Below are 140,818 nucleotides of genomic sequence, written 5' to 3'. Positions count from 1 at the left end.
TAAGTACATGGTGATTTCAAGCAGAAGCCTCTGATTGAAAAGTGCACCCATGGTTTTGTGTAGGAGTTGCAGCTGCACAGTTGATTTTTTTATCTCTCTCATCTAATGAATTTCTGATGCCTCGATGCCGCGCGACCTTTTGACCCCAGCAGTGTGTCATTACAAACTGTGGTTTTGGATCTACTCTATAAAAACACGCTTGTAAAAAAAACAATACAAACTTCGGTATTCATGATATTCTCCCTTTAAAGTGTTTTAAATGAAGGAAATGTCACGTAAAAACACATCTCCGCTCAGACACAAGGTCTTCCATTGAGTTTAATATAAATCTATACCTGTATTAAAGCACCTTACAAAGGAAAATCATCCTGAGGAGGTAGACAAGGTGAGACATGGCTTAATGCAAACAGGAGCTAGAAACAAAAGATGGCCTCTTGCTCGATACTCAGGGGAACTATCCCATCGTCTTGCCTTCAGGCAACAGAAAAACATATGCACAGCCTCTGTAGAGAAAGTAATGTCATATTATTTCCTAGGATAACTGCAGTGGCGCAGCTAAGGGAGGCCAGGTGAGGCCCCCTTGATACAGCAAAGGCTATAATCAGAGTTTTGTCCTTTAAAGAAATGTACTTTCTTGACTCTTGCTGTTCTTGGTTTTTACCCTCATGGTTGAATGCACTTATTGTAAGTCGCTCTGGATAAAAGCGTCAGCTGAATGAAATTAAATATAATGTAATGTAAAGCAGCACATAAGTCTAAACTGAATGAATGTCAAATCAGTGTGGAGAGCCCCGACCAGTAAGCAAAAACCGAGCCTGGTCAAGTTTAACCCCTGTCAGTTAAACTGAAAGAATAACGCTTGTTTGAGACTAAACTATTTAACTCCACCCAGCTTTATATAAAATAAAATAAAAAGCAGGAAATGTCTCGTTGTCAGTTTGCTCTGATGTCCCTGTGTCAGCGGTCATAAGCTCCTTTGCAATCTTCGTTTGGTGCAAAGGGGAAAGATTTATATTATCTGACAAGTTTCTACAAGAGAGGCTTTTTGACCTTCAACAGATCTATCATAAAACGTTCACCGTGTGCGGTTTACACTTGATGGCGTGGACCGCAATGCATGATTAGTGGGCGTGGTCATGCGCCGCGTGACGGACATGTTTATCCTTCCTCACACAACACTGAGCCGTGTCGCCTGACAGTGCTGCTCGTAGCCCTCGTTTTTATTCTATTCCCTCTTCTTTCTTTGTTTTGATGAATCTACTGGTTGTTGCAAACCTACACCTTTCTTTTGGTCTCGAATCACTTCAGCTCAGTGTGCAGAGTATTGTTGCAATTGTCCTCCTCATGTATTTCTCTGTAAATAAGGGAAACCTCAACTATTTTCAAGGCTCAAATACGTCTTTGTCTGAATGAATGAATGGAAAGGGAACTTATAGGGTTGTATTTGGTGAAGAGTTGATAGAAACGAGGTGAAGGACCAGTGGGGAAGCTGCGACTTGAATCCTTCCAGAGCCGTGTACCAGTTGTCTTTATAATGCCAGTCAGAGTGAGGGCGAGCCTCTGGGATTACTCCACACAGACAGCTCAGTAAGACAACTGATTAAATAGTATAGTGAGAAGAGAGAAAATGTTTAATTCAGCCATATTTAGTATTCATGGGATGGACAGCCATACAACAGTTCACCTTGAGGGGTCATCCTGAGAGAAGGTCCAGAATCCCAAAGAGCCGCCCGGCCAAGTTGCCGCCGAGCGCTCGGAAACACAACTGATTGTGTTTTTAATTGCTTTGATTATGGAGATATACACGGAGAATTAGCAGACTGATAAGCCGGGAAAGGGAAAGTCCTGTTGTGACATTTTGATGGATTTACCTTAAAAAATCAAAATTGGACTCCAAGCACTGGATATTTATACAGTAATTCATACATTCAATCCACTTTGTTACAGCTTTAATATGCTCGTGTGCATGTTTTGTGACAGTATCTCACAAAATAGAATGAAAGATTGTGCACATGACTAGCTGCATTGGGAGGTTATATTTTAATATAACCATAATGAACTGCTTGTCACCACCTCTAATGTCTCACATTACAGCCAATGCTGCAATTAACTGGAGGTGGAGTACTGTGCTACACGTCAGACACATTACCGCTCATCCAGGGGGTTTCTTCACAATTTGATTTGTGTTACATTTCTATTATATCAAACAATCACAGGAAATTACAAACATTCTTCATATTAACTACAGAGATATGTGGAATTAAGTGTCTGCATCTTTTTTTGGGACTGTGAAGCTTCCAAAGGATATTTAGTTTTGTCACCTCTCCATCGTAATGCTCTAAGAAAACTCTCCTGTTAAATGTTTGCAGCTTCGAGTCATTCAAAACAATACAATTCATATTAGCTTGGCTCTGCGACTGGGAGCTCGCTATAGGAACATGATGAAATCCCTGTGTTAAAATACTTCACCATGACGCTCAAAACTAATTCAATTATATGCATCACCAGTCCAATAGACCTACAAAATTGAGTTATTGTCTAAAATGATGAAAAAAAAGGACAGAAAAATACCAGTAAATCATGTGTGAATGAGGCTTAATGTGAAAATGATTTTCATGAGGAGTCGCCGAGAAACGAGGGGATAACAGATGATTTCTGCAGACATTATTTTCTAAGCTGTTTATTCTGCATTTTCTACAGATCCTATTTACTCTGTATCTTTAAGGTATTCCTATAATGGGGGGGATAACATGGTGAAGGACCAAGTAGGGCAAACAACAGAAAAGACTTTGAAAATATTTTCTCCCCTTTGAAGTCTCACCCATTTAGGCTGAGTGCAGCTATATAGCTCCTTGCATCATGCACTGCCCCCGAGAAAATACATATTCAAAAAAATAAGTACAGTATTTTGGATCGTGATACTGTACGGTCTTATTAATTCAAAGCTACACATGCGGCTTTTGATCGATACCTCATTGCATCAAACACGGGCTGTGAATTCATCTGCAGAACGTCAATATGGAAGATGAGCCTCCTAACGAGAAGCAGGAGAATCCAGAGATGTTGTCAGTGGGTGAAATTCTTCAACAGAAAACTTGTAATCTGATGGGGTTTTTTTAGATTGTGATTTAAACTCCTCTGGGTCACCTTCGGTAGAGAGCAACGTATGATGGTAATCCACGTCCGCTTGCCCACTTTCATTCACGTTACAATATGAAAATGTCACAGAACAATGAGGCAACGTGAAGCAGGTGAGAGGAGGTGAATTACTAAATAAATAAAAACTACACAACGTGCAGAACCTTGATCCTCAGAGTCGCCTCCTTGATGTCGAATCCAAACTCGCTTTGTGTCCAAGTGGGCAGAACGATCATCACACCCATCCAGAACTATCAGGGAGGCTGAAGGAGAGTGACGGTGACATTTTGCATTGTTTTGTTGTCTGCACTTCAAAAACTGAAATAATGACTCAGTGCTGTCTCTCAGCTTTTAGAGCATTAACGTCTGTTTTAGTGGAGGTCATCAAAACAAATATGAGAGACGATGAGTGATTTCTGCTCATATTCAGGTTCATCTTAGTAATTTCATTTTTCATGCTCTAAATGACTCTCCTCATCGCTGCAGCTCCTCTTTTCAGCCTCTGTCAGAAACACCTGGTTTTGGCTCCTGTCTCTTTTAAGCCAATTAAGCCCAGTCTGCTCTGATTGGCCAGCTGATCCGCTCTGTTGTTATTGGTCGACCACTTCCAGAGTGTGTAGAAGATGTCGGCCTCTGCTATTGCTTTACCTGGCGATGACATTTACATTATGCAAATAAGGTGCTTTGGGATGTCATGTGGTGTTTCAGTAGCTTCCGTGTTTCCTGAGGAGGAGACAAGCTTACTTAAGTGTGGACTTTGTCCTTTTTAACCTACACATACACAAAAAAAACAATATGACACACTAAAGGACAGGGAAAACTTAAAGGATAATCTGTTTTACACAAAGAATTAGCCACGAAAATATATGAAAATGCTTTTAAAGATCATTCTAGTTGCCAAAGTGTTATGGCATTACAAGAAAACAGAGTGAAGTCGCCCCCTGCTCTCTCTTTCACGGTCTCCCCTGTTACGGATGCAGAGAACAGACGCTGCAGGTCCGCGACAATAACAAAGAAGTTAATACGGCTGCTCAGAAGTGGTCCACACTTGACCTGTTATGGTGTATTGACCGGGAGAAGTGGTAATTACTTGCACCGCGGCTGCAGCTGCAGCGCAGGTCAATAACACTGCTTCATTGCTTAAAGATCTGTATTGTAAACAAGGGAGTTGTTTGGAACACATGTTGTGTTTCTAGTAGTGGTTTCATCTGGCAGGTAGGTACGAGTTTGGGTGCAGGGACCAGTTTGCTCAGAGTCAAATACGCAGCCATTTTCCACTTGGTGTTTCACAGTCACACCTCAAGGCAAAAATTCATTAGTTAGAATGTTAGTTTTGGACGTCGGAATCGAACCCCGGAACAACACAGGTGCTGCTCATCACTTAACTTACTGTGGAGACTGTTGGACAAGGACAGTCATGATAACATTAAATAAAAAGAGCAAAATAACATTTACTGGTGAGCCATAAATCAAATATTCCTTGCGCGCCCCTCTGTTTGTCCACTGCTGTATAGTTTCGGCGGTTGAGGAGTAAACAGATTCACCAGAAATAATGACGGAGAAAATCAATGAAGCGTCATGAAAGTCGTCTGTGCGTGGGATGAAACAAATTAAAGGTGCGGAGCGAATACGTTTCTGTCTCTGCTGAAAGAGCTTTTACAAGTGATTTATTCCAAACGTGGAAATTCATACTCCACTGGTCCTTGTTATAATAAAGCTATTATGAAACCAAGCAAGTCGTCTCATTAAATCAGGGCGGTGTGATATTTAGATTTAAAAAAACAGACCAGATTTCCAGACATCACAACAATACAGGAAAGACAGCTCTTGCATATTCTAACAGTTTATAAACAGTAAATTATCTGGGTGTATGAAGGGAGAACAATGAAGAGTCTGTCCACATTCATATCATATCTGACTTTTTAAAGGACAGAAGACTTTCTATATACGGCACATTTATGACGTGGGGATCTACTGACTGATTCAAGTTAAAGAATCTCCTCCAAAAAGATTCCTGTGATGAGTCCTTACCTTTAAGTCTACAGGCTAAATTCATGAGTTAAATATTTCCTGGAAATCACGATACTCACGTTTGATCAAGATAGCATGTGATTTGAAAAACCACAATCATTGTTGCCCTATATATTTTTCTAACAGAGGTCATTGAGGTCATGCCATGTGTTAGTTTTGAAATCACAGACAACTTTTCATACTTTCCAATTTTGGTAATATAATGCTGCCATCTGCTGGCAAATGTACACCAAGCAAGTTTGCAAGTAAATCGAATTAAATACCTGTAACATTTTTTAAATAAAAAGACTCTACATACAGGACAAGTCATACTGAAAAGTACGATATGCCTATTTCAATAGTTTGCCTAATTAATCTGTAACAAATGTACATCAAACCCCAGAGAAAAAAAAAGACATAAAAGTCAATATGGATTATTTATTTCTATTTCAGTCTTAAGGGTTTATCAATAAGAGTCATGTTCAATACCCAGATTTTTTTAATTGCTTGAGTGTAATCCACAACTCTGCACAATTCATCAGATAATCATTCCAAGAAAATTGGAGAAAGTCTTTCCGCGGTTGTTTTATCTATAATTCATAAGAAGAAAGAAAATCAACAGATTTCATAAACAGATACCAAGGATATTGTTGACTATGTTGTCCAATTATGAATGCGGTATCAGACCTGAAAATCCTGTTATAGCCTGGTAGCAATACACAGTGGTGCCATTTGAGGGGAGAAACACCTGGGGCAAGATGTGATCTGTGGCACATATGAGTATTAAAATTGCAAATTGAACTGAGGTCCTTGAGAAAATGCTCAGGTAAACATCTTTTTAATACTTATTTTTGAAAAATATGCCTATTAGTTGCAAAGAGCAAGAGCTGTGTGTCTCAGGGTTGCAGAGATGTTGTTTCTGTCTTTTATTCCAATGAGGTCCCCGGTGGAACAGCTGAGCAACTCTCCATAAAAAAGGTGGCTCGTTCATTTCAGTTTATCAGCCACATGTGACCACAGGCTCACGATTGCATTTGTGAGCATGTAACACACATAAAACTAAACGACCACTTGCAAATGCAAGGCTCCAAGTTTGACCCCTACCTCCCTTCAATGCCAAAATATATCTGAAAGACGTCACAACAGCCTTTCTCGCTTAAGAACTGGTAGAGTTGCCCGAGGTCCATGTGATTCCCTCGGTTCCCATGGGGGTCGAACATGGCCTCTTCAAAGCCTGTGAATTTGCGCAAGGATTCCACACTTTCCACTGTCCTGCTGTCCTTGCACTGACGATCAAGAGGAATATCCTCCCTGTGTCGAATCATGATCTTCTTCCATGTGAGAACCTTCACTCTAAATTGAAGAGGGGGGGGGGGATTAGAGAAAGTATAGACCTCACACCTCAGCAAAGCTTCTGGCTGCAACATCAGCTGCTAAAAATAACCTCAGTGAAGTTACCTGGACCAGAACTCCTCGCAGGTCGACTGAAGCCCCTCCACACACACAACTCCAGGCTTCCCGGGCATGCTGAACCCTGACAGGCCGAGCTCCTTGGACCACTCCAGGATGTTCTTCCTCTTCGTCTTGTTGTAGATGTGGTGGCTGTAGATCCACAGTCGGGTGAACACTTCCTCCGCCCGGGGAGACGCTTCTTGCTTTGGGACCGGTGCTGCTGTTAAACTCTTGCTTATGAAGAGCTGCAGGTTGTCTTTCACCCAGTCCACCGCAGAGAGCACACACACTTCCCCCAGGCAGTTTTCCACGAGGTGTGCGTTGAGCGCTGTGTGGAGCTGCGTCTGCTGGGCCCGACTGAGACCAGCACACCTACAGCACAAGTCAAAACTGCTTTAAGAAGAATTCAGGCAAAATCCTATCCTCAAGACCAAACAACTCTAATGGAGGAAAATAACATCTGTAGTACGAAACAACACAAAATAAACTAATTAAAATAAATGACTGAATTCTCAGTGAAAATGTTTCTTAAAAGCAAATCACAAGCGACAGTTTTCTTTTACTGCTGCTGCAGTGTTTTGCATTGTGATAAATGAATCATCTGCCCGCTCCAGCATTTCTTCTCAAGACCACGACTTCACTCATTTTTACTGTGACAACGTGATGGGGTTGTTTGTCTCAGTTATGGGCCGCCTGATTGAAGCGGACAGCAGACGATCCTGCGATTTATCCTCCAAGGCTACTGTTGTCATTGATAGAGGTTGATATATCCTTTAGCAGCTTTTCAATGGGTTTGTTCCAAAACATGTGAGGCAAATCGGTGGCACATTCGGCAGCTATCTTTACTTCCAATGAGGCCATAACAGCTGAAAATGACCTATAATCACTTTCCTCTGCACAGGTTGTTGCTCATCTATGTCATTTTAAATCATTTCGTCTCCACATTAACCTACAGCAATGGAACAGTTGTCCTTGACTTCTTTTTGTGAGCAAGTAGAGATTTATTCATACACCACATTTTTTTAACTAGAGTGAATCAATAATTTGCATATTTAAATGCATAAAAACACTGTTTATTCTATTCTGAGAGATTTAAATCCTTAAATATAAAAACAGAGATGTGAGGATCGGAGGAGCTGAGAAGTAGAAGGAGGTGATCATGTATCTTGAGGGCAGGAACATGCAGTGCCTTGTGTGTACTGAACAGGATATTCTCAATTCTAAATCTTTCAGCATGCTCAAGTAGGGATTCAAGAACAAGGGTCGACCCACTTTTTTCTAGTTAGTAGACCGGCAGCTTGATCAACCCCTGGGGGACTTTACACTGCGGGGGAGCCGAGGATGACACATGATTGTCGATACAAACCAGGTGAAAGATGTGGCGCTTCCTCAGACAGAACAACAAAATGAAAACGTGCTTGCTTGTGTTTTCTCACACTGAGATTTGCTTGTACTAACTTGACATTTCAAAACACCTGACACATTCTTCTGTTCTTTATTTTATTCTATTGCACTGATTTCGATCTTTCCAGTGCAATTCATATGGTTATGGTCCTTTGCTATGGTGGACTTGGATTGACTGCATGTTAATCTTTCTCTCAGCATGTACACATTCAACTAGCTTAAGCACATCACTATAGATGTGTTGACCACCTGAATTTGTGTGCACAATTGTTATTTGTGTCTTTGGCTGTGTCATTACTTTTTTGTTAATTGTTCTTATACTCCATTTATAATATATTATTTGAATCTGTATTTATTCTGTACTTGGGCTGCTGCAATACCTGAATACTGCCCCTGGGGATCAATTCAGGTAAAGGATTATACAATTTGATAATATTTCATAAAAACACATCTTATCTTGTTGTTTTGTAAGACTCAGCTTTAAAATGTGAAATATAGATAATTATTGCAACCTCAGCAGATTAGTCATTTAAGAGATAGTATGTGAAGAACACTGGATGAAGTCTACTTACCGGACTGTTATCTCTGGTAACACACTGGGATACTCAAATGGATAAGCACAGGACAGAATGACGTCTGTCTAAATGGAGCAAGAAGAAAATTATTATATTTCAGGGCAGAGATGAATCACAGTGACATCCCATGACAGTCTGGTTAGGTTACCATGGCCGTGTTTGCAGTGTCCAATCTCTGCTTGATGAGAAACTGGGGTCTGTGGGGACCAGGGGGGCTGTGTGCTGAGGCCGACCCCTCCACAAAGTCCCTGAGCTCAGCCACCGCCAGCTGGTCAGTGAGCTCCAGCTCCTCCACGGTGGGGAACATGCTGGTCAGCAGCTCGATCTCCGCGAGCTGAGCCTCAGCCCACTCCACGTTGGGCATGTTGATGGAGGCGAGCTGGAGCGACGACCTCCACTGCTACAACACAGTGAGAAAAATAAAGCAATCAGACACGTTTTCTGCCCACAGTTAGGGATGTTGTTCTCAAGTGAACAACAAGCTGCATGCCATTGAACTAGTAAACAAACTAATACATACAAACAAACTAGTAAATGCTAGAAAACAAAGTAATGCTAATAAACAAACTAATAAATGCTAGTAACCAAACTAATGCTAATAAACAAACTAATAAATGCTAGTAACCAAACTAATGCTAATAAACAAACCAATAAATGCTAGCAAACAAACCAAAGCATGCAAATAATTTAATAAATGCTAGCAACCAAACCAATGCTAACAAACAAACTCCTTAATGTTATCAAACAAACTAAAAGATGCTAACACACTAGAAAATGCTAGCAAACAAACTAATACATTCTAGATAACAAACTAATGCATGCAAACATAAAACAATACATGCTTACAAAAGACAGAAGACAATGGAAGATATTTAAATAAGTTGTGTTTACAAATAAACCAGATTTAAATTTGACAGCTGTTCTGCTACGTCCACGTTACACTAAGCTAGTCCTAGTATACTTGTTTCCACTCGGACCCGAACGACGCACACCGGAAACGCCGCATACCCGAGCGGTAAAAACGGTGGCACCGTCCGGCTTCCGTTGTCTCTGCATGTGTCAGCTGGGATTTTTTCTGCCGGTGAATCTGTGGAAGGAGATTTTTTTTTGTTTGTGTGTCACTGTTAAAAAACGCTGCAGATTAAGTTCCCTCGCATTAAATCGATTTAATCGACGAACCCGATCGAAGTTATGTTCGTGTCGGTGATTCCATCGTCGCAAAGTTAACCGGAACCGGTGGATCGTGGAGGTTTAGCGGCTCCGGTTGTGACAGTGAGTTGACTGGTCCGTGGTGCTGGTCACTGGGGGTGGTTCATGGTTTAATTGTCTTTATTGTGTACTGGGAAACAGAAACTGGTGCTAAAGCATGATTACAGTCTGGTTAGCCTACGCTAGCATTAGCTGCTGTGACTGATGTGTGTGTGATTCGCTTTTTTTATTGAAGGTGAAAAATGGGAAAGAAACGGGCGAAGGACAAAAGCCCCAGAGAGGATGAGGAGATCGACCTGACGGGTAAACAAACCAACAACCTCCTGGTGTTAGGACGACATGGAACAGGGCCCAGGCTGAACTTTCCTCTCATCCTGTTGTTCTTCATCTATTGTTTTGTCCAGGGCCAAACTGCAGGCACATCAAGAAAGGAACAGACCAGACTCTCCTCAAGAAGCTGACGGGCAGCTCGGACTGGACCAGCTGCCAGGATTGTAAGCACGATGAAAACAAAGAGAACTCTGACACCAACCAGGCGCAGCAGGAGGAGGAGGAGGAGGAGAGTGGAGGAGCAGCCGTGTGGATGTGTCTGAAATGCGGCCACAGAGTGAGTTCCTTCAACCGATTCCCTCTTCAGATGTTTTACCTTCTTTTTTTTACCTCAACTACCATGATCCTCTTCTCCACCAGGGCTGCGGGCGCCACTCTGAGAACCAGCACGCCATCAAACACTACGAGACTCCGCGGTCAGAACCCCATTGCCTGGTGGTCAGCATGGACAACTGGAGTGTGTGGTGAGTGTGATGCTTGGATTCATGGGGGGGGACACACACACAGGGGCTTCAGGAAGTATTCATCACTTCTTACACACGTTATTATGATGCAGAAGGAATCGTGAATGGATTGAACTGATCTTGTCCCTGTATTCTCAATAACACAAAATCTATTGTCAGAAGTTTGGAAAAATAATAATAAATGGCCTTTGATTCAGTACTTAGTATTTGTAGAAGCCTCTTTTCTATCAGGAAATACAGCATTAAGATGTTTTTGCCTTCATCTTCAGGTCTCTACACAGATGTTCTGCAGGGTTTACATCCGGGATTCGGTCAAACAGGACAGTCAGAGACTTGCTTTGGATCAGTAAAATGCTGACAGGTTAACTCTAGATTAGGTTTTCTTCAAGAACCCCTTCAGTGTCTGTCTCCCCTGTCCCTACAACTAAAGACACCCTCCATGGCATGATGCTGCCACCACCATGCCTCTCAGCAGGGATTGTATTACCTGGGTGTTGAGCAATCTGTCAAAATTACAAGTAGCCTCTCTCCAGAGAAGTTCTGAAGCTCTGTGAGATTTACTGGTTCTGAGTCATCTCCCTGAAAATTTCCCCACACAAATACTTAAATGACCCATAATGACAAACAATCCTATTTTCATAATGTGTGTTGGAATTAAATCTTGTTTAATCTGCAACACTAAAATCTGCAACACGATCAATGGTCCACAAAGTGCAGTTATCTGATTTACTTCCTCAAACCACTGGACATTGTGTTTGAACTTGAAAACTACAAGCTTATTTTTTCATGTGTTGTCGACCCTGCAGGTGTTATATATGTGACGATGAGGTGCAGTACTCCAGAACTGGGCATCTGTCTCAGCTGGTGACCAGCCTACAAAAGCAAAGTTCTGCAGAACCCATAAAGAGACCACAGAAGAGTGAGTATCACCGAGAAGTTTATTATCACTCTTGATTTTTCTTTTATTAAAATGTGTTATTTAATGTCCACTTTTTGTTATTTAGGAGTGAAAGAGGAAGAGGTCTTGATGGAAGTGCAGCCGCAGACAGACACTGTAACAGTGATGGAAAGTGAGGACGCAGAGAACATAGAAAACAAGCAGCAGCAAAAGAAAAACACCAAGAAAGAGAGTGTTGTGAAAAAGCCCAGCCCACCTGAAGACCAAGGTGGTGTTCCAGTGAAGGGCCTGAGCAACCTGGGAAATACCTGCTTCTTTAACGCTGTCATTCAGGTAGAACTCGGCCGCCATCATTGCTTTAAAGTGAGAGAGGTTTTAAACTGTGGGGTCATTGTTAACTTCTGTCATTGTCTTTTGCAGAGTCTCTCTCAAACACTGCTCTTAAGACAGACGCTCAACAAACTGCCAGAAGAGAAAATGAGTCTGGACATTAAACCTGTTGCCCCCTCAGACCTGGTGTGTTGCTGTTATCCTTCAAATGTTAAAAACAGTAGCTGTATCCTTCCTGATATACAGCCGTTGATCATTAAAGCCTTGTTTTTTATTCTGGTTGCAGGAGCCTGTCACGGTGCAGTTGGCTCAGCCAGGATCCCTGACTCTGGCTATGTGTGGACTACTTAATGAGATCCAGGAATCCAAGAAGGGGGTGGTGACACCACAGGAGCTGTTCACTCAAGTTTGTAAAAGGTGAGCGGGACGACGGATTGAGGTGGAACTCGTTGTGAGATTGTGCGTCTTCCTGTCGTCACTGCATCAGGTGTCATTCATCATCTTGTCCGTTTCCTGCAGGGCTCCCAGATTCAGAGGGTTTCAGCAGCAAGACAGCCAGGAGCTGCTGCGCTACCTTCTAGACGGGATGCGTGCTGAGGAGCATAAAGTACAGTATATACGTCCAGTTTAGAGCATATATCACATAGGATATACACTTAAAATACTCTATAGCGGTCCATGTGGCTATTTGTTAAATGGAAGTGTGTTGATTTGACATTGGAACAGTACGGCTGTGAAAATACATCTGTTATTCTAGCTCATCGACAGCAATTTAATCAAACTTTACACAAATTTAGGGCATTTAATTATTCATGAAATGCAGAGATTTGTTGCCAGATACATTTTCCTCATTGAAAGATGTTAAAGATTCAGCTCCCCCCACCGATAGTTTGTGTGATTTTCACAACTTGAGGATTTATCAGTGTAAAGAGGCTTAGAACTGATGATATTCTGTGAAAATGTGAAATCAAATTAGTTTTTTATAATTTACATCTAAACGTTTTTGTTTGTCTCTGCAGAGAGTTAGCACAGGGATCGTGGAGGCTTTGAAACAATCCAAGAAAAGCACAGATGATGAGCAGCTGAAAACATTAGTAAAGGGTAAGTCACTGGGATTTAAAATAAACATATTGTTAAGTAGGAAACGTGTGTATCCCTCCATAGTATGTCTTGGTTCACCTAATAATTAAATGTGGCGTTCTGATTTCAGAGTACGAGAAAAATGGGTTTCCAAAAAACTTTGTCGACCAAGTTTTTGGTGGGGAATTGACCAGCACAATAATGTGTCAGCAGTGTAAAACGGTTTGTACTGTTGATAAACCTGTTTAAGATAACTGGTCAGTGTTGTGTCAGTGTGAAGCTTAACAGCCACTTCTTGCACTTGCAGGTTTCTGTAGTGACCGAAATGTTTTTGGATCTTTCTCTTCCCATTTCTGACGAGGTAAGACCCTCAATAGTCGGTGTGTTGCTCATTATATGCAAGTTAAATGCATGTTGCTCATTATGAATGCATTCTTCAGGCAAATAAAAAGAAGAGCCTGAAAAAAGCCTTTCAAAAGACCACTGAGCCGATCCCAGATGACAGAATCAGCCCTGCTCTGACCAACGGGGACGATGACAATGACGTTACCAGCGGGGGTGCGAGCAAGTACCAGCAGAAGAAGGCCAAGAAGCAGGCCAAGAAGCAATCTAAGGTACGTCAGTGGATCGGCACGAATGGATCTGGCCTTCACTCGAGGAAACATCGTGCAGAATGAACTAACTAGCCTTGTTTTTGATTACAGCAGCAGAAGAGGCAGCAGAAGTTTGAGGACAGAGTCACCTTGGATCATCTCACACCTCCGAGCTTTTCAGAGAGCGACCAGATGGATCCTTCTCCGAGCACAGAGGACGGGGAAACTGTTGTCACTGAGATACATATGGAAGAAGATGCAGAAGAAGAACCAGCCCCCCCGAGTGACGCTACTCAAATCCCTGCCACTGACGTGGGTGCACAGGACCAGGACACAGTCCAGGCTGAGAAAGAAGAGAAAGAAGAAAAAGAAGAGGAGGGCGAAGATTCAGAAACCGACTCATCTGCTAATTCATCCGTCAGCAACCGGTTTGAAGTCCTGTCGAAGAACCAGGAATCAGAGGACGGCGTCTTGGATGACGGCAACACATCTGACGTGGCGCCGGAGGCAGAGGAAGATACACAGCTGGTGGATGACATGGAGAAAGTCACCCTGGATGAGGCCTTCATACAGGACTCGGATGCTGCGGATCAAAGCACAGAGGCTGAAGATGAGCCAGAGGAAGAGAGAGAGTACACTGTCGTGAACCAGGACCCGGAGCTGGCCTTCCACACGCTGGCTTCCAGAACGTCCCCCGAGAAGATGGCCTGCTCGGTGGAGTCCTGCCTGTTCCAGTTCACTGAGGTGGAAACCCTCACGGAGAACAACAGCCTGTTGTGTGTCACCTGCACCAAACAGCGGGGGAACAAAAACAAAGCTGCAGGTGTGTGGAATTTCTCTCATGAACACTTTTGACCTGTTGTTTGACCTGCTTTTATCTCCTCGTGTAAACTCATGAACTCTACATCTGTGGATGTGGGGCAGTACACTGTCACCAATCCACTCTTTTTCTCCCTTTTGCATTTCAAGATGAATAACAATGTTTTTTCTTTGTTTGTGCTTTGTTAAGGATCCAAGAACAATGTCTACACCGACGCCTTGAAGCAAATGCTGATCTCTTCTCCCCCTCCAGTACTTACCCTTCACATGAAGAGATTTAAACAGGTAAACATATGACGGGTGAAGAAAAATGCTTACAGCTTGGATTCACTTGTTATTATAGTTTAATTTAGTCTTTTGTAATGTACTGAATCATGTATTTGTGCAATATTTAACCACTTGTTTTCTTATAGAGTGGACACGGTATTAGTAAGGTGAACCGACACGTCCAATTCCCCCTGATACTGGATTTGGCTTCTTTCTGTGTGGAGAAATGCAAGGTAAATATCCCAATTAATGGCTTTTATCACACATATAATAACTGTATCGTTGTTTTATTTCCGGGCACTAACAAAAACTTTGTCTCCACGCAGAACGTGACGGAAGGAGAGACTCGGATTCTGTATAGTTTATTCGGCATCGTAGAACACAGTGGAACAATGAGGGGCGGGCATTACACAGGCTACGTGAAAGTACGACCCGAGGGCCCTAAACCCACATCCAACGGACACGCATCAGATGGTAGGCATGACCACAAACAGACAAACAATTTGCATCGTGGTGTTTTTTAAACATCTGTTCACTAACTTGTTGCTTTAAAGCAGGAGATGTGGAGCCAGCCAAAGGATCCTGGTTCTATGTCAGCGACACGAGCGTTCAGCCTGCGAGCGAGAACAAAGTCCAGAGTTGCCAAGCCTACCTCCTCTTCTACGAAAGGATCCTCTGATCGCACGTGCCTCTCTACTCAGGAAATTCAAACCAGCCAATGTTGCTGCTGCTGCTGCTGCTCCAGCTCCAGTTTCTCCAGCTCACCGATAGAACGGTTCTGGTTCCAGAAGTAAAAGAATCCCATTTCATTTTCTGAATACAGTCTGATTATGAGCCATAGTATTGAAACCATCCAGTGGAGAGCTACCACAGGCTATGGGCCCCTAACACTGTGACAATAACGTGATAAGCTCCTGTATAAGGCCTCAAGTGAGTAGGATAGTACCCGCTTTTTAAAAGAAAACATGTTTTATTTGTAATATCATGAAGAAATACTTAAATACCCACAATCCTCAGGTGGAATAGCGACGTCCCCGATTTTAGGAGCAAGCTGCTGCCCTGAAAATGTAAACACAAAAGGGCAATGGATTCTGGGATGTGTAGTTTATTTACCCAAACCATCCTTGTACCTTTTTTGGTTTTTCAATAATTTTATTTTGGTCAGAATGAAATATTTTTATGGTCCCGATTCAATTCCAGACTTAAACCTCCTTTTAAATACAGATTTTTCTGAATTGGGAAATTTACTGCTGGAACCAGAACCGCTCTTGAAAAGGTGTTCGTTGTATTTTTTGCTCTCGACTTGTCAAAGACTCAAACGGGGCTGTGACAAGATCAAACTGACTCTAAACATTTTGGACACGTGTTGACATTTTTTCATCCCCGGCAATGTCGTACGCTGCTCCGGGAATCGAACTGTTTCTCACATCGACGGGTGAAAAACAAGGACAATAACTCACATGCAAGTGGAGACGGACTCTGAACAGATATTGGGATTTGAATTTCAGGAAGTAGGAGAAGGATTCGTCAAAGCAAAATATTTATATGTCTCCTTTTTTTAAATGAAAATACATCAACATCATGTAATTAAAAGCTAACAAATGAGGCACGTGTCTTTCTTTGTGCTGTGACTGAATATAAATATTGTTGTGATAGTATAATTTGAAATATTGTGGCCCATCTGAGGCCTGTGGCAGTGAGCATGCGCAGTGAGTGCAACGCTTCCTGGTCCGGGCTGTCACATGACCAGGGGAACGTTCGGGTTCCGGATGATCATCCCCACGCTCTTCTAACAAGTGGCAGTAACGTCCCGCTGCAATGACAGGTCAGTCAAACTTTAGCCCTTTTTTAAACTTTCACCTCCATGAAGTTTGTTGTTTTGTTAATTGTTGTTTACTTCTACGCGATAACAGGAAGCTCGCGTGGCGTGCTCGTGAAGCTAATGGTCCGGCCTGGCTAAAGCTTCCCCCCGCTCGGATTTAAAACTCAGCAAAATATGACCGGAATCATCTTTAATAGCATATTTCAATGTGCTGGGTTACAAACGTCGTTCTTTACTGTCTCATTACGCAACGTCACGCTGCTCCGCCAGGCCCCAGCTGAGCTTATCATGACTCAGCGATTTAAACTTGCTGCCCAAGTTAGAAATGAAACTCGTCCAGGCTCCGGTGACTCATCAGTTGTAAAGTGCTGATGCTAATTGTCTGTTATTAACGTGATTCCTGAACTAGTGTTAAAGTTTTTAAGTAGTTTAATGTATCACAGTTTTTTTACCTAATAAAGATAACTGCAACGTTTTCATTAGCTTCCCTCTCACGTGACCCGCTGACACAAACATGCTGAGTTAGTAGATTTTTAGTCCTAATATTTGAAGTATTAGTATTAATAGTTTTAAAACTCATTTTTTTCTAAAGCTTCAATGTGATGTGACCCACTGACTCCAATCTAAGGCCAAGTTGTATTGTTACCCTACTTTACACCGGACACACAAATGTTTCTATTTGATTTCAGTGCATCTGCTATCTCATTTGAATATTAATATTTAAAAAATCAGATTTCCTTTTTCTTTTTTTTCCTATCATGAAACCAAGGAACTCAAATTCATATCCAATATTATTGGTATGGACAAACAGGACATACCTCTTTTAATTGGATTTTTGTGTGTCCTTTATTTAATATGAATAAACAGGTAACAAAAACACACAAACATATGTATTCATTATATCTTTGTGTTTTCTTAATGCTGAATTGTTATATTACATTATATAGTTGTAATGGTATTATAATAATCAAGTAAATGTAAGTTTCTATTTGAATATTCCTACATCAAACCTTTTGTGTTTTTTGAAACATTAGTATAAGAAGCACAAGAAAGAGGTGTGTCCGGTGTATCTAGGGTAATAACACAATACAGTATTGTTTTTGAGTTAAAGTGATTGATAAAAATATGCTTTCTTAAATATTTATGTTCATATATAGTGTCGGATGCACTCAAATACTTTTTATAAAGGGTCGTAAAAAATACATTTCACTGATTCTTCAAATATCTTGTCTTTACAAAACGTCAGTCTTTAGCCTGAAAGTATAGTTATTTTCATAGAAGAATAAAAAGAGAGATCTCAGGTTTTTATCAAGTTAATCACAATTGTTTGCAGATTATTTTTGACTAACTTCAGACATAGTTTACATTGTGGTTTTATTCTGACTGTTGGTGTATTTTCTGAACCAGGCTGAGCTTGTAGGAACCATGTCGCTCCCAGCCCCTCGCATGTCAGCCTTCACGTTTCAGTCGGCCGTGCACAGCGCCCACGTGCTCCGGTGTCTGAACGACCAGCGGCAGCAGGACGTCCTGTGCGACGTGACGGTGGTGGTGGGGGACCGGAGTTTTCGGGCCCACTGCTCCGTCCTGGCCTCCTGCAGTGAATACTTTCACAGCCGGGTCGCCAGCGTCATCAGACCGAACGCCATCATCACCTTGCCGGAAGAGGTCAGTGGAAAAAGAAACCACACTGCAGAAAAGTTGTTGGGCGTCTGTGCTTGTAATCTTTGTTACTTACAGTTTCAGAGAAACGTGTCGAGATCAGTTCCTCTTTCTCAAATGTGTAAGTCATCTGAGGGAGTGGGAAACAAGGCTGTTCTGCACTTGACAGGACTTTCCCACGAAACCAATACATTTTAGCAGAATATCAATAATGTGCTTTTATCACCTTAGGTTCTCCTTGTCTATAGCTTAAATGTGTCGATTTACATTTAACAAGCTATAATATCTATAAATTAGTACATGCAAGAGCAGCCACCAAACACCCCTTACCCCTTGCACTTACAAAAAAACATAACAATTTAGGCAACAACAATTTTGTATATTTGTCAGAGAATAATTCAGTTTATTACAGCGAGTTGTTTATTACATACTGGAGTTAATGTGTTGAAAAGTTATTAACTCTTAATGTATGTGCTGTTTTAGGGGACGTAGGTAACTGCCCTGTTGATGTGTAATTGTTTTGCTACTTGCATGGTTTTATTATGGCTTAAAATATGTTGTCGTACATCTTCTGTCCACAGGTGACGGTGGAGGGGTTTGAACCGTTGCTTCAATTCGCCTACACATCCAAGCTGCTCTTCACCAAAGAAAACATTCACGCTATTCACAGCAGTGCTGAGTTTTTAGGCTTTCAAGACTTGGAATCTTCGTGCTTTGATTTCATCATCCCAAAGTTTTCGGGAGGCAGAAGGAGCTCAGAGGAGGTCCGCCAGAGAGCCTGCTGTCGGAGCCGGAATCCGAGCGCCGGTTTGGGCTCCAGTGTCGAGAGCAGCCAACCAAAATCATCTGCACCTCAAAGCTCGGTGCCATCGGCGGGAGATGAACAAGCCATCTGCCCATCCCAGTGTCCTCAGCCAGCGCAGAGCCAGACGAATGACGGGGAAGAAAACTTCTGTCTGGAGAACTGCGGGCCCCAAATGGCCCCCTTAACTCTGGAGTTGACCGCAAGTGGAGTGTGCCCCATGTTGTCTTTGCCCTGCCCGGACTCCGACAAAGCAGATCCTCCGTCTCAGTTTTGCGAAAGGGATATTTTAGAGATAGGAGACGTGTGTAATCAAAGTGAGTTCAGCTTGGCAGACTGTGGCTTGCCCTGTGACCTGTCGACCCCCGGGGACGTGAACCCGCCAGAGCTCATCGAGCCGGCAGGCGGGCACGTTAAACAGACGGTCGAGACGCTTGGCGCTGAAACCAACTGTGACCCCGGTTCGTGTCCAGTCAACACATCAGGGGCAGGAAACTGCAGTGAGTTATTAGAGCAGAGCGCGGCTGGCCTCGGACAGAGGAGGACAGGTGATCTCTCAGACCCGGCACTGGCTGCTTTAAGCCCCGAGGTGGGATGTGGGCAGAGGAGCAGTGTGGAGAGGGAGGTGGCTGAACATCTGGCAAAAGGATTTTGGTCTGACCTATGCCCTTCTCAAGGTCAACCCCTCCCCCTGGATCCCTTGGACCAAAACAATTTAGCCAAAGCATCAGACTTTCATTGGCTTAAGCAGCTGGACTTTAACTCCAGTGCAGGAGACTGCCCTTTCCTCAGGGACCTTGGGACAGGTGATGACCTCGCTCCACGCACCGACACGTTGTCCCAGACAGAGGAGAGCCCATGCATGTCCTCCTCGATCAACTCTGGGGACGACTCGGACCTGGACACGGATGGAGACACTGAGGCCAACAAGAAAAGAGCTGCAGAGGTCGTTGGAAAACTAGTGTTTTATGGTGATAGTTATAGATAATTTGTCAAATTAATGTAGCTTAACCCTGTTCTCCACAGATTCAGCTCCCGTTCCCAGTGGAGCAGATCTCAGCGCTGAGCCGGAGTGCCTTCCAGCAGCTTCTGAGAAACTATCAGCTGACTCCCGATCAGCTGGAGTTTGTCCATGACGTCCGTCGCCGAAGCAAAAACCGCGTGGCTGCCCAGCGCTGCCGAAAACGAAAACTAGACAGCATTCAACATCTAGAATGTGAAATCAAACGATTAGTAAGTTACCTTCGATGTGTCCTGTGTCTGCAACATATGACTGAACTCAGTGTCTCTAAAGCTCTACATAATTTGTGACCTTTATTGACCTCTAGTGGTGAACCTTTCATTTGACATGGTAGTTTAAAGTTTCAATTTGTTTGTGCAAAACAAAAGAAGTTGAGGAAGCGACTGCTACTTCATTGTCGCCCTCTCCACAGAAAAGTGAGAAAGAGCTGCTGCTGCAGGAGCAAACCGAGCTGGAGCAGAACCTGGAGGAGATGCATCAGAGTCTGTGCGGCTTGTGTAAAAGTGTGGAGTCGGGTTCCGATCCGGAACACCTGCAGATCCTTGCCAAGCTCTCCTCGCCGGACTTCACCGTCCCCTCCCCGAGCCACCTGGTCAAAGCTGAGGAGTCGCACATCACTATCGAAATGGTAAGTTGTTCTGCGGAGTGTGACCCAGAGGCGACGCCTGCAGACTCGGTTCAGAGGGCTTCACCAGAGGCTGGCCCTCTTCCTGAGGAGGCCGGTTCTCCTCAGAGCGCCTCTGCTCCTGCATCTTATGTCAACGCTTGTCTGGACATGAACAGCAGCTTGTAATTGGACTCAAATTCATCTGTTGAACATTGAGTATATACTGTTATCCTCTACTGGGAAAAGACACACGTTTCCTGTGTATTTCACAGGAGTATTTTTCGACATGCATAAATGTCACGGTTCCTTTGCTGTATTTCTAATATGCATTTCACACAGAACCCGGTGTTTGTCACCATTTCAAAGGTGCGGACAATTTTCAGGTAGTTCCCAAGATGTTGCAAATTAGCAGGACTAATTAACTAAGTTTCTCAGGGACACACATTACCTGACTGTGTTTTGATTGCTGAAATACTTCTGTTTGCACACCCCACCCTCCTACACACCCACACAGACTCACAGTGTTCGATGCCGAGACGTTTCTTTTATTCCCGGTCAAGTGTTCTGTCGTTATAAGTTTAAAACATACAGTTTTATTCAACCGATAGATATGCAAAGCACTCGCACTAACTTTTGTTCAAAGAAACAGTATCACTAACATAATATGCACAGTTTAAAGAATATTACTGTCAGCTTACTCCAGTTTTCGTGGAGTGGTTGCAGTGTGACTGAAAGTTTTGTAACAGAACATTAGTTATAGTATTTGATGCAAATATGTGCCTTATGCAATATGCAGTAGTTTAATATAAATAAAGAAAGGTGACCTTTGTTAGTTCTTGTCTCAAGGACTGTTGCACATTAACCCAGAGCCTGCTTTCTCTTATGTCTACTTCTGCCTGCATGTCCAGTATTTTTAAATAAATGCTTTCACAGTTTACACTTTGAAATAAACAGCATTTTGTTACCATTCAGCGTTTTATTTCTGCTAACGAGACATACCACTCAAACCAGGTGAAGTGCCACACGTTGGCCAGTAGATGTCAGTGCGACTCTACCTCATCAGCTCCTTTCACTCTTAATTGATTGAATAGATTGTTAAAAAAAATTTCCTTTGGCTCTTTGTTGAGAAATATTCATGGAAGATTCATTATTTAAGTTGTTTAAACTTGAGTCATGAAAGATGAAGATGGACAAATACAAATACAAAAGTGATTGAAGTTTGGACTGAGCTCTAAATGAGGAACTAGAAGCTGTTTCAGAATTACAATTATATTCTAATATTCTAATTCTAGTCTAATAGTCAAAAACTCAACAGTTGCACATCGATTAGGCAGTTTTACTATAGTTTTATAGATTAGGTCATAGAACTAAATTAGGGCTGAAATATTAGGATAACTTAGATGAGGGTTATAAAAGACCTAAGACCCTGAAACCCTGAAGAACCTGTTGCCCAGCAGTGCAGGTGTAGCTGTAAGAAGCAAAATGCTTTGTGCTCCAGACTCACAGATGTAAATCAGTGAGAAGCCTAATTGATTCTGGCTTTGATGTCATTTGAATAAACCTTTATGAGTAACCTGCAGCATCGTTGCTTCAGAAGCAGAGGATGTGACTAATGACGAATTTACGAATCTGCACATTCAGGTTTAGCGAGATGGAGATTGAGCACGAAGCAGCCGCTCTTCAGTCGTCATCAAACCATCGTGTGTATTAACCTTACGCTGTCAGTCAAGGAAAGAACAGGACCTGAGAAAGTGACTCTATCACAGTTATTGTTTAAGAGATACAAGTTAGCGGTTTAGGTTGGACGTTCGTGGTAAATGCAAATAAAATACACAATAATATCTGATGTTCCTATCTGACAAAACCCTCGTCAGTTTGAAAAAGTATTCTCATTCTGTTTAAAGGGTTTCTTTAAGTTATTTTTCGAGACAAATGTTGCTGCTTAATCTTGTAAACAACTGAGATATTTGAAGAGCACTGTTTATTCATCAAATCCAACATGGTGGCAATCACTATCTGATAATTATTATTTAACTAAGCATTATTTGCAGTGTTCTACTGATGACTAAATCAAAACTGGGATGAATTTTAACCAACAAGTTTTAAAGAGAACAAAACATTTGAGTGAAATATCCCCTTCAAAGTTCAACAAACTAGTTTATCAAGATGTTTTTATCAGTGGATATAAATGTCCTGTGCTTTTCTGTAGCAATGGAATATAAAGCAATCTGTAACCCTGAAGCAACTACTAAAACTCATCGTTGAGAAGTTCACACGCAGACACACACTGGCGCACGAAGCTGCAGCCCTCAACTCTGCAAGTAGCGCTGCATCTAAAAGTCAAAGGGATTAGATGGAGATAATGCCACGGACATCAGATATCATCTCCCCAAGCTGCCATGACACACATCTGCAGAAGAGGCCTCAAGTCGAAGTCTGTGGACACCTTCGAACCCCGAGCCGCTCCTGGGAGTCGTGAATCAGTCCTGTTTCTGAACTTCACTCCCCAACCCCCCCACCCCCCAAAAAATGAAGGAGGCTGCCGGTGTGTTTGCATCTTTTCACGCACAGTTCAGATTCTGGAGCATTGTGGCTCAAAAAGTAAGATTATCCTCTTCTGCAAGCTACACAGGGCGAGCGACTTGATTTGAGGAGGAAGCAGCTGTGCGCCATGGCAAGGTCAGGGGCCCGTAATCCGCGGCCTCATTCATGCGAGATTAAAAACCTGCTCCGAGTTCTCATTAAGAACGCAGGGTTAGAAGATTAAAGACCAGCAAACAAAATGAAAGCAGTTTAAGCCCAATCCTGGAATTCATCAGAATACCAAAACCTTAAACTGTCATTACAACGTGAGATTAATGCAAAGCCCCCTTGAACTCTGTATCTATCTTGATATATCTTCTGTGTCAGAGCATATATTTCCTTCCCCCCCCCAAAAAAAATATTTGGACCAAGATGTCGCAGCTTTTTCATTTTTTCCACACCTCCCTTCTTTTCTGGTTTACTACTGTAATTTATTAATTTTTGTTTAGATAAAGCATCGTAAGAAGAAGAATTGGCTCAGATTACTGTCAATGTAACTACCAGTCCTTTCAGATTCTTCTGTTATGTCACACAATGCATGGTTTTATTTTTTATAAAGTGTTGATCTTTGTCCCTTTCACCTACTTTTCCAGTGAGCCAGGTCGTTATCCTCCCACAGACAGACTCCGCAATACTAAGGTAGCAAGGATTAGGAAACAGGAGGCGGGGGGGATTAGAAACTAAAACATCTGGAAGTTAGCTTGCTAAATCAGAGACAATATATATGTGCTAATAAAATGCTTTTTTTTCCAGCAGGGTTACACGGCACGATTCTTTTTGGGCCACAGTTGTTTGCGTTGATTTTCTTTTTCAAGGACAAGATAGTGCACGTCCGATGGCCCATTCTTCAAAGCCCAACAGTCCCCTTCAATTCAACACACTTGTACATATCAGTTCCTTAAATGTTCCTGAGTTTTTTATCATCAAGATCCATGGATTCTTCTCTGGGAGATCCTCCGTCTGATCTGGAGCCGCACCAACATTCTACTGGGTTCTCCCCTGATTCACCTCCCGTCCTTCCACCAGATTTCATGGCATTTTGACCAGTAGTTTTTTTTTTTTTTGCATAATCGTGCAAGAACCCAAAAAAATCTGTGGCACGATCTATTTGTCTTGACCTCAGTTAACACCAGATTACAGCCTGACAGCTTTCAGATTCCGTCCCGTCTTCTGCCCCTCATGTTAAATAAAGATGGCAGCGGCCGCAGCCATGTCCTTCACGCACTCCTCCTGCTTGCTGAGCTATGAAGTGGGCATCGAGCTTGAGGTTCTTCAGCAGGGGTCAAAATCCTCGAGAAAGACACAATACTCATACAGTATAATCAATTCCAGCATAAGGTCTGTGACCTTCTTGCAACACAGCATAAGTCTTATAAGCTGTTGAGCTACTGTAACTGATTACATGCTGCAGTCACTATGAACCTCAGTTTGGGGGGAGCGCGCAGAGAGAGGGGCTGTATCCCATTGACAGGATTATATAAATGAGGAGCATAATACTGTAATCTCCCGGAGAAATGAGAGAAACCAGGGGACATGTCGAACCGAGCCCCAGCTCGCACCCAGGCTCTGCAGCCGTCAGATTGTCAAGCAGCTGGTTGTACAGTGACGGATTACATTCACACTTGTGTTATTTTTTTTTCTACGGTAACAGCCCCTCACTGTGTTGCATCCGTGGCGGTGTGGAGGCGCAGGGTAACATGTCTTTTCAGGACGTGATCCGGGAGAGAAGTGGTGCTGTGTCAGATTAGGATTATTTAACCAGTCGGGGAGAAAATGTCTGAATTTTCTCAGAGTCGAGAGCAACGTGGAGAAGCAAGAAAAGATGCAGAGCCAGCGTGTGTGATTTGAGTTTTGCTGCTGTGAGAGTCGGACGCAGCTTTGAGTCTTTTCTTCAGCTGACAAGTGCAGGAACAAAATCCCTTGAACAAAGTCGCACACTGTGGCTTATTCGTGCATTGGATGTGTGCTGGTGTTCCCTGGCTGTAATGTAGAGGCGTTTCCCATGTTTGCCTATATTATAATTATTCAATTATGAATTAAATCTGCCATAATTAACAGCTAGACCATGTTACATCTTCAGTTAGTGATTATCTTGTGTTGAATTCATGTTATTTGTGAGAAATAACCTCTTTTTAGTCATTCATGTTATTGAAATTGATTGTGATACAAACTGTTTTGTTACAAAATGCTGGTTTTATAAAATCTAATCAACAGAATAGTGTATTATTAAATGTATATGAATGTTTATAATTCGTGTTAAAGGAAATGTCACAGAAGTGTTTGAAATCAAGCCTTGTCATTGAGATAAGTCAAATAGTGTCACTCGCAACTTAGCTCTTTAGTATTTGGACCAAATTACTCTGTCTTGTACATTATATTATTACAATCCCACTAATTTAACCAGTTTGTATTTACATCTCATTCAAACTCGTGGGGCTTTGTTTTTGCCAAAAGCAACAATGAAATATAAATATTTGGCCTATCACATCCAGCTCAGCTCAGCTTAGCTTCTAAAGCTCATGCATGAAATCTTATTGTATCTAAAAAATAATCCACATATTAATCACAATCACCTTTCTCCATTTGCTAACAGCTCCATACGGGCAAACGTGATGTGGCATTGGACAAAGACCTCTGTTTAAATAAATCTGTTTTAACAAGATATATTTCATTTGATATGCAGGATTTTCCACTATGTGTAAAGTCATGTTCATGGTTAAATTGTAACATATAAATATTTTATCATAAGGGTTTTATAACGACATCTGAGGAATCGCTGCAAATGTTTACTCCCGGATATCAGGGTCAGCATCGGCCCCAAACAGTCCATATCAGTATAGTGCAGGTTTCTTAACAATAACAAGCAAACCTGAGTTGTGTGAGCCCTGTTACAAAAAATAGGAAAACCATGTTTAGTTCTTCTCCGATATTTCGTGGATGAAATCGAAGGTTTTTGCGATCACGCGTCTCCCCAGTGAAGCCAGAGGTCGAGCGTGCAGCACAAGCAAGTGATCAAAACCGAAACAAGCAGAAATGAAGGGTTAAGGGTGTAATGTTGTCACGCAACTTTTATCTTTCTGAAACAATTCCAACATGACGAAAACGTATACATGCTTGTTCATGAACTTCATGATATAAAAAGCAAAAAAAAAAACAAATAAAAACAAAGTATAAGACATTAAGCAACTCGATGAAATTCAGAGGGAGCACTCATTCATTTAACGAATCGGACACAACCGAGTAAATCAAAAGAGGCTTTGAAATACACGAGTACACACAAACATGGTAAGAAGTAGTGCTGTTATGTCCGTGCGCTATAAACCTACTGCAAACATAAAGATACCACTTCACCACCACTTCCCCACAACATCATGGCAGGACAATGACATGTTTTTTCCACACAAAACCACAGTGTTACATTTTTTTTTGTTGTTTTATATTTCGAAAAACAGAAAAGGCCAAGATGGTCAAGTGTCATGATGTCAGCAGTCGACAGCCATCCGTCGTCATAGAAAGGGATTCGAATGAAAAAATCTTCCACTCGGGAACAAAATGTTCATGTGCTCTACGTCAAAACTACTAAAAATACTAAATTCTGTGTTAAAAAGTCATTCTGTTTTTTTTTTTGATTGTAACAATGCAGTTCAACACATTCAGAACCTATTTTGTTGCTGGCCCAGTGATTTACTGCAGTCCTCTGACGACACCAGTGACAGACGTGTGGAAGGTTCCTGACAGTCTGTGTTAATACTTGTTGTGCCATTCGCACTGGCCCACACTCACCTCCTCGATGTCCAGGTTCTTCCTGGATTTGTAAATAAACTCTCCGATCGCTACAAACACCGAGAGCACTAGTCCGGCGGCGAGCACGATAAAGATTCCTCCGATGTTCTCCACACCGAGGGCGCTGGCCTCCTTGCTGTCCTCCTCCGGGCAGCCATTGCCCCTCCACCACTTCTCCTTCATCATGTGCAGCTTCCCCTCCTCCTGGAGCTGCAGGATGGCGATGGTGACCTTGTCTCTGTACGGCGAGCCTGCAACACACATTATTTGAGCCATCACAAGCCACCTGCACTTTGTTGTTTTGTTGGGAGCATTTGTTGATTAGCATGGTTAGCGTGTCAGTTGCTGCTCGTGTCTCTTACCGATCGGGGTGCCCACCCCGTAGCCCTTGGAATCTATCAAGCCTCCGATCTGGGTGAGGTTGCAGTTGCGCTGGCTGATGTACTCGATGCTGGTGGACTCCATCAGGAGAGCGTAGTCCGTGGTGAGGACCCTCTGGATTCCCTCCCGGTTGTTCTTCATCAGGGCCGTGTTTTTCCTGCTGCTCATGAACGCCCACATTTTCTCGTAGGTGGAGATCTTGGATTTCTGTGGAGTCAGAACCAGGATTAATGGGAGTTTAGAACAGAACGGGTGATGTTGATGTTTCTCTAATGTTTCGGAGAGTGAAATATCTGCTGACTGGAGCTATCGTCTTGATGCATGGCAGGCGATGGTATGTGCAAATCTGCCAAGTTCAGATAAACTGGTGCTGCAAGCAAAACAATAAATCATTGAAATCTTTATGAGAAATTGCCCACAGGTTGTATTATCGGCTGGATGTATGTGGAAGTTTCTGGAATAACCTTTGACCCTCCTCTTTCTTCCTCGACCTCTGTTGATACTGTAAAGATCCTGCTGCTGTAATGACTGGTGGCTGAAGGGTGAAACTTGTCAGGCTAACTGCACTCAGACTTCTGGTTGTTCAGCCCCCCTCTCACTGTTGTACTGGGACTTTCCCAGCTCACTGCACAGCGGAGAGAAGGTCACCTTGAAGAAGGTCATGGTGGAGCCGTCTCTCACGGCGCCGTACTCTATTTTGGTTTGCTTGGCCAAGTCGTCCGCGGAGTCGATCGGGGAGTCCATCCTCTCCACGGTGAGGAAGGCAGCCAGGTTGGCTGTGTAGGAGGAGATTATGATCAAAGTGAAGAACCACCAGATTCCACCCACTATCCTGGTGGAGAGGGCCTTAGGCATCAGTTCAGATCCTGTGGGACGACAACACCAGACACATTATGAATTCTGCAAACACATAAATCATGATAATAACGTCTCAGTTGAAGGTGGAAGGGTAAAACGACAGTAAGCCTACCCTGCTGCATCAGAGCTCCCACTCCAAACCAGACACTGTTTATCAGAGTGAAGTTGTTCTCCACCACGTCCGAGTCGGGGTTGCAGGGGTGGGGGTTGTACCACTCATAGGGAGTGAACCTGAAGGAGAACAGTCACAATTTATTGAGTTAAACAAAGAACCTATGATGATTAGAACATTTTCAAGTCTGTGGCAACAGTTTATGATTGTGACCGACATTTAACCTCAGTCCCGACTCTTTTTAACAACAAATATCGGCTGGTATGAAAACTTTTAATTCAAGGAAAAGGGAAGATTTATAATTCAGGTTCCAGATATTTGGTTGTTTTTGTGTTTTGTTTTCATTGATAAAGTTTATGGGTGAATATTAAAATATCAAGCTTCGATTTCATTTCATCATCATAAACACACCGGTCATCATATTCTTTTTTATGTATAAATTGGCCAATATATGTTGATAAGAAATTAGCCTAATATTTATTGATTGATTTATCTTTGAATTTTTGACCCAAACCAGCATGCAATAAATCTATTCATCCTTGTTGCAGCCAAATCTGATTAATGATTCATAACTGCTCTGAAATTCTGCTTGTAGTTAATGAATGCTTCTTTGATTGTAACTATATTGTAACACATTCTTTGTTATCATGTGTGTTGAGCTTATTATACATAGAAACTGGGTTTATCTAATCAGGAAACAAGGGACAACTTATAAGTGTAATAAATTATCCTTTGCTGCTAACTGGCATCACTTTTGCACTTCTGGTTAGAGGCTAAACTGCATTTCGTTGTATAAGTACTTGTACTGTGCAATGACAATAAAGTTGAATCTAATCTAATCTAATCTAATTTAGTAAATCATATTCATGTATTTTTTTGCAAAAAATGTAACATTTGTGGGTCAAATCAGGTTGTTTGACTATTTTAACTTTTTCTCTTACCTGGCAATGACAAACAGCACACAGCTGACTCCCAGGCAGGCCAGCAGCACATACATCCAGATATCAGGAGAGAGCGGGTTGAGGAAGGAGAACACTCCCGGGTTGGTGCCGTTGGGTTTGTGGTACAGGATGCTGATCCCCAGTGTCATGAAGGGCTTGGAGAAATCTATCACCTTCTCCCTCACATATGTGATGGTGAGAGGGGCCACGGCGAGGTCAGCCACCTGGTGCAGAACAGAATTCACACTCAGACGATGCCGCCACTCGCTGGAAATGGCTTTTCCCCTCCCGGTGAAGGCGACCGGTTGCTACTCACGTGATCGATGAGTTCCCGCACCATGCCGTTCCACTCGCCCTTGTCGTTCTGAGCTCCATATTTTCCGTCTGTCACCAGCTTCACCTCGTAGGAGAAGCCCAGGATGTTGGAGAGCTCCTTGAGCAGGTCCAGGCAGTAGCCCTCGAAGCGGTCGTTCCCATACAGCGGCTTGTCCGACTTCTTATACATGACGTAAGGGTTTTCCTGCAAAAAGACCATGTTCGTTAATTTCAACAAGACACGGCTGATCTGAAATCCGGTCTGATATTGATTTTCCTGACCAGGATAGTTGTGACGATGAGGGTTCTGTTGGCCATGGAGTCAGTCACATTTGTGGAGGAGTCCTTGTTGCTTTCTGTTAGATTAAGGCCTGTTTGGGAGTTCCACACACCAATCTGTACACAAACAATACAACCGAGTGAACACAATGATCCTGTGAGTCTCAGTCAAATGATGAAGTTAAAAAATGCAAAGAAGGGAACAAATCAAGGAGAAGGAACAAACGTGGAATCGATAGCAGGGGAGAGAAAACAGGGAGGAAAGGCAAAACACAATCTCTTCTCACGTCCAGTGAAGGAATGTTGAACATTTCTTCAAACCAGAAACAGGGCAACGTCACAGAGGATTTAATACATTGAAAATAGTGGCGTTCATCCTTTAGTCTGCCGGGGCAGCCAAAGTACAGACCTTTTTCCACACTTTATTCAGGCGGCTGCTGCCTGCGATCGTCTTGCAGAGATAATAAGAGAGAAAGCGTTTTAATCACAGAGCCCTCGAACTTGAAAAGTGCAACAGACATGGTGAACGTTTGGCTTCCAGAGCAGCATCATCTCGATAATTAAAGGAACTTTCATTATGACAGATACAAGTGGCTACAGAGCAAAAAAGTTCATTTTCAGAGGTTTTGAGGACACAGATTCACAAGATCTCTCTATGTTTCTGTGAATTGTAATACAATTATCTTTCTACCACTCTGGAAACACACAGTGAACAGCAGTGGCCGTGTTTGTCTGTTTTCGTCGTGTGCTCCGTTCAGCGCTACTTGAGACACGGGTCACAAAGTTCACCTTCTCCAAGCCGTCCTCCTTGAGGCTGATCACATCCAAATCGAACTCTTTCCGCAGGCCGTCCGTCTTGTTTATAATTATTTGTCCCGTCAAGCCGTTCCACTGAGCCTGTGGCGGGAGGGAGGGCAGATAACACAAAGTCACACAGTCGCCTGGAGAAAGAAAATTAAAACAATTCTAATAAATAAAAGCTGATGAGCCCTCTGTTAACAGTGACAAAAGCTAACAGCATCTTTATGGACATTTTGTTTTTGGCTGGAATCCTCAGTGGAGATGTGTAGTGGCTGTGATGACAGAGTGGACGGGCAGGGCCTCTGTCTGAGAGGAGAGCAGCGGGGGGGCAGCGGCTCTCAGGGATATTTGAACGCAGCTGCTAATGAAGTGAGCTGCAGCTGAATAAGAGTCCGGTTAGATCTATGTTACACGACAGGCGACGCTGAGAGGGGAGATGGTCAAGCTTTGGATCAATAGTCTTCGTTCAGCCTGCAAGGGAAACAGCCAAAGGACCAATTTGCACAAAATAAATAACGTAGATCCAAGACCCTGAAAACTAATTTTCCATCTAAACAGCAAGTTTTTCATGCACATCAGAAGTAGGTGAAGTTCATCCACATCTTCACGATTCTGCCTCCACATCACATTCAGACGAGCCGTGATTTAATCCCGAGCTGATGAAAAGACTTCAGAGCTGTAAACAAGAACTCGCTGCTGGTCCCTCATTAACATATGATCACTGGAAAACTGGGTTACTTTTGATGATCCATACAACTTGTTGGTGTGCGCTGCTTGTGTATTCTGCACAAACACGAGTATTGGCTGCTGGAGGAAAGAGGCTCTCACAAGAAACCTGTGGGTTTCTGTGAGCGGATCTAACAGGGACAAACCGTTGTTGTGTTTGAAAAGGGACCGAAGGGGAAGTTCTCAAATGTTTTAAAGTATAAGTACAAGTTAAAAAGCAAACATTTACTCAAGGTAAGTAACACAATAACCTTTCTACTTGAGTTAAAGTAAGTAAAATATAATAAAAACAATGTGCATGTGTGTACAGATATTTGCTTTTAGATGTAGGAGAGTAATACCCCAAAATAAATGTCAGAGGCAGCGTGAGGGACACAAACCAAGAGAAAAGGCCCGAAACACACTGTGGAAGAATAAATGGATTTTGAGTTGAGGGGGAGTGGTTCGGGGATCTCAATAAAATCGAATAATCAGGGTAAAGTAGTTCCATTTAGTTTCAATGTTATTAGACAGAATAATCCAAACTCGATATTCTGTAAAATCTTTTATTGTTAGAAATCAATTTCAGGTGAGAAAAGCAGATGTGACACCTTTTGTATTTCATCCTCCTCTCCATGTCCTGAATCAGAAACTCTCTATCATCTGACGTCAGGGAAATGAATTCAGTTCAGTCCATTGGAACCCAAACAAATCTGAGTCATTAATAAATCTAAACCCATCCTGCCTCTGCACTGATTCTCAAGTTAAAGGTTTGCATCAGAACAAAGGAAAATGCAGATCACTATAAGAGTAGTTCTACTTATTGTCATGTGCACAAACACAATATTTAAGTTGGAAGCAGACAACAGCAGGATTTGGAGTTTTCGCAGTGACCGGGTATCGCTCGGGGGAGTTGCTCTTTGATTAGACCGCTTCACACAGTCTTATTGCACACATCTGTGAGACCTACATGACCCGTAAATCCAGATTTATTCCTGTCATTAAGTCTCTTTTTTAAATCCTCACCAATCACAACTGTCTCTGTCTCGACCATGTGTCGGTTTCATTACTGTTCACGTGGCGAGGACATGGATCTGCTCGGGATCGGAGGATCCAGATGATGCACAGGATGACGGGAGATTTCCACACAGCAGTGAAACCGAAGTGAGACCACAGTGTCACATTGACATTAGAGAGGAAAACTGAAAAATGTAAATAACGAATCTCCTTTTCAACCTCCGCCTTCAAGCTTCTACTACACATGCATCTGTACAGGAGAACAAGTCAAGAGCACAAATCTACCAGATTCTTCTTTTTTTAATCTGTGAGGTTCATGGAAAGCTTAAAAGAATATCAGATGGTAATGTCAAATATTGTGAATATAATATTTGTTTGTACTCTACTTGCATGAAAGAGAACTGGAATATATACCTCAACCAAGAGTACCGCTCTATATGTAGGGTTACATCTATCAGTTATCGGTTTCTTCCTTTCCCTGAACCTCACCCTTCCACAGGGAAACAGAAATTAAATTTGCAAACTGCATAGTGGACGTCATCGATAAAAAAACAGCTGCAACATCCTTGAAGCGGATCAAGGATGTTGTATTTATAAAGTGAAAGACTGAACACAGACTAACTGTTACTCTCCGGTGGACAAGAAGCTCATATCTGGTGCTTTAGTGTGTTTGTGTACAGACAAAAAATGCTGATCGCAAGTCTAATTATAGAAGAAATATCTGCTGAGGCCGTGCGACTGTAAAGTTCATTAACTCCCACTCCGCTCTGTGCTGCTCTCGCCTGGCATCGCCCGTGTCCTTCAGCATTCTGTCCCCACTCACAACTGAGAAGCTCATTAGAGAGCGCAGTCTAACAAGGGAGCCTATTACCAACCCAGACAGTGACGTTTGAGTTTCTCAAAGACTCTGAGCTGCAGCACATTCAAGTTGAACTAAAATAACTTGATATTGGATTTAAAGGCTGTGTTCCAGTAGGTTTATGTAGAAGTAACTGTAAGAGGGGAAGAAAGTAAGATACCCTGGATATGTGTGAGGCCATCTTGCACTTTATGTCTTTGAGGTTTCCCAGGGGGTTGCATCTTGTGGTGAATCCTCTGAGGTTACGCCACTTGATTTAATCCCGGACAACTTTGTTGATGTGCAGTAATTTGTTGCTCCTTTTGCATCATCCACGAGATTTGCGCTCCCCTTTCTCCCATTTTCTAGTTTTCCTGTACAGACCAGACTGTTGATTTCTGCACCAAACATTGGATATCTGATACTCTCTCTATCTTTACTCCTTATATCAACATGCAAACAATTTATCCTCAATCCAACCGGCAGATCTCATCTCTCTGTCAGAGCCATGTGCAACACACACATGGAACCAACACACTAATATTAAGGCTGAAACATGGCATTTTATATTATTTTAACCTGAATATGATGAAATACAAAGAGTCAAGAACAAAATCTTGATGCTGGTGGTCTGAACATTATTTCATAAGAGCTGAGACCCTTCTACAATTGAACTGGGAGGTTTAACCCTGAACAGAGAGTGACAGTGTTTGCTTTTAAATCTGTTTCTGTTTCACTATGTTCTCATTCCACCTACGCTCAGATCAATGGTTCATATAAGGTCATATTCAATAACCTAAGATTTATAAACAGGATACAAAGTATAACACCATTTCATACTGAAATTTCAACAAAACATTTCGTTTGTGGAAATGAATTCTGTCTAAAACCTTTCTTATCCTGTTTGCATGAAATATTCCTACAGATCTATAACAGTATGAATAATGCTGCAGATCTCAGTGGACAGCCGTCATCAGTAACCCACGAATCTGAGAAACCACCGACACATTTAAATCAATCACCATTGCGCTCAGCACATCTGATCCAACTCTTGTGTTTCTGCTCTTGCACCCAAGCAAATGAAACAGAGGCAGCAGGCTATGAAACGGAGGGCTGGATGGCTGGATGGCTGGATGGCTGGATGGCTGGATGGCTGGATGGCTGGATGGATGGATGGATGGCTGGATGGCTGGAGGGGGAGAGGAGGGTGTCACACTTTCATTAACCTCACTCACGTCTTTCAGCATGTTCATGAAGCGTGATCCAAAGCGCCAGGGCTTGTGTCTGTGGCACTGGAGAGAGCTGACGGTGAGCTGGGCGGCACGCTGCGAGGCGGACGCCACCATGTAGACGGCGTCGTACATCAGAGCCGCTTCAGTCTGCAGGGAATCAAACCATCGACACATCAGGGCTGTGGATGCACATGCACGGCACCCTATGGTCTCATAAAGCCATGTGTTTTTAAAGGAACCAGGTTCCGTGTTGATCCATCTCCATCCAGAAGCCTTTGCGTAATCTTGCTCACAAACCAACAAACAAACAGGACAGGTTGAACTCACCGTCATCATCCCCTCCATCATTCCAGTCTCAGCCTTGGAGGGAGCCTGCAGCCGCTCCATGGCCCACCTCTCCACCACTGAGGCCACCTGGGGGCTGTCGATGTTGAGCAGCCTGAACCCCGTCATGTTGACGCCGCTGTAGCGGTACGGCTCCAGGTCGAGGGCGAACAGGTCCTGAGGAGGAAGAACATCAGGGCGGAGTTAACGCTTTCAAACAGACCCTAAAGAGGATGTGACTTATTCAGCAAGGGTAAAGGGAGAGTTGATTAAAACGGTGAAACGATAAATACGGTACAATAACGCAGAATTATGCCAAGGACACTGAAAACATCCAGCAATCTTATTATAAAACAGATTTTTGAATTCATCTGCACTTTCACAGGATAGAATCAAACTTAATGAAGACAGAGGAAAAAACAACCTTCATGTAACAGGAGAGGAAAAGTGATTTTCTCACCAGTGTGGTGAAGAAGAAGTGGTAATACTCCGTCATCATCCCCATGGACAAGATCTGAAAAAGATGAAAGAGGAAACGAATCGTTTGTAGATTCACACATTTTCACTCCAGCCAGGAGAAGTAGTTCTTCCATTCAGGCCACTCAGCCAAATGTATATTTATACCCTTGGGCTCGTCATCTGATTTGATTTAATTCATTTTCTGTATTTGCTTATTACTTTCTGTTTGCACGGTTTTCACATTGACAGTTTGCTCGTGGATAGTTTCGCGTCCAATTAATCTTCTGTCGCGTTTGTTTCTGAATGTTTACGTCTGGCTCGGAAATAGGCTCTGCTTGGATTTGGAAATGAACATAGGATTTCTGAGGGGAATGGAGTTTGACTAATCTTACACATGGTAAACATTAAACCAGCAGGCAATGAAGAAATGGGGGGGGGGAGCAAATGCAGCAATAATTCAACTGGATTTTACGAGTTAAAACTGTGTTTCAGACAGAAGATTGGATTTTAGGTTTGAACTTATGAGCTAAACCCTTTGACCTCTGTTCAATTTGATGGGTCTGTTGTTTACCTGCTTGAGAACATCAGCTGATGTTTGGTAAGAGCAGTCGAATATGACGTAGAACTCCTTCCCCTTCTTCATCTCTTTGAGCAGAGGGCGGGCGTCTTTACTTCCTGTTGGCAGCTGGCGGATCTTGATCTTGATGCTGTATCTGGACGGAGCTTTGATCAACTCTTGCAAACGAATCAGCCCTTCGATTGAAATAGAAGAAAGAACGTTATGAAACTCAACAGTCACATTTTTCAAAACAAACCCGCAGACTGTAGGTATTTAACCGAAACATATTTCACATATCTCGCAAATGGTTCAGTTTAATTGTGACCACTAGGTGGCAGTGAAACCTTTAATAGAAATCATTGCGTTAATCAAGATTTAGTGCAGGCTTGTCTTGGGTGTATTTATCGTTGAAGAGTGATACAAACCCTTTAAGATTGTTCGTAATGACTCTGCGTTGATTAATTTCATTTAACAGTTCCTTTGAGTGACCACTGGAGGGTGTGTTCTTAACACAAACACATTAAGAAATACAACAGTCATAACTAGCAGCTAGCAGCAGTTGGCTACAACCACGTAAACAGTTTATAAACACAACAAGGTCATTTCATGTGCTGATGGCAAAAACTTATGGGAGAAGCAGTTGTTGAGATTTTCTTGGCTGCAAACTCGTCCTTATAAATTATGTGCATTATGAATTTCCTGCCGGAACCAACACCCCATTCCTCATCTTCACTCACCAGTTGCGTCCTCGTACACCACGGTGACCGTCTTCCACTTGTAGTACTGCACGATGTCCAGCACGGAGCGGCTTATGGACGCGTACTCCGGGTAGAGGTTGATGAAGAAGCTGTCTCGGTTGTCCACCGACGGGTGTTTCCATCGTGTCTGGATGTGGGGGACTTCCAGGGCGTTGCAGATGGACTGGACCGCGCTGACGGATGAGCTGTGCGAGGGGCCGAACACGGCTCCGACGCCCAACGCCAACTGGTCGCAGGCTGAAGACACAGGAAGTGACAAGATGGGGAGAAAATGAAAAATGACCCAACAACAGCACGGACACTGGAGTCAGCAACAATCTTCTTTCAGGTTTTTCCCTGTCAGATGAGACGACGCTTACCTCTCCTCGAGGCCTCGAAGCTGTCGAATAGGTTTATTCTCTGGATGTCATAGGTCAACGTGGTGTTTGGCATTAAGGTCCGGTTCCTGTTTATGTTGGTCACAGCGAATTTAAAGGCCAGCTCTTCAACACTTATGGGCTCGTTTTCAAGTGTCTCGAAGATGCCGCCTGTAGGAAGAGGAGACACGGGGATGGAGATAGGATTAGACAGTGAACTCGGTTCCCTTAAATTCAATCTAGATGCACCAAGTTTCACACTCTTATAGATAATAGTTCCCTCAATACTCCTGGTTTACTTTTTCATCAAGATCTATGAGTCTGTTGGATCTCGCAATGTTAAAGAAAGTTCCTCAATCCGCCGTCTGTTTTGGAGGAACCGGAATTTAACGGGCTCTTCCCTGATCCTTTGTGGAAATCCATTCCGTTGTATTTTCGTAATCTTGCTCACAAAAAGAAAACAAACAAACCAACAACCAAACCAATGGACAGGGATGAAAAGACAATATTCTTTGCTATAATATTATTGTCATTCAACTAAATTACTGACATTTTCTTAAAGTTTGAAGGTTATCATGTCTGAATTGGTCCAGTTGCATAAGTTGGATCCATTGTCTTGTGTCCTTCCATCACATAATACTAATAAAGGGCGAGGCTGAGACGACAGGATTTAATCTCCTTCGCAGAAAAGCTTTACGGACTTCGCTCTATTGACATGGCCTAATTTTCACTCGCTGACAGAACAGCTTTTATAAAAGTGCCGGACGATTTAGTTTGGGAAAAAACATTCAGTTCATTGCAGCTCCACAGTTAATGTTTCCGTACCCGGTGATACATCATCATCGTCGCAGACATTCAAAACCTTCTTCTGTCCTTTTAATGTCAAAACATTAACTCACTGCCGCTCTGCAGATAAACAGCTGCATCAATTCACCTCATATTTGCAATCTTTTTTAATTTTCATTAACAGTCTGCTATGATGGAATCGTATTTTAATGTGCAGCTACCAGCTCACGATTTATCACATCGCAAAGACAAGCTCCAAAACATAATGTAATTTAGTGTAAAGAGGTGAAGGACTAAGTGTTTCTGCTGCGACTGCCAAGACTCTCTGGCTTAAAACAAACACTCACAAATACTTAACTCTCTGAATACCTGTTGTCTTTTTAGCTTATGCACATATTATTTACTTATTTATTGAGTATCTCAAGTAGATCAATTGTGTGTTAAACTGTTTTGCTGTAGTCGCACAATGCATAAGCTATAGTAATATAGATTGACTTTTGTTTTATTGCTATTGATGCAATAAGTATTGACATTGATCATTATTATTAGTTAGATTATTTTATTTATCAGACTTATAACATTAACTCTACAGTCTTCATTGGATTGTATTGAATCATTGTTCCGACTAAATATACTTAACTGATTCTAGGTCAAAGCAGGGCAATAAAACAATATCAACTCTATCATAATATAATGTTAATCAACAGCAATATATATATATCAATATATTGCTTATGCATTCTCCAAGCACAGGGAGGAGCTATGAAACATAATTCATCCACCTCGAATCTGCAGAATTGTTTGCTCAACCCTATTTAACCTTTTTTTATTAAAATTAAGTAATCATATAACATTTGTTGTGATAACTATCAATATCAGCTGATTTGTTTTTATTCTATCTTTTATCTTTGGCTGTATCACAAAACCCTCATGTCAAAGCTACAGTCACATGGATTAACACAGAGCCAGTGTTTACATGTAGAAACTGTATCTTAGCAGAAAAGACTGAGCATCATTTTTTCATTTACTCAATCCTACTTAATCATCACACATGCAACAGGGATTTCTACATCATGTCTGTCCACCGAGTCATTATTTTAAGTACTTTTCATAACCAAACCAAAGTTTAATCACATGTATATTCATACCCGGGGCTAATAATCATGATTCATTGATTGACACGTTTTTCATCAAGTTTTTAAAATGTCTGAAATAGGACAATTCACATTTTACAGTACTGAAGGTGAGGTCTTAGTTAGTCTGATAAAAAGTAATGACAGGAAAGGGTCAAATCTTATATTTTCTTGATGACGTTTCAGCACTTAATTGGCTATAAAACGGATTATTAACTCGTCAATTGATCAACTAGTAGCTTCAGTTATAGGGGACGGACAAAACAGCAAAAAATTATGCAGATCGGTGGATATTGATATTAAATGTCTTGGTTACAGCTTAAGATTTCTAATAGTGTGTTCTAAAATTTTTTAAAGAAAAACAAATATCGGACAAATTCAAAAGGCACCAAATTCAAAAACCACAGCACTGTCAAAATTGAATTTACACACAATCACTTTGCAGCTGGAAGTGTGGGTGCCAGGAGGGGAGGAGGAGGAGGAGGAGGAGGAGGAGGAGGAGGAGCAGGCAGGAGTCGTTTCAGAGTTGAGAAGATCATTCTGAAAACCATCCAACTCTTAATCCAGAAAGATGACAGGTCTAGCATGCCACGGCTTCATGCTAATATGGACGTATATAACAAGTACATACAGTGATTTTATGTTTCAGTTACATAAAGCGCAGCATGAAAAACATTAGGATTAAGGCCATGAATTGTCACTGGATTGTCACTGGATTGTCACTGGCTTGTCACTGGCTTGTCGCCCCCTGCAGAGGGGCGGGCAGAGTCGTGTGAGATTCACTGTCTTTATCCCTGCTGACAAACGCAGCTGCATGTCCAGTCCACTAAAGCCTTCCAAATGCAAATCATTCAAAACATCTTGGCCTTCACTGATTGGATACATTCAGGGCGAGATGCTTGTTCTCGCTGTACAATAACGAGCGCGTCGTGCAATGAGAGAGTTTTCAAGTTTGCCACATTCACTTGGTTTTTCAAAGAGAGAGGCAGAGAGGACGTTACTTTTTAAAAAGCTCGTCCATTTTTCCCGAATTATAAATCAATAATTACATGAACCATGAACTCCCGTCATAAAGACGCCACTTCAATGTCGCAATAGTTTGCAAATGACCTCGCTTCAACGCCGAGGCTACAGATGGAGATGGGTCACTGCTCTCCCGAACGGCCTTTTTGAAGGATTGCCTGTGAAATTGTGATTGATTTGGGCGCAGGAAAAGCTCTCCCCTGAGACCTTGATTGTGAATGACCTTCTTCTTTGGTGTAGCATCGCCTCAAACCCCAAACTGAGAGAGCTTTGTCTGGACTCCCTGGTCACTAAGAGCATGCTTAAAGTGCCAATCCTAATTATGGTTACCAAGCCTCAACGAGCAGCTGCTGGGACCTGTTAAAAGTCCTTCATTCTGTAGAGTATGAAAATATCCGGGCAAAAAAAACATCAACCCTCTAAATTTAGCAAAATAATACATTCTGTAATAACACCTTTATCATGACTTTCCTACAGGGCGTTTTTAAAATATGAAAAATGGATTTTTAAAGTGCAGCACAGACCTTATTAGGGATTCAGTGACAAAAATAATTCGAGTGGCAGCGTCACAGCATCATTTCCAATCACTGATTTTGTTTTTCTCACACTCAGCTAAAATAACACACTTGTGCGAGAGGCCAAAACAAAAATAGCTGCATGCTTTTCTGATTCACATGTTTTTCTGCGGATGAGCTTGAATCACACAGGCGTCCTAAGGACCTGTGTCCTATATGAATCTACAAAGTCCATTAATAAAACTAATGCAGATGACGATAACATTGATAAGAGAAAAATAATTTGAGAAGCTCATCTGCTAAAATATCACGATAGAAAATTAGCTTATGAATTCAGCTTTTATCTGAGGTTTTTAATTTGATGTTGATATTACAAGCCAGTCTGTTTAATTTGTTTAGATGAATAAATGTAACCTCATTAAAAGTCCTACAATAGGTCATAGATAACTGAGGCTAATTGTGAGTGTTTGGTGCAGCTTTTATATCTAAAGTGACCTAGATGAACAATTCACGCTCATAACTTTCATTGTCAGCAGAAGAAAAACACAATAATGATTTTATTGCTTTGTTCACTTATTTATTTCCCCCCTTTGAATCGGGCTTGACAGTTACAACTCATAATGAGAGGAAACACATTCATCTCCCCTCATTTCCACTTGAGATAAGAATCTTAACTTTCCGCTTAAAGTATAATGAGTTTCTGGATTTCCAGAGAGCGACGCGGGGGCGGGGGGGCTTGTTTGTCTGCAGTTGAGCTTCTAGACATGGCCAATAGAAAATATTTATATCGTTTAAAAGTAACTGAAATCCTTTGAAGAATACACATTATTGATATGCGGTACCTTGGTTGGATATCCACTAAATTAGGAAAAGAGTAATATGTATGTTAGCTTAGTTATTTTGCATCAGAGCGTTAAGGTAGTCTTACAGGACTCTGTAAATACCACAGTATGGTTGACCCCCATCAACCATCCAGACGTCTGTAGTGGAGCAGTGACACTACGTCACCTCATTTTGGTAAAATTGAATTCAATGAGTTCATGTGGTTGAAAACCGAGGCAGGAAATCATGGTCTTATCTCTACAGGCATTTTCAATTAAAAAACCTCACACACGCACACATCAGCAGAATGATTAAGTTTGTCTCTTCTCAGGGCTTCGACAATTACGGTCCAGTTAGACTGGGTCAACGTGGACGTCCGGATCCGTGTTGAACGCTTTCCTCTGTCTTTCAGACAGAAGACGGACAAGTCAAAGAAACAAATCGCAGAATAGTTTCTGATAATTGGAATTTAACCAGCTGCTTCAATAATGTTCCGCTGATACAATATTTCACCTGTGGTGAATCCACACAAGTTTTAAGAGACAATAGATTTATCAGCCGGTGTTAATTGTTTTACACAGATATATAAATGTGTGTTATATGTGGAGCCCTAAATACAAACTGACAAGAACTTTTTACAGTTAAATAAATGTCTCCTGTCCATCAACTATGTGACGAGTAAGCATATTTTTGGTCTTATTACTTGTTGATCACCATATTTATATTATCTGTCCTGCTCTTCTTCAGATAACCTTCAAAAACCGAAGGTTTACATTTTATACTTAGAGCGATACTTCAACTTCAGCATGAGTTTGATGGTGCATTGACAAATCTGCTCCGGCTCTATGTTAAACATCTTTTACACCAAAATATGCGTTTATACGTGTTTTTCTCTTTTTATATAGACGCACCGAAAACCAAACTGCTCTCTCAACTGGCAGTCTTGCCGACATAATGAGTTCACCCGGAGTTGTGTTACCATCGCTGCCGATCTGAGCCGGAGACGATTAAAAACGTGTCTACTGAGCCATTTGACCCGGGAGTTCGATGCCAATTGAATCCATTCCCATTACAAACAAAAGCCAGATGTTTGTTTTTTGACAAGTGGAAAGTTGGTTTAACGTTGGTGATGGGGTTCCAGCAAGTTCAAGGGTAATGCTCCTCTGGTTCAGGAAGCTGAGGATCATGGGTAATATGGTGAAAAACCACTTCATCGCTTGGACACAACAGAATCACCAAAGTTTGGCTGCAGAGGGCGCTGTTGCTCAGTAAAAGTCACATAGTGCTGCTTTAATGTCACCACTTATCTCAGGTACATGCCTCCACTCTGATGTGGGAGAAATAGTCTTAGAATTAAAACACGATTAGGATATATAAATATATATATGTATATATATATATATAGTAAATAGATACATAAATCCTGTATGTACAAAATTGCATGGGCTCAGTTTTCAAGAGATGCAGATATAACAGGGAGAAGGAATCTCATACTTGACATGAGGATCAATCCACCCACTCAATCAGAGCTGCCTCGGAAAATTCATACTTTAGTAATTACAAGTTTGAACTCGAAGGTGTTGGTAAAATGATAAAAAGAGAAAATTCATCCTCACACATAAAATACAATTTATGCAATTCAAAAACACAGCTTCACGATTAATGAAACCACTGAAGAAAAGACAAACGAAAACTATTGCCGTAGTTGCCCTTAATTACTTAAGGGCAACTATGGCAATATTATTTTCAGGATCACTGAGCTTCCATCTAATCTTTAATAGGCCAGACAGTGCTGTGGGGTGATGCATGCTGGGAGGTCACGAAAACAAAAGCTTCTGCTCTGGCTGCAAGCAAATTCTGATAAACCCCGTGGCAATGCTTTTTTTCTTTTTTTTTAGAGAGACTTCTATTCCTCTGCCTTTCAGAGCTCAGAGGAAAAAACAATCAGATCTATTTGGCTTTTAAACCCAAAGTTCAAATCAAGAAAACGATCCTGATTCTCATCTGTGGATTTTCGGTGACTCTGCTGTTATCACATGAAGGGGGCTCTTTTAAAGAGGAGGAACACAATGACGTAGTGTTTTGCTGTCTCCCCTCTCTCCGAATCCTGGGTCGGTTCCCAGTGAGACCCCCCTCCCCCCAACGCCCCCTCCACCAGCACCACCACCAGCACCACCACTCCACCCTGGGCCCATGCCAGACTGGGAATGAATAAGGAGGCCCCAGCCCCGTCTACTATCTTCGTTTGATGTGGGAAAACTGAGGTTTCTCTGTTTGTTGCTTGTGAGCCACCATGAAAACATTCAAACAGAAAGATAGATAAATCTGCATCAGATTTCACAAATTCATAAAACCTGCCAGCAAACAGGAAATTGACCAGCAGCAAAGTAAAGTGGAGGCCGAGTCACAAGCTGCTGCGTCTCTGTGCTCTCCCCAATGATGAGATTTGGCCGTTGCCTAAGTACCATATTTGGGGGAAAGAGACTTTCTGCATAAAGAAGATTAGTGTTAGTTGTTTAAGGGCTCGGAGAAGGAGATTTACCATTATTACCGATCCCACTGGGGGGAAAAAGAGTGAATACAATCTGATGCCAACGCTCGCCAGGACAGAGAAATGTTAATTGAACAGAGCCACACACCATATGGGAGAGATTATGATGAGTGAGGGTCATGGGGAGAATGACAAAGATTAGATGGGCCTGGGAGAGTGGTAGATGATTGAGGAAGATTAACAATACAGAGCACAGATCGGGATTGTCAGAGCAGGGAGGTGGCGCCGGCCTATTAGCCTCGGAAGTTATGCAACGCCACGAGTCTGATTTGTTCAAGTCTTCAGAAGTGGAGCAAAATTTGGGGGAAAAAATTCCCAGTGGCTTCAGGGCATCGAGCCGAGCGGCGTCCCGAGGCCCCGATGGAACATTATTTGTGATGCAATCTTCCAACCCATGAGAGGAACAGTGGGAAACCAATGGGAGAGGAGGAGAGAGCCTTCATTTGCAGGCTGGTTGTTTCAGAGTTACATCAGAAAGCAAAGTGGGGAATATGGGAGCATCGGAGCAAGAAGCTCAGTTTGGGTATTTTGCAAACGTAGAGTGAGGTCGAGAACTTTGCCGATTCTGGACTCTCATCATGCACCCACATGCATATGCATCGAGTCTAAATAAGCCCAACCCTGTCAGCAGCCAAACGGAACAAAGTCCCACTCTTCATTCTCTAGCTCCGTATCCATTTCACATGCGTCCGTGCCAAAGACATCATCGTCATGCCAGCAGTGCATGCTCTCAGAGGCAGCAGTCGTCCAACTTAATCACTCATCTGCTGCTGACCTGCTCTGTCGACATGGATGGGCAGAGAGAGAGGGAGAGGGAGAGAGAGAGAGGGAGAGAGGGAGAGAGAGAGAGAGAGAGAGTGAGAGCGTGAGTGAGAGAGGGAGAGAGAGAGAGAGAGAGAGAGGCTGGCGTTGGCCAACCAAACTGGATTAACATGATTTTGATGAAAACAGAGTCGTGGACAAGCAACCCTCTGCCCTCGGTTCTTCCTTTAGGAGCAGAAAAAATAAGAAACAATCCCATAATGAGATGTGTAGAGGTACTGCACATCAGAACCAATGGTAAACGTCTGTAAAAGGACAATATTTTGGCTGGGATGCTCAACGAAAGATCCTTATTGAATAATGTATTTCACCATGTCAAATTCCTTGTTTGTGCAACTTACTTGGCCAATAAAACCTGATTCTGACACAGATTGTGTCAGTGATGATTAGAGAGTAGCCTACAGTGAGAAGAGGGTTCAAATTCAACATATACATGACATTTAAACACGTGAAGACACCATAGATGCAGAGGAGCCCACATAGCAGTGACACAGTGGCTCACTGTCGGGGGCCTTAAATGAATTAAATGGTGTGTTTGGGTTGATGGAGCAAAGAGTCAAAGGTTATCCTGCAGCTGCTGACTTACCCACAGCAACCGAGCTGCACAATCTGAGGAGATATCATCGCACAACCTCCACATGTATAATATCTGCATTTATTCATGGTCATGGTTATAAAAATGAAGGTCGTGCCACAAAAGTCTGACTCTTCTCTATTTTTAATCGGAGACACAAGGGAGTTCATTATGCATTTTAATGAGGTAACGAGGGTCAGTGTGGCTCTGGTGATCACAGGGTTTATTAAACCTGGTGAGTGCACACATGTGGGAGTCTGCAGGAAAACACAGCAATCACACAAATGCACTGACACGTCTCCCCCCCACTCACCAATTCTCAGGACCTGCTGCGAAGTGAGCCAAAACTCTGCCATAAAGTACAGCAGTGGAAATAGCAGTCCCTTCCCTTTCGCCATGGTCCTCCCTCCAGAGTCGAAAAGAACATTGATATCAGTTACTCTGCCCTCGGTAACTCATGCTGGTAACTTGCCAGTCCTGGTATCCGTCACAAAAATAAACTGGCATCTGACCCACATCCATTCCTCACACATAGTGATGAGAAAGAAAAAAAAAACAGGAAAAAGACACTCCACTTGCAGCTGTCAGAAGAACTCCAGTTTCCCCATTTCTACAATCCTTGGTGTGCCAGTGAGGGTTTGCTTCCCATGTTTCACTGCTCAGACATCCCTCTGGTCATGGTTTTCTTTTTGTTTCCCGGTGCACACTTGAATTGAAGGCTGCTACTGAAGAGGAGGAAGAGGAGGAGGAGGAGAAGGAGAAGGAGGACCGTGCACCCTGCGCCCTGGTGCCAAGCTGGCGAGAATAGAATACAGCAAGTGTGGGTACCACTTTCAAAATAAAAGCTGAGTTGGCAGCAACAGAAAGAGCCACGATATCTTTGATGAGAAGTTTCATTTATTTCATCCGTTAATTAGGATTTTTTTTAAATTAAAACAAGTGATATTTGTAGTTACATGTATATATTTTATTTATACATTACTTTTCATTAGTCACGGTGGGAGCTGATCGTGGAAGTTTATGGCACTTTCTTAACAACCGAATGTGACAATAAAAATTAAGTGGAAAAAAGCAAATATTAAAATCTATAAAACTGGATTTTAAGAAGAGAGAGGCCTGGATGCCACCTTTAGTTTTCAACCTTGACCATTACTCACAAGAGGTCCTCAATTAATTTGTCATTGCTGCTCCCTTCATCTCTATCAGACTTTATCTTACGTACAATTACCTTAAACATAGACACACTTTTCCATTAGGTTTTGGACATTTAGCCTAAAAACTTGGTGTAAATGACAAAGGTCCAATTTGAATGTCGGGGCTTACGGACACTTGGATGACACCACAGGAGGATTTTGTGTTTTTTGTTAGGTTTAAAAAATGTGTCACTTTCACGTCAATTGTCTTATCTGCAACGCTGTTTACAACTGAAACTCCAAACGTGTTTTGTGGTCTCAAACCCTTCTCATCCCTTCACTGGCAAAGTGGTGACTAAATGATGAGTGAATTTAAATTTTTGGGTGAACCATCCCTTAAATAAGCTTCTCTCCTGTACTCTACCAGGGTGATTTTATATATTTTTTCTGATCTTGTGTTATTTATCCAACTAATTCCCATTCATTCAATCTACCCCAATCCCATAAGCTAAATTAATAACGATAACCATTCTTGGTTATTCTGCTGGTTGATAAAAGATATAATGTGAATGCTTTTATTATGAAGTCCCTCCTGCCCTGTTCCGGGTTTGTTTCCGGCTGAATTGACGCATGTGAGCATCTCTCCCGTGCAGGCGCTCGATTGAGGGCACAGCCAAGCCTCTGATCCGCAAACATGGATACGTCCTGAAGATTAACTTCAAATCTGGCAACGTTCGACCTCGACAACGTCTTTGCTTCGGTACACCGAGGAATGATTAAAATCTTTGCTCCAGTCCTGATGGAAACGCAAAATCTAATCTTCAAACTGGTCAGTGTCGCTCCCCTCGACGATTAACTACCTCAAACTGTTTCTGTGACACAATCTCGTGCCCAAATAAAATGTGTTCACATTACCTTAATCCACTTTGCTCGATTCCTCGGCGCAGAGAGGTTTGGGTTGAATAAAAACTTTTGTTTGCACTGGTCCTATAGGTGTGATAAGTGATGATGCTGCAAACCACTTCTCTCCAGCCAATGGAGAAGCATCAGGGGTGTGGTGGTATTTTGGGGGATAAGGATAATCTCACTCTTTTTTTAATTCCTCGTAAATTAGCCTCATTAAACATTGCTTTAATACACTGTAAAATGAAACTACTCGTTAAAGTGTAAATTACCTTTTTAGACAAAACAAACTCAATTTTAGAAATTTCAAAAAAGAAAACCCTAATAAAGATTCAAAAAGGCCTGATGGACGACACAATTAATCACTCAATCCACCATGTTTATCATTTGCTTTTTATATATTATATCAGATCCTCATGTTTTTGGTTCATTGCCCTTCATAGGAAATTCTCCAATTAGAGCTCAGCCAACTCAGGACACTCATCCTGTTCGCTGGTGCCATCTAGTGGTGGATATATACAGTGTCTACGGTTGACTCAGGCCACCGCAGACGCAAACACAACACGTGCAGTATTTGGTGTTTTTGATACTAAGAGAACTTCACATATATTAAAACCTAGTTCCGTACAATAGATTAATAATTTAACATCAGCGCCACATACAAGAGATAATTACATCAGCCCTGTACATAAGCAAGATTTATATTATTACTTGAGAAATTCATTAAAACTTTGCTATATTAAAGAAAATAAAAATAATCTCTTGAATTAATCAATGGATGTTTTTTCTTGACCTATACCTCACCCTCACAACAACTTGAAATAAAACTTGTTCATAGGTATTCGTGTTAACAGACAAAAGAAGTAGGTCCACTTTGATAGTAAGAAAACCACATACAATGTTTACATTTAAAACAAAACAATAGCACATATTAACATTCAAAAGTTATTTTCACATATCCCTTATATTTGTCGAAGTATAAAAATGGCGAGGCCATTAATTGTAGAAAATGAGTAAACTAAACTATTTAATCCGGGCATCATGATAATCCAAATATAAACAGAGATAATTCACTGTCACCTTGCAGCTAAAGCAGTTGTGATGTGGTAATATAAAAGTATAAATAAACCTTGGTGTTTGTTGTTTAATCAGCCCTCACCCCTTCTGATTCTGTTTATATGTATACACCGCCAACACCACTGCTCCTACTGTGAGACCCTGGATGAACTATCGATTTGTCATATCCTATGAAAATAGGAGAATGTGGAACCGGGTTGAAGCTGGACTGGTAGGACATGGTGGGGTTGCCTGCGTAGGCCAGTGGATAGGGTGGGGTGTTGTGGCTTAAGAACAAAGAGTTTGCCGGAGCATACACGCTTCCAGGATTGTTAGAACTCCTCATGGAGGGATGGTGAGCCAGACTAGCTTGATATAATAATGATGCGTTTTCAGGCAGACTTGGGTTATAGCCAACAGGAGAGTTGAATAGTGCTCCTTGATTTGTCATTCCTGGAGGGAAGGTTTCCAGTTGCATAGCCAGTTGAGGCCCGGCTGAGCCACTGCTCCGCAGAGAAGGAGGATACGAAGTCGATTTGATGCTTGAAACACTCGGGATGTGATTGTACCTCATCATATTTGGGTATCCGGGTGCTGGCTTGTAGTTTAGCAAGTGGTCTGGGTGGTACACGTCAAATGAGCCTTTGTCCGAGGGCAACCGGCGGCAGAGAAACAGCAATGCTGAGGCGAACAGGAAGGCGCTGGTCACCCAGCCGATGTACAGAGCCTCTCCCAGCTCCCTCCTCTGAGCGTCAATCAGCAGAGGATTGTAGAAATCTCTAATGATGACGTGACCCGTCCACGACACAGGGATGATGACACAGAAGCATGCCAAGAGCTGCATAACACCTGCGACCATCAGGATTACGGTCTTAGCCCAATCGTTACCCTGAAGACAGGAAATGCACCGCATCCCCGCCAGAGCCACGAGGAGCCCGAGCCCCGCCAGGGCCACAGAGCAGCACATCAGGCCCCTGGACGCCTGCAGCTCCGCCGGCAGGAACAGCAGCGAGTCGTACACCTTGCACTGCATCCTGATGTTGGCTTGTCGGTAGCAGTTCATCCACAGGCCCTCCCAGCGGGTCTCCATCACAATGATGTTCTCGCCAATGAACGCCGTCACCTTCCACATGGGCATTCCTGTGGTGGCCGCTGCGCCGATCAGCCCGACCAGCCCCAAGCACATCGCAGCTATCTCTGAGACTCCCTGAGGCATCGTGCAGCGTAGGAGAATCCAGCTGGGTCCAAATCGAGAAGTAGAAAAAGCTCACGGCGACCTACACTCCTGACGCTTTAGTACAACATCTCCGGTACAGAGCGTCTTCTCCTCTGAAGCAGTCTGTTTTCTGTTAGAGACGATTTGTTGTGGGAAAGATGCTCTACTACCACCTGATTGGCCAAGAGCGATGGGGGTGAAGAGGATCTCTGCTTGTTTTGTGTTTATGGTTCCTCAGGGCCCCGACCTGTATCTGTGCCATCAGCTTCTCCAACAGTAAACAATGACAAGACAATACCAGGACTCACACACAGAAACGTTTTTTGTATCAATTATCATGTTTTAATTTTCACATTGTACTGTATGTGATAACAATTCAGACACAAACAAATATACCCTGCAGCACATACGCTCCTCCAGTACTTCTGACGTCCACAGGGGAGCAGAGATGATCCACAAGTCAATGGAGCAGGAGAGGAAGCGCCTCACAAGTGATTGATTGTTGAGGACCAGATGTATATTTTCAGAAATGACAAGTCAACATATATTTCATATTTGTGTAATTCCAGAGATGCTGAGAAGGCACAGCATGGACAAACAGCTCCTTAAAGAACAACTAAACCACTTTCTTCATCTGAAAATCAATTTACAAAGGTATTTAGTGGTGTGGTTGATTAATTTTGGTACAAATGTTGACATTTTAGTGCAGAATGTTTGAATTTGACACAAAATGTGTTAAATATGCATTGTGACTGCCCTCTACTGGTTGAAACCTGGGTATTGCAGCTGAGTATTTGGCTGATCTGGACTAAAACTGTCTCAGATTGTGGGATTTATGTTACAGCTTCAAACATGTTCGTTGATGTTATTTGAACCCAGAGACTGACTCCACCCTCTCTCTGACTTGCATGGCCTACGAGAGGTGTGACTTTAGGGGGGGAGGGACAACTGAAATGGACAACCATTGTCCTCCACACCAATGCCCATAACAGGGGATTCCAGAGGGGGAAAGTCCTCCACTCTAAAAGAGTCCCATAGATGCCTTGTGATTCTGTGTCTCTCTACATTGTTGTTTTGTCCTGAGGACATCAGAGACAACTGAATCGTCCTCCCTCTTCTCCTCAGTCTCTTTAGCATTTTTCAAAAGGAGGCTGGAGTTTAGCTCAGACCGGGGGGGGTGCGGTTACACTTAAAGTTTAGTGTAACATTAATAAACACCCAATCAATTCAAGCTGCTATTAAACTCACTGAAATTGAAATGACACGACCCTGTAGTTCAGATAGTAACTTACATGACTGAGCAAAGGTTTTCTCACTTTTCAACCAGGAAGTGAGCTTAAACAAGTTGTGGCCTAATAATACGTTATCTCTATTCAAAGCGACTTGCAAATTCTGATCAGGTGATTCCCGCTGTCAGGTCATCTCTGTCCGACTTCATCACAAACTCGCTGCTCTCCGGCTGAAGCTGCCTCTGAGTCCACGCCTTCCACACACAGTCTTAAACCTGCATCTCGTGTTGACTCAGTACCATCAGTTAACAAGCGCCTCCAGGGCATCATGCCTAACTTCAGCAAACAGACACAAACACACACACAATGTTCTGAGTTTAAGACTTGAATGTCTGTAACTCTCACGTCAGTCCTCACCGACATGTACAAATTCTTTCCCTGTGGTTCAACTGTATTGGTTTTCCTTTGTGTGTACTTTTGCTAATTCTGGCCAAAAACTGAGAGGGAAAGTCAGTGAGATCATCTGTCACATGATTGTGTGTTTGTTTTGTCAGTTAATGTTGGAGGTAATGTTGAAACACCTGAAATATTAACATTGTAACTGCGCAGCTTACATGTTCCACCAACAAATTTGCATTTCCACAGTTAACACAAATATGAATGTGCCACAAAATTTGTTGCTTGAACAATGCGTGGACTGTCACAACACATATAAAGAAATGTTTTAAACCTAATGTACAGGAAACAATTTTTTTGATAATACAACACACTTGAAAGTAACAGAAATTACTGGCTTCACACAGACGTGGTTTTACAATTGCTCTTCATCAAAATGTTACGTACACCACAGACAATATATTAAAGCAGTTGATTTAAAACGGACGTCACTGTGAATTTGATTCATTTGCCTTCACAGTGGCCTAAATGTATTTGTTGAAATTTGTTTCTAACCTGAAATGTGTCTTAGATCGCAATGTAAAGCATAAAAGAAATTCCCTTTTACAAAGTGTCCACAGCTGATTATCATTACCTCCATCAGTGTTCAGAGATAGGCCATCTCGCTGCGTACCGAGGGGTATCTGGAGTAGGTGCTGTAGATAGTCGATGGGTGTCTGGACAGGACCGGATATTGTTGAGGTTGTGGTTGGGGTTGTTGTTGGGGAAGAAACACCAGCTGCTGAGGCTGGAGGGGCTGTGGGGGATAGGCCATGTAGCTGGAGTCCCTGGAGTACCGGTACCTTGGTGAAGCCTTTTCTTCTTCGGACTGCAGGTTGCAGCAAGTAAACATGCATCCTCCAAAGAACAGGAAAGCTGCGGACACCCAGCCGATGTACAGAGCCTCTCCGAGCTCCCTGCGCTGGGCGTCGATCAGCAGGGGATTGTAGAAGTCCCTGATGATGACATGGCCCGTCCACGAAACGGGGATGAGGACGCAGACGCAGGCCACGAGGACCATGCTTCCTGCGATGATCAGGACCAGCCGCTTGGCTCGGTCGTTGTTCTGGATACACGACGTGCACTGCAACCCCACCAAGCTGATCAGCAGACCCAGGCCGCCCAGGGCCAGAGCACAGCACATGAGGCCCCTAGCTGCTTGCAGGTCGGGGGGCAGGGCCAGGAGAGAGTCGTACACCTTGCACTGCATCCTGATGTCGGCCTGCCGGAAGCAATTCATCCACAGGCCCTCGTAGCGAGTCTCAAACACGATGATGTTCTCCCCAATGAAAGCTGTGACTCGCCACATGGGCATCCCGGTGCTCGCCGCCGTCCCAATCAGCCCGATCAGGGTCAATAGCAGACCCACGATCTCCAGCGCTGAGTTGGCCATCTTGTTCTCCTCCTACGCCTCCAAGCTCATACGGGCAGATATGTGTGGCGGCAGTGTGACTACAGTTGGATGCATGGAAATTTGAGTGGCTTTGCATCCCGGGGGAGAAGGAGGAGCAGGTGGATGTTCACCTGCGTTGTCTCCTCCCTGTGGACGGGACGCCAGAATGGAAGGGGTGGGAATTGCGACCTGTTGCCATGAAACAGAATCCCCCACTACCTTCTTCTTCTCTTTGCACACCTCGCACAGGAGCTGCTCGGAGCTGCCACTTTGTTTATTCACAGGTCTCAGTTTACACAGCTCACTTTACAAAGGACCTGGAGGAAAAAACTTGGCTGTGAAGGGAAATTTGTCACTAGCTACGTGCAAAAAAAAAAAATACTTGATGTTAATATCCAACTATAGATTAGTTATAACTATAGATATCACACACAACCATCAGCTCTGGAGCTCAATCTAGGGTTTGTCCTGGGGTCCAGGTTTTGTTTATTCAAATTTGACATGACAGGATAAAAACAACAGCATTGGACATTTTTAGATTTGAATGTTGAGCTGTGTTAAAATGAATTCCTTATAATAAACAAAAAAATGTAAACCCTATACAACAAAAACTACTGCCACGATTAATAATAATAATAATAAAGAGTATATAGTATAAAGGAATTTGTATGTTTTGAATCATAAGTGAGGGCAAAGAACATAATTCCAAATATAATCAATTTAGTTCTTTATCATTTGCCATGGTGGTTTGCTGTATGTTTTAAAAATGTAACTGCAGTGGGACTTTAGAGACAAAACATCAACAAAAAGAACATCCTCTTTTTACATTATTTATTACTGTGTGATTGCGTGTCTCTGTCAGTGTTGTATCTCCTGTCTGGGTTTTCTTGATTTCTCTGTGTCAGGGTCTAATAAACCTGGGAGTTGTAGCTCTGGCGTGGAAGTAATTAAATCTCTCGGTGTCTTTGTGTTGTGAGCGGACCCATGTCAACGGTCTGGTTTTACCAGTTCAGGCACATTTCTACCTCAGACGACATAACAACTCTCCATGTACAAACAGTGGCTATGTAGGAACTCCTGTTTCCCAGGCAGGCTGTGAAACAAAGGCTATTGTGTAACCGGGGTTTAAACTTTAATCTCCATCAGTTTAAACCAGAAAAGAAAATAACAAGTTTCTCAGTTTTCTGAACATTTTCCCTTTATTGTAAACCACAGTTGACCTTGTATTTTTTGGCCAAACATTTTGAACAAGTATGTACATTCACAACAAAAACTCATTTGGAGGTATGTTATCTGAAAAAGGCCTATAGTGCATAGTTTGTTCTCAAAGAGCATCAGCAGAGGCTGTAAAGACGACACAACAGATTATATTGTTGCAGATTTTTCTAAATAAAAACGTTGCGCCTCATTAACTGATATAATTTAGTGAAAATCAATCACACTGAAACAAAGAATGTAAAAATTCAACAGGGTTCATCATGATTAAAGCACACGTGGCCCTTTCTGAGAAAGGAATAAAAGATCCGGCCATTTCCAGTGACAGCCTCTCCTCCGGTTCGTCAGTTTATTCTCAATCGCAATAAATCAAAATAGTCTCTGTGTTTGATTCCTCTAGTACCGACTTGGTGTGTAAGCCACAGATCCTGGCGGTGGCTGGGAGTAGGCCGGCTGGTAGGTGTAGGACGGCTGGTAGGTGTAGGCCGGCTGGTAGTTGTTTGGCTGGTACATGTAATTAGGCTGGTACATGTTGTCCCCGGGGTTGTACACAATCCTCTCGTCTGATTCCTGGGTGCGGGGAGCGTGGCGGCACAGCAGGATCACCCCGGCACTGAAGAGCAGAGCCGCGGTCACCCAGCCGATGTACAGAGCCTCCCCGAGCTCCCGGCGCTGCGCGTCGATCAGCAGCGGGTTGTAGAAGTCCCTGATGATGACGTGAGCGGTCCAGGACACAGGGATCAGGGTGGTGACACAGGCCAGGAGGAACAGGCAGCCTCCGGCCACCAGAACGATGTGCTTGGTGCGAGCCCGGTGGTCCACCACTCGGGTACACTTCATCCCCACTGCTGAAACAATGAGGGCGAAGGCGGAGAGGGCCACGGCGCTGCACATCAGGCCTCGGGCGGCCTGGAGGTCGGGGGGCAGAAACAGTAGGGAGTCGTACACCTTGCATTGCATTCTGATGTTGGCCTGTCTGTAGCAGTTCATCCATAGTCCCTCCCAGCGGGTCTCCATCACAATGATGTTCTCCTCGATGAAAGCCGTCACCTTCCACATCGGCAGGCCCGTCACGGCCGCCACTCCGATTAGTCCCACGAAGCCGATGACGAGCGCCACCACCTCGCAGCAGATGGCGTCACTGCGGTCCTTCTTCTCACGCCTCTGTTTCTCCTCGTACACCGAGTCCTGATAATCGGTGTAGGCCTTGGCCTGTTTCTCATCGTAGTAGGAGCCCGCATACGACTGGGGGGGCTTCGTGTAGCCACTGTAAGCAGTGTACGAGGCCATCGTGGCTCCTGGCTGCACCCTCGCAGCGTCTGCAATGAACTGACGAGAAGAGCAAGTCGAGGAACTTATACACCCACAGAAATGCTAACGATGCAATGCAACCTTACTGGTTGAGCCGCTTCGTGGCCATCAGATAAATGGGGAGACGCCAAAGAGTGTTGCTTCTTTTCGATTGCAAATTCAACAGCCGCCACAAACAATGGTCCTGTGATCAGAAACTAATTAAATCAGTGTGTGAAGATGCAGTTGATCAAATTAGGTTTCCTCTCTGTTACACTGTTAACATATTTCAACACGTGCTCAGTATTCACAGCACAATGTTTCGTGAACCAAAGATATTTTGACAAAATGATAAGAATTAACCAAGGAAATGTGTTTTTTTGTATTATTTCAGGGAAGAATTGTTAGAAAAAAATCGTAGGTTTTTTTCTAACAGGTCAGTCAAATTCTATTTAATTTGATTTATTGAATTTGTTTGTGTGACAAAGATTTAGTGGATTGTGTCGGTCACCAATCTGTTGTCGCTCTCAGACCGAAACCTGAGAGACCGGTCACAGACGTCTGACTGTCTCCTCCTCCAGATGTAAACTGAGCTGATAGAAAGGTGTCGAGCACAGGAACGTGAGGAGGGTTGGTTTCATTGTGACACAGTGTTGTCCACATGGAGGCAGTTCTCACCTGATTCAGAATACAATGAAGTATCTGAATCATAACAACTGGATGTTTACTATCTAGTTTCTTTATTAAATGAGAAGTGTTTTTGCTGTTGCACACCTGGTAAAAAAATGCAGTTGCACAAGCAAAGGTAGAATCAAGACTTTATTAAATCTGCTGATTAATCTCAGTCCATTCAGACCAAAGCAAAAATGATCAAGAACAAATGAGCAGTGGAAAGTGAAAGTTAGAAATGTAAAATAACAATAAAAAAGTGTAATAAACAACAACAATTGAATCAACCCATGAACCAAAAGCCCCAATAGAACAAAGTCTTCCACTTACAAAAACAGTTTTGGGAGAAACTTCATTATAGTGCAAATTAAGTACATACAGCATTTTAAGTCGTTTAAATGTGTACATTATGAAAGCATATACATTAACCCTCATTTTGATTGTTACAGACATGTAAAGGTGGAGTTTGCCGTGCAGCACAGTTATTTACACGTATTGGTGATGCTTGTGAGAGCCGGATGGCGTCCTCTTCAGGTAGGACCCCCCCCCTGTTGACGGGTTCGGCAGTGGCCTCAGAGGTGCACCAGTGAAGTAGGGATCTTCGTCCTTGGCTTGGTGTTTGCTGTAACTGACCAGAATGATGATCCCGGTGATTAGCAGGATTCCACTCGTGGCCCAGCCGATGAAGAGGGCGCTCCCCAGCTCCCGCTTGCGCCCCTCCATCACCAGCGGGTTGTAGAAGTTGCTGATGACGGTCAGGCCCACCCAGCTGACGGGGATGATGGTGGTCAAAAAGGACAGCAGGTACAAGCACCCCCCCAAGGCGAGGGTGACGTTCTTTGACCTGACGTTGTCACCGCAGCAGGTGAACCTCCGGGTCCCACATCCCGTGATGATCAAGGCGATGACAACCAGGAAAATGGAGACGCACATGAGCGCCCGGGCCGCCTGCAGCTCCGATGGGAGAATCAGCATGGACTCGTACACCTTGCACTGCAGCCTGACGTTAACTTGCATCCAGCAGTTCATCCACAGGCCCTCCCAGAGGTCCTCCATCACAACGATATTGGCGCCGATGAAGGCAGAGACTCTCCACGTGGGCAGGAAGGTGATGGTGATGGTCCCAAACAGGCCCATGAAGCCCAGCACCAGGGCAAGGATCTCCAGCTTGTCTCTCATGGCTCAGAAGTGCGGTGCAGTCTGGTGTCTTGTGTGTCGTCTACCAAACTGATCCACGAATGATCCACAGATAAGTTAAATCTGCGATGGCATCACAATGCGTGCAATGTCATCATACTGGTTTGAGATGACTTGACCCTTATTCATACGATTGCTTGTATAGCACAATTAAACTGTTTCTAACAAAAGTAAGGCAACAAAAAAAAAATATTTAATCGCTGGTCATGCATGACCTACGCCAATGAAACGGGCGCGGCTTGTCCTGTTATGACCTGGTGTTAACTCCAGATCTGACAAAGTTTACTGTGTGTGTGTCAACTGAATAATGAGAAAAATCAATATGGTAAATTTTTTGTTCAAAATTTATCAGGAACACAATTGTCTCAGGAAAAGAAACAGCATGTGTGGTCAACAAACATCTCCTTTGTTTTCTATGCAAGCCCATGCACACACACACACACACACACACACACACACACACACACATGGGCAGCATCTTGATAAGCATCATATGTAAAGTGTGTTGGAGGTAGTGTGTGAGAGCTCTGTTCTTCACTTGAGTAAGATCAATTCTAACTTTGAACCCACGAGTTAAGAATCAACCATCACACAGTCGTTCTGCTTAGTGAGAGTTTTTCCTTTCTATCGACTCAGCGGCTTCAACTTTCAAACAGGTTCCAATGACTGCCATGAAACGCTAAATGACAATCTCAACTTGCTCTAAGTAGGACGAGGAGGAAATGTTTCCAAACAATGCGGGGGGTTTCACTGTTCCTGTTGAGAAGAGCCGCTCCTTTTTTCAAACTAAAGTTGATCTGGGAGAGGTCACGCCCTGTTGGTCAACCTGTTTCTGAGAAGTGGGAGAGGGCCAGAGAGAAGGAGGGAGAGAGAGAGAGAGAGAGAGAGAGAGAGAGAGAGAGAGAGAGAGAGAGATACAGAAATAGAGGTGGAGGAGGAGAGGTCACGGAACAGGAACAGAAACTGGGAGGCCTGTTGAACCAGTTCGCTGAGTGATACCATCGTCCCATCCTCAGCTGCTTCAGATGTCAACAGAGTCGCTCACGCAGAGAGACGCACGGCTCAGAAACTCAGATACGTCCAACCTGTGCTGTAGAGATGTTGTTTTTTACAACAATATATTCTGATGTGATTGAAATGTAATTTGAATAAGCATAGATTGAACGCATGAATCCACAGGAGTAAATGAATATGTTGGCCTTGTCTGCCCCCTGCTGTATGTTAAGATGACTGCACCTTCCTGGGCCATAACTTTGCAATTATTTAAAAAAATATATAACAAGTTCATACGAAGAGAGAAAAGTATATATTTTTTTAAATAGATTCTATTCTTTTTGTTTTTAGTTTGACTTTTTAAACTTCACTTGCACCTCGAGTAGATCACGTGACTTTGTTTTTGATTAAAAAATATATATAATATAATATGTTATTGTTTTTAGCAAATCAATAATAGATAAACCAAAACGCTTTGGTCTTTTACACCAACATTTTGTTTTATATTTGTCTGGTTTTGGTTTTGTGATGATTAACAGATCTACTGATTTGTATTTGTGATTGGCCAATAAATTATTAGCTTACTCAATGATACATCCTGATCATTAGCAGAAACACAAATATCAGCCTCATCAGTCTATAACTATTAATATTTGGAACCTACAAATAATGAAAATACATGGAAGAGTCTTAGTGTTCAATTTGATTGTAATAATATAAAAAATGATATTTAAAAATAATCAACTTTATGCCTGAAAGCAGTTTTATTTTTACAAAGTGATTTACAAAGCAGATATGAGACCAGACAGTCAGATAGAAATAGAATAAAACAAAAGAACGTGAGGAAAACAGAATGATAATGTCGATTTCGTCATATCCATAAAGTATGTTAAATGGCAAAAAAGAAAAAATAATAATAGGTAGGTATTAAGAAGAGTTTGTTCAGTGGGGCACCAACAGTAAAATCACAGTAACCAGCAGGACTCCATGGAAGTTTGGGTGCAGGGCCACCAGGGCCTTTGGAATGTTTAAAATCAATATGAAATGAAACAGGAAGTAGGTGAAGGGATCGTCACAGGACTATTTTTTTTGGCAGAGGACGATTTCAGATAATATCACAACTGTAAAAAAACAATAACTCCCACTTATCAAAATACAAAAAGGAGTTAAATTCTGTTATATAACATCTACATCTGTAAGCTATGATCGTCACCGTACATTAACTTCTTATCTTTAAATAGCTGCTTCTCACACACACACACACACACACACACACACACACACACACACACACACACACACACACACACACACACACACACACACACACACACACACACACACACACACACACACAGGCGCAGCAGAGCCTTTGTGGTGGAGGTGTTGATTGACAGTGGGGGGACTGGGGGGGTGACAGGAAGTCCACAGAGCTCAGAGACACAAAGGAGGAGATAACACTGTGAAGACAATCACAGTGTCTTCACCCCCCACCCCCTCACACACACACACCACCACCACCACACAGGAAGTTGGAAGAGAAGGCCACTGTGATGTAATGATGAACTGAATTTCATCCCTCAGAAGTCACTGTGACGCCAGATGAGAAGAGAAAGGAGCCTTGCTAATAAAGCATATGAATCCCACCCTGATGGAGAGGTTTTAAATGAAACAGTTGCTCAACACGCGAAAAGAATGAGCTCAGCTGTGATTGAGTGGAATCAACGTCTGTTCTGAGAAAAACATTATTCTAACAAAGCCGGTGAGCTTCTGTTTGTTGTTGTTATTTATTGTCTTGTGTTTATTTACCTGTTTATTTTGTCTGTTTGTCAGTTAGTTGATGCTCAAAACCTCCTATGTTGAGATTTGACATTTTCTCCCACGAGTTTCTCTTTCACTTATGAAGAAAGCAGCTGGAGATTCTCCGGGTCACAGACTCAACTTGTTGCCTCTATTTCATCCTGAGATCTGTTTTCTTTTTTTCAGTTTTGCGTCGCACACATCCTGCCCTTTTCTCACATGAATAATATTCAGAAGCTCAGTGCATGTCAGAAAGAAGCTTGGTTTTTTCTTATTCTGTCCTAATGTGTTTCTCTTTAATTGTTGCAGGGTTAGGGTTGGGGCATTGCTTCCCCCCCCTAAGTGAGCAGATGAAAACTTGTATTTGCTAAACATTCCTTTATCCTTTCTCTTACAGTAGGAGATTTAGATCCGTCAGCATCAGACACTTTATCAGCCATCTATTGTTAAAACACACAAAGCTGCTCCTCTTGTCTTTTGAAGATCCCCCCCCCCCCCCGTTGTTTTGCATTTGTTTTCTCTGTGTACTGGTTTGCAACAGGTGAGCATTGATTTGCTGCTCGGCCTCGTCAGTCTCTGGGAGTTTGTGCGTTTTTCTCACATCTCTAAAAAACAGAGCCGCAGGGAACGAGTTGTTTTACGACCACACGAACCAGTGAGTCACAGCACAGAGAGGGGCTTTGAAGTATAAGTAGGAAACAACTGTATTTATTATGATATCAATACATTTTTCTATATACACACAGTAATAAAAATGCAGTCTTAGTAGCACAATGAGTTGTTTACAAGTATGAGATCGTTCTCTTTAGGCATTCTGCACGTCTTCCCCTTTGATTGCTTGAGCACATTTGGACTTTCTTTGTGAAGAAGAAAAAAAAAATAAAACCACTACTTGCGTTCTGCGCACAAAATTAATTTACATGTGAATAAATAAAATCCATTGCTTTGTAATTCATTACCAGTGAACAATATTTGATCTTTTTTGAACACACAAGTGGCGGATGTGCAAATTCACTACTGTACAGAGTGTGCACGTGAAATGTTAATGTGTGTGACGTTGAGTGTTCTTTGAATACTGAAGAGCCAAAGGAGGGAAAACATGTCAAAAACGGTTTCACAGTAAATAATAATAATAAAAAAAAAAACACAAAACAGCAAATGCAGATTCAAGTAAAACAGGATTATGTTAAGTTAAAACAAATTAAAATCCCCTCGTCTCTGTGACACAGGGGCTATTACATGACGCCACTATTTTAATGTATCAGAGAGATCACACAAAATATATTCCAGGCTAAAAAAGATAAGTCTGTAAAATAAGAGAGATCAAAGAAATCATACCATACACAACCAAATGGAAGTCTGCCCCCCCCCCCCCAAAAAAAACGAGTCAGTGTATAATTCATGTGAAAATGTACAAGTACAGTAAACGGTGCAAGACGAGGCTTTTTAAAATTATTAAATCTAATTTTCCTTAAGGACAAATAATACACAGCCCTTAACTAAGATAATATCTCTGAGTCACACGGACAGAAAACGATTATTAATGTTCTCACGATACCAAAATTTGGCAACAGCAGGCAGGACTACAGGATGCCGCCCGAATGTGCAAACCATGCCAATCCAAGCCACTGATTAGACTCCGTGATTGTACCGTTAGCTCGTCTCTCAAAGCGTCCACTCATATGTAACAGCATTTGCTTTGGGACCGCGTCCCCCCCCCCCCCGCTCCAGGTTCCTGTATCGCTCCACTGGTGATCTTAACCTGTACAGAAAGCAAGTTTCCTCTACTGGCTTTGTGATATGCGTCAATGCACGTCATGCACTGTGGGTGAAGACTGATGACTGATCTGTATGGAGCCTGGTGATAAGCAGATAAAACACTTTTGTGTGGCCGTCCTTGTCGAGCTCTCACAGGTCGCAGTCGGGGGATGAAGCGGACGGATCCCTTCTCACCCAGACCTCACCCCTCTTCGTCTGATCCAGATCCTCCTCATCGTCATCTTCACACGCAGCTTCCTGCTTCTCCGCGTCGACCAGCTCAGGATCATGCGTTTCGCCTGCTGTTGGGGACTTGAGGCCTTTGCTCTCCTCCGCCTCCCCACCCTCCCCACCCTCCAAGGACAGAGCCATGACGGGGGGCTCCAGGTCGGCCTCGGTGGACGGGGCCCCGGCCGTCTGACCGAGCTCGTCGTCGTCGCTCAAGATGTCCGTCTCCTTCACCTCCTCCTGGTCCTCGTACTCCTCGAGGTCGAACTGCTCCTCCACCCAGCGGTCCGTGTCGCCCGCTACCTGCTGCGGATCAGGCTTGTCCTCCTCCTGCAGACGGGTGGAGACAGGCTCCTCTGGAGAGGGGAGGTCCGGCTCGGGTTCACCGTCAAACACGATGTCCGTGTCGATGGTGAAGCGGTTGCGCACGAGCTTCCTCCGGCCCAGAGTCCTGGTCGGGGCAGATGCTGCAGGAACAAATGGTCACACACATGTTATGGGATGGACACACATGTTCAGGTAATATAACATTAGTTTGATTCATTTTTCATAAGTCACAATGAGCTTTACTGGTGTACAGCCCAGTGTAATAACATATTATAAGTATTATCCTATCTTGTGTTTTAAAAGACAAAGTTAATTGTTTAGACAAATTACTTTAGTTACTAACTGAATAGAATTGATCTGTTATAATTCCTTTTCCAAAAATCTGGTATTATGTTGTTTTAAGGATTTATTCCCTAGTCTGCACCATAAATGCTAGTTACTGTTAAAACTCCTTAAGTTTGGTTGCACATTAACAACTTATGAACTTGCATCTTAAGAACTTCTGCAGCGCTTCTCTGCTCGTTCTAATTCCAGGATTAAAACGGGAACATCTCATGTTCCGGTGCTATTTGGAACATTTTGATCTACGAATTAAAAATAAAATTGGTCGGTTGCCTCACAAGATGCTGGCACATGATAACTTAATGAGAGTGTCATCTCTCATTACATAATACCGATCTGGAATATGTCTCTACATTCAACACGGGCATGTGGACATTTACTTCTAACCATACTGTTTTCCTGCAGACTCTTTGCTTTGGATTAAATTGAGCTCATTATGTTTTCTAATTGTTTTCGGGACTTTCAAACTAGTCCAAGTAGTTTAAAATTAAACGGTCATTGAATCGACAGGTAAATTCGCTGTTGGGAACATTTCTAGTCCCCGGAAATGAAATCAATTAAAATGTGTTTTTGAGTCCAGATCTGAAAAAACCCTTTCTGTGTCAGGTAAGAAGGAACAAACTGAGAACTGGAAAGCTCTGAGCTGTCGGGTGAGTGCTGTAAACAAACTGTCATCTACCTGCTCTGTTGATGACGGGCCGTGCTCCCTTCAGGGCACAGAGACGCTTCCCGCCGAAGGGCACGTACTGCTGGTTGAGGGGTAGACTCTCCGTCTTCAGGAGCTGCCGGCGGTGCTTCTCCCTCAGGATGGAATGGACGGTTTTCAGGAAATCTTTTCTACTCTCAGGAGAGCTGGAGGCAGAAAGAGCGACACACGTTATCGGTCTGTCAATCTGTGGACACCAGCTGTCAGGAGTATTATCAGTGTCTTCAATCTGCAGTGGAATCCATTAGAAGAGCTCCTCACCTGCAGCACAGCTGAAACGTCCTCTCCGGCCGCCCCTCCGACTCCGACCTCGTGTGGACGATCTCACACACGGCAGAGCCTTCGCCGTCTGAGGAGGAAACACCACACACACATTAAATCTATCTGAAATAAATGTCAGTGTCAGTGTTTCTATTTATTATTGTTTTTGTTGGGTCACTCACCTGTGTTGGCCAAGGATCGGACTTGAAGGGCGTCGGTGGGGATCATGTGACGGAATCGGAACGGGTCTTTATCATCTGAAGATATGGAGGCTCGATGGGAGCCACCCTACGTAAACAAAATGAAAAGTTAAATCATGTTTACTTACCCTAGGAAACTATACTGGTGAAATTAGGTGCACTTTATCCCAATCAGGTTTAAAGGAGACATTATGCACATTTAAGTTCACAGCTGTTATGCAGCTTATACTTGTAAAAGGTTAAAATGCTTGAATGTTCAGAAAACACTTCACTTTCCTCCACATTTCAGCCTCTGTCTGGAACACTTGATTCCAGCTCATGTCCCAATATAGCCCCATGATTGGGTTGGAACTATCCAACTCTGCACTCCCTTTATGTGGCTTTGCTATAGGCCGTCCTAGACTAGCTGATTGTTGTGCATTATTCAAATGTGGGGCTTTGTGATCACTTCTGTGGAGGCAGTTCAGGAGCTCTGGTTTCTGTGGACTTTGGGCTTTTTAACCTTGCAGATGCACGACAAATATATAATACACAAGAGAAATCAAACTGCATACGTCTCCTTTTAGTGCTGCTTTTTCTACAGGTGACCTATTCTTAAATTGGCACAATTAACTGTATATATTGTTGTTTTTTTATATTGTTATATTGTTCGCTATTGTTGTTTTTAATTTGTTGTTTGTAAAGTGCACCAACCACAACAAGGCAATTTCCTGTATGTGCAAATATACATGGCAATAAAAAGAATTCTGATTCTGATTCTGAAGTGAATTTGCACTGCTAAAATAAAGCAGGTTATCTTCTTGTTGGATGGAAGTGTTGCTGATGCCTTTTCTGCAAACATACCATTTTCTTCTTCTGCTTGGACCCGTCCTTGCATACGAAGACGACCGCCGTTTTGAACACTAAGAAGAAACGAGTAAGAAACAAACGTCATCACTAAAATGCATTACACAGGAGTGGTTACTTCAAAGTACAGTAAACATGAAATTATACTGATCACGTAATCTTGAAGGGAAACCTGACGTACCAAATGTTGCTATCTGCGGCTCTTTCTTCCATTTCCCCGAGGAGGCAGGCGGGTTGAGCCAGCCGACGCTGGTGTGGAGTAACAGGTCCCCCATCGACAAATCAGCAACCTGGCAGAGGAGACAGGAAAAGCAGCCGTTACTCCACACGTCCGCTCCGGTTGACAGAGTCGAGCCCATTCCACCTTTAATCCCAGACTTACCTCTTTCTTTTCGCCGCTCTGTTCGGTGATGAGGTGATCGAACACGGCTCCGAACTCCTCGTGGATCTTCTGCATCTCGTTGATGTGGCTGGCCACTTTGTTCATGGCTTTCATGGCAACTGTAAACGACACCGGCGGTTAGAGTTCAAGTCTTGTGGCTGAAATGTTAAAATGGTTTCATCTCCCTGCGTGGGTCTTACCGTCCAGGTGGTAGTGCTCCTCGCTGTCCGGGTCCGTGAGCGAGTAGAGCTCCTTCAGCAGCAGCGGGTACTTCAGGACCCTCTGGATGGGCTTGATCAGATACGACTCCAGGGTGGAGGAGTGCTGCTGCTTGGGGTTGCGCTCCTCCAGGAAGGCCTTGAAATCCTGGTCGGTTTTGGCTGAAAATGATCGATAAAAGAATACTTAGTAAAACGTTCTTCTGTAAATTGCTGTGTTTGCATGTACCGAAGATTCTTCTCTTTTGTTTATGGTTTTTAAGTCACAACAATAAAGCTTGTGCTCTGGATGTTTTAAAACTGGCTGAAGGCTAAATCAACTCTATTGTGTTTTAGTTTGAATGCACCTCAGAGAGAGGTTTTAGGCGTTTTTAGAATTGCTGCTGGACCTGTTTTCATTTGTGTTACTAACAGAAAAACATCTTAGTGTGGGTGAAGAGTCAGTTTTTTGATTGACAGATTGCCATCGCCCATTTAGATCCTGCGCATCATTGCATATTTGAGGTCAAAGTCGTGAATACAGGGAGGAGTCTGCTGGTGTAGTGCTTTTCTCTTCACGGCTCTTTTGTCCAACCAATTAGAATTTGATCGAAACTAAATAATTAACCTTAATCCTACTCGAAGGGTTAGTGGCTTGTGTTTATGTTTCTGCCGTTGTCATGTCTTGGAAATGATCTTCAAATGTTTCTTGCTTTTTATAGACAAGTCATTTTTATTTACCAGCCGCCAGCCACAAGTACAGAGGAATAATCAGTTTACTGCCTCAAAAGCCACTTTACCTAAATCACGCCTCAACACTGTCATTACGGCCTGTATCATGTTGACTCCCTGCACGAGAATTCAGCCAACAAAACCATCCACTTGACTTTAAGGGGGGTAGGGGGTGGGGTGGGGGGGGGGGGGGGGGGGCTCCTCGCTGCAGAACAAACTGTTCAACACTGGTATTATATAGATCATGCGATGCTGCGGTGCTTTCGAGCTCCGGGAGCCAGCAGTATGCAGAGGTCAAATAGACAACTGTCTCTGCTGACAGCTCTGCACAGTGGATTTATGGAGCCACGCAGGATATGGCAGAGGGTTGATGGATAAATACATCCTCTCCTTTGAGCCCAGAAGGAATGTTGACCTGAGAGCACATTAACTCACCCTTTACGAGGACCTTCGGGACTTTGGTGTGGCTGGCGCAGAAAGCACTGTAGATCTTGAAACGGTCTGCATAGTACAGGAAGGAGCCTCCCAGGGAGAAGAGGATTTTCTGTAAGGAAAAAAGTCAAAAGTTGTTACGCAAAGAGTTGTTAAAAGAGTTTTTGGCCGTAGCCGTTCATAGCTCTTGAGGTCTAAGACAAGGAGACACACCTTAAACTGGTCCACTCGCTCCAGCTTCTCCAGATCTGGAACCAATCTGGTCCCATCTTCCAGGGTCTTGAGAAACTCGACTTGAAACTCCACCATTTCGAGCAAATTCCCAAAAAGCACATCCAACTGGGGGAAAAGAGGATTTAAGCGATGTCAGAAAAGTTTCTCCTTAGTACAGCGTCAAGTAAAACGTTTCTCTTCATGTGATGATTCTAAAGCTGCTTTCAGACATGCACTGAACTCTGGAGATTCTCTGGAGTCCATCTCCAATTAATACTAGTCCCTTACTATAGTTAGAGATTGCTGAGGACATATATAATATAACCAAATAAGTGTCATTATTGCAAGTGCATGTAAAACATCCCATCATTTTGTACACAGCTCCCCCAGCTACTCTTTTACACTGTTATGTAACCAACTTTTTATTTTTTCACATTTCAACAGTTCTGACATTTAAAAGCCAGGCACCACTCAACGGCTCCCAGCGTCACACGTACCTCATCCTGAGTGAGGAAGGTCTCCTTCTGCAGGGGGGTTAAATATCTCCCAATGAGGCAATTGAGATCCTGCAAGACACGAGTGGTTGATTAGAGGAAGTCAATTTCATTCAGACGGACACAGACATGAGAAACATGCAGCTTTGCATCATTTGGAAAAACAATACTTATGAAAACAATAGCAGTGATTAAGATACAGGGATAATCTGAGACCCTCCAGGATCAAAACAGAGGAGCTGGCCTTTCTGGGTGAACTTTAAAAAGGTTAGAGAGCCACGAGGAAGCCCAATTAAATAAGTGACTGTGGCGACAGTCACCTCAGCAAAGCCCATTCGATTAATTAGCTGCTCTTAATAAAAAATGAAGTAGAGAAACAGACCTTTTAAATTCAGGGGCTTGGGGGTCTGAAATCAATGCTCTGTTATTAACATGTGTAAATTCTGTGTATTATCAGTTTGATAATAATAAAGCTTCTAACTTTTTAGTTATTGGTCGTACCACATACCACAGGATATCTCCCCAAAAAAAACCTAATTGTGTGAATAACTTTTTATATGTCAAATATGTAATAATAAACCTCACGTGAAAAAGGATTCATTAATCAGAAAACTTGAAAAGAGACTTGTAAATAAATGTATAATAAATCAACGGTGCCCGAATAGGTGAAGTATTAAAATATTTAAATGTCACAAGATCAAACTTAACAACAAGGATATGATTTGATCCAGTTCACATCTGTGCTGGTTAACTTGTGCACAACGAAAGATATTTACTGGAGAGTCTTAGTACTTCCTGTTTACATTATATACATATAAATAAATATATATATATATATCCCTGTATTTCCTAAGCAGTTGAACTGAAGGTCTCACACATGGACACGCAGCCACATGTTTGAACCTGGGTAATTTGAACAAATTGCTAACTTCCCTCTGAAGGTTGCAGAGTGCACCATCAATCAGGCACAATAGGATTTCCATAACAAGTATATATGTGGCCCCTCTGATGAGGTATAACATTATAGATAGGCTTGACAGTATCCCATTAGTCCCCCCCCCCTAACCCAGTTATTCTGCTGAGCAACGTTATAACAGGCGGAAACGGATTAGGCGATTTCAAGGCAAGGGCGCAGCTGTGTCCCCTCATGCCTCCTGGGACACAGATAAATATGGATGGGACATGTGGAATAGGTAACGTGCAGGAACAACACAACCCAGGACAGGCAGGGAAAGGCAGATCGATGGATAGAGAGAGAGAACGCACACATCCACCCACACACACACTCTCACAAAGTCCATCTGTCTCTTGCAAGTAAGGATGAGTGATACTGACTTTGACGTAGGCCCGCTCGGTCTCCACCAGCTCGCAGATGACTTTGCGGAGCTTGTCGGCGTCGGAGAGCTGCCGGAGAGTTGCGGGCGGCGGGAAGGGCGACTCCGGGCTGGGCGAGGAGGACACGCACTCCGAGGGATTCATGTCATGGAGGCTGCGGCAGAAAGCGGCGACCTGCTCCGTGCTCTGCGGGAAAAAAGAAAGAAACAGAGGGGCCAGAAAACTGGGATGAGATAACGAGGCAACTACGACTTAGTCATGGAATCCAAATATCGACCGCTCGGCGCCACCGATGGGAACTTGTAGGTTGTTGCTTTCCAGGTGCTGATGTGCACACACAGAGAGAGAGAGAGAGAGAGAGAGAGAGAGAGAGAGAGAGAGAGAGAGAGAGAGAGCCTGGAAAGAAAAATAATCATCTGCACTAATTTGTTCTATTTTCAGTCTGTCATAAGAGTGACTCCCGCCTCCCTCTCTTCCACTCACATCCCTCTTCTCCCTGGTGTTTTCCTCCCGACCGACTGATCAGTGGTGTAATGATTCATCACTTTCACGGATTCAAACTATACACAAACCCACACACAGACACACAAACACAAAACACAGACGCACATACAACAGTGTCTGTCCACATACAGTGTGCGTTGCTGTGGAGACCAGGCCTGATGTGCATTAGACTATCATTTTGGACCAAAATAGACCCCCCCCCCCCCCCCCCCCCCCCACACACACACACACTCATCAACAGCAGGCCCAGATGAACTAACACACTCTCCAATCACAATGAAAGGGTGTTTTGTCTTTTTGAATCAATACAACAACAGAGCTTGACTCACAAACCTATTTTGTTTTCTGGGGGGGGGGGGGGGCATTCTTATCACTGTAGACTTGTAAAAGATTAACCGAGAAGGTCGCTGAGAACAAACAAAATGAGCCGCTGGTAGGTATCGATGTCACTGGGAGCACAGTGGGAGCTGAGAGGTTTCAAGTTGGTTATCTGAGAGTTTTTTTATTGGTCGGACGGAAGCGATTTCTCCCGTCACACCTCCAAGCTCCTCTGGGAAAAGAACGAGTCTCCACGCTGCTGCAGAAGATGGAGCGTTATCATCTCCAGATTAAAAATCATCTTAATTAAAATCAGGGTTACTGGTCTATCATCCATCTTCACGGATGAGGGCATCATAACAACGTGAGGTTTTTCATTGTTACTGTGCAAGAAGCGACAACAATTAAAACAAAAAGAGTGCGGGCAAACCGTTTCCTTAATTCAGTAAACGATCAAAAAAGGAAAAGCATAATGCATGAAGGAAGAACATTGTGTGATCAAATAACAGTCATGCATCTTCTCCTGCACTGTCATCACCATTGTTACCTAATCAGACACATTCATGCGTGAGGCACGACGGCCCCTTTGTCCCTTTTCCAAAAATAATCAGGAAGCTTCCAGATCAGCAGATGAACCGAGGTGCTGTGATGTCTGTAAATGCAATGTTGCAAATTCACTTTGCACAAATGGGCGGTGTTTGGTAAATCTGCAGGAACAGCTGCTGCTGCAATTGACATTTTGTCCAATTTGATTAGTTTTTTTGCTAATCAAGTCAGATTTGAGAACAAATTGGAGCAGCATGTAAGTAATTACTTCCAGAAGCCTGTAGAGAAACAACAGGCCTGACGAAAGGTCAATTCTGAAAACATAAATTCATCTAGTACGATTTTACATAAAAATAAAAATCAGCCCGTCAAAAGAAGATAAAGTGAGAAACGCTCCATTATCAGAGAGAAAACTGCTTCTTGTCACAGATGTGATTCCTCTGTAACACATCTGGATTTGTTTCTGCAGTACTTAACTGTTGTGATGACGTACTGTACATTTATCTCAAATGAAAACAAAAAGAAAAACACTCAACATGATGCAATCCCTACAATAAATAGGAAATAAATAAATAAATGTCTGCAAATAAACACATTTTTACATCTATTTAAATCAACTGAGCTCATCCAGGTTTCCAGAGAGCCCAATAAGACAGTCAGTTATAATCCTAACTGGGCTAATCAACACCGTGGCAGCTTTGCTTGTGTGGACGGTCATGACATAACAGAGAGAAGCCAGAGAACAGAGGGAGGTGGAGGATCAAAGAGACTCAATATCACATGAAAAGAACAGTATGTAGATAAGAGCGTCCGTCACGGGGGAAACGGTGAGATGCAAACAGATAAGAAGGCTTCCCCCTGCAAATTGAATAGAGATGAAACCCCCATTTTCAAAGCCTGTGAGCACTGGTGAGGGAGCGAGGAGAAGACCGAGCGCCTCTCCTCCTGAAAGTGTGAGTCTGAGATCACAGCTCTCGGTGCCGGGAGAGAAGACTCTACCACGACGGCCTGGGTAGTTCTGTCAAAGATATGTAAAGTCCAAGTCATCCGGGGGGGGGTTTAGATCTGCAGCAGCTGTGTTCCTGCACGGTCAGTGTTCTACTCTCATCCTGCGAAGCACTCCGCTGATTGTGGAGCAACTCTGCGACACAACGGTGACTCACTGCTTCCTGTTTGTCTGCCTGCGGCGTGCAACAAGCGGCGAGAGGGAGAGGATGAAGGGGGGAATAAAAACAAAAAGAAGAGCTGGCCCGGGGGCGATCGCGGCAGCAGAGGCGACTAACCGGGGGTAAGGGATTAAAAAGTGAAGGAGTCTCACCAGATGCAGCATGTCATAGATGGAGTCGGCGGAGCGCTTGGTGTGCTTGCTCCACTTCAGCATTGCCATGGTGCAGGTGCAGGTTGGAGAGTCAGTTCAGAGAGAAGAAGAGTAAGCTTCAGGCTTTTGTCAACTCTACACTGCAGCTCTCCAACACATATCTCTCTCCCCCCCCCTCTCCTATCTTGTCTTTCTTGTGTATAAAGAAAAAAAGAGAGAAGGCGCCGTGCAGCTTGTGATGAAGGATGAGTGAAGCTGCTCTGCCTCCTCCTCTCCGCCCACCAGCACTTACAGCCTTCCAACTCCCCTTCCCTTCGCCTTCCGAATCTGCTGTAGTTCTGTCGCTGATATTCTGTGCTGTTCTCTCTCCCCACCAGCCCCCCCCCTCGCCGCTCCACAGGCTGGGTGAACTCAGGCACACAGTGTGAGTGTGAAGATCTGGCCAACTCCGGCAGCATTGTAAATCAGTCGTGATAATCCACCAGACTGGAGAGTGTGCAAAACAGGAGCAGGAGGAGAGGAGTCTCCTCCTCAAGGTTGCAGCGGAGCAGGATTGGCTGACGTGAGCCGCGCCGCAGTGGAATATAAATGCAGAATTTCAGGAATGGGGTGGGGGGGGGTGGGGGATCGGTGAAGGAGAGAGGGGAGCTGCAATGGAGCAGGCTGCAAACGGGGGTGAGCGGCACTCAGGAGAGCTCAGACCTCCACCGAGGACCCACCATCACCTAATATTTAATAAATCTGCACCAAACACTCATAGACATCGGTCCTATGTGCCTGGTTTTGTTCATTGAGATCCATGAATTATTCCCAGGGGAGTTAGAGAAAGTGAAAAGCTTCCTGGCAGTCGGGTCTGGAGATTCTCTGGAGTTTGCTTTTCACACGTGAACATCACAGCAGGAGACTGTCGATGTGTCAGACGTGTTCAACAACAGGAAAAGGTCCAGGACATTTGGGCGAGGGGTTGGCGTCTGGGTGCAGGAGGGAGGACATGATGTCTTCATTTCACCGGCATCGGTCCTCATCACCAAAAGCTCTTAAAAGTCTTTGTCTTTCCATCTTGACATCCTCTCCGGCATCTTGCGCTCCTCTTTTTCATCCTGGGATATTTATATTCTTCCTCACCAACACGCCAGCTTTCTCACAGTGACTCTTCTAACTGCATTCTCACATGGGCTCACACTGACATTCAGCAGAGTTTTGACCAGGGGGATGAAATCTCTGCCTAATGTCCTCAGCTACTGACTCAGACATTTGCATCCTCACATGTGCTGCTTTGACAAACCAGAAAATGCCCTTTATTCAGACCAGTAAAGTAAAATAAACCCTCAGAGACTTTCCAATGTCTTCCACCTCTGAGCAGATTCCAGCTCTGCTTCAACCCACGATCGTATCTCCTCTTCCTGCAGTCGGAAACTTCCACCTTTCCCAGTATGCCACTAACACCATGACAAAATGTGCATGCAAAGACATTGACAGGAGAGGAGTGACTGTTATCCAGATAACAAAACATCTTAGACTGAATGTGTGGCACTAAAGCCCTGACAACTTCTCAGAGCAAGTTAGGACCAAAAACCTGAAGCCATATTGTAAATAGCTTTCTTACCCCTCACAATGTCGAGCAGTGTTATGCTGGGATGGATTCCTTCTGCCTGTGCTGCAGTGACAGGTCCAAATCTCAGAATATAATCTACTTTTTCTCCAGGCTCAGGGTTTTTATTAATAAGCAGCAATGACTCACTCGCTACTCGAACCCTCTGGGGAACGTTCGCTTTGCAGCCACTACATCTTCCTGCCGTTTGGATGCAGCCCGCTGGTGTTGCTCCAAGTTTCCACTGACTGCAACAGGGAGCTCAAGGGATATGCAGTGCACACAAAGGGGAACATGCTCTGAACATGCTCCGTAACCACATCTCACACACAAAGCCTTAAATTCCCACTCAATCTCTCAAGCTTTGAAATTTTACTCGGAGTGCAACGTCTTTCACTGAAGTCCTCCAAGAGAAAAGAAGTCTGATCTTCATTTTTAAAAAAAGGGAAGAAAGTGGAAAAAGACGAAAGGCGCAGTTTGACAGGACAAGACGCCACAAACACACCTGCTGCAGAGATTCTCCTTATCGTCCTCCAGCTTGTTTGTTCATATCCGTAGTTTTGTTATCGTTAATCGATGCAGAGGATATGAATTGGATTTGAAACAGTATCAGGTTAATTGCTGCAGATGAAACCTTATGCAGAGTTTCACTTCTTTTAACAAGATAGAACGAGCCCAGTTACAGACGGTGCTTCAACCTGTGGTGAAGCAAACGGCTCTTCACTGCTCTACACCCGATGAAAGCACAAGTAGACGCCGCTCTTACCTTGCTGCACTCGAAGTCCCTGAAGATCTCGGAGTCGTCGTCCAGGCTGTCCCCTGAGCTCTCCAGCAGCAGACCCACCCCCACGTCCAGGATGTCCTCTGCAACAAATCACAACACGGCATCGGGTGAGTTTAAAGTAAAAAACATTTGAATATACAGTATATGCCAATTTATTACGATTTTAACTGTAAAGAAATTGCTGATTTATTAGTGTAATCCACCAAATATGGCTGCAAGAATGTTAACAGCCTCCAATCCTAATGAAGACCCTGTAGATTCACTGTAAGTACAAATTAAATAAAAAACTAAATAAATCTGAGCTTGACATCTGCTTCTGATTTAAAACCTCAAGTTTTATTCTTTAACAATATGAGAATGGCGTTTTCCAGCATTTTCCTTGATTTGAATAATTCATTATTGCCAAAAGATTGCAATATTGGAGCAGATCCTCATTAGAATCTAGATCCTGTTAATGTAAACATGGTTTCATGCGTTTCTGCTGTTTGCCTTTTATTCTAATTTAGTCTCCTTTGATTTAAAGTGTTATCAGCAGTGACAGCAACTGAGGTTTTTTAATGCACTACATAAATTTGAGGGAATCAGAATTTAAACTCTATACTGCTCAGATCTGCGAGTGTGCCAAGTCTCCCAGTGCAGCCCTATGAGGAACGCAGGAAACCAAATATCAAGATGAACTGCATTTGCATGTGGAGCTCACCTTGACTCTGGGAGAAGATGTCGGTGTAGAGGTCCTCCTCCTCGTCGGAGCGGCGCGGCGGCACGTAGCACAGCTGCCGGCGCTCCACGGAGGGCAGCGTGTTGACCGTCAGGGCCAGAGACGCCTGGGAGAACGCCGCCTTCATGTCGGAGAAGTTCAGGCTGTGGGAGGCCTTCCCGTTCAGCTGAAGTATTTCATCCCCTGCGTTCAGACCTGCGGAGTGGGAACAGCGTCAGCTTTGGATTCAATTTACTCGCCGTCACGCCTTCTACACAACCAGTACCCCCCCCCACCCCCTGATGTGAGACATTAACAACAATTTATCTATTTTTCAGTGTTGATTAACTGACCATTAAAATCCTAATTGAGATGATGAGTTGCAAACAGAGACCCATTAGGTGCAGATACTATTCTTTTTCAGACCCACAAGCATGACCGACTCCTCGATGACCTATTTTAGCCACTCGGACAAATATCTCCCACATGCATGTGCTTCGCCTGCTCTGTAACCAACACACTCTGATATCCCTCAACCCTGCAGCCTAGTGATGGCTGCAGTGAAATGTCCTGCCCGGCATCATCCGAGAAAGGCCAGTGAGAGGCAGTGTGGTTATGATTACAGTAATCACCGCCCTGGAGAGCTGCTGTGCTCTCTGAAACACCCCCCTGCCTTTTGAATAAACATGCTCTGCTGCGGGTTGTTAAAGAGAAACTGTAAAAATCCATCTTGACCTTGTGAGGAAAAAATGCTCTGGTTCTGAAATGGAATGTAAACAGCTAATGCACCACTCTCCCTCTCCCTAGCAGCAGCTCATCACTGCGGAGGCACAGTGACTTTGAAGGGAGTTCATTTGATGGAAATGAAGGGTAATGAACCTTTGGCAAAGGCTAATCCGCCCGCCTTCACGTCGGTGATGTAGAGCTGCTGCACGCCGTCCTCCTCCACCACTGAAATGGAGAAACCTGGAGGTGGAGGAAGGAGGAGAGGAAGAGAGGCGAGGAGTAGAGAGAGAGACAGAGAGAGAGAGAGAGAGAGAGAGAGAGAGAGAGAGAGAGAGAGAGAGAGAGAAAAAAACAGGAGGGACGGTTATATAAAAGACTGGGATTTGTACAAATGGGAATGTGTAGGTGTACAGGTCAAAGTAAAGCTATTATTACAGTCAAAACAACATAATAACATCTTTGAGTTATTTACTTCATTATTGGATCTTAACTGAAAACTAAAAAACTCATATCCTGAATGTGAAGGAAACCACACAGGATCATTTGATCGGTTCCTACCGTAGCCGATCATGCAGGACTCGTCTCTGTCAAACTGGATCACTTTTGTTATCTTGGAGCACAGCTCAATTTCCTTGTAAAGCTGTGGAGAACAAAACGAAGTTATGTAAACCTCGGGAAACAACAGCCGACTTTATTCACATTCTGGTGGGCGGGTTATTGACAGCGCGGGAAGTGAGTGTTAATTTTCTGTATTTCGAGACAAAAGCAGCTCGAGCTCAGTCTCAATGCAGGAAACGGCCCACGACATGTCGTGGTTACATGATGTGGAAGCACTGCAGATATTTTTAAACTGCGGCTTTCCATGAATAGATTCATGTGTTGGTGAAAACATGCAACATCAAGAGGATAAAAGTTTGAAACCTATTAATAATTTGCAAACGTAGAAGGGTCATTTGTGTGTAGAGTGGTTTCCTCTGATGTTTCCTTAAAAGCTTCAGGATCAGACTCATGCAGGTGGACACTCACCAGGTCGCACACGTCCTCCTCTGGCTTGGGGATGTAGAACTGCACTTTGTTTTCGATGAGGAACTTGAGTCTCAGGTAGTGCTTGGTGGAATCGAGCTGGTGAGCCTGTGAGACGAGACGAGAGGATTGGTACACAGCATCAAAGCATTGGATCTTTCCTCTCCTCTTTCTGACTGTGCATCGTAATATCTTGATAACTGGAGCCCGGGCAGGTCATGTGAGTGTGGGAGCCCTGTTACCTTGCAGATGGTTTCCAGGACACACAGTGCCGATTCCCCCGGTTGGATGATGGTGAGCACAGGCTGGTCGTTTGGCAGACACACCCAGGAGGGGGTGAGGTGGTCGGGCACCCAGATGTCGCTCTCTGTGCTGGGCCGTGGGAGGCTCTTCACAGTTCCCGCCTCACTTCTCTTTAAACCAGAGACAGAAACGAGACGGATTAAAAACAGCTTTGAAAATCAGAGCTAATTACACTGACATCCATCATCTACCGAGCTTTTACCAGCACTCCCAGTCTAAATGTTTCCTGTCAATTCACCTACAAAGCGGTTGCAATACATTTTTTCCAAGGACTTCAGCAAATTACTGTTTATCTGCATTAGAAGAAATTGAAGAGACATAGAGAAATACAGCACATTGCATATGATACAGTGCATTTGCAGAGTGTCCTTTATGCAAACAAAGTCTAAATGAGTCATTCTTACTCTGTGTTCCTTCGCAGGATCCGCATATATACCATCTCCAGGCTGTTTCACGGGCTCCTCGCCATCAGCAAAGACCTGCAGGCAAAGGAAAGGTCGAGGGGTCAGAACTCAAGCAGAGCTGTGGAGGAGAAATCCTTGAAGAAAGAGCAGGAATCAATCTTCGCGTGGTCGATGTTGCTCTGTTACTTTCTTTGAAACCTTAAAAATAACTACGAGACGGGAGAACCACGCAGACCTGGTTGATGGTGGGATGGGCTTTCGTCTTCTTCTTGGAGGTTGTGTCCAGACCCCAGAGCGAGGAGAATCTGCTCTTGCGTTTGCTGCAGGATCGAGACATGGCCTGCGCTCGCCTCCTCACTCCGGTCTCTGTGCGCGCTGCCACCTGCACAAATATCATGTTATTGATTAAATGCACCAAATGAGAAAAAATCATCTGTTCGAGAGCTTCCCTACCAGCTAAATAGGGACATACAAAACTAAAAATGTAAGTGTCACAAGTACGCAGTCTTTACATATGCCAAAACAATCTGTACATATCAAAAGTATGAACAATATATTTATGTTAAAATTTAATTAAAGCAAAAACAACTCAATGTCCAATGTCGTTAATTGAAATTTAGGAAATACGTTACACAAGCCTGATTAAGATAACTAGTTTACACACATATATACTGTATATAGAGCTGCAATTTCTGGTTTACACATGAGCACTACAACCAGGAACTTCTAGTGCAACTGATGTGTGAAAAGTAAAAACGTGATAAAGTGAGATCAAACCCGCTCAGTGTCTGTAGTGGGAGTGAGTTTTACTGAGGCGCTCATTCTGTCTGTTTTTGTTCCCTCAGCTTTTTGGACACGGTGTTGATTCAGGTATTCATGGAGGTGGAGTGAGTAAATTGAAGAGGAACAGGAGTGAGGTAAAGAGGTGATGAAGTGTCTCTTTTATTAGACATCCTGCGTCTCGCAGCCCAAACACCCACTTGCTCTGCAGCACCACGTTGGCTGAGAGGGAGGAGGGGAAAAAATAACTACCTCATTGATCCTCAAACTTCTCTAAGAAAAACTAAAAAATCAAATTGATGTTTTCGTTGCTGACGGTGCTTCTAGCAGCAGTGTGCACAGAGCAGCAGCAGCTGAACCACAACCTCCCGAACAGGTGCCCTGCTCGAGACCCAGACTGCAAAATGGCAGCAATAGCAGAATAAAGTGGTTCGACACAACAGGTTGTAGTTTCTGGAATCAACTGCCCTTCTCCTGCAGAGTCGCAGGTGTATTCAATGAAACCAATGTGTATTTTGAGGTTTTTGCTGTGCTTATAATCTGAGGAAGCTCTGTGTAAAAAGTACAACATAATATTGAGAGAGCTCATCCTACTTCCTCCTGGATGGTTATTAAATTAATGCAAGAAATCCAATGCAACAGCGGAAGTTTGTGCATACCCTCAAGGCCCCACAGTCTCCTTATGAGACCGGATTCAAAATCAGTAGATGCAGATTATTGTTTTCATCACCAAGTTGCAAACACTTTTTTTCCATCAAGATCCATCAATTATTCTCAGAAATGTAATGAAACTGTTGAAAAATCTCTATCTCATTGCTAAGGATACAATAAAACCCAAGATTCTACTATAATGAAAACAACCAGATAAAATAAGCACATTAAATAAACACAGATAAACAAATGAGATATATTTACCAGTGCGTGGAAGGAGGAGACAGAGAATATTCCCAGTCGGCCCATTGCCAGCTTGGTGGGGCGAGAGGCAAAGGCCAGGAGGCGCTTGGGGTTGGGCAGCTCTCCTCCCTGCAGGCTGGCCAGGTAGCACCTGAAGCGGAACAGATCCATGTGAAACTGCTCCAGGTTCTGCTCCCAAAGGAAGATCTGCGGCGTGAGAGAGGAACACGACAGTAAAAAACATTAATCACTCGCCGAGGCTCTGGTTCCCCGACTTCAGAGCAAGATGGAGGGTGTCGCCTCCCCCCCCCCGAAGGAGCTCCGTTACCAACTTGTGCCAATCTGTGCTCCGTGTGCCTAATGGTTTGATGTTCACTGGGGCAATGGAGAGGCACATTATGATTATTCACCGGCCTGCCCCCCTCCCAGTCACGGTGCCGCGCTGGTGTGTGGAAGAGGCGGCCAGCACCGTGGCAGAGCCGCTCTGTGCCGCTGCCAAGTCGCCCAGAGACCAGAGAGAAACAATACTGCGCATTCCGCTGGCAGAGAGAGGCTGGGAGTGTTTCAGCTTTCTGAGGAGCGGGGCCTATATCCATTCTGCTCGGCACAATGTGAAACCCAACACTGCCAAACAGAACCAGGCACCACCTAACTGGGCGAACAAAGGCCATTTGATCCCCCTGCTCCGTACACAGACCGACTAAAGACAATGTGAGCTTTGCAATTAATTGAGAGAATGGCAGGCTATCGACCGGTGCCAACCGCAGAGCGAGGAAAGAAAGGAAGGTGTGTGGCGTCAGCAGCCTCTAGCGGACGAAGCATCACTTACTTCATCCTCTCATCCCTGCTTCTTTGTCCATCTCCTGTTTCTTGGGTACTGGTGTGCAATTCTAATTTAGCAAGTAAGGTAGTGTTAAATATGCTCTAAAAATAACACTATTATTATTATTGTCACTATAAACCAGTATGAGTGAAAAGCTATGATAGCTTGCTTCTTAGGTTTAAACCATGATATTTATCCTGCAGCAGATCTCCCACTTAGTTAGTTCCATATTTGTAGTAAGAGGCTGATGGCAAGAGCTTTTATTTTCATATAATAATCCTCGACTTTATCTGCTAGTGAGACCGACAAAGTTAGCAGTTGCCTTTTAATCGTTCCACCAATTTTTAAGCTGCTTATCTGTCAAATTGTCATTGATCAGACAATCCCCCAATGTTCCATTCATAAAGAGATGAGCACAGCGATAACACTCTCAGAGAACAAATACATTCCTTTAGGCATGGAAACAGGGACAGGCTCCCTGTGAAGTGAAGTGTGTGGGGGGGGGGGGGGGGCAACTTTGAACTGATCCAACCTAATGCAAACAGCTAGATCAAACTTACATGAATGTTTACTGAACATTTCCACAGTGTCTGCTTAAAGGGTTTGATACTGTTAACATTTTGAACTGATCGAAACCGGCACGTTTTAATGAGCTTGGTTCTATTTTTTTCTATAGGTTGAAGTTATGCTTTTAAACTGAGTTAAAGGACAGGTGAATATTCTGTCTTGTAAGCAAAAGCTAAAATAAACTGAACCCCCCCTAGGGACAAAGGTTTTTATCTGAGGAATCTGCTCTGTTCATATATTTTATTAAAGCGTCTGATGTTAAACAGACATATGTGACCTTCTTGATAAAAGGGACAATAGGATCATGTTCATCTAAACCATGGCACCTGCCGTGTGGAGACCATCTGAAGTGAGAAAGAGACGCACCTGCTCCAGGATCGTCTTTCTCTTCTTGGTGTCAGTGACGGCCGACAGCTGCATGTCGCCCATCTTCTTCATCTTCTCGTCCATGTCGATCTTCTGCTCCAGCTTCTTCATCTCGGCGCGAAGGAGCCTCACCGTGTCGTCCCGGTGGTGCTGCCGGGCGACGGCGGTGGCACAGGCCGAGTGGATGGCGGTGATCCAGTTCTCCAGCTCCGTCTGGCTGCAGGTCTGCACGGGGACGGACGACAAAAAGGTCAAACGTTATTCAGCAGCACAGCAGCTCATTGACATTCAGAATAAAAAAAAGGTGCTATTCAGTTGCTTCTCCTGTGTTGATGAACAATATTTTAAATAAAGCAAAGCCAGGATTTAAAAGGATGAGAAGGAAAAGAACCCAAAGGGAGTTCGAGGTCATGTTTGGCTACAGGATCATTTTCTAATTCTCTAACCTGGAACAGAAAAGCATCTCCCAGGGAGTTGCTGAGACAGAACACAAAGTCCTTTTTGGGATGCTCTGGCACGGCCTGGACGATGCTGTTCTCCACCCAGATGGCGTGCTTGGGGATACTGTTGTTGTCGATGCCTGACCCACCGTCAGTCTCGTAGAAGAACAGCGTGCAACCTGGAGAAACCAAAAAAGAATGTATTACTTGACCACAGTCCTGCTGACACAGATTTCTAGGACAGAATAACAATGATGCTTGTTTTTAAAAGGCCTAGATTTGCTCAGGCAATTTTATTCTGCTCTCCAGTGGCCAACGTTAAGAAGTGCAGCATGGCTGACTAATCACCAAGGCAGGCATCGGGATCATTACAGAGCTGATTCGATTTCGGGCCCAGTCAAGTGGCAAAACAATTTATAATGGGGTTTGTATCATGCATGAGCTTAGACTTTCGATTTTAAGTATTTCTCAATGAACTACTGGGATGAGGGGAGAACAAACCTTTGAGGGAAACCCAGTAACTCTTCCACTTGCGCCGTGTGGCCGACTCCACCTTCTTGTTCTTCTTATGCACGAGGAAGTTCTTGACGGCGAGCCTGCCGGCCTTCCTCACCATCCCCTGGGCGACGCTCAGCAGCTGGTCCGACTGGTAGGCGGAGCTCATGGTGCTCTGCTCGTCACTCAGGGCGGAGCCGGCCTCCTCCAGGCTCTCCGTCTGGCAGGAGCTCATCTCCAGCTCCTGGCGAAAGTTCTCGTACACGCCCTGCACGCACTCGCTGGCCCCGCCGCCGCCGCTGCTGCTGCCGCTGTCGCTGCCGGCGAACATGCCCCTGCCGTGGGCCGAGCACACGGAGAAGGAGGCCGACATGGTCTTGTAGCGTCTGGACTGGTGCTCCGGCTCCACGGTCACCCCGTCGATCCCGCTGTCCTCGTACTCGCTGCCCTCGCCGGCTGTGACATCCTGCGATGTGGTGGAAGCACAAGACAGGTGAGACGGCATGCTGGCCACGTTTCCTTCATCACCGTGACCACAGCTCCCACCCTCGCAGACGACTAAGCCGTCCCTGCAGATGCAGGATGGAGCCATTCTTGAGAAGCAAACATTCTTGCAAACACTGTGAGTCCAGCGGCCTGACGAGAATCCACAGCTTTCTTAATCCCGAGGGCCTCCTCAAAACTAATTACTCGCGGCTAAGCAAAGCGCCGGGTGCTGTGCGAGTGCAGCCTGCCCTCCCTGTGGCCCCGCTGGGTCTGCCCTCTCCTACCCACATGGCCAAACGCTCCTGGGAGATGAAGGGGGCTACGCCGAACGTGGTATCTGCATCTAGTCACATGACCCAATCATGCGCTCCAGAGCCCCATTCACCGGGGGCCGACGGTGCCCCGCGGTGACAGGGCCACCAAACACGTTTTACTGTTACACTCTTCCACAGGCCTCCCCTCATTATCATGACAAAAGGCCGAGGCATTTCAGACGGGGAGTGACTTTAAGCTCTACCCCCCCCCGTCCCCCCCCCCGTCCCCTCCATCATCGCAGTCTCTCCCAAGAAAAACAACAGTTTCATCAGGACACAAGATTTCTTTCTTACACTTAATCTGTTTCAGCAGCTTATTATCTGTGAGGTGAAAGCAGCAGAGGAAATGCTCCAACAGAGTGAGGGGGGGGTGGGGGGGTGGCTGTCTTTATTTGGAGATGCCACCCCATTAAGATTCTGCACAGCTTTTCATACTCCGTCCAAAAGACGAGCACAGAAAGGAGCCGTGACAGTTCAGGACCCTGACACTTCACTATTAAGAGAGCATCGAACAGACAAGACACTGTCTTCATATTCATGAGGGTAGAAAATGAATTGTTGCGTCTTTTTATGAGCTTTGCCAAAGTGGATTTGTGCTGAATCTTACCTGTATGGTCTTCGCCCTCCTGCCCTGCATGCTGGCACAGATCGCGGCCTGGTGGCTGCTCAGGCCTTCGGACAGGCAGTGGGAGCGCCGGCAGGGAAGGGTGTACGCGCCGTAACTGCTGCCGTCCTCCTCTGACGGCGAGAGCATCTTATCGTCCTCTCCCTCCCTGATAACCCGGTTGGCGTCGTGCCACTTGGCATAGCGGCCGTGGGGCAGCCTGCGGGCAGGGCTCTTCTGGCTGTACAGCTCGTCCAGGGAGTTGGCCCTGTCGGTGGAGTCCGTGGGGCTGGCCTGCAGGTGGCCTTCACAGTCGGTAAAGTCTCTCTCATTGGCCGGGTCGATGATTTCCTCCGTGCTGGTCAGCTGCTCCTGGCTGAGGTCGGACAGGGAGAACTCCAGGCTGTCATCTCGCCACATGTCAGCAGACTTCGACCTCTTCTTCTTGAAGATGATGGTCTCCTTGGTCCCGTCCCGGGTCTTCTGGAGGTACGTCACCTCGCCCGTGTACACGTCCTCGTCCTGCACCTCCTCCGCAGTGGCCCCGGGCAGGGTGATGTGCATCGTGTTCATGTGCACGGAGGGATTGGCCAGGTCATTGTGGAAGGACACGGGTCGCAGATTCATGGCCACGCGATCCACCCAAATGGGGCTTCCGAAGTCGGGCAGGACATTTGTCTCGTTGAAGGGTTCCAGGCCGTGGTCAGCCAGGGACTGTGGGATGCTGGGAGTGCTGCTGGAACGCGTGCTCGTCTCAGAGTTCCGGTGCTCTATCTTCCCGGATGAGGCGTGTCGAGAGCGCCTGCTGGACTGCTTGTTGGAGATACGGAGAGACCGAGACATCTGCTTCCGTGACAAATAGCCACGCTCGTTACCGTAGAGGCCGTGGTCCCCATGCTGACTCTCAACATTCCCCATGATTCAGAAGCTGAGGAGGAGAAGAATACACACAGCTTGAATCAAGTTCTTATTATAAAAATGACTTGTCAGATATCAAGTACCATGCATATTCGTCTACCTGCAAGACTCTAGATAGTTTTCTGGCATTTTGCTCGTCACTGGATCTTCAGGCGTTCTGGTCCCGGAGCTGCTGGTTCAATCCACAAAGCTCTGAAAACACAGAAAACACGATTATCTCATGTGTCCTTTGTATTTAGTTTATTATAATAGTTTAACACCGGCCCATATTTTTTTAATAATCAACTAATATTCACTCATGAGTTTATGCAAGTCAACTTATTTTCTCTCACAAAGACAGAGCTGTTTGTGTTATCCCCCAGAGCCCTGCATACCAGCCAGAAATCCGGGGATACAAAGACGAGTCAGATCAAAACAAGACGGAGCATTTATTAACTGGATCAAAGATTTAAGAAGCCTCCCAGATACCGAGGAGAACACATGGCTGCCTGATCCTGACTTTAACTCATTGTGTGGCTTCATAATCCATTTTCAACTGATCCAACTTCAGCCTGTGATTATATCAGTTTTTCTTCAACAGTTCTTTTTTAGTTCGCCATCGATCAAATATTATTAGCAATCCCAGTATCGTCAGGATTTCAGTTTGACTGGGAATGACTCATCAAAACCACAGAGAAAGTCTCCAAAATAACAAGATGGACATTCAACTAAACTTGAATTCTGAGAAAAAACATGTTTTCCCCGTCCTGGAGATGGAGACCGTTCCTGTGGAGCTGCACTAACACCACCCTCTGCCTGACAGGAGAAGGGATCCGCTCAGCCACTCTCACCACGCGGCACTGTGGTCGTGTGAAGTGGAGGGGACGTAATGACCGTCCGAGCACAGTGACAGCCTGAGTGAACAGGAGCTATTCAGGGCCCGAGCGACCCGTCCACATAGTTGTTGTTATTGTCCGGTCTCCGGCTCTATCTCCTGCATTAGAGACGACAGGGAGCAAGAAAGGCGAGTGTGTGTGTCTGTGTGTGTGTGCGAGGGGGGGGGTCTGATAAGTTTTCACCATAATGCACATTTGTGCACCCGCCCTCGGGCCGCGCAGCCAGCTCCAACAAGGCCCCGCTCCATGCCTGGGACCATCACCAGATGGGACAGAAGATTAACTAACCACACTGTGGCTGTTGTTCCTGCTGATGTGCACTCTCCTCCTTTCAGGACAGACCCTTTGGGTGTGGGGTGGGGGTGGGGGGGGGGGTGCAAGGCTGACGCAGATGAGTGGGAGCCCAACCTACTGCTGCTGCTGCATGTGCTCAGGCTCACTGTGAAGAGGGGCGTTGCGTAAACTGGAGCTGACCCCGTTTCTCTACCTCATGTTGCCCCCCCCCCACACTCGTTTAGCTCACTCATCACCCCTCAGTGGTGCTGCAATGTTTGATGCTGATGGACGTCCATTTATTTTTCATACAACCCTGCAGTTTCCTGCCGGTTTCGTTCAATCCTGTTCTGTGCAGAGGAAAAGCTCAGAGGAGGGTAAGAAAAAGGAGACTTGGAGCAGGAGAGGATGAAATGCCACTGCGCTCATTTGCAGGAAGCGATATTCACCGAGGGACAAAACAGTCACATGTCACCCCACGGGCTGCTTCCAGCCTCGTTGGTATCCTTTCCCCACACAGAGCAGATTTAAAAAGGTGAAAGCTTCAAGGCTCAGAAGATGTTTCCAGTGTGTTTCCAACCCTGAGAGCTTCATAGAAGTACAAGCATCTTTTTCGACAGGTCCTACAGTCGCTGTGTTAGAGGGTTCTGTATCGTAGGTGAGCTTTGACCTCTCACCCGCTCTAGATCTGCTCTCAGTGGTTTCAATGTTAATATGATGTGAAATTAGCCAGAAAGGAATTAGTCTGTTTCAAGCAGAGATGAGGGGCTGAAGTAGCAGAGGCGTTGTTTCTTCGGTCAGGCCAGGTAAAGACAACCCGCTGGGCCGTGACCTTGGAATCTACAAAACAACCTCATTCGTTCAGGCCTGAAATAAATGAATCCACTGGTCATACAAATTTAAATGGCTGGTTGACACTGCACAATAAAAACCTACCACTATTGTGACTTTGCATTTTCTCTCACAAGGACCAGTCCCATTTAGATTCAAAAGGACAGAATCACAACTGATTTGAAGAGAAGGGTTTAAATCAAATAATGCTTAAATTCATGAGAACAAAATCAGATCAGTGGTCCAGCATAAGCAAATCTACTCGAGCCACTATCAAATCAGCACAATCACAAGGACGAAAGGTCTGTGGCCTTGTTCGTAAGTGGAATTCAAATGCATCCTTGGTGATTGGATACGTCAGAGACATTTTTGAAAGAGGCCATTTACAAATGTGACACAGATACATAAACAAACTGCAAGCATCTTTCCAATGCAAGTATCAGTGGTTCTAGTAGCCGCTGATTTTCAACACCCGTCTGTAGAGGAGGCTTCTGTGAGAACAAGGAGGTAAAACCAAGTTCTCTGAGATTCAATAAAACACACAGTTCTCACAGTGCTACAGAAAAGTACAGCATCGAGATAAAAATGAGACAAACTCCAGGAGGATATAAAATACACATCAGTAGTAACAAAGTTAAAGTTCAGCCGAGTACGTCCCTCCAATAAGGCTGGTGCCCTAGGAAACCAAACTCACTGGATCCAGATTTGTATTTGGATCTCAGAAATATCAGTGACCTGAAAATGCCAGATCCCCCCCCCCCCCCCCCCCCTCATGAAGATCCATTAAATAGAGACAAATATTGAAAGACGGCTAAAATGTTAGAGAAAGTTTTGAAAAAGAACTTTAGTAATGCATTCAACTTTAAGTGTCCTGCTCTTTCACAGAAAAGAAGCCGTCAGAGCAGGTTCTCCAGAAAACAAACAGCCACTTCAAGCTGTTAAACTACTGCAGCTCCACAGTCTATTAATTTAAACCATTATTTTCTCATTGTAAACAGGCCATTCACACACTTTTTCTCAAATAATGGGGTCATTATGTTTTCCTGCGTTTGAGTTTTCCAGAATATCCGAAGGCAGCGCTAAACTGGCCTCGGCTGTGCACACCGTGTTCTCTACTGCTGCTGGAATCCAACATCCACTCTTCATTAATACACAAAGGAGAAATGCCAGTGTTGTTACAGATGTCCTCCACCATTGGAACACCCAGTGGGTTTCATCTAATGCTGCAAAGTTAACGCTGCCGTCTGTCCAGCATCACCACCGTCCTCCCTCATACACAAATAAATAGACGTCAACAATTAGACTGGAAAATGCCCCCCCCCCCCCCCCAATTTGACAGTGTGACAGCCTAAGTGGGTCGCAGGAGCTTTTTTCAGTGGGACGCATGAGGGAACTGGACAGCGAGACTGGGATGATTTATCTGTTACAAGCCTCCTAATGAAATACATGACCACAGGAGATTCCAGCCACCCACAGACCAGAAGGAAGAATCGTTTTTATTGTGACTCCAGATCAACAACAAAATCAGCTTCATGGGGGGGGAAGCACAGACATTCACAATATAACCACCCGGGGAAGTTGTAAACAATCAGAACATAAAAGGTCGCGTCCAAGAGTGAGTGAGTGAGTGAGAGAGAGAGAGAGAGCGATGGGCAAACGTCCAATTCATAAAACCCGGTTCTCACGTCAGCACAAATTGGGGATGACACCTTAATTTGCTTGTCAATGCCAAAAAAAGAAAATATTCTGGAGATTAGTCATCAACCACATCAGCTGTAGGACGCTAGAGGTTCATATTTCTTCTGTTCTCACTCTGTTACAGTCTGTAAATGGAAAAAAATGTTATTGTAACACAGTGGTTTAGGATTTTGATCGGTCTCAACTGGACGATAACTGGATTTACGGCAAGAAAGACTCCACAAAATACTAATGGAGACCATTAATATCAGAGGACAGAGCCGGAACATTAATGTCTCCTGTTCTGATTTACGTCCGAGCTGCTCTACTTCACAATGATGTCGAAGAAACCTGACACTGTTTTGGGTTCGTGTTCAAATTTCCATTCTGCGTTCCTAGGGGGTTTTGTCATTCCTGAAATATGTGACAGGTAGATTTAAAAAGGGGCTTTGAGTCTATTTAAGACGACTTTAAAGAAAGCCCCGCTTTCATTTGACAAATACTTGGGCCTGTTGGAACAGGAACAAGGGGAAACTGCCCCCGACTCCCACCTGCTCTGCTTCTCCTCTGGATCCCCAAGGACAGAGAAGTGTCAAAATGTTTAAAAGGGAAACAATGAGGATTCTTGCACCGAGGCCAAAATCTGACTTAAAGACTTTAAAACACAAGGTAATTACAGTGTGAAACACCTGGTCGCCCGGTCCTATACTCATGAGATCCATGAAAACCAATTCAAACTCACGATGCTCTTAATAAAACCTTGAATAAATAAAAACCACTGAAATCAGATACGACAGAAGAAACACACAAAGCTTAAGTTTGACACAATCTGATTTGGTCTCTTTGTCTTAATCTTGCACAAACAATCCTGTTACTTAACCAGGCTCCACTGGTGAAAGGCAAGAATGCACCGTGTCGACAAGTTACAAGCTCCAACACACAACCCTGTAATCTGAACACTCCAGTCTCCGGAGATAATAACACAGGTAGTCGCAGGGAGGAAGAAGAGCAGGAGGAGGAAGAGGAGGAGGAGGAGGAGGAGGGGTACCACTGAAAGACGGCCTTCAGCACCGCTCACATTTCCCTGCTGATATGGAGTCATATGCTCCTTTGCGAGTGGAAATAACAAACAGCAAATCGCTTGTTCTCATGACTCACTTTCTGCTCCTGCTCCGGCTGTGTTCAAGACCTGATGAGGCCGGGCAGGGGGGGGGGGGGGAATTAAGCGTCAGCATCCTCTTTCCACGAAAAACATCCGCAGCGGAGCAGCACTTATTTTGGATGTTGGTGAACAGAACAAGCACTTCCTCCAGACTTAATAGCTCTAATAAAAATAAATAAACACTCTACGCCACTGTCACGTAGCCAAAGAGCGTTTTCTTCCTGACTTGGAATCAGCAGCCGGAGAAACTCTGAATAGTAAAACAGCTGGAAACCAACAAGGGGTTTCAGTGACAATCAAAGCAGCTTGACTCGTCTTGGAATCGCCTTGTGCCGAGTCGTGGCACCGAATGGATCATGAGGCAACGGGCTAGCCTGGGATTTGGTGCATCCGGCCAGGGTTCATACAGCCAAACTCAAAATGTGTAGAGAATACAGCATTTTGAAAAACTGGGTAGGTTATATTAATCATAAATAACTGTTATACTTTTCTTATTTTGTTTCTTTAAATTGCATTAAATGTTCATTGTATCCCTGTAAATGAATTTGTGATGAATAAATGTATTTGACATGGAACACAAATGTCCCATGTGGGACGATAGAGGTCTGAAAATGTTCATATCTGACATTTTCAACTGCAATTCCGCTCATAACAGCTGCATTTAAACGGAGGAGGATGCAGTACAATTGCACACAAATCATTTTAAACCACATATTTCCAAAACAAGTCAGTGCAGAATGGACTTCACGTCAATGAGGACAGGCTCAGGTGGTCGTGGGCTGCGAAACTTGAGACTCGACGCCAGCACACATCAAGCAGAGCGATGGCCGACAGTCCAGCTGTTGAGGGACCTGGTGGCCGGACAGAAGCAATCGATGGTGGACGAGGTAAACACCGAAGGCTAGATTGGCTGTTCCACTTGGAATTTTGAGACCACAAGTTCAAAATGATTCATAAAACTGCTACTTTATCTAAGAACTTTCAGTGTTCTCAGTCCTAAGAAGACCTGAGCACTGAGTTCAGGCGCCTGCAGGGGAGGCAGTCAACTCGAATATGAACAGGGAAGAAGTAGATTTACCAATAAGTGTATTTTTTATTATCTGGCATCCAGTATTTTGCATAGTTATCTAAATGTCCTGATCTAGAGCCACTAACTTGTGAAAAGTTGTTTTGATAGTATTCAGCGTTGAACCTGCCGGCTCTGGTCTGTGTTTTGGCAGCAGCTGGTGTTTAGCCCGGTGACACCTCTGTCACCTCCAGTGTTTTCTCTGGGGCCGTCGCTGTGTGCAGAGGTCACTGCTGCTTCGGCTGCCCTTTTAAGCTGTGAGGGGTTCATGTAGAGCAGATGCTGCAGGTTTCGTTGGGTCAATACATCTTTTGTTCACTTTTAAGGTCTGGAAGAAAAGTGTATACACCTCATATTGTAATAATCCTCCTTATTGAGGTTCATTGTAAAAGTATTTTGGCCAATATTGGTGATAAAATTTAAATTTCTGTCTCTATCCTTTTGTGTTATTGCATTTATTCCTTTTGTTTACTTTTATGTTCTTTAAATTTGTGCTTTTATGTGAAACAGAATCGTATTTATTTAATCCTGTGTCCACTTTTGTAAACCCTGTTTAATATGAAGTGAGTGCATTGGGAGATGCAGCAAATGCTATATAAACATAAAATCCAACATGTATACAATAAGCTGCTTTGATGTCTTTCTTCTGTACTCGTCAACGCTGAGCGAAGAAGATCTCAACTTCTTTCATCTCCATCATCAATGCCAGAAACGTGCTGGTCCACAGCCGAGGTGCTATCAGACCACTTCCTGCCTGTGGCTCTTCAGCTCCTCGTCCACGAGCCTTTGAAGAATTTAACCAGCTGTTAATTGGAGGGAGACGTCAGCCTTCAGACCACTGCTGAGGACAAATGGGGGGAGGGGGCAGGTTGTGGGTTTTCGGTGATTCCCCCTTCACTACAGTTCTGTTTTTGGTTTCACCAGACAGACGACTACATAAGAGCAAATTATGACTCGCTCAAATTATAGGGCAGCTGCAGAAAAATGTTTTTTTTTTTAAACCTGCAGCTGAACCACAAATGAATCCTGATGAGTCTGTTTGATAAATATACGATCCCCATATTATCACCTGTGATGTTGCACAGAGTACCTTGATTTAAACAAATGTTCTCTCACTTATCCCTAATGTCATTCTGTCATCTTGCTTAAACGTCTTTTCTCTAAACCATAGCTACACTCCTCATTTTGTTAATATATCTATAATAATCATGTAGGACATAGCATCAGTGATAATTCCCATTAATCCTGCTTCAAGATCTGCAAATTTAAACTTTGTGCTCATTTAAGCTGATTTGAATACAGGAAAACGTTTTTAGAAAAGACCCTTAACGTTAACCTTGAAAATATTTAGAAAATGTGAAACTTCAATTAGATGCCGAAGAAGAAAAATGCACCTCCAGCCAGTGAGCATGATCACACATGAGTTCGGGCATCTTACAGTTAGTGATGCAAGTATTAATGTGGGAAGAGCATGACAGGACTTTGTGTAATGGAAAGAAAGAGGGGGCTGCGGTCGCTGTGACCAAACATCACAAGCATGATCACCAGAGACTTACATGTTGACCTTCTCACAGGCTGTAACTGTCACTGCCAGTGGAAAGGTCTCCCCTGGCTACACGGAGCATCAACGCTCATCTGCCTTCACATGTTTCACATTCCAGACTCACAATCCACTCCTCCACGCTCTCCACTCGAATCACACCAAACGCTATCCCCCATCCACACACACACACGAGGAGCAACTGCGCCTGACGCTTTTATGATTATAGATCTGTGATCAATGGTATCAGAGCTCGTAGCCCTTGGTTATCAAAACACCATCTAGTGTTATGCAAGTTTTACGTTGCAATGGCAACCTTGAATATAATCCACCAAGCACTGGCCCAGACGGTGAACATGGTAAAACAGCTGGAAGATGAAATCAGATATTGGTGGAAACGGGGAAATTCACAATATTGACCTAAAGTGTCAAATACACCAAAGAGATTTTGTGTCAGTGAGGCTGGTTTCAGACCAGCACTGAACTCCAGGGCTGGATGGGAGAACACAACTGTCCCAGTGGCTGCCCCCCCCCCCCCACACACACCTTGGAAAAGAATGTCCTAAGAAGACGATGTGAGAACCCAGCAAAAAAGATCCTCTGCCACGAGCAAGTTGGTGTTTTGAGGACGTTTCTGTCACGCAACAGATGCAAACAATTAAAACAAATAATAATATTTTCTGACAACACGTAGAAGAGAGCCAGGAGAGCTTTTGGGAATACGGGCCGACACGGTGTTCAGGGATTTCTGTGTTGTTCACGTGTGAAGGTCAAACTCCGGAGAAAGTCCGGAAGCAGACATCCTCCAGAGCTCAAGTCTGAAAACAGCTTTTAGAGATTTAAAAACGTCTGTGCTCCAGTATATTTTTCTAAATCCTGTGTGAGGGCCCAGCCTTCCTCTGAGCCCAGCTGGCTTTGTGATCTTTTTGCATTTGGAGAAATTCAAATTTAATCAAACGTCCTGCTCTCATTCAGCAAAGCCGGCAATGCCACAAAGAAAGCGCTGAATGGTCGTTGATGCCTTCTGAGCAGAAGCCCCTGCACCCGGCTGAGCCTTTCACCGTCCCATCCCCGTATGACAGCTGTCTGGTCCGTTCCTTTGCTGGCAGCAGAATAGACACAATGCAGAGGACACGGAGGAGACGGGATCCTGCATTGGAAATCTGCTTCGCTCAGGATCTTCCTGCACAGAGGCAATCGTTTGCTTCCAGGTCAGCGAGTGGAAAGGCTTCGGTTTGAGTGTTTTTTCCTTTTATGTGGCACCACAAGTACAGAGACACGATCCAAAATCCACTCAAAAACCCATCTGGGTCAAGGTCAAGGTCCAATCCTGTCACTTTGATTCCATTATTAATGGAGGAGGAGGAGGAACACACATGGAAGGTTGTGTTGCAAATGCCTTTTTTTTTTAAACAGGGAATATATCTAGGAGTCGGAGATGATGAAATTCCGTGACACCTGTGTTCCGTCATCCTGGAGGTTTCAAAATGAAGTTCAATCAGTCAGAGAGTGTCTTTAAACCACGTTGCATCATTTACATGTAACGTGTGCTGAGGAAATCTAAATCATATCTCTGGACTGAGCCCAGCGAGAATCCTCCCTGAGCACCACCTCAACCATAACACCCCTGGAGCTCCCGGCTCGCTGCTGCTGCTCCTGCTACACGGTGCACTGAGGCAGAGCGGAGCTGGATACCGACACACATCACTGCACCGATCTGGGTAGAAAATACATCCACTCCTTCAAGTGGTCGCGATGACAGCTTCCAGTGCTGGGCCTCTTTCGTTGCCACGTGATAAACATGCCACAGAGAGAAAGAGATATTTCTGCTTTTAACTGGGTTTTTAAAACTGTGTTATCGTGTAGCGGGGATACAATATTGAAAAGGCGCTGCTGTGGTGCTTTCCTTTATAATTAGCAGTACAATTATCCATGCTCATGTATTATCACTCACTACTATACTTATCTTTGGCAAAACATATTTTTTATGTATAAAATGCAAGAATATTATAGTGAATTAAGAGAAATTTGTTCAAATTAACGTTATGTCAGATATAGTGTTGTAGATACTGTAAAAATCTCTTATTTTGAATTGACTACAGCTCCATGCTCAGGTTCCTTTCAAAGTTTTGTGTCCCTGTGATATTTTGTTGCCATTTAAATTACATTTCTTCACAGGCAGAGCTCAGTGAAATGCAAAAAGTTCAGTCAAACTTGCAAAGTGGGCATCACAGCAGTGCATCACAGTCATGATCACAGCATCATTAACTGCAGTAAATCCACTTCTGTGTGTTTCTACTTCTGAAATAATAACAAAGGAAGATACAAAAAGGTCTAAACCAAACTTGAAGTCTGCATACATCACTTAATATTCTTTCTATTATGACACAGCTGATCAAATATTCAGTGACAGTCATTAAAAAAAAATGTGTATGTCAGCAAAGAAAACCACAGGCAGCTGAAGCTCGTGCAGCTCCACATGTTTAGACTGGGGGTGGGTGGGGGGGGGTGTGCATTTCAAATGGGAACAAATTTACATACAACACACAAACAACTTGAACAACTTAACACATGGGTGAGTGCAGGTTATTTATAAAGCAAAGATCTTATTCTATATAATAGGACTGCTGCAGAAGTTGGCAGTGCAGCATGTTCATACGTCTGACTGTGATTGAGCCTGAAGCAGATTCCACTGAGTTTAAATTAGTCTCATTTAACCGAGCAGCTAGAAAACCCCTGATTGTGGAGCTGCATGTGGCGTCATGCTGAATCCGGCTGCACATATAGTCTCACTTTCACAGGAAGCTAAGTATCTGGAAGACTCACGTAATCTCAGATAAACATCGGCTGGCCTGTAAATCTACAATATGGCCTTTGTCCCATTATACACTGTGGCGTTCAATTAAATGAAGCTTATGACACACAATCTTGCAAACCAATCAGTGGCTTGTTCTTTTTCACGCTACGGAGAGAAAATGTTTGGTTTAAATTTAGATCGAGGACAAGGGTCCCATTGCATGTGATTCAATATAAAGCTTTTTATAAAGGGTGCAGAGTTTGTGTCTTATTAAAAGTCGCTTCTGTCATAACAGGAGCATTGTCAGGACCCAGGAGCCTGAAAGCTGGAGCCTGACCTCCTGTCCCACTAAGCCGCGAACGGTCAATACATTTCCATAACTATGACACCAGATGACCACTTCTCACCCCTCTCCCCGAGGCAGGAGTCACACAACAGGCTTTTCCAAAACAAAGCCGGAATTTTAAATGAACTCACACATCATAAAGTCCCCCTGCGCCCCACCAGGATGCACCCTGGGAATTCTCCTTGACTTTGACCATCTCGCAAATTTGCAATTCATCATCTCTCCCCTTTCTTGGAACCTGCCAGCACCGGCCGCTGCTTTGTCATTACAACGACAACAGACACAAGCTGCATTGTCCGCGTCTGACGCTGAATGGGGAGCAACACAATGGCTCGCGGCTGCCTGCAGTTGGAGGTGAAGTTGTGTCCTACAGGTACAAACATGAGGTGGCAAACCCCACCCTAAACAAAGGCTGTGAAGACCCCAGCAGCACACACTAACATAAATACACCAATTTCTAAAATGGGTGCATGTGAATGGAAACTAATGAGAAAAACAACGTGGTGAGATGATGAATCTTGAAGACACTTTACTCTGAAAAGCCCAAACCCTGATTTACAGGAGCTTTGGTTGCATCTGACACATTTAATTACAGAGAAAACTAGGCTTGCAGAAATACACATTGACTCAGTGTGTGTGTGTGTGTGAGAGACTAAAAGCTGTTTTAGCACCTCTTCTGGAAAGTGGGAGGTTTGGGGCTGGAAAGCCATTTGTCTCCTCTATCTGCAAACATTCAACCAAACACCGGTGCAAAGATGCAAAATAGGATAAACTTACCTCTCTGTGCACTACGAGCAAGTGTCACTCCTTCCTTTTAAAGCCACGAGAAATCCCAGGCAGCACTAAAGGCAAAATGTCAAGCTCCACATGAGAGGATGATTGATACTTCTTGTGTCCACAGCAGACTGACTCCTATATACAAGGATGAGTTGAAGAACTGCGGGAGGAAGGGAGGGGAGGAGGAGGAGGGAGGGGGTGTGACTGTTTGTAAATCTCCCCTCCTCCTCCTCCTGCTGCTGCTCCCGACTCTTTCACACCCTCCTTGCTCCCTCCTATAATTCCACCCCCCCCTCCTCTCTCCCAACTACAAACCTAGTGCCAGCAGGAATGTGTGTTCCCTCCCTCGTCTCCTCCGTAATTGCCCCTCCACTCCCAGAAGAAAAGCATCATGTTTGCACAACATGTCGCAGTTTTTCTTATTGTCAAAATTTGTTCAACAAAAAAAAGGAAAGTAAGATGAACTAAATCAAATTAAGAGTGATATTCAGAGTTTAGTCTGGATCAGTATAAGATTAAATGTAAACGTAGCATAATTTAATGCCGAGACAGAAACAAATTTGAAATCCACATCTTTACTTTCTGGCTTAAAAAAAAACAATCTGTCATTTCCAGGGGAAAAAAATCAAGCTGATTGTGTCTTTGCCTCTGAGGCGGCGAAGCCTGAGAGGTCGGAGCCTTAATGTGTTGCAGTGCATATTTAGGAGAATTCAGCCGCAGCCCAAAATGGACCTGAGAGGCTGGGCTTGCTGTTGTCATAGCACCAGTGATGTCGTGCGGCTATCACGTCAGCAATGACAGCGGCGCCTGGCCTCGATGGAACCGGCAGCAGGGACCGGGGGGGGGGGGGACGACGGAGGAGCGAGGGGCACCAAGACGTCTGTTCAGCTGTAGCTCTGCATCAGGAGCTCCGGCAGCAGCAGCAGCAGCAGCTCTGCATGCATGCACGGCAGAAAAGAAACAAACCCAGAGCTAATCAAGGGTGAGCACGACCACGCAGAGCAGAGGCAGAGCAGAGGCAGAGCAGAGGCAGAGCAGAGGCAGAGCAGAGGCAGAGCGGCGTTTATCTCAGAGGAGTCCGGTGAATTGAAGGGGAATTGCCATGTCTAGACTCTGTGATGACTACGACCAAAATAAAAAGGCACCGTGGTCAGACCGGCTTCCTCCCAGTGCAACTTCATGTCCTGCCAAGGTTGTGACCCTGATATTAAATGAAACCACTGGGGCTGCGTAGTAAAAGGCAGGAACGTCCGGTCTGCAGAAGGAACCGGACACAACAACCCGAGCGCCTATCTAATCTCTGAGCTCGATTGCACGCAGGTTATCTGTCAGGAGCAGTGATTTATTTTTTCCAATTAGTGATTTGTTGACACGTGGTCCAGTGACATCAACAGACTTGGAAGCACAGGCTACAGTCTGCAGACATGATATCAGGGTATTTCCTGGAAGGAGCACATTTTATACGTGCTATTTTTAAGTAACTGAAACCCAAATATTTAACTTCTGGTAATAATCCTGTAATATTCTTATTAATTTAATAAGTTTGATGAATGTTGAACTTTATGTTTGTTTATGCTACATCACATGAGAACTGCTTATCTCCACCCCCCCCCTTCCAAAGAATTCTTGGATCACGCAGCAGTGCAATAAAATGTCTATCAGTGAACGTGGACTAATGCTGAATCCACGTCTGCGCTCACCACAGGCATTTTAGAAATGTAGATTGCTCTGCTCAGAGTTCAGCTAAACAAACGCAGCTTTCTCATCAGTTCCACCGGGGCTATTAACCCCCCCCCCCCCCCGCGCTGTCCGGACTCAATTCAGGATCTGATTGAGCCGGACGTCCAATACATTGACAGGGCCGCTCAATACCGCGGGGGCAATCGGGCAAGTGAGACTATGGTTACAGATCCGCGGCAACACTTTGGACTGCTGAGGCTGTTCAGGTGTCACAACCAACTGCTATCGCTGCCAATCACCTTCAGGAGAACACACAGAGAAACTGCTGAAGGCGGCGGAATGACAGAAGAGTCCATTAGTCAGGAGTTACAGTGAGAGGTCCGACTGTGACGCTTCACAAAAACTGCAACGACATCGATATCATTGTTTGGATTAGATGAACAAAAGAGCCATTTATCCAATATTATTTTGTAATTACAAAGAGATCTTAAAAAGGCGTATAAGATATAAGAGAACTTATCAATAATACAACTTAGAAAGATCTTAAAATGGAGCATTGTTTTAATGGAATATGTAAATTCAGACTTTTGTACAAAAGTTAAAATTAACTCTGCTTTCCCCAGGACGCCCCACAGCTCCAGCTTTATTTCTGTACGTGTTGAAGCCCCTGCCAGTAAAAGAAAACAGCTGATTCAGTCCCCACCGTTCACAGCAAGGACAGTGTTCTTTGTTTACGGTGAACTACATAAGTTGTGTTCAACAATTAGAGCCGTGACGTGCATCTGTCCCGCTCCCTTCCCCTTTTACACAGACCTCCCCTGCAGGCAGAACCAACAACTGCTTCCATTCTGTGTTCGTACCTCTGCTACACAATGGTCCGACCGAGTGAAGGCACAGCACCCCCACCCCCCCCCCGCCTCCAGCAGACTGTAAAAGAGCCACCAGGTGATTCATTACCCCCCCCCCCCCCCCCAAAACCCCAGTTTGAGGGTCAGCGTGATTGATTTCTTCAAAACAAATCTCGAAACCTGCCATTTTTAGGGAACATGGAGATTTGTCACATTACTCCTTGATTATTTGCTCTGCAGAGAGTGGACGGGCCACTTTCTGAAGGAACCTCCCTGTTACATGCTGTGCAAGCTAAATCGCATTGCCCCCCCCCCCCCCCTCTTTTTAAATAAAGGTCAGTTAATAATTGACTACACACTGCTTTATTACAACAATCCCGAACAGACCACAGGGCGACACTTCAGGCGACATGATGCAACTGTAACGTCGAAGCCTCTGTTGTGTAATGAGTTAAAGTGAACGACTATATACGAATGGGGTGCAGTCAACGCAAAGACACGCACAAAGCCAATTTCAATACAGGAGGTCGAGGCAGGACTGTAGAACAATACAGAACAATAAAACTATGACTAGAAAGAGTGGCAGGTCTCTCCCCGACCAAGGTGATGTGAGGTCAATGTGCAGAACACTTTCTTGTCTCACACCAGTGAAATCCTCTATTAACATACAGGAGATGAGTATTACCCACAAGTAGGCATCGAGATGTAGATTCAATAACTTTGTTGTTTGTGGATTCAAACCTTATGGTCAAGACTGTCCACAAAGCCACTGGTCCATATGTACAAACACTCACTTTGAGCCTGTGTGCAGCGTCTGAATCCACAACAACAGTGAAAATGGAATCCATCACCACAAGGGCTCACTTCTTTATCATCCTGAAGGTCTCCACAATCCCAACAGCACAGCCCCCTCGTGCCCATCTGAAAAAATAAATGATCCATTGTGCTGCAAAAGGAACAGCGTGTACGAGTGATATCTCAAGAAAGAAGAAGCAAGTATTATGCAAGACATAAAAGCAGTAACCCTGAGCCCGGGTAGAGATCATTAGTGGAGAACCCAGTGCTCTCCTGCAGTGAGGAGCCTCTCCAGACTCGACATCAAAGACGTCAGTACAGAGAAGGAAATCACTCAGAATGCGGAGAAGAGGCTGGAATTGATTGGTCAGGACTCAATCCAGGCAGCAAAGGTGGCTCTCAAATATTAGTTATTATTAAAGTGTTCTCCCCTTAAAAAAGATGCCGGGTCGAGTCAACTGCAAACTTAAACCAAGACATGCTGTTAAATGACACATAACAACATTTCAATGAATTCTACTATTATATAATTATTTTGAGCTTGATCATAAGGTAATTATTTCTTTTATTAATACACTAGTCTTTGGGAAATTGTGTAAAATGCCCATTACAATTCTATGAGCTTATGGAGATGGCTCATTTTATCCAATTCACATTTGAAGAGGTTGTAAATCGGTGGAAACAAATTTATCTAAGTCTTATCCTCAACATTTTGACCTACATCATCAAACAGCTCCTCATTGAGATGTTCAAATGTGGTCCCAGAGTAACTGACCATCGTTACACTTCAGAATCACTTTAAGTAAATCATTATATACCAGATGGTTTTAAAATGAGTCGAAGGCTACATCCACACTATTAAGTTTCAGTTTTAAAATGAAAACAATCTCCATCGTGTGCATACTAATGTAGACAGGAAGCAGTGTGTTCTGCAACCGGGTGCTTTCTTGCAGAAAAGGCTAAGAACGAGGAAAGACCAGGGATTTCCGTCCTGGTTTGCGGTCCAGGTGGAAAGGTCCCTGGTGGTAAGTGATGGAGATGGTTGTTGTTTATTGTCCGTGTCCCACTTACCTCTGGCCGGCGAGTCGTGACTGATGAGATCCAATCAGGAGGGGAGTATGGATGCCTACATCACTGTTTCCAAAAGTCTCCATTTCTTCCCATCTAGAGTAAAACAAGGCAGAGTTCTTCAAACTAAAATTGGGACACAAGAGTTTCTTAAAGCCTCTGAAAGCCTCAGGGTACCGTGGACTCCAGGTGTAAACACAGCAAAAGGGAGGTGTTTTAAAACTTAAAGTCTTAGTTTGGACCTAACCATAACCAAACCCCCCCATGGTGTATCATAACCTTAGCAGTTTAGTGCACTTAGAATCCATTATTCATTAAAAACCCACGAGGCTCTATCGGCCACGTGAAGCTAATGATCATCACGATGTTTGATTCCGACGGCCGGTCATACATTCCTGCTCGCAGCTCTGAAACAGGAGGAGGCGCAGAGCACTGATGAGGCCTTTCAATGCTCATCTGTCATGTCTCTCCAAGCCCCGGGGCCATTGTGGAGAGCGAGTATCAGAGTGCTACTGAATACCATCCACTAGTCCGCGGATACAGATCACAGCCGTTCTCAGACGTGACCTGTGGATAACCGGAGAATCGGCTCCAGAGTTTACCCAGAGTTTGCCTTTGACACATGCCCAAGACAGCAGGAGGTTTTCTCCACAGACGCAGTGAGATATTCAGAGATTCATCAACCCCACCCCCCCCCCCAAACTAGATCGGGGTGAATCCAGTGCAGGATGCCTGGATTTCTACGTACATTATACCAGGAGGTCAGGTGTTCACACGTGCACCTCATCTGCAGAATATACGATAGGAACCTCAGAGTTCAGAGCATGTCTGAAAGCAGATACACTATGTTGGCCTCTCACCTTGGAGTTGTAGAAGCCCAACTGTAAATGGAAGAGAATCTTTTCAGAACTCATCTTTCTGAGGCTACTAGAACTTCAACGGAGGCTCAGTGAGACCACAGTGACGGCGAGTCTTGTTCATTCATGGGGAACACTTGTTTATCAGTTTCCAAAAGGTGCTAGCCACAGCCACAAAATAGACTTCTTGACTTTGAGGTGGATGCGAATTCAGTTTTGTAATAATTCATATGAAAACTACGCCTGAAAGTCAAGCTAAAAATCACACCTTGTTTCCAAGGGCTAGTGGAACACAGAGTGCATCAATGTCAGTCTAACATGCAGCTCGGCTAGAAGGGACAGCCTCTGGAACACATCTGGCCACAAACCCTGGCAAAGCACCGAGATGCTTTTCTTTCCAGATTATGCTGATTGTCAGCACATCATGAATTCCTCATGACCTCACTGTCAGATGCTGGAACACGTGGCAGCCTCCAGTCTTCTGCGATTTTGTAATAAGTGAGAAAAATATGCAAGGCTCTTTAAATGAAACTGATATTTTCAAGAAGGGTTTTAAAGATTCGGTCAAATCCCCGTCTTAGCGGCACACGATCCAGAATGAAACGATAGACGTGGACAATGTGACAGATTGTGGAGAACAACGGGATTCCTCTGTTCAACTTTCCAAAGATGGAGGAAGACAGACGGATACAGCAGCACATCAATAGTCCTCTCTAATGGAGACAGATGTCCTGTCAGGAGGAAACAAGGGAGCACCGAGCTCGGGTCTGAAACTCAATACAACATGGATGTAAACAGAAGTTGTCCTTTATCCGTCAGCTTGAGCCGGAGAGGGAACAAAGGCCGCTCAGTGTCACAATGTGATTATAAGAAATGTGTTCTGAGAAATTAATTGGATAACATTATTTCTTGCTTATGACAACATGGAGTCTGTCTCAGTCGGATACAACACAATCTGGTGTTTTGTGCAGAAAGAGAGTTGATTGTCACAAGACAACAACTCTGGCAATCAGTCAGTGGAAACTGCACTGTACAGACCAGACCACACACAGCTGCAGCCTCAGCACTGATGGGAGGGCTGCTCCATTGCAGGATCTGTATGGACGAAGGCCAGACTCCTCCACATCGTTTAGAACAGCGAGGCCAATCCTTTGGTTTCTGCTGTAAACTGAACCCATTTGCATTTTAAGATCATTCAATGGAAATTAATTTCAGCTTTTGTTTCCTGGTATCTACATCTAGATGTGTTTATTAAGAACAAAGACTTGTTTTGGTTTAACACACTCGCCTTCTCTTTGGAGTAGTAGCCAACACTGAAGGGAAGACACTATTTACCTCAACCTCAAAGGAGGCTTTGAAGCTGGAGTCCAATTCACAACGGTGCAGGTGAGTTGGCGTAATTTGTGGGGAGCACTTGTTTACTTATTACTCCCAAGATGGAGGCCACAGACGAGACTGCTTGACTTTGATGTGAATTCTGATTTGGGCTTGTAATAATTCATGGGAAATCCCCGTGTCTGCACTGTTGAAAGTCGAGCTGAGAATCATAAAAAAGAAAAGGCTCTGCTATCTGCGTGAGCTCAGGGTTAAACCCAGCCATTCTTCAGCGGAGCAGAAACACCAGAACGTGTGAGTGACAGATGTTTCTTGTTGTGCAGCTGTTGCCTTTCAGATCGATTGTTTGATCATTGAATCGCTCTGAACGTCTACTCTTGTTTTTAGCCTCGCGTTTCACCTGCGAAGACAGCATTTGATGTTAAAAATGAATAAACCTGGAGACCAGAGAGCTGTCAGGCAAACCAGTTTGAAGCTGGGAAAAACAAAAGGAAAAGTGTTCAAAGGCATTGCACACACATTTGGGCAAAGCCACTATCAGAACCTGGGAATGTCCTGAAGATGAAAGAAGCTGTTGGTGAACCGGGCAACACACAAAACAACAGCAGCGGTAAATGACACAAACCGGGACCTCACCACCGACCTACTAAGGCCCGGACTGAAGGTATCACAATCTTTTATAAAACATCCATCACAAGATGCAAACCACTCATCAGCAGTAAGGATCAGAATTCAAATGTGCAAAAGTAAAGAGTACAGACATGAGCCACAAAAGCTCAGGAACACAAAGGATCTGCTCCTGATCCAACACATACGAGCCAATCTCCTGGAATTGGCAAGGAATCACGAATATTTAGGAATTCACGATGGTATCAGCAGTGAGAAATTCAAAGTCTACAGAAACGTTTTTCTTTTTCTCAGCCAATTTCATCCAAATGGGAGGAACTGAATCACGCAGCAAGACAATGACTCAGAAAACCCAGCCAACACAAGAAGGGGCGGGGGGGAGTGGAAGGTCTGCGACTGGTCAAATCGATCAATGCACCTCAACTCAGTGAAATGTGCATTTCAACCCCCCCGAAGAGGAGAATTGGGGGGGGGGGGGTCAGATCAACAGCCTAACACCTTAAAATATACTGTTTTTTTACAGGATATAAAGCGGGGGAAGCAAATCCATAAGCGAGCGTTGACACTTAGTCAATGACTTCAATGATTTCTCTCTCGGTCAGCTGACCCATTGATCAGGTGATTGTATCAACATCACAAATATTGAGAGGTTAAGATTCATTTCTAGGATTTAATTGAACAACTCAAAACTGGAATCTGTCTTTGACCAGAGCGTCAATTCAGCTTCAAAAAACTGAAACTCAAACACCACTCAAGCCCAAAGTTTGTTCAAATATTTAAACAGCTTGGCCAGTTGGATCTAACTGGACCGTGGAGGAGTATATAGAGACAGAGATGTGGTGATTTAAATGTTAAAGCATAATGGGCAGAATAATGGCACAACAACCCAGCTCTTCATATTTGCCGACTTGTTCTCTCACCCACACGACTATGTAAACCAACACTGGGCTGCAAGTGACTCAACTCTAATCTAACAAGAGATAGAAGAAGTCAAACATCGTGCAGAAACACACAAGTCATTTTGGCATTAACAATTCATAACACAGATTTTTTTACACAAATCCAAACCCCTCTGAGTGATACAGTAGTTAATGGGGAGTGTGTGTTGGTATGAATGGCCTGTGTTGGTGCCGTCACGCTGAGCTCCGTTTGCTATTCAAGCAAAAACACTAGACTGTCTTCAGTATTTACTTTGCGCCGCTTTGCAAATGAATGGAGAGTTATGTGCAAGTAGGATGGAGATGAATAATTCACAAAGAGCACTTACCGGGGTTAAATTATGCGCATGTGAAGAAATCATCTGTGTTTGGTCGTACACTTGGGTGCTAGCATGAGGAACAAAGTCGTGCTCTGTGCAAAAAGCCAACAAATTACCATGTGAATGTGTGGACATTCTTTCATGTGTTGCTACAACAGTGGCTACGCTGCCTCAAGTTGGTCTGACATCGGAGGTCTCTGATGCCGAGTTTAAAGAGTGTGGATGCAAGCCAGGGGCTGGGGGGGGGGGGGGGGCAAGAAGACCAGTTACAACTCGACAAAGACACACACACACACACACAGTGGGAGAGGTCCCTGTGCAGGCATGTCACACAGGTGGGCTCAGGTTTCCACCCTGAGGACACATCACTGAACACCGAGGACATTCTGCTGGATGTCTTCTTCCCGTGGTTCACTCAGGCTGCTGCAGAAGGTCATGACCTCTGCAACCCTGCGAGTCCTCCACAGAGTGATTCACAGCCGTCGTCCACTGCAACAACTGTCCAATTCAACAAGTGTGAACTTAACAAAAGGGTAAAGGTCAAATATATTTTGGCAGAACAGGTGCTGGAGGTATCAATTGAGACAAACAGTGGATATTTGATGCTACACAGAGTTCGTCGATGGAAGATGAGACTGTGTTGCAGCAAAGGTCCAACCAGAATCAACCATCGGTTTTCTAAATGAAGTTTAACACTAATCTCAATAAAGTTCTGAAAATGACAACGACATACTATTAGAGCATCATCTGCACTAATGTTTAATTTTCCCTTCCGCACCAGTTCTTCGCTTTATATTCTAACTCTTACTTTATTTAATAGTGCAAGATACATTTTTCATCTATTAAAATGTCAAAACAAATCTATACTAACAATGTATTATTTTTGCTTTGTATATAGTACTGCTTTCTTTTACAGGTGTTAGTATTGATATCCTCTTTATTACTTTTAACTGCTCTCTGCTGTAACATGTTCCCGGTCCTGGGACTAATGAAGGAGTATCTCATCTTGACAGGATGTCATAGATCACATATCTTTTCTCTGGTGTCCAAACCACCTTAAGGTAAATGCAGACATATGTATATAATGGATTGTTTCGTGGAGCAGGCGGGTCAAACTGGACAAACCACAAACACCAGCTGCTGCCGGAGAGAAAGCTGCACCCTGTGCCTCCGAGCACTCCAATCTACATGTGTCACTTGGAAGGACACATTGCAGAAAAAACAATTAGAGCAAATACTGCCTATAGGAAAACATTAGTCAGCAAAAGTGACTGACCCAGCCCATAATAATGCTGATTTATAAATAAAAGATATACCATTAAAAAAACAGTGGTAACCTGCACAGTACCACCAGTGGAAAGTCACCTCTGCAGCCTCCAGCTCAGGATGAACACCATCACCAGTGGCTTCTGCATGACAGGAGCACAACACTGGTTCGGCGGCAGTGACGCTGCAACAAACTTGACACCTCGAGGTCATTTGAGTTAAAGCAGCCGCACAACACGAGCTCTCGCATTTCGGATGAGTCACCTGCACGCGATCCATCCACCGAGGTGTAAATACAGAGTCTGCACAGAGACACGCGACGAGACCATTTACCGCACCGAGGAGGCTACAGGAGGAGATGACCAGGCAGGCGTGCACACACACACCTCTGGGATCAGGGCAGGGACTCCTCGCTGGAGGCGGTGGGGGGGGGGGGGGGGGGGGGGGGGGTCTCTTTTTCCTCAGGTGCATGTAAATGCAACATCCCGCAACTGCAACCTTGTGCAGGATGCGGCATACAAGTGCAGGGCTATTAGAATGTGTGCACATGCACGGTAACCCCCCGCTGCTGCATGTGCACGCGTCATCCAGCTGCATGACATGTTCTCAACCACCGCACCACCGAGCGGATTGTGATGGCGGACACCGGCTGCACAAAGGCGCAGTTCCTCGGCCTCGACCACCGACCCGTCGCCTCGGTGCAGCCGCGTCCTTCCCCTCATATCAAACTTGTATGATGGAGTGACGCGCTCATGCGTCCCGTCGGCGCTAGGACCACGCAGAGGCGGCATCGGACATGCGAGCTCCCCGGTGTCCCTCCGCTGCCCCAAACGTACCTGTCACCGCCGCTCGCGACTCCCGGCTGCGTCCCCGTCATGTTCCCCACGCTGACCATCCGTGTGTGTGTGCGCGTGAGACCCCCGCCACTGCCTCGTCCACGGACCATGCGTGTTGTTTCCACCGCGCGCGCAGGGGCGGGGTCCGCGGGCCCTGGATACGGCGTGCGACTGGATCACGAGAATGTCACTTATTCTTTCTGGGAGCCAATCAGCTGCTCAGCTCCGGTTCAATAACTGAAAATATTATTATATTATTATTATAAGTAGTAGTAATCGTTTATGTATGCTATATAATTTGTATGTAATCTGCACCCTTAGTCTGAATAATAATCTAAAGGTTATTTGTATTATTATGTGAGCAAACAGATACATTAGTATTAATATGATAATACTTTAATCATCATTATTATGATTATATACAGTTGTTTATTTTATACTATATCTTTTGTATTTTACCTGGACCTTTAGCCTGAATAATAAATTAAAGGTTATTTCTATTATTATTATTGTCTATTTGTGAGTCCCATTATTCTGATCTCCTGCACACATACAGTAATTTCATCAAAACTAAATAGGATCATGATCAAAGCAGCTCTAGTCTTCATCAAAAGAGCCTATCTCTAAAAAAAGGGAAATCATGGGAATGCTTATTATGAAACAGTTGATTTTTTAAGTGACTATTTCTATACGTGTCTGAAAACAGATTATTGAGTAAGGCTGGGTCATGTGGTAAGAAAATGATATCAGGATCTAAATTTCATATCGATTAACATTTTTGCTCCTGAGTGAGGTTTGTGGGTTTGAACCCTTTGTTATGGTCAGAGGACGACAAATGCTACATTGTACAAATCTGAGGTGGATCAATTTTGTGTTATTCTTCCTCATCATTATATAAATAGACATATATTACTTTTTTTTTCTTGCTGTAGATGAAAACCTCATCCACGATATTTCACAAACTCGCAGATATTAATAACATCACATTCATCAACAAAAACAGACACAGCAGATCAAATGGTAGTCCCTCTTTTTTAATATTCACTTCATGTGATTTTTATGTACATCAGAGGTTTGCCATGGTAACAGGCATTACTCCTCCCTCTACTGGCAGGACATGAAATTCCCTGCTTCAAATGAAATCAGACATTTCTGGTAAAGAATTAAATATGAGTGTTTACAAAGCATTATATATTTTCTTTACTAAAAACAAAATACCAAAAAAGGTGTGAATTATAGATTTCATTATCTTTCTTCCGTACACAAAAACTCAGGTGAGGGAATAAGCTCAAAAATACAGATTGGCTTGTTTGTTTGTTTTTAACTTCAAACTATCATTATTACGGATTTTAACTACACAACTTCAAATATACAAAAAAGATATTCAACAGCTACAAGCAAGTACAGTATTTACAGGAGAGTCTCTTCTCTGTTGAACTCAGAGGAGCGGCGACTACATTCAGAACACCCAGTCTTTGTTTTACGTGCTTTGCTTTTAGCTACAAAAAAAGGTTCTGGTGGTGTAAAATAAAGTTTGAACTCATGTTTCTGCTCCACCAGTCGTTCCAATCAGTTACACCACATGTCCCAGAATCTGTCAGCGTCTTCTCCCCGCAGGTTCGAGCCCCACCTCTACCACCGCCCTCTGTGGAAAGGTGGGCCCCCGAATCCTGGCCTCCCGTTGCTGAAGTGCCTCCCTTCCCTGTCGTCCATGCCCTCTGGTCCCATGGAGGGATGTCGAAGGAAAGGAGGCCCACGAGGGGCGAAGGGCATGGGCATTCTGAACCGCTCCTGTGGGAACATCATCTGCGGGGGCATGTGCGGCAGGTTTGGAGGCGAGAGGAACGGTGGCATGCCTGGAGGTGGCTGCATGGGCGGCATGCCCGGCCTTGGACCCTGCATGACTGCCGAGCCAGGATGTGTCATCCCTGGTGCCCCGGGCGAGCCAAGCTGATGGTCACTGCCTGCATCTGACGGAGGGCCTTCTCTTCTAGATTCCATGATGGAGTCCTCCAGAGGTTTTACACTTCCTGCTTGAAGAAGGGAAACGATAAGGTTTTCTACTCCACAGTGGGAAATCAAGTATTGTGACAGACCAGAGGGGACATTGTAAAGAAATACCATTAAGACAAGACTATAGTCCAAAGAGACATTTTATTAAACATGACAGTTTCCAGATATTCCCTTTAGATGAATCTACAGTATTATCTTCTTTATATAAGTCTTACCTGGTGCCAGGTGTTTATGGTCAAACTCAGCGGGGATGAATGGGGCTCCACCCGGAGGCATGCCTGTCGGGGACAGCATGATGGGGGCAGGAAAAGCAGGTGGACTTCTCATGGGTGCTACCTGTTGAACTGCAGGTGCCTGAAAGACACAGAAACACAACAGCATCCAATTAACATTAAAATAAAGCAAACAAGGAAGTCGCCTTGAAGCGGTGAACACAAAGAAGAAACTGTAGAAACATCTTCTGGCTGCACAGCACGAGGCAGCTCCATTTATAACACTTGGAAAAACACTTTTTCATGTTTGAAGAACAAAATGTTAATGTTTCCCCAGGACAGAATTATTGTTCATTATTATACAGAGATTATAAATCAGATTACATTCACACAAAAAAGAAAAACAAGCACAAGGTTGAGGAAGTGCACAGATAAAAAGGGAGACAAACTTTTAATAAGAACAGAACATTTTTATTATTTACATCATATCTGCAACAATCTTGAGTCAGATCATATGAAAAACAGGACCCCCCCCCCCCCCCCCCTTGATGAACATTGTGACATAAATGAGAGAGAGGATGGACTCAATCCCATAAGAACAAACCAGAATCGATGAATGGATATTGCATCAATCCAAAGGACCTACATATCTATACCCATACATTAATTACAGTAACTATGAATTAAAAACTATTGCCCAGTCTGAATCAGAACTACAGGAACCTTTACTGGCCGTGAACTGTTGTTTCAGCAGGACATGTTGAATCCTATCTATTTCATTTAGAATGAACGAACTCCACGTTGAAGTAATTCTGTATAAAAACACGAAATATCAATTTTAGATTCTTGACGGCACCATTGCTTTCAAGTCAACTTATATTTATTGTGATTAAAATTTCAAACTACATCACTGCTTTGTTACTTAACCCCTTGCACACACAGAATACTGCAGGGTTCGAACCAACCCCACAACAGTAACAAAATATGTTTCCTTCACAGCCACACACACTCACATTTAACTGCTGTGTGTAAATAAGTCAAACAAAGTGTATGTCTACCACTGACCAACAGCAGTTTGCAGTTACAGTTGTGTTGTAACATGCTCTAGGTATGTATTGTGAACATCACTGCAACAAACACTATTATAGCCTCAAGGCACTTTAAACACTGTGTGTAGTAGCAACAACACACAGCAGTTAACAGCCACTATAGGACGAGGACGTTTTCCTTCATGGAGGAGAATAATATGCACATTTCGATTTTCAATGGTAGAGAAGCGACTGCTGAAGCGACAGGCTTTTGATATAAATTATTAAACCTAAATTCAAAGGGTGCAAATCACTGCTCTGATAATGCTGAGCTGCATTAATTTCCTACAATACTCCCCAATTATTCAAAATGTTTATTTACAAAATCCTAGAAGCATAAATCACTAGGATTTGACTGATACAACACAAGGGCTTTGTTTAAGGTCAAGGTCGTGACCTGGCCAGTGAAGTGTTAAGTTCCTTCACAATCCCCATTGTCATGTAATAAACACTCAAACATGTGCAACACACACACACAGTAATATAGACACACTGCAATAAAACTACCACTTACTTATATAGAAACTCATACACATAAGATAATCTGCTCACCTATAAACAGACAGAAGTTGTGTATCTGTGATGAAGGTCCAGAACTTTACTCTCATAAACTGCCACTTGACTTTAGTGAGAATCTAAAGGCTAACAATACTTGTATTTATCAATAGCATAAATACAAACTATAAATACTGCCTTGAATGCAACAATCACAGGTGTAAAGTATCAGTGTTACACCTAAACTGAGATGATAATTATTTTATATCACAAGGCTAATACACATCTGACTGTGTCTTCGATAATAATAATCAGATTAAAATATAAAAATGCTTTATAGATATTTAGAATGTGTATTGTTACTACCTAATAAAATGACAAATGATCAGTGTTTGGAAAATAAAGTTTAGAATAGTTATGATTAAACGACTTAAGTACTGTTATGAAATATTTCTAATTAAAACAAGAAACATATGCTACATGTGCTACGAAGCTGCCACTGCAATCTTGAGTAATTCAATTTGATAAGATGTAATTAGTGATGGACATATCATTTACCAATGTATGTTTAGACCTCTGATGCTTTCATTTAATCCAAAGTGCTAATTTCATTTATTTTCAGACATAATTTCGTCATATTACAACCTGCAACTCTAAATCTATAACTAACACAAATCACATTTCCCTACGTGTGTATGATTGCTTTTCACAGTCACTGAGCATATCAAGTCAAAACTCACGGCCTACCAGATGCTGCGAGATGCCAGATGCTTCTCCCTTGATTCTCACTGCTTGATGCCAAAGCTGGAGAAACACTGGCTACAAATCAAGTTCACCCACGAATCTCGTTACAGATAATGAATGAAACAGTTTCCTTTCATAATGTAGCCGACCTCCTGCAGCACGAGGACAACAAACACAAAAAAACATCCCAGTGGATTCATGGGAAAAAAATCTCTACATTGTCAAAATAAATCACCCCCCAGATAGAAAAAAGCTAATTCTATTCATAATTGTTTGTCGCAATATTGACTGTTTACACCTTAAAGCAAATCGCTACAACACTTAGAATATCTTATAGTATTTGATAGTATTAATATTATAAGTGTAATATTTGACAGCTAGAATGTCCAAGGATCTATAATGAGCCATTCAGAAATATTTCTGAACCCAGTGGGCTCTATGTTTACTGCCTGAAATACATACATGTGCAAAATACACACAAATAAATCTACACTGCAAATGGAGGATGTAAGTTTAAATGTGTGTAAATCAAGGACATTACTAAGGGATTGTAGTAATTTGTTCCACATCACAAGAAGTTCAAACACTGTGACTTTTATCTTTCTAGAAACATCAAGTGACCGAAGTGCATGTAAAAAGTATAAATAAAGGCATGAATCCCCACAGAAATCTGAGCTCTGGTAATTGCTCAATAAACCACTGCTAAGTTCAGGTCAGTAAATCAACCAGTGGTTGAAAAGAGGACCACTGTTGTGGATCTTAGAAACTGATCTATTTTTCATACTCAAAAACATAGTAATCCTGAATCACCCAAACCCTGTTCACACCTGATATTGAAATCCATCCGGAGTGATCAGATAACAAGTTGACAGCTGGAACTACAGGTATGAACGCAGCCATCTGCATCCTCAGTTTATACTGGGCCGCATTCCATTCCATTCCTAGGCTCCATGTGTCGGTCACACAGACCCTGAGGCCCTGTGCACCTCTGGTATCATCATCCGTCCTGAGCGATCTCATCAACAGGTCTCCTGTGACCACTTGTGACCGGATCTCACTTCCCCGCTCGACGTGCAAATGAACACAATTTGTGTTAGTTATTTGTGTTTTCACCAGTGTGTTTACAGATGTGTCCGATGACACTATTTGTATGTCTGTGTGTCAGCATAAAAGAGAAAGGAGTCAGGGGGCCACAAACAAATCAGCATGGGTACAGTTCATAGAAAAACTGAACATGACGTTCACACTGCTAAAAGAATGTGGACCAAGGCCCAGACCTCTTCCGAATGTGGTCTGGTGTGATCAGGGTGTGTTCTTATCACAAGTGGACATCTCTACGTACAGGTGTGATAACAGAAACAACATGTCATCACCAGGTGTGTACGGAGCCACAGACACACACGTGTAAACAGACTAAAAAAAACAAAACACAATTTGATCTGCACAAATAGAAGTGACATGTCTTTACAGAGCAGGAAGGTGCAATCCCACTCAGGACACATTTCAATGCCACATGTGAACAAACTGTATGTTGTCCACTTGTCATCAGATCTCTCAGGCTTGAACAGGGCCTCAGTTTCCAAATTGATATTTTGCAGAAATGCCTCATCAGGCCATGATGATGGCGTAATTAGCTCATAAAGTGTCAATTCTATAACTGCCATTAGGGGGCGCCAAAGATGGATATTTTCCAATCCTACACCTATTGGCTTTAAAGTTCCAGTGTGTAAGATTTAGGTGAAAGGGATCTCTTAGCAGAAATTGAATATAAAATAATCCTAGGGATTTTTTCACTAGTGTGTTTCTTATAAATATAAGTGTTATTTTCTTTACCCTAGAATGAGCCCTTTATATTTTAAAAACTTTATATATATATATAAAAAGTTTTTAGGGAGTCTTCCCTATGGAGGCCGCCATGTTTTTTACAGTAGCCCAGACTGGACAAACTAACACCTTTTGAGTTTTTAACTTTAGTCTACAGCAGGTTCTTTCTTGTTTGAAAGGGGAGCTGCAACATGCAACTTCACCACTAGATGTCACCGAACTCTACATACTGAACCTTTAACTTTCACTCTCTTTGCCTCAACCTCATGAAGAAACCAGGCTCAGAGAGGAGTTCACTTTCTCTATCTTAGGTATTGGCCTATTTCTTCGAAAGCTGCCGATCCCAGTTTGTCATTTTACAAAATTGTTAACCTTCAGCAAAATAGAAACAAAAAGATACACAAAATGATTTAACTTCATTACCTTGCAATGGGAGATATAGTGAATCATTTAACTATCTACAGCCTGAGGTCAATCACCGAGCACCTGTCATATATTCTATGGGAATGACCTTTCATGCTGTTTAAGAATTACAGTAAAAACGTATCACTTCAGTTGAAGCATTCCAGTGTTCTGCCCTGAGCCTGCTGTTTTATTCTATCAGCAGAAAAGACAGGATTATAGCAGCTTCTTTTTTGTACTGCAGGTTTATTCCACAGAGTAAAACCCTTCCAGAAGGGCAGAGTCTTTGATCATGAGCCTGATGGGGATCAGCTCAAGGCTGTCACTCTTCAATATAATGGCTTTGCTCTTTATTTATACCTGCTACTTGTAAAACATGTAAGAAGACAGTAATGAAGCAGCTCTACGATAACACGACCTTGATATTGAGTGAAGAAAGTGACATGTGAAAATTCAGAAGGTCTTTATCATTATGAATGAGCCCTTCATTACCTTTCAGCCATTCCACAGTTTCATCCAAGAGCAGAAATCCCAATATCCAAAGATGATTTCTATAACACTCACCTTTGTGAGGACTCATGTGAGTTTGACGTTCTCCAGACTGGGATAAAGACCACTGTTGTATTGTGTGAAGCTTACTGAAGAATTCTTCTCTTCCCTTGAAATGTCTTTTCACAGGAAAATTACTGAAAGTAGAAGACTGCTCAGATTTGACATTTTAATTCATGATGCGTGAACAACCTGAACCTTATCAGCACACGTAAGGAGGCTCCAGAGGATTAAGAATCAGACCGTTGATTTCTACAACACCCAGAATATAAATCTTTTTCATGCATGTAAACATGTTTTAAAATGTAAGGACGACAAAAAGTCCTTTATCTCTCCTGTCTTGTGCACATTTAGATTCTATATCTCTATTTTAAGCACAGGCACAAAGATTAGTAACAACGCAAACCTTTGTGAAAACAGAACGTTAAGTGCAATTACTGTGACATAGTAATTGATTAGAATAGTTTTGTTTATTTCAATTATGTAAATTTAAACATACAATATTTTTTGGAGCATAAACGCACTTTTAACCTAAAAACATCGAGACCATTTCCATCAGAATTTATGAATCTGCCAGGTTAATTTAATTTAATTTTGTTGATTTAGTAATTTTATATATAAAAAATGCATCAGCCATAATGTTCAAATCACTGACAGCGAGTGAACAGTCACATTTAAAGTTGTGTTGGAACCAGGAAGAAGTAGAGTGTAAGGATCTGAGCATCTCTCATGAAGGCTAAATTGAGCTGGTTGCATGACTGAGTCCAGGCATCACAATAGCAACAGCAAGTCCTCTGGGTGTAGGTAACCCAGCAGTGGTCCGTGCCTACAAAGTCGTACAAGGTCTGCAGACTGTTGAACCAGCGACAGGGTCATTGACGCCCAAGGTTCTTTTCTTGCCCAGTAAGGACTGCTGTGGGGCTGCATAGACTCACAGTGCTCATCCCAGAGTTCCAATGCCGACCGATGTCAACTACCATTTACACCTTCAGTAGGCATTTGAGCATCAAAACTGGACCATTGGGCAGTGGAAGACTGATAAATCCTAATTTATATAACATGGATGGCCTGGTGCACATGCATTGTTTACCTGGGGGAAGAGATGGCATCTGGATGCACCATTGGAAGAAGGCAAACCGGTGTAGACATTGTGCTGGTTCAAGCGAATGTTCTGCTAGGAAACCTCGGGCCCTAACATTCATGTGGAGTTTATTTGACCCACATCAGCTACTTAAACATTGTTTCAGACCAGATAAACCACTTCCTGTCCTGCACACCACTGCAATTCAGGAACATTACAAAGAGCTCAAGGTGTTCACTTGGCCTTTAAGTTCCCTTGTTCTCACACAAATTGAGCACAAGTGGAATGCACAGAAAGGATAACCCCCCATCAATGGAGGACCCACCTTGCAACTTACAAGACCTGAAGGACCTGATGCTAATGTCTTGGTGCCAGATACCGGAGGACATCTTCCACAGTCTTGTGAAGTCCATGCCACAACCCGTCAGAGCTGTTTCGGTTGCACAAGGACGTCCAACACAATGTCAGGCAAGTGGTTTGAATGTTTTGGCTGAAAGTGAAAACACTCGCTCTGAGAGATTGATTTCTATTTAATGTTAAATGTTTACAATACTATTTATTATACTAAATAGCCTATGGTTTTTTTTTATGTACAACAGGTAAATTGCATACAGGCCATATCTGCGATCTCTGAAGTTTCACCTTTGTTTTTTTTACAAGGAGTTTATAAATTAAAAAGGGCTGCCATTACATTTTTGTTGCTCTATCAATATCCATGGGAAATTGAAAAATACACTACCAAACATGTACCCTGGAATACAGATATCATGGATCAAGTACATGCAATAAGTGGATTTAAATAATCAGACCCTTCAATGAAGCCAATCTCTTACAAATGGGCATTATAAAGAGTATTATGGCCGAGATGCCAGGAGTAATGTTTGGCAAGAGATAAGGCAATGGAAGATATTATGTCACCTCAGTCCCTTGGCCTTGTGGTGAACAACTGAGCGATGGTATCAAAGAAATTAAAGCTCAGTCCTTTAAACTCAGGTGAAGCAAATAAACGGAACCACAATATCGGGGCAACGTGAATATTTTAACATGTAAATGGAGCATTCAGATTAACTCAGAAGTAAATATGGACTATAGGAAATTATATGAGATGTTATTTTGTAAGCTACACAGTACTACAGGTTAAAAAAGTGACTAAAGCTCTGTCAACCCAGTGCGTTAAACCAACATTGAACAATTCATTTCCTCTACATGTTCATCTGGCGACATTTAGCAATGTTTCTTTCTTGACACATTTGACTTACATCAGCTGCTCTTGAAGATAACAATACATGAAACTTTTAGCACAACGCACACGGACCAAATCCCATTATTTGACACATGTATAGAAAGAGGAGCCGGAGAAAGAGCTGTAACTGCGATTTACAGATCCAGGCAGTAAATGTGATAAAGTTAAAGCTTTCTTTGACAGTTGATGCGCATTGATGTTGGAAAAAGGAAAGGGACATGTCCTGACAGGTACATGTGCCCATACGTCAGTGGTGTGAGCTAGCATGTAGACAACAGCAGAAAACCGGTGTGGGTGCGTTTCATGTCAAAAATGGTTTGAGCAACAAGTGTCAGTTGGCAGCCTTCAATACTCAACTTATTTGTACAGCAAATTAACTGAAGACATATCAATACTATCCAAGTATCAAAACCTATGGTAAACTAATCTGACTGGCCATTAAGACTTGAAAAGCACAAGATAAATACAGACCATTAATCTTGAAATAAGCAAATGTTTATCTGCTCAGGCAGAGGTACACATGAAGATGTAGTGTTGAGTTAACTAGTCCAATGTTGCCTGTTTTTTGTGAAACAACTTGCAATATGTATGTACAAAACAAATTTTTCCTTGAGTGTTGGAGCAGCAATATTCAAAGTAAAACATCAGTTCAAAGTTCAAGCGCCTTTGACCCAATGCTGCTCAATGAGGAGCAAACATGACCCAGCTGTGCAGGCACTTGGACACAAACTCATTTGGACACACACACATTTGGAAGATAAATCAGCTATAAGCTCAAATGCTCTGAATCTAGTCCACAAATGAAAATAAAAAGGACTACGTGAGTTTTTTTCAGAATTATTCAATGAATGATAAACATTCAACTGCTGCGCTGAAACCTACCGTATGCACAGTGAGTTTAAAACAGAGACAAAATATATGGTCCTCCTCTTAATGTAAGCTTTATAGAAGTGGTAGGTGTGATACGAACAATGACACTAGCATAGTTTTATTAAGTAACATTTCCCTTAACTTAAAAAATTGCTTTTCTTCTCCAGTTTTCATAACAGTTGTCTGGTTTAACGCCACGTTTAGCACACGGGTGCTGTCGGCTTACCTTGTCACGCTTCTTCAATTTGAGCTTTACGTCCCACCAGCAGCCTACAGTCGACCTCATGACGTGTAAGAAACTGTAACTCCAGTGGAGGCTTGGCCGACCTGCTATGTTTGGTAGGTTGCACGCAGTAGAGCTCCATCATGTTTTATTTAAGCTAGTGCATCGACCATTTATTCAGCACATGGTCATTAGAAGACAAAAAGTAAAAAAAAAAAAGCTTCCCTCTACACATACCACAGTAATTGATGTTTTCGTATTACCCACTTTATTTGAATATGTTAAACTGCACAATACAAGACTTGTGAGTGAAGATGCAAATGTGTTGTAAAGAAAGAGGAGGAAAAGATAAGCACTGTAATTCAATTCCAATCGGCAGAGGAGCTTATCTGAATTGTGGATAAAAATCACCAAAACTACACTTATCTGTTTATTTGGTGACACTGAAACCAATCTTGTTCAAGACATTATGGCGACTCCTTTATCGCTCTTTTCATAAAAAGTTTATTTTCAGCACTATAAAATCCTATCCCGCATCTGTTGCACACTAACTGATGTTTTCTAGAGGCAGACCACTCTTATGCATTTAACCATTAGAGGCTGCTTGTCCTTGTTGGGAAGGTTACTATAGTTGAGCTCAGCGTTCAAGGCAAAGTAAAGATAACACAATGAGAAGAATTTAATGCTCATGAACTAGCTACTGAAGAAGTTTCTTTCAGCACCAAATGATTGTAATTATAATCCTCTAGAGAATTGAATGACAAATATTACTTTTATTCATGTTGGGTTTAAATAATAAATCTGAAATAAATTATACACTGAATTTAACCTTTTAATACCACATCATAATCGAATCAATTATATGTATCTCTCTTTTATGTTTAAGGTAGTAAATAAATCAAATAATTAACATTACAAAAATAACACATACCATTGCATAGCTTTTCAAGCCATATCAAATGAATGCAACAGTCTGTAGTGATTCCCTGCCTTAGTACTATGAAAGTTTCAACTTTAATTTGAAAGATTTAATAATTTAAATGGGTAATTTCTTCAAATTTAAACTGTTTTTATAAAGATTAGAGGATTTTTTTTTCAGATAAGCTCTACTACACATATGCAACAATTTGTTTTCCTTATGTCCTCCACAAGAAGAGCAGTGACCAACACCACAAGCAGTAAACCAATAAAACATCACATGTGATATTAATAAGAATGTGTTTAAAGACAGTATTAGCAGTACCTGAATGTGAGCAGTGACCATTCCATCTGCTGGCACACTCTCCAATGCTCCATTTACAGCCGCCGGCGTACTGAGGTCCTTGGCATTAGTCCACTCTATGCATAGAGGAAATTGACAAGACAACATCAGGAAAACTGGATGCGGCAGGTGAATCTTGACCACACTAAAGAAATAGTTACGCATTTACCTGGATTCAGTGTCTCTGGGTCCAGCATGCCCCCCTCTCGGTAGATCTCCAACTCATCGACTTTGGCTTTGCTCCAGGGAATGTAGGTAACCCCCCGTTCCACATCCCATAACTTTTTGTGTGCTGATTTTATACCTTTGTTCAAAGCCCAAGCAATCTAGGAAATAATGACAAATCCAAATACATTATACTGAACCGACACATGGAAGATTAGTGGAGATAAAAATAATATGAGAAAGAGACAATGTACCTTAACTGGTTTCTGATTGACTTTGTATGACCCCTTACTGAGCTTGTTCAAAGCTGTATTGGCATCTTGTCTGTGAACCATAACAATATAGGCACAACCTCTCGGGGGAATCATCTGGAGCAAAAACAGTTAGATAGGAAACAACATGAGCTTTAGATCATAGAGGCCTAAATTATCTTGATGTGAATAATCTAAACTTACATTGATGGACTCAATCTGACCAAACTCTTCCAAAAGGCACATCACATCAGACTGCTGGGTCTTCTTGTCTAGTTGTCCAACCCAAAGTGTGGTACTACAAACTATAAGCAAAGGATTAGGGTTTAAAGGGTTTACATTTTTACTTCACAAGATAACACCGAAGAGACAAATCCAGTGAATGTCTTACAAAGTTACTGTGTTTCGATAGAAAATCTCCTTTTGTTTCTATAATACTGCCGCAGCTCTACAAGGAACAATAGCCAAAAGGCCAGGATTAATGTGCAGTTTTTTAATAAAGCTCAAAAAAGCTGGTGAGTTGTTTGGTCAGAAAATAATCATGTAAAATTCAAGGGTAAGTTATATAGAGCCTTGTAAGTGGCAAGTGTTTGTTACAGGCAGATGCACAGAAATGTAGTTTAAAATAATATATTTATATTCAATGAACATACCGCTGAGTGTCTGGCTTTTTATGGTGGGAAGACCTTTCTGCCTGCGCTCCCTGTCCTTCTCTCTTTCGTTCCTGTCTTGAGAACGGGATCTCACCCGCTGTTCTCTGGAGCGAGAATGAGAGCGTCTGTGCCTTGACCTTCTTGAGCGGGATGTAGATCTTGATCTTCTTCTCCTGGGGGATCTGAAACACACAGTTCAACAGGATGTCACCATGTTGCAATTCCAAAAAGAGAAGCCATCTCTCAAAGTCCGTGAAAGCAGCTGAGTGGGTCAGTGCCTGCCCTTTACAACATGCTACATGCTCTCTGCCATGTAATTTACCCAAAGGCACATCATAAAATTATGTCTTAGCATAGTATTAGGATTTGGTTAGTATTACACATGCCCCCAGCAAACATGAAAACATCAAACTGAAACTCTTACCTGGAACCAGATCTTCCGCCGAAGCCCCTCTGTCTACCCTCTCGCCTCATATTCGGGTCTTCTCTTGAATTTCGCTATTGACAATGATGACATGACAAGTTAATTTCCCCCCAAAAATGAAGCACAGGATTCCAAGTTCCAAAAGGTTCATACCATGGGTCTCAAATTAAAATGTCACATGACAGAAACGTCACCGCATTGTCAGTTTTATGAACAAGAAAATGCCAGGACACATTCAATCAAATGAAACTAAATTGTGTTTGAGGATTTACCCTTGATTGGGAATAACCCTCGTCTATGGAATGGTATCCATCTTCCAACATATGATATTCGCCATGACTCATTCCTCGATCATGCTGCGAGATCACAAAGAAACAGCCACAAAAAGAAGATATAAAAGAGGAAAACTGATCACTCAACATCTGCAGACAGTATGCTGGTGCTAAACACAAGGGTTGTTATAGTAGTTTTATGAAGTAGTTATAACTGGATACCTCGATACCGTCGGTCTGTCCCATCATATGTGGATAAACATTCTCTGTGTTGGACATCTGACCAGGGAACTGGTTAAAAACCTTTTCAGTTATGTATCTGTCATGAGAAAACACACAAACAATGAGTGTGGGTATTATGAATCTACAAATACAGTGGAAAACAAAAGCAACCACCAAAATTGTGAAATGTAATTGTTCATCATGGCAGATATAGTTAAAGTTAAAGCAAGAAACGTGCAGATAAGTTTAATATAATTTATAACCATCTGCGGATTCAATTTCCACAACCTTGGAGTGAATTCCAGCTAAGTGGCAAAGCTTACCAGGACATTGTAAGATAACTGAGGAACAAATAGGTTCAGATTCACTGGAGCTTTCTCTGACATACCAATTTCTACATAACAGGCATAACTTATCCACAAAATGTTTGTGTCTTGCCATCATTCTACACAGAATATCGTGAGGTGAACAAAGGAAAACAAATTAAATAAAACACATTTTCAGTGCGAGCGGACTGGAACCAAAAGTAAACAAGATATTTTATTTAATTCGTCTGGTGCACTGGTGACATATGTGCCACATGCTTTGAAGTGTCAGTCTACAAACTAAGCTGTCTTGCCATCATTGCTAACAAATACATATACAGCATATAAATGAGAAAAGTGATGAAAAAAAATCTTTAAAAAAACATTAAACTTACTGGGACTGGGAACTCAGTTCTTTGGGAGCTATATCCTCAGGTTCATCATCATAGTCAAAACGATCAAGGAGTTTCTGAGGAATAATATCAAATATACAGTGATGTTAGCTAGGAAAGTCTATCGATAATATCTAAAGCGAATTTTGTAGAGACACTGCGCGATGCAATTACCTCAGCCAACGAGCTTTTCTTTTCTGGGTGTGCACTGTACGGATTGAGCTGGGCCACAGGGATTTGGACAGGGTCTGGTACGTTGTTTGCTATGGCAGCCCCACGGGTCTTATCTGCCTGCTGGAAGTTCTGGAGCATTCTCTGCAGCTAGAATTCACAATTTAAAGCATTTTGGTGACACATTTGTACACATGTATAATAGATCTGGTGGAAGAGATACAATAATGAATTACTTACCTCCTGCCCATGGGGGGACTGAAACAGCTGTGCCACAGCAGCTAAGGCATCAGGAGTGGGTAGATGGGGCACAGCAGGCAAAGCTGAGGCAAGGGTGATAGGAGGCTGGATCTCTGGTTGGGGGTCAGCGGGAACTGTTCGTATACAAGACAAAAGTGTCAATTCATCAAATAGTGGAGAAATAAAAACATCAATTTACGCAGGCGTATTGTTAAAAACTCTCAAATTCTTGCGCAAAGAGAATTAAATTAATTTCTCTACCTTTCAGTACAAGAGGAGCTAGAATTGGTTCGTTAGCCATATCCATCAGAGGCTGAATAATGTCCATATCAAACACACCGTTCTTCTGCCACAGGTTCAGGACACGGAGAATTTTGGTCTAATTTATGAAAAAATGTAAACAATCAAACTCGTTAGACAACACCATCCAAAGTTAAAATATAAAATACCAAAACCACAATATCAACAGTACCTTATCATCCTCTGGGCAGCGGTAAAGATTTTGGAAGGTATCTTGGAAGTTTTTCAAGAATCTGGCCGCAAAAACATCCTTGTCAACCCCAAACTGATGCCGTGACTGTCGAACAATGGAATCAACCACATATAGACCAGGGACTTTCAAATCTGGCTTGCACTGGTGGAAACAAACAGAAAATAACAAAACAATTTATATAGTCATATTGTCTCACCACATACTGGATTTGTCAAGTACATTAAAATGTTCGATGAGGTGTGCAGAAAGAAAGAAGCTCTATAGCACTAACCTTCTTGATGAACTTCTCAACAATCTGGACAACGTGTTTGTAAAACTAATGAAAAACAGAATACATTATCAGTCACAGCATAATACTTCAATCATACAAGGTTATCTAATTCACTACACAGTGAAAGGACTGCTCTAATAAGTCAATTAAGATTACCCATTCTGGCATCACATGATTAAACTGTCATATTTAATTTCTAAATATTTCAGAAACCCCAGATTTAATCAGTACGGTTCAGTTTCAGGATGCCACTGGATATATTACATCTCAAAATAGAGATCAGTTTGAAAGACAGCCAAAGCATGATTTAAACTCTGAAATTTGACTTGACTAATATATCTCCACAGCCTGGACTGATCAAATTAAATCTATTGTGTTGTATAATGTTGCTATGTTTCAAGTGTTCTTCAAGCTTTTCAGTGTGGCTCTCTGTGTGTGAGTGGTACCAAAAACCTTCTCTGCAAACAAATGATTGAAATATTAAATTCATACATTTAATTTAGAAAAACTGAGACTTCTTAATTTGACCTTTGTATTCACCAGTTTGAGTGCCACAAAGAATATGAGCCAAACAACTCAATGGAAGTATTTCTAAATTATAAAGCTTTCCATAGGTTTTAGAAATTAAACGATACTGTTAAACTGATTGAAAAGCAGGGACACACCATACAAATAAAAAAAATAGACCAAAATGTCTGCAGCAAATTCAAATTAAAGAATCCAAGAGTTTTATTTCCACTACAGTGCACAGAACATCCAAACACACATCTGAGCTTAAGGGGCTGATTGACAGATGCTTATCTCCCAGTAAAAACAAAACTGTCACATGCAACAATACACACAATAAAGGTGAGTATAGATAAATGAGTAAAAATTAGATTTACTGTCTTACCACCACACATAGTGGGTCATATCCTAAGTCATAAAGATCTGAGTATTAAATTTAATTATAAAACAGCAAATCCCCAAAGTCTAGAGAAAACCACTTGAATGAGCCACTGCTTAAAATGATGAAAAATCCTGATAACAGCATTGACTTTACCTTGATAGCTTTGATGGCTGATTTAGTTACAGACATCATTTTAGCTCGGGATATCGGGGGCTTCATGTCGATCATGGAGAACAACTGATGGGTTTAAAAAGAAAGAACAAAGAATCATATCCAGTCTTTTGAGGGAATTAATACTAATGTAAAATAAAACGGGAAAAGATCCTGTGTTCTGCTTTATACAATAAATAAAATGGCAGCAAAGAAACCACTTAGAGTTACAGCAGGATAAAGCCCCTTTTCCACTAGCAGATAACAAAACATTTACTAAAAGTAAAAATGCTCCCGTGAAGTGGAGAAAACAAATGTCCTGAACGCAAGTTTGCCTTGATCAAATGTTGATTTTCCAAGTAGACTACTTCTAATGGGAAAATATTCTGTCCCCTTTCTAACAATATTTTTGTACAATATTGTTTTTTTACAGGAAATTCAAGTTGTGAGCTCTACAGACAACACAACCGTTTTTGAATTAGCTCATGAAAGATTCAGAATTTATCACAGTCACACTGTAAAAATCATAATCTACAAGAGGAAGGTGGACATTTACAGTGTCTGTGAGCAATACAAAAAAAATCAAATATATCTCAATATCATTTTAACCAAAAACAACATAATAACAGACCAATATATGAATGTGTATAAAATGTGTCAACACCGGGAGGAGGTTTATCACAAAGTACTCACTTCAGATCACGTTTTGCTGTTATAAATAACATTGTGATATTATTGCTGTGGTTATTAATTATTTCACTAATATGAGAAAATGTTAAAAGGAATTTCCTCAGTATCTGTCTATCCATCTTCTATTAATGATTAACATCTGAGAATATAAGAGATATCTGATCCTAAATAGTCAGGTTTCACAGGAATGTGCAGAAATGAGAAATAAGATTAGCGCGTTGTCAAATGACAGTAATCCCCCCTCCCCCCACACATGTAGTCAACAACAGAGCAAGGTGCAATGACAGCTTCCTCACGTGCAAACCAGTATTTACATAACAATCCACAATCACAACATGCTATTTAAACAATTGCGACCGAAACTCCACCAAACAAACAAACACTAGTTAAATGGACGTTAGCGCAACTGTAATGTGTAACAAAATAACAGCCCCACACGTAAAGAACGCAAGACTGTGCGTGTAGCGTTAAACACACACTGGTGTTGTCCTGTGTGTTTGTGTTATCTTTCAAGGTTGTGTACGTTAAAAGGTTAAACTGGGAAACACGCACGGGCCTTGCGTGTGTTCGAGCGATGGTAGCTAACGGCTATCTAATCCAACCGAGCCTTGTTTTACGTTGAAAGCGAAACCTCGGAGTCAACCGAGCTAACGTCGACAAATACGAACAAATTCAGCAGTTATTGTTGAAATGTAGATTTTGTTCGCGTTAATACAACATTAGCTAAACCGACGAATGACGTTTAGCATCGATTTTGACGTCGCTACGCGGGGCGCTTTAGCGCGAACACACTTTACCTCCATGTTGAACGCGTTCACTGCCTCCATGGCGGCTTGTCTCGTCGTAAACCAGCTTGAAGAACGTGCGTGTGTTGTTCCTCTACCTGATCAAACCTGTGTCGAGTCGCGAAGCTAAAGACAAAATGAAGCGGTTTCGTGGAAACACTCAGAACTAACGTCGAGGCGGCCGCGCAGCTAGCCCTGCTAAGCTAATAGCTTCTTCTGCTAGTATGGAGGCTCCACCCCGTGCGCCACTATGCCGTCCGTTGCGTTGGCTTGTGACGTCATGACGCAGGGCTGACTTCACGCTTATATAAATATATATTCTTTGGTTATTTTTTTTATACCTTTACTTTTTTCAGTCAAATTTAAAATATCAGAAATTAAAACCACAGGATTAAACTCAAAATACAGTTTAATAAATTAAAAAATATGAAGGTAGGGCTTTGACGAAATGATTGTCATATATGATTTTATTGTTATCATTTTTAAACCATTTAAATCCACTGATATAATGATATTATCCTAGCATGATAACAATAACACTTACAAAGAGCAATGAAGTTTTGTTTCTCAAGAATATACAGTCTGACATTTGAATAAGAATTAAAAAAGATTAAAATAGGGGTGAAAAAAACTTGGTCATCCTCTGAGAAGTGTCTTGGTTTTCAAACCTATGTCCAAGACGACATTCAGAAATCAAGGAATATCTGGGACACAGAGGGAGATAGAGCGGACTCTGTGTGTACCTCTATTTAGAAGCAGCAGCACTGGGGAAGAGGTTTGGGTTAAAGCTGGGTTAAAGTACAAATGTCTTCTTGGAATATAAGGTGTCTCATCAGACCCACTCATAACAGGATACTCTGAGCACCACCTTGTTTTCCTTGGTTGTTCTCTCACTCACTGCCTCATCCACTCAAACACAGTCAGCCCATCTGAGCGGATGGGAAGCAGCTGGAGTCAGATGAACACATGCAGGTGAGAGCTGGAGGAGCTTTTCTTAATTCTTGTGGAAATACTCAAGATCAACTTTCTTTTTTCTCCACAAAACAAGTTTTTTGTTATTTCATTTAAATTTCCCCTGCTGCCTTTATGGAACAAGACATCGTCTCCCTCCCAGAAGATGGCTGCAACAGAGAACTCCAACAACTCTGTTTCTTATGAGTATGAATACTATTATGATTACCTCGACCCTGTGATTGTGGATCAGAGCAAGCTGAAATACAACAAATGTAAGTTTTCATGTTTTATAATTTGCATTTCTCTTCTTGTGCAGCAGGGATGTATCTGTAATTGTCCACTTCCCTTTCAGACTCGATTGTGATCATTTTTTGGGTATTTCTGGCGGCTTTCGTGGGACTCCTCTTTGTCTGTTTGAATCTAATATCTAGCACTGGAAACATACAAATGTAAGTGTGGTGCATCACCTTTCATCATCATATTAAATGTTAAAATGTAAAGTTAAAACGTATGTATACTGGATAATAAAATCTGAGGAATAGAGCCACACATCTTGACTTTTAAACGTTTCCTTCTGCAGGAGTCACAGATCCAGAGTCAATAGAAGCCGCAGAATATCATCCGCATGAGCTGAGGCTGAATCTGAATGAAGGCATTTTTATGGATATGAGCTAAAATCGTAGAAATTGAGGTTTATGAACATAATTTCACAATGATGATGGTTATAATGCAGCTGTAGAGGTGGATGTCATGAACATTTGAGATTAAAGGGTTTGCAACTGCAAGAAAACTGTCTATTTTTTTAATTTCACTGAATATCTATACATTGCAATAAAGAACTATAATCCTGTGCCTTAAGCAGCAGCCTGTGTTCATGACTCATGTGATCCCTTTATTTTAAAAAGGACAATAAGAGCTATTCATTGTAATCAGCTTCACTATCTCCTTCTTTAATGTCCTCAACAACCTTTATGTACAGATCATAAACAATAGGTAACACAAGGACAATTTGTTAAAAACACATGTTTATCACATTTGTAAATCATCTGATAACAGAGGGTTTTACAAAAATCTTTCTTTACAGTAACAAAAAAAGGAAGAGTACACACATTATTTGAATTAGCCGTCTTTAAAAGAACGCAGTTGTGTTTATCTCCTCCAGCTGATGATGTCTTCACAGATGGCTCTGACGGCTGGTTGTGCTTGTTTGGATTCTTTCCCTCTCTTACACTTGGTCACCAAACTGACATGAGACAGGAAGAGCTCGGCTGAAGAGGCGCCGCTCCACAGCTCATGAATGTACAACGACAATAGATGCAGCCCTGCGTCTGGAGAGGAGAAGACAAGAGGCTTCATTTAGTTACCTGACAATAATTATACAGAAGTCAATATGCTGAGGGAGACGACAGTGTTATTATGAGTGTGTCATTATTGTGACAGAGATAAGGTGAATATATATATATATATATATTTGTTTTAGTTTGCATGAGTTAAATGGTTTAATAATCCCAAAACATGAAACAAGTCTCTATATTATTCCAATCAAGTCGACATTCTCACATGTATTAGTCAAATCAAGTTTCTCCTCCATTACTGATTCTTAGGCTTCTTCTACAGCTTTTGATGTGTCTTCATGATTTGTTCTTTGGCTTTTTCAATGATGCTTAATATTGCAAATGTGATGCACATGGCGTTTAATAATTTAGCTAATTTGTAGAAATTTGACCAAGCAAAATAAACTGATCTGAAAAATGTGTATACTTTGCAACTTGTATTGTCGTTCCCATTAAATACCATGTTTTTAACCAGTTTCACAGTCCACTGCTTAATTTGACAAAGTAAATAATAGCCAGCGTTCTGTAGCAGCGGTGATTGGGACTCGGAAGTGACGTTTTCGATCACAACAACAACAGCTTCACGACAACGTCAATGGCAAATTATGTTTCTGTTTGGTTTTGTGTACCGAGTCAAGCTGCACTTAAATAAACCAGTAAACAGCTCTTTGTGCAGCAGCTGTGGTGCAGCTTAAGGGTTTTGTTGGTCCTAAGTCGCCGCAGCTGAATTACTGCTGGACACCTTAACTGTTTTAGGAAGAAAGCTGTAACCAGCCTCACCACAGTCCAAGCAAACAGCCCGTTCCAAACAGACGTGTTTAGAAAAGGCATTTCCCTTGTTTAGTAGATCTAAGTATAGCCCAGCCTTCCCCTCAATTTTACCAAAAGTAACGCCCCCCTCAAGTTGAATTTTCAACACTGCTTTGTTAAAAAGTTGGGCAATTCTGCTCGGTACATCTCTGTGAACCCGAATGTCAACACAACACAGATCTTTTCGTTATATATAGTGGAAGTAATTTGGTAAACTGGTATAGTATTGTTTGGCAGGCTCTTACCACATCTAGCCGAATCTTGAGTGGCCTCTGGCCGGCAGGCGGAGACGACTGCCTGATGCAGATCTGGAAGGTGGCCCTGGGCCTCCAGTAAGCAAATCATAATGTTGGTAAATCGCTGGAAGGTTTCCACTCTTGCCAAATCGCTGGAGTCACAATGAGCTTCAAAGGCCCGGTGGTAGAGTCGCAGCAGGTCAGCTTTCAAGCCGGGATCGAGCAGCATGACATCTAAAATCTCCCTGTGTTTTATCAAAGCCGTTTCAACCCAGCGCAGGAAGCTCTTTGTTCTGTTCTCATCATACGTGGCCTCCACCAAGCACCTCAGGGACCACTTGGTGAGCAGGTGTGCAGCATCCCTGGCCAGCTGACTGGGATCCAGTTTGTCTCCTGGCTGAACCTGCTGCGGCTCAGAGGGAGGAAACACGGGCTCCCAGTGAAGGAGGATACTGCTGAGGCTGAGTCTACAAGCTGTCAGGGGACTCTCTCCCGGATCCTCAGTTTCAGCTTCTTCAGCCGGGGTCTCCTTCTGTGTGCGGGCCTGGGAAAAGGAGCCTTTACCCCTGGCCTTATCTCTCCCCATCCCTGAAGAGGAAGATGAACAAAAGTTTGGTTATTCCATCAAAGATAAGTGGAATGATTTAGAGCTCTAAATTCCCCAGATTGTAATGGAAAAAGTTTGGCGAGTAATGACGACAAATAACAGCGTGATACTTTTGAAGCTTAATTTCGATTTGTTCTCTCTGGGGTTAGCGAGGGAGCAGAAGCCCTGGAGCACTTAATGCTGGGTTACTGCAGGTTTCGACATATTAAATTTAAACCTTCAAGGATATAATGAATTAAATTTAAGACGCATATCAAGTACGACAAATACGAAAGAATATCGGAGTCCCGGGATTACTCAGTTTTTCCTGTAATTGAAGATAAGGTGACATATCCTGGTAGAGAATAGGCAATTTCTTTCCCATGGACTTTACTGTCTTTTCTCATGAATGTTTGAAATATTATTCAGACCTGTGTGCTCATAGGTTCTGATTCAGATGATAAAATTTGACTTTTGAAGGACCCCGGACTAGAGCTGGTGTTGTCGCAGTATGATCTTGAGGAAGGCAAACCTTAATAACATGGGCTTGGCTTTATTACAGGCCATAATATATGACTCATTGTGGGAATTAAGGTGAGCTTTTTGGTAATCATTTCTGTTTCCATTCAGTGCTTACAGTACTTTGTCTACCCCTTGTATGGAAAGACAACCATGATGGCTTCTGGGTTTAAACCACTCACCCAGCAATGCCTTCACTTTGTGCTTTTCAGACAGGACTTGTATTTGAGAAGAGAGTTCCTTGTTGCCGGACAGCGAGGCCCAGCAGAGGAGCAGGGTCAGAACCTCGGCACAGGAGAGAGGCTGCGGGAGCATGGAGAGTCGCTCGGCCTCTTTGTTGACATTGAGAGCTGTCCCTCGATGCTTCAGTATGGAGCACAGGGTCTCCAGATACTTGCTGAGCTCAGCAGCCTTCAGACCCCCCAACCTGACAGCAGGAGGTCAATCATACACTCACATCCTCGACCAAGAGACAACATTTACTATGTGTAACGTCAACGTCTGATAACAACTGCCTGAAAATGAAACTTAAATAACATTTATGGTACTTTTAAATGTCCCTGACAGTTTGGGGGGGGGCTTTACCTGAGATGTCTGCTGACGGCCAACGTCGCACACAGGAATTCACAGACGAAGGGTAGAGGGAGACACTTCACTGAGCTCGGAGGTTTCCCCTCTGCAGACACAGAGGTTTCAGCTGCATCCACACGCTTCTCCTTCTGCCCCAGGTTTGTAAACCACAGCACGTGGAGCAGATCTACGACGGCACTGAGCAGACGCAAGTCTCGATTCCTGAGGGGAACGATGATGATAACAGACTTGATGCAGAGATTATGAAGAGATTATGGTAATAATACGAATGATAGTGTCAAAAAGACGACGGGACCTTACCTTTTTTCCACCAACTGTGTCATCCAGGTCAGGAGTCCACAGCTTTTGGTGAGGTTATAAGCTGCTTTGTTAACACGGGCGGCCTGGCACAGCACCCTGATAACCTGGGCCTAATGGAGATTCATGCAAAATAAAAACACATTTAATTGTTTTCCTTATGATGTGTATTTCATAGTGTCAAGCACCTTCCCCTCATTTGTTTTCCTGCTTGATTTCTCAATAGTGTGTGTATTTTGGATCATTGTGAGTCCCTCAGTGCATACCTGTGACTGCTCATCACACAGGGGACTGCTGCTGAAGCCTAAAATGCTCCTGAAGATGCCTTGTTGCTCGCACAGTTCGTAGCAGTTTCCATCGCTTATCCCTTCCTCCAGCACGCTCAGGATCCACTCGCGTTCCATCTTGTGCTAGGGGACAAAAAAAAAAACAAGACGGAAATCTAACCCCCCTTTCACAGAATCAGATAAGATCAGTCTGAGCTGAGCAAACAAACCGATGAAGGCTGAAAGTTGTTGATGCACTGAGGGTTTGTTTTCACAGTCCTTCATTTGTTCAGGGTCAAATTCATCCATCCTGATGCTAAGGCCTTAGTGCTGCATTTCTTGTTGTGGCTTTGGAGCATAGCAGTTTCTGTATCTGGGAGTTGTCATGCTGCCTGGTGACAACCTGAGCTACAACGTACTGAAACTGGTAGTCTTTTAGTAGGAGGCCTCATTGAGCTGGTTTTCCTTTGTTACTTTTTACTTTGGTTTTCCTTGGTCCTGTTTTGTGAAGAATCATAAAGAATTTCTTCTGAATCTTTTATTCTTACACTCCTCATTCCCTGGACTTCACAGAACAAGAAAAATAAAGAATAAACGTTATTTTGGGAGTTTTCTACATTACCTCTAAGTCGCAACCATAGAATAGCTTGAAGAACTCTGGGACTCTTCTGAAGTCCAAACTCTGATGGGACAGGAGGAATCGGTTTAAAACCATGTACATGTGGTCCTCTGGGAAAACAGAAACACAAAGGAAAAGTCAGCAGTGGCAGGATATTTAAAAAACATTCTTAAATATCAGGAGTCAAAGGACACAGGGACAAGCTCAAGTTCTCATGGATACACACCAGGTTTCAGCATCTGCTGAGCTCCTTTAGAGACGTATGTGGTCATGACGAAGGGAAGTCTTTGATTTGGATTATGAATCCCGTTCTTCACCGTGTCCATCAAGTACAGAAGCTGTTTGACCAAAAACAAACCGTGTCAACAATTCTGGAGGCAACTTCTCTCACATACACCTCATCCGTCCTGAGAGAGGTGTGAATTCACCACATACACAATGAGGATGCAGTCACTGCAACACTTCAGTCTGTCCTGAGAGAGGGATCCCACACATCTGTCTCTCTCTGAGGCTTCTATGTTGTTTACCTCTATTGTAAGGGTTAATTTTCTTCAAAGGAGTATGCTCTGCTCTCCCCTCTCTCTCTCTCTCTCCTTCTCACACAAACACTGACCCAGGTTCTTGGCTAACAAATGACGTATATGTGTATTTGCATGTAGAGCAGGGAAATCAGATCCGATCACAAGATTCTAATATCAGGCGTGGACACACGTACTTAGTGCTGTCCACTTGTATTTGAATCTCTCAGGACAGATGTTGAGATCACTAATGAAAGGGGCCTTATTCACACCCCACCTCCCTGTGACTTTACCTGTCCCTTCTCCCTGAACCGAGCGCCCTCCAGGTGTTGGTAGAAGCAGCTCAGAACGTGGTACGCTGCTGCTCGCACCTTCGGGTCGTAGCTACTCAGACACATTACTGTAAATCCCAGAGCATGGCTGGAAACAAACTTGAGGCAGTCAACCACACATTCTGTCAGAGAGAAGATAAAGAATACAACCTTTAATGATCTACACTGATGATGATGATGATGATGAGTAATGACAACAGAGGTAAAATATCCTCACCTGGCTGAAGTATGGTACTGAAGAGAGGCAGAAGAAAACAGGGATCATACACGTTCCCAAGGTCCTTCACTGGGTTGTTGTTGGTCAGCAGCTCACTGCCTTCCTGTAAGGAAGGAAAAACAAGCCTTTGATCAAATCATCCCAATAACAAAACCACTGTCTCACTTACTACTAATGGTATTTCACCAAACAGAAAAACTACTTTTCAAAACATGTCGATAATTTGGTATATCAAAATACAGTAAGTCCTTCTACAGATATGGGGCAGGAAAGTAAATAGGAATTAAGATATCAACCTGTAGGATGAGTCTTCGCCGCTGTGGAAATTGTGCGATACTCTGGAGCATCCCTTCAGGTTTCAGCAGAGCCAGCAGGTCGTCGGAGCTCGCCTGCTTCCACAGAGACGCTCCCAGACTCGTCCTGGTCTTGTGATGCTCCACAGCTGCTGCGCCCCACAGGAAGGACCTGCAGCCGAAAACTCAGGGTGAGTGTTTGCATTAAACAAGCGCACTTGTTGAGCATGTGCAGAGATATAGACTGTATAAAAAGATCACTGGCACAACAGCTCCACAAGGGAAGTCGGATCATTTGATCGCCCCCTGGTGGCTGGCTGCAGTATAGGTCATACTCCCCATGTCAGCAGATGGGACACAACACAAAAGGTTTGTTTTTAGTTATTTGATGCGATAAAAATGTGGTGAAACGTCATAATCGACTTGTGATTGGTCAAACAAATGTATTCGGAGGACCTCGATACCGCAGCTTCACCCACTACACAGACAAGTAGTGGGTGACAAGTGGAGACCCGTCGCCCATTGTTATCTAAGGTCTATGATGCAACATTAAAAAGAATGAACATGACTTACTGAAACTTCAGCAGACTGACTTGGTTTCTTTCGTATTCCTGAAGAAGCAGTAACAGCTTCTGATCTGCACCAACAAAACAAAATGTGAGAAACAACAACAACCACAACGACCGTGAAAGTCTTTAGATTTCCTGTTTTACCTGAAGTATTCAGCGTGGCTCCATATGCTCCCAGTAATAACACAAAGTGACTGCTGTTACAGACTGTTGGACATTTCCTCACCAGACAGAGAAGAAGAGACACTAACGCTTCTGAAATCACAACAAAATGAACATGTGTATAATCAGCGGTGTAGGACGAGAGCTTCATGTTTGTAACTTAGTCTATTTTTATGTACGGTACCTTTGGCTTGACCTTTGCTGGGCTCTTCGTCCGAGTCGAGCATGGTGGGCAGGAAGAGAGAATGGCTGCTGGTCATCATGTGAAGGGTCGACAAAGGTATCAGATCCTTCTGGACTTCACTGTCGCCATACATCACTTTCAACAGGCCGCTCAAAGTGTCCAGGAAGTGATGATCTCTGTACCGATATCTAGGGAGGAAGAATATTTCTGATAAACTTTTGAGCAATTTTTATCAAATAGAGAAACAGATTCCGACAGAAATCTTACTTCAGTCCATTCTTGACAAAACTGTTCCATTCAGCTGCAGTGATGTCTTCGGCTGAAGTCTGCGTGAAGAAGACTCATTAATGAAATGCATGAAATGATGCCAGAAAATGAAGAGCATGTGGGAGGAGAGTTCACCCACTAGGAGTCTCTGCAGCCGCTCCAGGATGCTCTGTTCCTGCTCTGACGGAGAAGCAGCCTGATCTTTACAGTGACTATAAGAGCCGGTGAGACACTTGACGGCAGCAGTTGTGACAGACTTCCTCCAGGTTTCTAGTTCTTCTGGGAAATCGGCCAGTTTCTCGGTGATAACGTCTACAAGCTGCCATCTGGGAGAGAAAACAGTTAATAACTCGTGACAGTGATAATTGACTTTATATTAAGAGCTAAATATTACCTTTCAAAACTGTCCACTTTCTGAAGAGCATTGGGAAGGTCTTTGATCAAATCCCTGATGTCCTGGGTGTTTGCAGAGAGTTTGATCAAACTGGCGAGAGCTTGAACAAACTTGGCTCCAGAATCTTCTGTCAGGCTTCCCAGAATGCACTGGGTCAACTTGGGGAGCAGTTCTTTCTTTAGGGAATTTAAAACTTCTTTTTGCACTATAAAAACACATAATGGACATATTTTAACTAATGAACAAGATAACAGCGACTAAACCCTTTTAATTTATGCTTCAAGACAATGGAGAACTTGATTTAGTACAAACCATCTTTGGGTCTGGCCGGGTCCTCCCTACTTGCCACCTGTAAGTAGGTACTGATCAGTGGAAGGAATGTTTCTGTCTGGTCTGAGAGCTGCTTCATGTTTGCAGGCTCTAAGCACCACACCTCAAAGCAGAGGCGGTGGGTGGAGGAGTTCTGCAGCAGCAGAGCGCTGATGGCCTGAGTGTCTGAGGCCGGCTGCTGGAGACAGTGCAGCAGCACGTCAGTGTGGATGAGGCGGGCACTGCCGGGCTCGCTGGACACAGCCTGATGCAGGAACTCTTCCAGCGCAGGACTGGAGCAGGACAACAGCAGCGTGCTCAGGCCGTGCAGGTGCGCCTGTGTCAGAAAGATGCTGTGGTCCTGGGTGGTGTTGGATTTACTCTCTGTGAGGATCTGCAGTGCTGCATTACCGTAGACACTCAGCTTGGCTGGTGTGCCCTTAGTGCCGGGAGAGATGAGGCTCTCCTGAGGGAGGAGCAGCAGCTTGTACACCACCTCCCTCAGATTCGAAGGGTCCATGTAGCTGTGCAGAGACAGGAGGGCATGAAAACTTCGGGACTGTTTCTTGGCAGCCTGAGAGCCCTTCTCAGTTAACTCCTTGAGAACAGATCTCTCTACCGCCCCCATGTAGTTGTGTAGGAGCTCCAGTTGACTCAGGTCACGAAGAACGGGGGCGCTGGTCTTCAGCAGGGCCAGAGTGTTATCGGTCAGATGAGCACACAGATGCTTCAGTCGGACAGGGTTCAGAGTGTTTGGAGGCAAAGCAGAAGACTCCAGAGCCAGAAACCACTGCTCCAAACACGGTTGCTTGAAGATCGAGCCAAGAACCGAAACAAGCATCTAAAAAGGAAAGGAGGCCATATTAGATATACTTAATCTAAAAATAGAAATGAATGTAATGATATTTGTCATGGTGTCAGCAGAACTGATTTCACATAAAGTCAAGAACAAAAGCTGAACTTTGTCTAACCTGCTCTTTATTGGCTTCTACTGCGGGGGACTGGTTGAGTTCCAGGAAAAGCTCTGATCCTTCTTGGAGGTTCTCCGCTGCTGCTGGCTCCATTTCCATGTTCTCCTCAAAGCCTTGGAGCTTCATCACCAAACCCTGGAGTTGTCCCATCACGGTCGTCAAAAGGGCAGCGCCCGTGTCTTTGGAGAACTGCGGCGAAGAAACACGATGTGCTGTGGATATTTTTAAACTTGGAAATGCATTGAAAAGCGACCTCGTCTTGTGCTCTCTCTTACCGTGCCAAAGTTTTCCACTGTTGATTTGATGTAGAGTAGGATCTGCTTGATTGCTACTTGGAACTCATCCATCGACATGAGGGCTACAGTTTCTTCCATGTTCTTCCTGAAGGTTTCTTCAAGCAGGGTGCTCGGTCCCTGGCTATACGCAGCTTTCATTAGTGCAGTGTATGAACTGGAAGTGGCCGATTCCTCTGAAAGGCCTTCAGAAGACTTGAACTGCAAAGGAAGAGAGAAATATAGTTTTTCTACTAAAAGAAATTACATCCCTCCTTCAGTTAAACTGTCTTGGTGTTACTAAAAACTGACCAGGTCCTCCTGGCTCTGTTGTGGCAGCCACTTGGAGTAATACTGATGAAGGTCTATGACGGCACGATGAGGAGAAGCCGACGGGTTGGAGGCTACGAGCTCTTTGTCATACTGCAGCAGAGCCAGGCAGAGGGGCAGCGGCTCTCGCTGACAGTGCAGCACGTCAGTGAGCACAGCGGACAGGTACTCATGCACAACACCTGAGGAAAGAAAGGATGTAAAAGAAAATGAAGGTGTGCATTAACACAAAACTCATCTTTTACCATTTCTGCTACAAAACAAATTGCTCCACTTTTCCCCTTTCAATTCACAGCCATTTGTCCAAATCTATGGTTTACCTTTGTTTTCTGGCAGTTTGTTCCGGGCCTCCAGGGCAGCAGGTACCACCACACTGAAGGGGAAGGTTTGAATAATGAGGTCTTCACTCAGAGACGGCCCAAACTCCTCCATCTCACCGTCATTTCCCTCCATAATGACATCAAGCATGTCCAGGACATCTACAAAACATGTATACATAACATCAAACACGTTCCAGAAACGAAGCTTATTGTTAGAGGAAAATCTGCTTTGATTAGAGTTCATATTTAAATGCTCACCATCGATGTGAGAGATGGGGATACTGGCAGCGTCCCCCTCCTGGTTACTCAGGTTAGCCTGCAGGTAAGCTGCCTCCTGCACCAGACTGGCAACCTTATCTGTGTAAGTGTAGGAGCTGCACACAAGTTTCACCAGCACCTAGAGAAAGAGACCAGGAGTTTAGGATCAATCATAACTACGGTGTTATGATACAACATTTCATATTTTGTTGATTTAAACAAACTCACCCTCTCCAAGAACAGGATGACAGTCTCTTGGTGCTTTGGCTCGACTCTGGTCAGCTGATCGAGCCAGAGATTGAGCTCAGTCCAGTTGTACTCGAACACGCCACTGTCCTTCAGCACCTGAATACGAGGCAGGAAATACAGAACAGCTGTTCATGATCCCTGAAGCTGTGATTCAGCAATACTGTCGGGAAGAGTCTGGCAAAGTCAAGTGTGAAACTTGGACAGTTAAATATTAACAGAGATAAAATGTCCTAAGCTGCTCTCACTTTATCATCCTTAGAAATATGCAGTTTCACAGCAGTTATATTTTGCTTCAGGACAAAGTTATTTTCTTAAATGTATGGACTGAACAATCTTCCAGAGTAGCATAGGAATGGCTCACATGTTCTCTAGAAACTATTCTGTTAATATTTAATAATAAATACCTCAAACTCTGGTGATTCATTTAAAAAGGGTATTTTAGTTCTTGCTACTCTCTCATTTTGAGATAAATTCCACTCTAAATTGGGTTAAATATTAATAATCAAGTCAAGTTGGTAAATTTGATGTGAAGTTAAAAGTAAAATTTGGCGACTTTTGTGCAAACTGAGAGCAAATGACGATACGAAGGGGAAATGTTTCTCACTTTGAGAACCAGCATGCGTGTGGAGGTCTTCAGGTGGCTGCTGCTGCTGCTGACAAACATCTGGAGAAGCAGATACAGCACCGACTTCTCTGCAGACGGAGACTCAGTATCTGCAGCGTCCTGAAAAACAAACAAACATGCAGATCACATTATAAACAACACTGATTACAAAGCAAACATTCTAAACAACAATAAATTATATAAAAAGGACTTCACCTGTATCCGGAACCAGGAGAACTTGCTCGCAGGGAGATCAAGGGCCAACTGCAGTATCTGATACTGCAGCACTGGAGGGACTTCTTGTCTCATTCCTTTCTCTGACACGATGCCTAGAGGGGTAAGGACAATCATTTAGATTTGATCGCTAAAGATCATGACAATATTTAAAGTTTCATCCTCTCAAAACTATAACGTCACCTTTAAAGAGCTTGCTGAAGTCAAATTTGCACTGGTTGACCAGATGTGGCACCACTCTCTGGTAAAGACAAATGACCTGAAGGATCAGAGCCTTGAGCATGATGACCTCAGCTGTCTCCGCAACTGCAACATAAAATACACAAGTCCGTCAAATTCCTTTGTTTAACAAGATTGGATTGGATTTGGATTCAATTTTATTGTCATTACACAGAGTACAGTTACAGAGGCAACGAAATGGAAGACTCATGGCAATAAACAATATTCATGCACTGATCATGTTATTTACCAGGTTCTTCCTTTTTATTATCCGTCTTTTCAGAGCTTCCTTCTGTTTTGGTCTTTTTGTCTTCGCCCTCCGTCTTTTCCTTCTTGCTGAGCGACTGCCACTTTGCAACGATGCTCGTCATATCAGGCAAAATCTGGAGCAGAGAACAAAAACAGTGAGGTGTTGAATGCAACATCATTACTATTTGTTGTGTGTTTAATGGCGGCACTTTCCCCGAGCTTACCTTGCTGAGAGTCTCCCTGTACTGTTCCACCAAGTCCACCATCATGTCAGCAGTGTAAACATCAGAGCTGTGCACCTCCAACAGGTACTCGATGTTCTTACTGGCTCTTTTCAAGAAGAAGTTCGTCATGGACAGAGTTGTGAGCTGCACTCCTGTGTTGTTGAACTGTCGGATACAAGAGGGAAACACATCCAGGTTACTATACATTTAAAAAAGTTTTCGATCCATTGTTGACTGTATTAAAGGATTCATTTGATGAGGGCTCAGTCACTTACACTCAGGCCCTGTGTGAAGAAGGCCTTGTTGCAGACGGGAGGAAGAGAGACCACCATCATCATGGAGAGGAGGCGAGGGAGAGGGAAGACCTCAGAGCTTTGAAAGACTGCAGAGAGCTCCGGTTGGGCCTGGTAGATCTGACAGGAAAATGAAAAGAGGAGCATTCCTGTCTTTTTCAAAATGAGCCAACACGGTATTTGCTAACACAGATGTCTCAAGATAAATAATAGAATCACACAGTTGAGCACATTTACTCAAGGCCAGGCCCACGAAACTCCATCTACTCAATCAAGCCATAAAGCTACGGCCACACTACGTGGATTAACACATCGGTCGTAATAGCAGGTTTGTACCATATTTGTTGACATGCAACAGCTGGAAAATCCAAACACACCCCAATTAAAGCACAATTAAGTCTGCTAAATCAGTGCCCAGAATACACCAGCTTATTTTCATAAAAAAATTATTCTCTGTGAAATCTGTAAAAGAAGGTGGAGAAAGAAATCCTGGGTTGACGCCAAAATGTAAAAGGTTCTTTCATGGCTCATGTCCAATGCTTTCACCAAGTTTTTTTGAAAATCCATTCAAGTCGTTTTTGTGTAATCCTGCAGACCAAAGTCCTTAAAAAATTACCTTTTTCAGGAGCCTGACATTGTCCTGCCAAGCACTTTTGAGACGGGGTGCGTATGAATACTGAGTTTCCTTGAAGTATCTGGCCAGAATATCAGGACTGGCTTTGAGTATGTTCACCACCAGCTCGGCCACCAGTTCATCTTCGGTCGCCTGCTTCAGCCCGACCAGGAACTGAAGTAACACGATGTTACCAGCTCTGGAAAGAAAGAGAAAGAGAAAATCCAGCATCAGCATGAGGAGTTTTCAGAGGAGGATGAGGTAAACCCAACATCCTACAGTTCACCTACCTGCCAGCGGTGCCGAAGCTGGCATCATGAAAGGTGATGCCATGTTTACGAGAGCAACACACGTCAACGAGGAAACTGTGAGCCAGATCCCGGATGACAGATTTCCCAGCATGCTCTGAGTTCTCCACCACCTTCAAAAAGTAAATTAAAATGTGTCCCACAAGTTAAAATTTGACAGAGCCTTCATTTAAATGAACTCAAAAACATAAGCAAACATCTTACTTTGGTATCATCAGTGGTCGCATCAACAATCCCGTTCCACTTATACAGAGAAGCGATGTTCGCCAAAACAGCGGCGGTGAAAAAACGCACTTTCTGTGTTTTACTCAACATCTTGTTCTGTAAAACCTGCAGAATGAGAAACAACAATAAATATAACCATCACATCTGTAGCTACTAGAGTTGTAAATGTAGAGATTGTGCTGCTGAACACTTACTCTGGTCTTCAGTGTGGACAGGATCAGATCCACGAGAGACATCCTGTCCTCCTTCAGACCCGTACTCATGATCTCTGGCAGGAGCTCTGACACAGCAAATTAGAAAATCATCAGCGCACTGGAGGTTTGATTGTTAGTCGTGTTGATTCCAAATCAATATCTCAATCATAATTACCTTTGACCTCTAATATCTGTCCAACTGTCACATTATCTCCAGACACCAGAAAAGAGAGAACAAACTGGATGTAAGCCATGCGGACATCAGGTCTTCCCTAGAAATGAACAGAGAAAAGTCTGCGTATGAACATCTCTGGCGTGTGTAGCCACAGAGAAATAAAGAACCGCACAACTGTGATACAAAAACAATGACTGCACCTTCTTGTCCCGTCTCTTTGCCAGTCCAGATAGAGCTTTGCTGATGTGAATGTGACTGAAGACTTCTCTGGCGGCTTCTGGGCCTTGAGACACCAGGGCGGACAGGAGGCCGAGGCAGTGACGGACAAACCTGTGCACAGGGGACACAACACAACATCAGCTGGACAGTAAAATACCTGTAGGCCAAGGGGACATGGGCCCCCGGGTGAAATGTGATTGGCCCCTGAAGTGAGCCTGTCAATGAATTTAGAAAAGATATTCAATGCTCAAGTCTAAATAGCTAATAGTAGAAAAGGAATGATTTTAAAATGCACCTGACTGAATCAGGAGTTGTGCATGGATCTTGGACATTTAATTGGCCCCTCAGTGTAAATTGTGGCCCCCTCAACAGTTCCTAGATCCGCCCCTGCTGTACGGATGTCTTCAAACCGACCTGTGATTCGCTGAGTGCAGAGATCCCTGCACAAGCTTTATGTGGCTGGAAACTGTCTTTTTCACGATGGCGCTGCCGACCATGTTGAAGTGGGACAGGTCGCTGGCTGTCCTCAGCAGGATCATCTCCAGACTCTCGAAGATCAGCATCAACTGGACACAACCACAGGATCAGACATTCATTTCAAAACACTCAGGCAGTCTCACACTCAGTAGCACTTCAGTTTACCTCCGCCTCCTCGTGCTTCTCTCCCTCCAGCAGCTTGAATATCTCTGCACACTCCATGGAGATCTTAATGTACCCTTCCACCACATCGTACAGGTCTGAGGACGGCAGCCTCTTGGCGATGGAGATGAACGTCTCCAGTCCTGCAGGAGATGGACACATGGAGGTAGAAGCATGCATGAAGGAGAGATGGGGCTCGAACGCATAAAAACACCATGTTTACATCCACTCACCCTTCTTAGCGGTGGTAGCTTCCTTCAGCATGGCTTTAAACACAGTTCCGTTAAATTCCGGGACTTTCTCCTTCTTAGCCGGAGGGTTCGACTCCGGAGAGTCTTCACTTTGGCGCTTTAGACCCATTTTTACCAGGTAGGGAAACAAAATGAAGGTTTTATATTTTATCTTCACTCATCTGCCTCGAAACTTCTGTCAGAATGACCCACGTTGCGGTGTAAACAGACAGCTGCGCGACGGAAATGTCGTCCGGGCGGAAACTTGTATCTGCTGAACTTCGGTTCCGTATTCTTTATTGTCCCATTCCCCTTACAGTTTTTCTCCATTGCTTTGGCTCATTTCACGAAACAGAAATGACATTCTCAAAACAACCCGTGCAAACCTCCAAACCACTGGGCACTTGTTCACAACAGATTGGAATATCTCATTCCTTTAATCAAATTGCAATTGTATTAGCACATCCTTGCAATGACAAGTACAATTTCCAACAGCTTGCACAAATTTCAAATGATTTAGCACACCTTTGCAAACGGTTAGGTACAATTGCCTTCATTTAGCCCAATTACCAATTGAATATATATTGCTGGTCAAAACTGACTGTCGCTTCTCAGTCAAGTGGTCGTTCTCTGCAGAACATGTTGGCATAATTTCATTGTGTACATCATCACCTGCACAATAGTTCACTCCACTGTCAAAATCGTACAGGCACATAATACCATGAAAAACATCATGGTATATACTGTAATAAAGATATCTTTGACCATTGGCTAAATTTTCAGGTGCAACAATTTCCATGGCAGTATGAGTTCAATAAACATATTTTATGTGAATCCTTGAATAAATCTTTTTTCAGTTTGATACACATAATATTCTGGAAAGAAAACATCTACTGTAACCATTCAGTGACCATTCAAGGACTGAGCCAAGATTGAAATGTGCACATGAGGGATATTTCTATGGTCCACTGCCATACTGACAAAACATCTAAACATTTTGACCTGTAGTGTTTAAACAGTGCCAAAGGGACTTTTCATTTTGGGGGCACTGACTATTTGTATGAGAAAAGGATTTAGTTTTGACTGATGAGTTGTCTGTTTTGGGAGAGATATGACCTTTTGCAGGTGTGCTATGGAGATTTGCTGAACCATCTATGTTATTTTGGCAAATGTATTTAAAGCTTTGAGAATGTCCTGCTTTTTCTGAGAGATGAGCCACAGCAATCAAGAAGGAAATTATCATTTTGGGGCACTGACTATTTATATGAGAAAATGATTTGGTTTTGAAACTTGAGTTAACTGTTTTGGGTGAGATATGACCTTTTGAAGGTGATCTATGTAGTTGTGCTGAAC

The 140,818-nt window shown here is 43.3% G+C and overlaps 11 protein-coding genes across 16 annotated transcripts; 2 read left to right on the top strand and 9 right to left on the bottom strand.

Moving 5' to 3' along the window:
- Positions 1-5,571: 5,571 nt before the first annotated feature.
- On the bottom strand, positions 5,572-9,580 carry rwdd2b (RWD domain containing 2B). The gene is made up of 5 exons (XM_062385490.1): positions 9,426-9,580; positions 8,728-8,979; positions 8,577-8,644; positions 6,607-6,972; positions 5,572-6,501 (listed from the first exon to the last, which is right to left on the bottom strand). Exons 2-5 carry the CDS (start codon positions 8,941-8,943, stop codon positions 6,249-6,251), a joined length of 903 nt encoding a protein of 300 aa, XP_062241474.1. The 5' UTR covers positions 8,944-8,979; positions 9,426-9,580; the 3' UTR covers positions 5,572-6,248.
- A 30-nt stretch (positions 9,581-9,610) lies between these two features.
- On the top strand, positions 9,611-16,175 carry usp16 (ubiquitin specific peptidase 16). 3 transcript variants are annotated; one of them, XM_062385486.1, is made up of 18 exons: positions 9,611-9,851; positions 10,024-10,091; positions 10,193-10,395; positions 10,479-10,582; positions 11,389-11,501; positions 11,587-11,813; positions 11,901-11,996; positions 12,097-12,227; positions 12,330-12,417; positions 12,830-12,911; positions 13,021-13,112; positions 13,198-13,251; positions 13,331-13,504; positions 13,595-14,306; positions 14,493-14,587; positions 14,716-14,802; positions 14,896-15,043; positions 15,127-16,175. In XM_062385486.1, the coding sequence occupies exons 2-18, from the start codon at positions 10,031-10,033 to the stop codon at positions 15,246-15,248; spliced, it is 2,589 nt and encodes an 862-aa protein (XP_062241470.1). In that variant the 5' UTR covers positions 9,611-9,851; positions 10,024-10,030; the 3' UTR covers positions 15,249-16,175. The 3 variants fall into 3 exon arrangements, with proteins under 3 accessions (XP_062241470.1, XP_062241472.1, XP_062241469.1); XM_062385488.1 differs by having other exon boundaries at positions 9,613-9,851; positions 13,598-14,306; positions 15,124-16,175; XM_062385485.1 differs by having other exon boundaries at positions 9,613-9,851; positions 15,124-16,175.
- A 105-nt stretch (positions 16,176-16,280) lies between these two features.
- On the top strand, positions 16,281-21,447 carry LOC133951499 (transcription regulator protein BACH1-like). The gene is made up of 5 exons (XM_062385489.1): positions 16,281-16,394; positions 17,799-18,056; positions 18,632-19,798; positions 19,879-20,085; positions 20,286-21,447. Exons 2-5 carry the CDS (start codon positions 17,817-17,819, stop codon positions 20,664-20,666), a joined length of 1,995 nt encoding a protein of 664 aa, XP_062241473.1. The 5' UTR covers positions 16,281-16,394; positions 17,799-17,816; the 3' UTR covers positions 20,667-21,447.
- A 4,596-nt stretch (positions 21,448-26,043) lies between these two features.
- Positions 26,044-45,701, bottom strand: LOC133952286 (glutamate receptor ionotropic, kainate 1). Of its 2 annotated transcripts, XM_062386663.1 has the most exons (16): positions 45,321-45,701; positions 36,785-36,952; positions 36,405-36,662; positions 35,680-35,861; positions 35,110-35,163; positions 34,653-34,826; positions 34,329-34,472; positions 30,522-30,629; positions 30,142-30,183; positions 29,736-29,849; positions 29,455-29,658; positions 29,139-29,362; positions 28,198-28,316; positions 27,876-28,093; positions 27,209-27,434; positions 26,044-27,097 (listed from the first exon to the last, which is right to left on the bottom strand). In XM_062386663.1, exons 1-16 carry the CDS (start codon positions 45,403-45,405, stop codon positions 26,808-26,810), a joined length of 2,610 nt encoding a protein of 869 aa, XP_062242647.1. In that variant the 5' UTR covers positions 45,406-45,701; the 3' UTR covers positions 26,044-26,807. The 2 variants fall into 2 exon arrangements, with proteins under 2 accessions (XP_062242647.1, XP_062242648.1); XM_062386664.1 differs by lacking the exon at positions 30,142-30,183 and having other exon boundaries at positions 26,045-27,097.
- Positions 45,702-48,198: 2,497 nt separating this feature from the next.
- LOC133951968 (claudin-8-like) lies at positions 48,199-49,403 on the bottom strand. Its single transcript, XM_062386228.1, has one exon. It carries the CDS (start codon positions 49,313-49,315, stop codon positions 48,218-48,220), a length of 1,098 nt encoding a protein of 365 aa, XP_062242212.1. The 5' UTR covers positions 49,316-49,403; the 3' UTR covers positions 48,199-48,217.
- A 2,059-nt stretch (positions 49,404-51,462) lies between these two features.
- cldn8.1 (claudin 8.1) lies at positions 51,463-52,489 on the bottom strand. The gene has a single exon (XM_062385229.1). The coding sequence runs from the start codon at positions 52,370-52,372 to the stop codon at positions 51,587-51,589; it is 786 nt and encodes a 261-aa protein (XP_062241213.1). The 5' UTR covers positions 52,373-52,489; the 3' UTR covers positions 51,463-51,586.
- A 333-nt stretch (positions 52,490-52,822) lies between these two features.
- Positions 52,823-54,916, bottom strand: LOC133951333 (claudin-8-like). The gene has a single exon (XM_062385211.1). It carries the CDS (start codon positions 54,875-54,877, stop codon positions 53,984-53,986), a length of 894 nt encoding a protein of 297 aa, XP_062241195.1. The 5' UTR covers positions 54,878-54,916; the 3' UTR covers positions 52,823-53,983.
- Positions 54,917-55,694: 778 nt separating this feature from the next.
- LOC133951996 (claudin-17-like) lies at positions 55,695-56,825 on the bottom strand. The gene has a single exon (XM_062386271.1). The coding sequence runs from the start codon at positions 56,723-56,725 to the stop codon at positions 56,033-56,035; it is 693 nt and encodes a 230-aa protein (XP_062242255.1). The 5' UTR covers positions 56,726-56,825; the 3' UTR covers positions 55,695-56,032.
- Positions 56,826-60,222: 3,397 nt separating this feature from the next.
- tiam1b (TIAM Rac1 associated GEF 1b) lies at positions 60,223-98,723 on the bottom strand. Of its 2 annotated transcripts, XM_062386231.1 has the most exons (28): positions 98,629-98,723; positions 82,991-83,082; positions 81,976-82,900; positions 80,575-81,034; positions 80,080-80,252; positions 79,634-79,858; positions 77,899-78,084; positions 76,439-76,585; positions 76,204-76,278; positions 75,739-75,909; positions 75,500-75,604; positions 75,032-75,113; positions 74,627-74,713; positions 73,751-73,963; positions 73,033-73,130; positions 70,676-70,720; positions 67,990-68,175; positions 66,658-66,726; positions 66,161-66,286; positions 65,951-66,059; positions 64,787-64,966; positions 64,587-64,705; positions 64,386-64,494; positions 64,202-64,260; positions 63,341-63,446; positions 63,159-63,246; positions 62,871-63,043; positions 60,223-61,989 (listed from the first exon to the last, which is right to left on the bottom strand). In XM_062386231.1, exons 3-28 carry the CDS (start codon positions 82,888-82,890, stop codon positions 61,445-61,447), a joined length of 4,851 nt encoding a protein of 1,616 aa, XP_062242215.1. In that variant the 5' UTR covers positions 82,891-82,900; positions 82,991-83,082; positions 98,629-98,723; the 3' UTR covers positions 60,223-61,444. The 2 variants fall into 2 exon arrangements, with proteins under 2 accessions (XP_062242215.1, XP_062242214.1); XM_062386230.1 differs by lacking the exon at positions 70,676-70,720.
- A 7,099-nt stretch (positions 98,724-105,822) lies between these two features.
- LOC133951483 (SR-related and CTD-associated factor 4-like) lies at positions 105,823-123,423 on the bottom strand. 2 transcript variants are annotated; one of them, XM_062385438.1, is made up of 18 exons: positions 123,195-123,423; positions 121,711-121,794; positions 120,669-120,713; positions 120,377-120,538; positions 120,166-120,283; positions 119,905-120,038; positions 119,668-119,814; positions 119,497-119,570; positions 118,797-118,893; positions 118,575-118,658; positions 118,303-118,376; positions 117,879-118,060; positions 117,430-117,530; positions 117,229-117,342; positions 116,979-117,135; positions 116,792-116,886; positions 107,033-107,171; positions 105,823-106,837 (listed from the first exon to the last, which is right to left on the bottom strand). In XM_062385438.1, exons 1-18 carry the CDS (start codon positions 123,222-123,224, stop codon positions 106,437-106,439), a joined length of 2,238 nt encoding a protein of 745 aa, XP_062241422.1. In that variant the 5' UTR covers positions 123,225-123,423; the 3' UTR covers positions 105,823-106,436. The 2 variants fall into 2 exon arrangements, with proteins under 2 accessions (XP_062241422.1, XP_062241424.1); XM_062385440.1 differs by having other exon boundaries at positions 105,823-106,834.
- A 1,501-nt stretch (positions 123,424-124,924) lies between these two features.
- On the bottom strand, positions 124,925-139,694 carry urb1 (URB1 ribosome biogenesis homolog). Its single transcript, XM_062385437.1, has 39 exons — positions 139,469-139,694; positions 139,239-139,378; positions 139,011-139,162; positions 138,578-138,707; positions 138,378-138,474; positions 138,203-138,288; positions 137,988-138,113; positions 137,766-137,896; positions 137,479-137,674; positions 136,845-136,982; positions 136,570-136,734; positions 136,347-136,479; positions 136,061-136,183; positions 135,860-135,972; positions 135,644-135,763; positions 135,019-135,135; positions 134,791-134,929; positions 134,533-134,691; positions 134,195-134,394; positions 133,886-134,104; positions 133,611-133,799; positions 132,643-133,480; positions 132,331-132,535; positions 132,076-132,262; positions 131,937-131,995; positions 131,670-131,857; positions 131,468-131,578; positions 131,328-131,391; positions 130,758-130,926; positions 130,462-130,564; positions 130,206-130,366; positions 129,621-129,732; positions 129,398-129,504; positions 128,776-128,919; positions 128,513-128,622; positions 128,207-128,413; positions 127,804-128,048; positions 126,526-127,104; positions 124,925-125,464 (listed from the first exon to the last, which is right to left on the bottom strand). The coding sequence occupies exons 1-39, from the start codon at positions 139,593-139,595 to the stop codon at positions 125,286-125,288; spliced, it is 6,768 nt and encodes a 2,255-aa protein (XP_062241421.1). The 5' UTR covers positions 139,596-139,694; the 3' UTR covers positions 124,925-125,285.
- Between the last annotated feature and the right edge of the window lie 1,124 nt (positions 139,695-140,818).

This window comes from Platichthys flesus, chromosome 4 (assembly GCF_949316205.1).
Source record: "Platichthys flesus chromosome 4, fPlaFle2.1, whole genome shotgun sequence".
Taxonomy (NCBI): domain Eukaryota; kingdom Metazoa; phylum Chordata; class Actinopteri; order Pleuronectiformes; family Pleuronectidae; genus Platichthys; species Platichthys flesus.
This window is presented reverse-complemented; position numbering and strand designations above follow the sequence as displayed.

What these genes read in the sequence shown, in the direction of transcription:
- rwdd2b (XM_062385490.1), bottom strand. Translation starts at nt 8,943, where the DNA reads ATGCCCAACGTGGAGTGGGCTGAGGCTCAGCTCGCGGAGATCGAGCTG. An exon ending in ACACTGCAAACACGGCCATG is followed by an intron (nt 8,645 to 8,727) that starts GTAACCTAACCA and finishes TGCTCCATTTAG; the next exon opens with ACAGACGTCATTCTGTCCTG. An exon ending in TTACCAGAGATAACAGTCCG is followed by an intron (nt 6,973 to 8,576) that starts GTAAGTAGACTT and finishes CTTGTGCTGTAG; the next exon opens with GTGTGCTGGTCTCAGTCGGG.
- usp16 (XM_062385485.1), top strand. Translation starts at nt 10,031, where the DNA reads ATGGGAAAGAAACGGGCGAAGGACAAAAGCCCCAGAGAGGATGAGGAG. An exon ending in CATAAAGAGACCACAGAAGA is followed by an intron (nt 11,502 to 11,586) that starts GTGAGTATCACC and finishes TTTGTTATTTAG; the next exon opens with GAGTGAAAGAGGAAGAGGTC. An exon ending in CTGTTGCCCCCTCAGACCTG is followed by an intron (nt 11,997 to 12,096) that starts GTGTGTTGCTGT and finishes TTCTGGTTGCAG; the next exon opens with GAGCCTGTCACGGTGCAGTT.
- LOC133951499 (XM_062385489.1), top strand. Translation starts at nt 17,817, where the DNA reads ATGTCGCTCCCAGCCCCTCGCATGTCAGCCTTCACGTTTCAGTCGGCC. An exon ending in TCATCACCTTGCCGGAAGAG is followed by an intron (nt 18,057 to 18,631) that starts GTCAGTGGAAAA and finishes TTCTGTCCACAG; the next exon opens with GTGACGGTGGAGGGGTTTGA. An exon ending in ACAAGAAAAGAGCTGCAGAG is followed by an intron (nt 19,799 to 19,878) that starts GTCGTTGGAAAA and finishes TGTTCTCCACAG; the next exon opens with ATTCAGCTCCCGTTCCCAGT.
- LOC133952286 (XM_062386663.1), bottom strand. Translation starts at nt 45,405, where the DNA reads ATGGCGAAAGGGAAGGGACTGCTATTTCCACTGCTGTACTTTATGGCA. An exon ending in CCACCATGACCTTCTTCAAG is followed by an intron (nt 27,435 to 27,875) that starts GTGACCTTCTCT and finishes CTGACTCCACAG; the next exon opens with AAATCCAAGATCTCCACCTA. An exon ending in CGGGGTGGGCACCCCGATCG is followed by an intron (nt 27,098 to 27,208) that starts GTAAGAGACACG and finishes TGTGTGTTGCAG; the next exon opens with GCTCGCCGTACAGAGACAAG.
- LOC133951968 (XM_062386228.1), bottom strand. Translation starts at nt 49,315, where the DNA reads ATGCCTCAGGGAGTCTCAGAGATAGCTGCGATGTGCTTGGGGCTGGTC.
- cldn8.1 (XM_062385229.1), bottom strand. Translation starts at nt 52,372, where the DNA reads ATGGCCAACTCAGCGCTGGAGATCGTGGGTCTGCTATTGACCCTGATC.
- LOC133951333 (XM_062385211.1), bottom strand. Translation starts at nt 54,877, where the DNA reads ATGGCCTCGTACACTGCTTACAGTGGCTACACGAAGCCCCCCCAGTCG.
- LOC133951996 (XM_062386271.1), bottom strand. Translation starts at nt 56,725, where the DNA reads ATGAGAGACAAGCTGGAGATCCTTGCCCTGGTGCTGGGCTTCATGGGC.
- tiam1b (XM_062386231.1), bottom strand. Translation starts at nt 82,890, where the DNA reads ATGGGGAATGTTGAGAGTCAGCATGGGGACCACGGCCTCTACGGTAAC. An exon ending in GTCCTGCATGATCGGCTACG is followed by an intron (nt 74,714 to 75,031) that starts GTAGGAACCGAT and finishes CTCCACCTCCAG; the next exon opens with GTTTCTCCATTTCAGTGGTG. An exon ending in CGGATTAGCCTTTGCCAAAG is followed by an intron (nt 73,964 to 74,626) that starts GTTCATTACCCT and finishes CCCACTCCGCAG; the next exon opens with GTCTGAACGCAGGGGATGAA.
- LOC133951483 (XM_062385438.1), bottom strand. Translation starts at nt 123,224, where the DNA reads ATGGAGGCAGTGAACGCGTTCAACATGGAG. An exon ending in TCAATCAGAAACCAGTTAAG is followed by an intron (nt 117,136 to 117,228) that starts GTACATTGTCTC and finishes ATTATTTCCTAG; the next exon opens with ATTGCTTGGGCTTTGAACAA. An exon ending in CCCAGAGACACTGAATCCAG is followed by an intron (nt 116,887 to 116,978) that starts GTAAATGCGTAA and finishes CTCTATGCATAG; the next exon opens with AGTGGACTAATGCCAAGGAC.
- urb1 (XM_062385437.1), bottom strand. Translation starts at nt 139,595, where the DNA reads ATGGGTCTAAAGCGCCAAAGTGAAGACTCTCCGGAGTCGAACCCTCCG. An exon ending in CGACCACTGATGATACCAAA is followed by an intron (nt 137,897 to 137,987) that starts GTAAGATGTTTG and finishes TACTTTTTGAAG; the next exon opens with GTGGTGGAGAACTCAGAGCA. An exon ending in AGCCACGCTGAATACTTCAG is followed by an intron (nt 131,392 to 131,467) that starts GTAAAACAGGAA and finishes TTGTTGGTGCAG; the next exon opens with ATCAGAAGCTGTTACTGCTT.